The sequence below is a fragment of the Dysidea avara genome, chromosome 2 (assembly GCF_963678975.1).
Source record: "Dysidea avara chromosome 2, odDysAvar1.4, whole genome shotgun sequence".
In the NCBI taxonomy this organism is placed as follows: Eukaryota; Metazoa; Porifera; class Demospongiae; order Dictyoceratida; family Dysideidae; genus Dysidea; species Dysidea avara.
Genome location: NC_089273.1, coordinates 28,288,790 through 28,432,968, shown reverse-complemented (window position 1 = coordinate 28,432,968; position 144,179 = coordinate 28,288,790). Strand labels below are relative to the sequence as shown.

General features: G+C 37.2%; 8 protein-coding genes across 18 annotated transcripts in view; 5 read left to right on the top strand and 3 right to left on the bottom strand.

Moving 5' to 3' along the window:
* The window catches only part of LOC136247030 (uncharacterized), a 69,953-nt gene extending 49,377 nt beyond the window's left edge, over positions 1-20,576 (top strand). For both annotated transcript variants that reach the window (XM_066038622.1, XM_066038623.1), the window contains exons 4-6: positions 13,997-14,128; positions 18,147-18,617; positions 20,202-20,576. In XM_066038622.1, the coding sequence (XP_065894694.1) occupies positions 13,997-14,128; positions 18,147-18,617; positions 20,202-20,431 (833 nt within the window). In that variant the 3' untranslated portion in view covers positions 20,432-20,576. The remainder of the gene's footprint in view (positions 1-13,996; positions 14,129-18,146; positions 18,618-20,201) is intronic.
* Positions 20,577-34,647: 14,071 nt separating this feature from the next.
* LOC136247031 (TNF receptor-associated factor 4-like) lies at positions 34,648-56,654 on the bottom strand. 4 transcript variants are annotated; one of them, XM_066038624.1, is made up of 6 exons: positions 56,543-56,650; positions 54,213-54,281; positions 47,536-47,661; positions 45,823-45,868; positions 41,674-41,907; positions 34,648-36,361 (listed from the first exon to the last, which is right to left on the bottom strand). In XM_066038624.1, exons 4-6 carry the CDS (start codon positions 45,857-45,859, stop codon positions 35,001-35,003), a joined length of 1,632 nt encoding a protein of 543 aa, XP_065894696.1. In that variant the 5' UTR covers positions 45,860-45,868; positions 47,536-47,661; positions 54,213-54,281; positions 56,543-56,650; the 3' UTR covers positions 34,648-35,000. The 4 variants fall into 4 exon arrangements, with proteins under 4 accessions (XP_065894696.1, XP_065894698.1, XP_065894697.1 ...); XM_066038626.1 differs by lacking the exon at positions 47,536-47,661; XM_066038625.1 differs by lacking the exon at positions 54,213-54,281.
* A 3,519-nt stretch (positions 56,655-60,173) lies between these two features.
* LOC136247027 (protein NLRC5-like) lies at positions 60,174-88,337 on the bottom strand. 2 transcript variants are annotated; one of them, XR_010697031.1, is made up of 4 exons: positions 67,131-67,618; positions 65,789-65,848; positions 65,639-65,737; positions 60,174-60,359 (listed from the first exon to the last, which is right to left on the bottom strand). XR_010697031.1 is itself a non-coding variant. In XM_066038615.1 (3 exons), the coding sequence occupies exons 2-3, from the start codon at positions 86,775-86,777 to the stop codon at positions 71,492-71,494; spliced, it is 5,913 nt and encodes a 1,970-aa protein (XP_065894687.1). In that variant the 5' UTR covers positions 86,778-86,795; positions 88,136-88,337. The 2 variants fall into 2 exon arrangements, 1 of the variants encoding a protein (XP_065894687.1); XM_066038615.1 differs by lacking the exons at positions 60,174-60,359; positions 65,639-65,737; positions 65,789-65,848; positions 67,131-67,618 and adding exons at positions 71,492-77,358; positions 86,732-86,795; positions 88,136-88,337.
* LOC136247029 (uncharacterized) lies at positions 88,325-102,535 on the top strand. 2 transcript variants are annotated; one of them, XM_066038620.1, is made up of 12 exons: positions 88,325-88,467; positions 90,491-90,570; positions 92,157-92,233; positions 92,656-92,915; positions 93,544-93,668; positions 95,311-95,648; positions 96,066-96,227; positions 97,528-98,125; positions 99,009-99,074; positions 99,308-99,373; positions 101,861-102,099; positions 102,351-102,535. In XM_066038620.1, exons 2-11 carry the CDS (start codon positions 90,549-90,551, stop codon positions 102,094-102,096), a joined length of 1,950 nt encoding a protein of 649 aa, XP_065894692.1. In that variant the 5' UTR covers positions 88,325-88,467; positions 90,491-90,548; the 3' UTR covers positions 102,097-102,099; positions 102,351-102,535. The 2 variants fall into 2 exon arrangements, with proteins under 2 accessions (XP_065894692.1, XP_065894693.1); XM_066038621.1 differs by lacking the exon at positions 88,325-88,467 and adding an exon at positions 88,564-88,716.
* Positions 102,536-102,648: 113 nt separating this feature from the next.
* On the top strand, positions 102,649-118,293 carry LOC136247028 (uncharacterized). 4 transcript variants are annotated; one of them, XR_010697032.1, is made up of 13 exons: positions 102,649-102,790; positions 102,846-103,045; positions 106,637-106,721; positions 107,761-108,024; positions 108,389-108,504; positions 109,753-110,012; positions 112,231-112,355; positions 114,861-115,186; positions 115,398-115,559; positions 116,404-117,166; positions 117,228-117,481; positions 117,528-117,802; positions 118,112-118,293. XR_010697032.1 is itself a non-coding variant. In XM_066038616.1 (12 exons), the coding sequence occupies exons 3-11, from the start codon at positions 106,649-106,651 to the stop codon at positions 117,470-117,472; spliced, it is 2,334 nt and encodes a 777-aa protein (XP_065894688.1). In that variant the 5' UTR covers positions 102,649-102,790; positions 102,846-103,045; positions 106,637-106,648; the 3' UTR covers positions 117,473-117,481; positions 118,112-118,287. The 4 variants fall into 4 exon arrangements, 3 of the variants coding, with proteins under 3 accessions (XP_065894688.1, XP_065894689.1, XP_065894691.1); XM_066038616.1 differs by lacking the exon at positions 117,528-117,802 and having other exon boundaries at positions 118,112-118,287; XM_066038617.1 differs by lacking the exon at positions 118,112-118,293 and having other exon boundaries at positions 117,528-118,101.
* A 2,355-nt stretch (positions 118,294-120,648) lies between these two features.
* LOC136247025 (TNF receptor-associated factor 4-like) lies at positions 120,649-126,006 on the bottom strand. The gene is made up of 2 exons (XM_066038614.1): positions 125,861-126,006; positions 120,649-122,171 (listed from the first exon to the last, which is right to left on the bottom strand). The coding sequence occupies exon 2, from the start codon at positions 122,132-122,134 to the stop codon at positions 120,788-120,790; it is 1,347 nt and encodes a 448-aa protein (XP_065894686.1). The 5' UTR covers positions 122,135-122,171; positions 125,861-126,006; the 3' UTR covers positions 120,649-120,787.
* LOC136247023 (TNF receptor-associated factor 5-like) lies at positions 125,973-128,773 on the top strand. 2 transcript variants are annotated; one of them, XM_066038612.1, is made up of 2 exons: positions 125,973-126,064; positions 127,211-128,773. In XM_066038612.1, the coding sequence occupies exon 2, from the start codon at positions 127,229-127,231 to the stop codon at positions 128,561-128,563; it is 1,335 nt and encodes a 444-aa protein (XP_065894684.1). In that variant the 5' UTR covers positions 125,973-126,064; positions 127,211-127,228; the 3' UTR covers positions 128,564-128,773. The 2 variants fall into 2 exon arrangements, with proteins under 2 accessions (XP_065894684.1, XP_065894683.1); XM_066038611.1 differs by having other exon boundaries at positions 126,003-126,064; positions 126,952-128,773.
* Positions 128,774-128,900: 127 nt separating this feature from the next.
* Positions 128,901-138,331, top strand: LOC136247024 (TNF receptor-associated factor 4-like). The gene is made up of 2 exons (XM_066038613.1): positions 128,901-129,115; positions 136,741-138,331. Exon 2 carries the CDS (start codon positions 136,743-136,745, stop codon positions 138,123-138,125), a length of 1,383 nt encoding a protein of 460 aa, XP_065894685.1. The 5' UTR covers positions 128,901-129,115; positions 136,741-136,742; the 3' UTR covers positions 138,126-138,331.
* Positions 138,332-144,179: the final 5,848 nt, after the last annotated feature.

Here is a 144,179-nt window from a genome sequence, read left to right as displayed (position 1 = left end):
CAAAATGAAGAAGTAGCAGGAAAAAAAAACGAAGAAATTTAAAACGAAATTTTTTTCGCTCGTATCTCGGAAATGGCTGGAGCGATGTTCTTCAAATGTGGTATGTGGACTCCCCTTACTGGCCGGCATTTCTCTAGTAAATTTGGTCCCAATAGGATTAGGGATCACAGAGCTACATAGGTGTGAAAATTGCTTTTTCTTTCTGTTAATATACTCACGGTGTGGCGCACCGGCTTCTTGGGCCGCACAACACACTACCGTGTGTCTTGATCATTATAATAAATTAAACACAGAGGTAGCTATACGTAGCTACATACAATAATACTAATGCAGTTAATCAAACAGTGTGATGGCACTGTATATTAGGGACGACAAAGGTTTGGACATGGCTTGTAATAAAACATCGCTCAAAAACCTGCCTCAATTTTCCCTCAAAATAATATGACAATATTTGTTGAGTTAAATCAAGCTCAAAGTTTCCTTCAGAAGTTCAGATTGACTCTAAATGTTTTTGTTAAGTTGCTATGTGTCAAGTTGCTACAGAATTTTGTAAAAATATTATTCAATGGAATTTCTACTGCCTACCTAATTGATCTGTTCAGTCAAGAGTAGCAGAAATGCTTTGAATTCACTTAAGAAACCATTGATATATTGATAGCCATACAATATTATGTGCCCTATTGTCTTACTTTTATCCTTCTTTACCATCAATCAACCACAATCTGAGAATGTACACACCATTACAATACCAACAAAATGTTGGAAAGCACATGCTCTCAAAATTTAGTTTGTGAGCTGTTTTCCATTGTAGACAAGACACCACTTGTCACCAGGAAATGCACTGCTTGTAGATTGATACCTGTGTGCAAAGCATAATATAATTATTTTATAGTTATAACATGCTTACAAGGGATAAACAGTAATACAATAAATATATAGAACAGCCACAGTAATAGTAATAGCTGTGACTGTTTTACTGTGACTAGTCACAGTAAAACAGTAATAGAACAGTCACCTATTATACAATTGGTACAGTCAGAAAATCTGAGGGTCACGCGCAAGCATATTCACTTCAATAAGACTATTAATGTGTGAATTTCATTGATTACAATGTTTAAATACTGATTACTTGTGAGAATACATTGGCTGATCTTTATTATTAGAGTAATTGACTGCTCTATAAGAGTATTTCGATTTGGCTAATGTCTTGGGTATTTTGAAGAGGAACTTTAGACATTTTTAAGACAGGGGATAGTCAAAACTCTATTTAAGTGGATTTTGATTGTGTATAATATGTGTGCTGGGTGCAGTAGCTAGGCTGCTACTGTCAGAGAAGCCTATATGCAATGTAGCTATTTGGGCAAAACTCAAGGAGCGGTCATCATACATGTAGACTATTTATTTACTATTGAACGGTAGCTGATGCACTTAATGTTCATAAAAATAGCTTTAAATTCAATATAGGTAACTATTTGATTTGCACGAGCTTTACATGTGGCTGAATTTAAGATTGCATGACAGAGGTGACTTTGGAGCTTTGTAATTCACAGCCAATAAGGACTAAGCCAAATATCTGCATATATTTGGAGAGTATAATAGATGCTCTTTCATATCAAGCACAGAAAAACTTGGTCAGCATCAAGCATTATGAGCAGTGACACTCAATCAATAATATATATTTTTGTCCGAGAATTGAGAACATTCGGACAGGTCACTTTTGCAGCTTCTGCAGCCAGATGAAGAAAGCTGCAGGTCTGAAATTTTTCATGCAAGAGTTTATGGCCTAGACCTCTCCAAAGGCATAGCAAGAATAGAAATTTTCTTTGCCGGTGTGTTTAAAGAAAAATCGCGTCCGAGCTGATGGTGGTCAAACATTGGTGGTTTACTCTATTATGGTAAGCATAACTACAAAGAGTGGTATATCAGTTAGGCCACACCAAGCCATACCTTAGTTTCTGGTCACAGCTAAACTACTAAAAGGATGTGGGTGGGTGGATGATCAGGACTTCGGGACTATACTAGACTCAAGCATAGAGAAATATGAAATGCAATGAACCATTATTACAGTATTATTAGCTAGCTAATTCAATTTTAATCAGTTTATCTCTTGTATCATGACTTCAGTAAAAACAAGCATACAGTTCTCGGTACAAAGTACTACTAATGGTTACATTTAAATGTAAAGTATATAAAAGCTCAAGGATCAAAACATACCATACAAAGCACAAGAAAGCCAATGGTACATAATATAACATACTTGTGTACAGACACTTATAACACACACACACACACACACACACACACACGCGCGCGCGCGCACGCACACACACACACACACACACACGCACACACACACACAAGAAATAAGGTAGCTGTACATATGCATTAGCATACAGTCAAACACTAGCATACCATGTTACAAAACAATTATACTGAATGGTGAGTTACTTTTTCATAACAACAGCTTTGTCCTTACAGTCAGTACACTGTGGGTATTGCTTATCGTCAGTGAAAGCTTGTGGCTTGGCACAATATACACATATGGGCTCATATTTTGCACTGTAATACAGAGCCTCAATAGGTTCATGACAGTTCAGATCAAGCACAAAAACAGTGTCGGTCAAGTCAGAAGGTAACTAAAGTTCTTGAATACATTGTAGGTGCACCACATGAAAATGACATTCCCTCTAGGACTGCTTGTAACTTATCACTCTGTATTTTGGTATGCTTAATTTTGGCATAAATAAGCCCCCATATACCACATTCAAACATTCAAGCATTAGGTTTGCATTTTGAACATGTTGCAGTTTCCCATGAAATGGTAATGTTTTCTCTTTTGACACATAAAAGGACAATGTTCTTCAGTTGTATTTTGTCCATAAATGTCGTCATAGGACTTGTAGTGATCCTGGGTCCTGGTCCTGGGTCAGGAAATTGATGGATTTTCTGAATCTAATCTGATAGGCTTACAAATCTGGCAGTCAGCTTTTCCACATTTATTAATTTCAAAGTAGTAGTGCATTCTCAACAGCAGTGGGAGAAAAATTGACTTAATGATGCTTTTTCTGCTATAGCTGACTTTGTCTTAATTGACTGTGGGTCACCACACTCAGTATCAATACATTTTAATTCTTCCCACATCTCTGAAATTTCGTTGTCTGTTGCAGGGGATATACAAGAAACATTTTTCTCCTTCAGTTGTAATCTCTGAAATTTGTCAGAAAGTAAGATCTTAACTGGCTCTACAGAGTCATGTATATCACTCTTAAATCCTTTTCTTTTGTCTCCTGTCTTTCTTAAAGCTCTCATATTTCCAAATTTTGACATTTCCCTTTCAAACAGCTCACTCCCTTCTCTTCTCATCATTCCAATGCACTGTAACCCCAAATTAAGCAGTGACATAACTTTTTCAACAGGGTTGTGCCAACTATGGTAAGGTGGTATCCTAGCTGCAATAAGATAATCTAAATCAAACTTCAGAAAAAGTGCAATCAGAGAAAGCTTTACTGATACATTATATGGTGTTCAGTGAGAAGGGCCACCATCTGTGTAGACACATAATATGGCTTTATCAAAATTAACTTGTACAAGTGTTTTATGTAACTCAGCCATGTGTCTGAGTGGAGAAGAGGGTTGAAAAACACTCTCTTTCAAACATACTGTAACATGACCAGAATACCACGACTCAGATATTTCAGTTGGAATGTCAGCCAACAGTAATACTGAAGGGGTATTAGACACTTCTGAAAAATTGTGATCTCCAATTTCAAATGTCTTCATAGAAGACACCACAACCCAGGAACCATGTTCAGCTGCAGCTTATGGGTACCTGAGCTCTCCAATTTTAATCTTATGCTTATCATCTAAGCAAATAAAAGCAGTAAAGTCTTGAAATTTGATGGCTAGTTCACGTAGGTACTTAAATATTGCAGCTCCATAATGAGCATTACAGTGTTGTTTACATCATTGGTGTTTTTGCACCATAAACTTTACTTTTAAAATTCCTGTGTAATGAATACTACATGAATTTTTTTGATGTTGGCCAAATTTGTAATCTGATCCATTTCAATGAAGGTATTGCTGTGCCTTCAGGAGATTGCTTTTGAACTTCATCACGAAGATCTCGAATCAACATAGCTTGTACCAGATGCACTACATCAGAATGACTCCTGTCATCAACAGCAGTACCAATGGATTCATTTAAACATACTTTGAACAATGCTCCCAAACTACATCATACTTTTTGCAAGCACTTGATGAATTCAATGAACAAAGATCAAACACTGTGTTCAGATCACTTGGCTCCATATCACTTGTTTGAGCCACACAAGTATCAATTTCCCTTTCATAAAGGTTTGAAGTTGAAGAACAATCTCCAGTTAAATCTCTATAAAACTGCCTTAAGAGTGCAGGATGAATTTGCTTGTAATACAGCCATACTTTGACAGAGTGCTTTGTGCATAGCTCTTGTATGATACCGTGGCAATACTATGGCAATAAGGTTTTAACTGTATCTATAACAGGTAAACTTTTCTGAAACACAGTTTCTGTGGAGTTGGTACCTTCAAAAGTCCATACGATTTTTAAATTCCTCATGTCGTTTCCAGGAGAGTATGTTAATAGCACAAAAAGAACATCTAAACCTGCTTTTAATCTCTGAATGTACCTGTAATGGAACTGAACTTCAGTTGGACAAACATTCTCTAATATACAAATGTTTGTACACTTCATCCTGTGACAGAGCCTTACTCAAACTTTTATGACACTGAGGTACCACTTGATTATGTTTAATGATTTCTATACTTACGTAGGTAGTCAGTCAACTTTCACATGGGCACTTCTGAACTATGTGAAAGTTTCATTTTTCGTATTTTGTGACTCAAGGTACTGTAATTTTGATAGCTAAACAAACTTTCAATTAACATCTCTATTTCTTTTTTAAAACTTGCTAACACTGGTTCTTTCCAGTAGAAACTTTGGAAACACGACAGTAGTGATGTTGAGTGATCACAGAGGGTGACAACAGACATGTTTACAAGGGTACATTTTCGATGCTTAGATACTTTTGGAATATTATAGCCAGTAATACTGGTTAAGATCTGTGGTATTGGACAGCCTTGCTTTGCAAAGGTTTGGTGATGGCCATCAATGCACCACAAACACTCAACAAGTACATTTACTAGCTGTATACCATTACTGTTTGCAGCATCTTTACCTTTTCATGAAAGGCAATATTTTTCTAACAAATCTATTACATCATTATATAATTAGTTTTTTTCTTGTCAGTGAATTTTTGTCTAGCTTATCTGGTAATCTAGCACAGCATACTTCTCTTTGAGCAACCATCATGACAATAAATGCTGACACACTACTAGTACTTTTATAATTTGTGCTTTTGGTTTAACCTCATACTCTAAAAATGAATCAAACATATTTATCACCTAACCCAAATCAATATCTAAATCTGTTAAGTCCAGTGCTTCCTTATTCATACCAACATAGGCAGTCTCAACCATCATTGTATCAAGCTCCACTTTTAAATATTGCTGACAAATCACAACAAACAACTCTGCAACTGTGCACTGTGCTTTAAATTTTACTATTCTCCACTTCAGCATAGTCTTATATTCACAGCACAACAGTTAACAGTAGTCATCTCAAGTAATACATATAGCTCTAAAACACATGTGGTAAACTTGTCAACATGTTAACTAACTTGATAAACCAGATAACTGTCACGTTCACTTAAGTGCCTGCAATATTAATAATGCTGTAGTCCTCATAAACTGGAGTTGCAGATTTTACATGCAGGCTGGTGACCAGAAACTAAGGTATGACTTGGTGTGGCCTTAGATATCACAGTTTGCCATGGGTATACATATACCACAGTTTGCCATAGTATATCATTGTATACTGCAGCGCAGTGCTTTTGATCTCAACCACATTTGTGGTATAAATATATATATGTAATCCAAAACAGCCAAGCTGTAAAAAAAGAGTGCAGCCCCCAAAAAGGTTATGGTGAAAAAAGATGTGATATCCAAGGTGGTGGTCAAGAAATGGCTGTGATGGTAGATTAATGGTAAAATTTTTAATAACGACAATTCAGGTGAATTTGTGCCGCTTGATATCACTTCTTTGTGTATTTGTATACCCCAAAGCCGGTCTATGGCCGGCTTTGGGGCTTTTTAACCTATCTTTTTTCTGTACTACAGGAAAAAGAAAAAGATTTAATCATAATCATAATCAAGATTTAAAGCAGATTTTTAATACTTTAACTATTTTTGATTTTATCAGTAATATACAAATTACATATATTTATTACATGCCGATTATTTCCTACAGGATAACTTGTTTGCAGCTAAACTCTCTGCTGAGTGACTTGAAATGTAGCTGACCTCTCTACAGGGTGATTTGTAATGTACGTAGTTGGACACTCTACAGGGTGACTTGATCAAACTGATCTCTCTACAGGGTGCCTTGTTTCCAGCTGATCTCTTTACAGAGTGATTTTTTTTACTATATAGCTGATTTCTCTACAGCATGATTTTTTTCTAGCTCATTATTCTACAGGGTGATTTGTTTCTAGCTGAACTGTCTACTAGTAGAGTGGCATAGGGCGATAGTTGTGCAATTTTTGGTACAATGATGAAACTTTCCATATAAGTTGTACTCCTTGTGAGATAATTTTTTGGATATAGATTCATCTCATATTTGACTTTTGGTGACCTTTACAGCCATTTTTGTATTGAAAATTCATCATTTTTGTCTTTATCTCCCTGAGGCATCATTTTGCACAGTTTTAAATTTAAAGGTGCTGCTAAAACAAACACTTGGCTTTTATTTAAAGTCAATAGGTGATTGCATTTCAAAGTTGTGATCATTTACATTAAACATGAAATTCTATGAATCACTTGCCCATTAGTAATTTACACCCCAAGGGGCAAAGAATTTTATGACTTACAAATATGATCATAACTTTGTAGTGGAATGAGATACAAACTTCAAGCAAAAGTCAATAATATTATACTTCTTAGATAACACCTTTAATTTGATACCATGTTTTAACAGTGTAACATAAAGCCTCAGGGAGATAAAGACAAAAATGGTTAATTTTCAGTGAAAAAATGGCTCTAAAGGCCACCAAAGGTCAAATCTGTGATGGCTCTATATCAAAAAACATTTGTCACAGGGAGTACAATTTGTGTGGACAGTTTCATAATTGTATCACAAAGTGCATGAAATGCCTAATTTTTGGTGCTATGCCGCTCTACTATACAGGGTGACTTGATTCTATCTGATCCTTCTACAGGGTGACTTGTTTCTAACTTATCCTTCTTCATGGTGATTTGTTTCAAGTTGGTCTTTCTTCGTATAGGGCGATTTGACATGTAGCCAATCTTGCTACAGGGTGATTTGTTTCTAGCAACTGGTCTCTCTACAGGGTGACTGGTAGCTGATTTCTATACAGGGTTACTCTTTTTTGGCTGAGAGATTTGTTTGTAGCTACACTCTCTACAGGACCGGGAGACTTGAAATGTAGTAGGAATCTGTAGTAGGATTTTATCAAGCTGATCTCTCCACAAGGTGCCTTGTTTCCAGCTGATTTCTCTACAGAGTGATTTTTTCTCTCTACAACAAGATTTTTTTCTAGCTGATCTTTCTACAGGGTAACAGTTTCAAGCTGATCTCTCTACAGGGTGACTTGTTAGTAGCTGAAATCTCTACTGTGTGACTTGCTTGTAGATGACTCTCTGGATGATGATTTGTTTTTACAGTATATAACTGAACTCTATATGGGGTGGTCTGTTTGTAGCTGAACTCTCTGACTTGTTTGTACTGCAGCTGAATTCTCTACCAAATTACTAGCTTGTGTATAGGTGAAGGGTGACTTGTTTGTAGCTGAATTCTCTACTGTATAGGTGGCTGAACTATTTACAGGATGACTTGTTTGTAGCTGAACTCTCTACAGGTGACTTTTTGTAGCTGGACTCCCTACTGAAGGACTTGTTTGTGGTTGAACTCTCTACACAGGTAACTTGGTTGTAGCTGAACTCTCTAGAGGGGATTTGTTTGTAGCTGAACACCATACAGGGTGACTTATTTGTAGCTGAATCTATACAGCATGAAGCTTTGTAGCTCAGCTCTCTACTGTATGACTTGTTTGTAGCCAAACTCTCCACAGGTAGCCTGTTTGTAGTAGAATTCTCTAATAGGCATGAGGCTATTATGCTCCAAAAATTGAGCATTATGCTTTTGAGCAGTGCTCAAAAAATCACCTATTATGCTTTTGAGAATTGCCCATTATTCCCAAAATTATGCCACCATAATTGGTTGATAATGCCAGTTTATTGCTGTATCAGACCATTTTCATTGATGTTTTGATTTTTAAGTTCCAAATATTCTTGAATTCTTTAGCTGGCTGTTGTATTAGAGTATTTCATTTCAATGTAGCTGCTTTATTAGAGTAAATAATATTCAGTGACTGCTCTATTAGAACTTCTGACTGCTCTATTAGAGTATCTCGATCTTTTTTAACGAAATTGTACAATCTGCATATTTTCCTACTGTTAAAGCTTTATAATCACCTGAAAATGCTAGCATAATTTTTGATTCCAACACATATCTATTATGCCCAAAATTACATCAGCATAATCCTAGTCTCTAATGGGTAACTTGCTTGTAACTGAATTCTCTACAAGATGGCCTGTTTGCAACTGAACATGTGTTTGTTTGTAGCTGAACTCTCTACAGGTAACTTCTATATAGCTGAATTCTCTAAAGGGTGACTTGCTTGTAGCTGAATTCTGTACAGGACACTGCTTGAAGGTTCTTAGTTTACTAATTTGTTAAGATGCCTTACTGTAGTTATACTCATAGTAAAGTGTCAGTAAACTTAAGTATATGGAACATAATTATTTTACTAAGTTTTAAACTCTCAGTAAAACATTAGTGAATGCAGGTTTACTGAAAAACTACTAAAATAACAAACAATTAACTGTTCCATATACTGGGGATATACCACTGTAGTAAACTAAGATACTTCAAGCAGTGGAATGGCCTGTTGCAACTGAACTTGTGTTTGTTTGCAGCTGAACTCACTACAGGTAACTTCTGTGTAGCTGAATTCTCTACTGGGTGACTTTCTTGTGGCTGAACTCTCTACAGGATGGCTTAATTGCAGCTGAACTCTCCACAGGGTGATTGTTTATAGTTGAACACTCTACAATTAACTCATTTCTAGCTGAACTGTCTACCAATCTACAGGGTGGCTTATTTGTAGCTAAACTCTGCATAGGTTGATTTGTTTGTAGCAGAATGTTGTACAAGATAATTTGTTTGTAGCTGAATTCTCCACAGGGTGATTTGCTTATAGTTCGACTCTCTACTGGGTGATTTGTTTGTTGCTGAATTCTCTAATGGGTAACTAGCTTGTAGCTGAACTCTCTCTACCTGGTGATTTATTTGTAGCTGAACTCTCTACTGGTGAATTGTTTGTAGCTGAATTTTCTAACATATAACTAGCTTGTAGCTGAACTTTGCAGGGTGAATTATTTGTAGCTGAAGAGGTGATTTGTTTTCAGCTGAACTCTCCAGAGGGTGATTTGTTTGTAAGTGAGCTCTCTACTGGGTGACCTGTTTGCTGGTGAACTCTCTACTGGGTGACCTGAACTATTTACAGGTGACTTGTTTCTAGCTGAATTCTTTACCAAATGACTTGTTTCTAGCTGAATTCTCTACCGAGTGACTAGCTTGTAACTGACCTCACTTTTTTGTAGCTGAACTCTCTACTGGGTGACCTGGTAGGTGAACTCTACAGGTGACTTCTTTTTGGCTGATCTCTTTACAGGGTGGCTTGTTTGTAACTGAACTCTCCACAGGTTAATTTGTTTGCAGCTGAATTCTCTACAGAGTTACTTGTTTGTAGCTGAGCTCTCTACTGTGTGACTTGTTTCTTTGTAGCTGAACTCTCCCTACTGGGAGACCTATTTGTAGCTTAACTCTCTATAAGTTACTAGTTTCTAGCTGATCTCTGTATTATATGGTGGCTTTTTGTATGTTGCTGAACTCTCCAAAGGATAACTTTTTGCTACTGAACTCTCTACTGGGGTGCCTGTTTGTAGCTGAACTCTCTACAGTCTATTTGTTTCTAGTTGATGTCTCTATATAGGGTGGCTTTTTGTAGCTGAATACTACACAGGCGATTTGTTTGTAGCTGAGCTCTCTACTGGGTAACTTTTTCTGCAGCTGAACTCTTATAGGTACTTGTTTTATCTGAACTCTCTACTGGGTGACTTGTTACATAGCTGAACTCTCTAAACAGTGACTTGTTACGTAGCTGAACGCGCTAAGTACTAACGATGCTAAATGCTCTAATGGGGTGACCGTCCTATTAGAGTATCTCGATCTAGCTTTTGCTACAAGTAATTTGCAAAGGGGGGGGGGGGCAACTGGGGAATTTTCACCCAGGCCCCAGCCTGAAAGGGACCCCAGGAGTCCCCATGAAGGGACCCTTGAATACCTGTTTAAAAGATCGATATACTCTAATAGAGCAGTCAGATCTAAATACTCTAATAGAGCAGGCACAGTATTCTTCAGAGAAGCAGTGTAGCAAGCTTATAAATAAGGAGATATGGTTGGTGAGGGGTAGCTATTGTCATTGTCAGCATGTAATGACCTTTCTTTTTTTTTTGGTCTTCAACTTACAGCATGGGTGAAATTGTGATTCAGAATGGAAACCTCCTTGCCCTTAGGACACCACTTTAACTCTTTGCCCTGGGCCCCTTAATTTCTCTGGGCAGCCCTGCTGGTTTGTAATCTGGTTCTTCAGTACTACTGCAAAGACTTTCTACGACAATTATTCCAGCTACATACCGATTTTCAACTTATTGCTCCAAGCAGTTTGCCTGGTAAACATGAAAAGAAATAGTTTTTTCATTCATGAAATTTGATCGTGTAATTGTGACACAGGTTGGATTGTGTGTGTCGATGGTCTTTATCTGGATTCCTAAAAACCACAAAAAGGCACTGCTACAATGGTTACTCCATCTAAATCGTAATTTTCAACTCATTCCTCTAAGGAGTTTACCCTGTGGGCGTGACAGAAGTTCAACCTTATTCTACGCAAATAATTAGTCATAACTCAGTGAATCTTCACCAGATTCCTACCAAACTTGGTACTGAGATGAGCCCTTTAAGTATATCAAATTTCAGCTTGATCTGAGTACGCATTTGTATTTTATGGCAGATTTTGTAAAGTGTGCGAAAAGAAGAAGTACACTGTAGAAGATGAAGAAAAATGAAGAAAAAACCCAAACTTTGGCCGTTTGTTTCTCAGAAATGGCTGCAGTGATTTTCTTCAAATTTGGAATGTAGACTTCCCTACCTAGTCGGCACTTCTGTTGCAAATTTAGTAGCAATTGGATAAGCGATTACGGAGCTACAAAGGTATGAAAATCACATATTCTTTCTTCATTTTAATATACTCACAGTGTGGTGCGCCAGCTTCTTGGGCCACACGACATACTGCCATGTGACTTTATCCAATCAAATTAGGGATCACAGAGCTACATAGGTGTGAAAGTTGCGTTTTCTTTCTTCCTGTTAATATACTCATGGTGTGGCACACCAGTTTCTTGGGCCACTACTGTGTGTCTTAAATATATATATATATATATATATATATATATATATATATATATATATATATATAAGAAGCTTCTGGAAACCAGTGTGAACCACCAAAGTCTGGATCTGCACCTGGTAATTATTCTGAAACATTCTCCAAAACTTATTTCTGTCAATAGGCCTAGGAGAACCTATGCAGTCATTCCAGAGCCTTCCATTTGCTGTGAAAGCATCTTGCTATCAAGATGACCAGTCTTAGAGTACACATCAGAGGCCATGGTATGGTCATTACACTTACTCACTTTGGTAGATGTTGATAAACCAGAAATGGTACAAAACAATCAGGAAGATTTGTACTAAATCAGAAAGACAGATATGTTACAGTCAATTTAATTTCACCTGAGCCCCTGCAATATACGTGATACAGTTATCAACATATGTTTAATCCAGATGGTTTTGTACTGGAACAAGCATGTTTTCATGCTGTAATCATGCTTGCATTGCTGAATTATCTACACTAAATGTATGGGTTACTTTTAAAGCTAATTTTAAAGGGCTTCACAACACCACTTATTTATTTAGTCCCAGCTTTGTAGGTGGCATGTTTCATGCATGTGGAGCAATATAATAACAGCCTGTGATTTGTCACCAGCATTCTTCAGCATAAAATTAGTTCTAGCGGCTATACTAAAATTATTTTTACAGTATATATGCCTACACACTACAGGTATAGCCAAAAGGTGTAAAACATAACATTTTTGATATACATTTGCATAATATAATTATATACAAGTATTATTAATTTAATTTAAACATGAAGTAAGGATCTATGCAATAAAAGTAGTGAAACAAGAGATGAATGATGCATGGTATTACATAGCTTGGTGGGAAATCCCTACTTTGGCATTGCACAAAATAATTTTTATAGCTAAAGTTTGTTATTGTCACGTAGAATGGTGGCTGTGCACTGCTTTGTTTGGCCTCTAACCTTGTGAGTGTGGTCAGGTAGTGAGTCAGTGAAACTAAAATTCTAATTTTGGTGATTTCTTTAAATCCTATATTCTGCCACCTGTAAATGCTTTGTTATAATTAATGTTGTATTATACATTACATGGACTAGTACTGTTTAGTAAAGGTGATTTTTGTTGCATAAGATGTCTCTAGGATGATTTTCAAAAGTGGTATTTTTGGCGGTGCACAATTTTTTGGAGTGATCCCTACTTTAACGGTACTACCGTACCATTTTGATTAAAAAAAATATATGCAATAGTTATACCACAGTACTTTACCTGATATATACGCACTTGTCCAAGTTTGGTTTTACTTTTACTAATACAGTAGTTTTAAGAAACTTGTGTTAATCAATTATAAAAGTAAAAAAACAAACTACTGTTGATGTATTACCCACAATCACACCTTGTTTGGAAAAGTTCAATCCCACAAAAACCATTTGCTTGACTTCCTGTGACCCTATTTTGGAAAACCATACATTTTGGCACATTGGTTAATTTCTTTTTTATAGCTACAATAAAGCATTGAGTGGTTATCTACAGTATCTTGTGTGAACATTTTGTGAAGATACAATGAAGTATTCCAAAGATATGGCTGATTTACTGTCTAATACATAACAAAATAACCTTTCAATATCAGTTTATAGAACTGTATAATTATTGATCAGGTGTGACAAATTGATGACAAATCACTTTGTTGACAAAGATTTCAATCCAAAATGGCTGAAAAGAGATCCTTGAGAGTTTATTCATGTGTTCTTGGTTCTTTTCCTAAGTTAAATCACTTGTATTATACTAGTCTAAAGACAAGAAAATATTGGGAATGAACAAATCACCCAATTTGGAAGTTAATTGGTGGCCCACACATTGAGAAAGTACTACATGGTCTGATGTAATTGAGTATATCTCCTAGAATAAAAAAGCTATGGGTGTGACATTTTACAGCAAGAAGGCTTAATAGTAGCTTTATCAAAATGTACAAAAAAATCTATTTAAAAAAATCTCTGAAATTTTCGATTGAGAATTCCTTCAAATTTTGCTTGAGCCCAAATGTATGGTTTTCCAAAATATGGTCACGTATATGAGAAGAGAGATAACAGTATATCATCAAAGAAATCTAATGTTTTCTGGATATATGAGCACTACTATTAGGTGTGCAATGTCTCGAGTTAACGAAATATATGCACTGCCTAAATACGTGCTTGTACCAGTGTGTATATTTCAATACGGCAGTGCATATATCTTGTTAACATTTTGAGCCAGTGCTGTATTATGTGATATACTGTATGCACTGACTTTCCTTTGATCTGTTGATCTGAGGTATACAAATTGTAAGAAGCTTGTATGTACCACTATAGGATGCCATCGTAGTGAACTTTGTGATGACACCAGCATGGCTATCCGAGCTAGTAGTGCTTCTGAATGCTGCAATCTGGGAGGGCAGTCATTCAATGATGGCATCGATTGTATTTCAGCATGTGGATTGATTGGTGAGTGAACTGTCTACCATGTTGACTTCTTTTGTACATGGCCAATGTTCTCGTGTTAAACTACTGTAAGAGCAAGAATAAAGTTCACTAGTTTTACACTCTTGAATAGCTTTCACATAATGAGTGGGTTGCAAAAAGGTATACACAAAAACTGGCTCATTCTTATAATTGCATTTCATTGTCTGAATTATTCTAGAAATAAGCTACTGTAACAGTGTTTGGCTAAATAATTGAAAAACTTAATCAGTGCAAGGAATCATTTGTTACATGTATATCACTTTGATTGCTGGTGCATAAACTGTGTAAGGTACGTTTTTGCAAGTCTGGTCATGACTGTGGCTGGAGTTGCAAAATGGAGTCTTCCGCACATCCAATTGTATGAACTCGGAAGATCATAACTCAGTGCTCAACAACCATTATTTTATTACACTGACAACTTTTCCATCCTCTAAGCAATATTGGTGCCCACTACTGACTATAGTTCAAGTCAATAGCCTTTTCCAAACCAAAGTTAGGAGTTATCAAAGTTGGTAAATGGGATGTGTATGTACGACTTCTTTTCACAAAATCCAGTCACAATTACATATGTTGTGCATGTCAGCCGATGATTAAGTAAAAATGGTATTGCACATGTCAAATGGTAGAAAAAATGATGAACATGTTTTATCTTGCGGTTGAATTTTTGTTGTTTGTTGACTCACTATACATAAATGTAAGATTGGGTACTCTAATAGAGGTCACATACAATACTGCAATACAACAGTCAGGAAATAGTGACTATATGTACTATAAGAAAACAACCAGCACTTGAGTATTATCCCAATAATTGTGACCGGAATCAGATCTGCAAAAGGGATCTTATAGTGTTTCCAACTGCATGTAGTGGACAGCCCATATAATTATTTTGTGGATATTGTAGCAAATTTGGTAACAGTATACCCCTAGTGCTGAAGATAAACACAAGAGGAGGCATGGTTAGTCAAAGTTAAAAGTTTGCATGCAAATACGATTGGATCCCTTTTCACAGACCTGGTCACAATTTTCACAACAAGCTTGTTGTTGGTACATTGCTCATATAATATATGTGTATATAATGTGTTATTTAAATGGCTCAAGCCCGCTCTGCTACCAAAGTCATACGAATTATTAAGAGGTAAGTTAGCCTGCTACATATACAAGAATTTAAACAACTTAGGAATATGTTCAACTTCTTAGCCCATCTTAGTGTATAGATGAAGCAGAAACTGTAATTATTAACTAAACAGAAGCGCTGAATCAACAGAAACACTGTAAAATTCAATATTCTAGTTTGATATGTTGCAAATCAGTGTGCAAACATTTTACAAAGGAAACTCATCCTTAGTGCAAAATCAACATACATACCAATTTCAGGTAAAAACTAACTATATAGAGAGTGCGAAACATCATAAACATCCAAAAACAATGGACTTTCATAACTTTAGTTAATTTAGAACAAGTGTTCTGTACACATTGTTTTCATATTGTGTCATTTTTACACAAAAATTCTGCTTTGTATGCTTTATTGGATTAATATTTTTTGCAAATTTGCAGTGTATATACATCTAAAATTTTCGCTGTAACTGAACTTTAAATTCTAACATTAACAGGACTATATAAACCAAAAACTAGACTACCCATAAAATGCCACCCACACAATTACAAATCTATTAGTATCATAGAGCCATTCCATATTTGAAGCAACCAAAAGTGTATTACCCTTTGAGTATACATCATAGTCCTAAGAGTATAATTATTTTGGAAAACTTGCCCTAAAATTTGACCTAGGAGTTTATGATGCTTTGTGCTATACTCAATCCACATGACTCAAGACTGGTGTAAGCACTATGTTTAATATAGCAGTAGCCTTAACAGGTTTTGCTGGTTGAAATTTACAGATCGATTCACTCCAATAACTAAAAATACTCTACTAAAACAGTCATCACATACCATAACTTATGTTGCCAATTTCTGTCTGAAGACACTGTCAAATGTTGCAAGTTTGGCTATTCTTCCAGATCCTCTAGAAAATCATGCTTTGAAAGCAAGTGTTTTACACTTATAATTCTGATTCCAGCCATTATTATATCTTGAAACATTTCAGAGATATGGCCAATTTACTGTCTAATACATTACAAACTAACTTCTTATAATACTGCGTTGAGTTCTGTGAGTGATTAAGTGTCAAAATGGTGACAAATCACTTTGTTGACAAATATTTCCATTCCCACCATCTAATACATATAGAAGAGGTTTCTGATGGTTCAATGAAGCACTCTTGGACCTTTTCTTCAATTTAATAACTTATGTTATTGCTGAACTCTTAGTTTTATCCATTCCATAACCAACCAATTTGTAAGTTAATTGCTGTCCCATGAATGTAAAAATTGCTACATGTTCTGATATAATCATGTATATCTCCTAGGAAAAGAAGCGCTGAATTTGTAACTTCACAGCAAGAAAGTTTAATAGTTACTTTATCCAAATGTGTAAAAAAATGAATTTAGAAACAAAATTGTTCAAACTTTCAAATGAGTTTCCTGCAGCTTTTGCATGCGCAAAAAGGGTGGTGTTCACAAATTGGGTTACCATTTACAACACATATCAGCCATTCCACCTTTTTTGCTACTTAAAGAAAATTTTGTCACTTAAAGTCAGAAAGACAGAACTGTCATGGCTACTACTACTACTGAACTTAGCTATTGGGTTAGGAAGTGTTTCTGATGGTGATGAAACAATATAATCAGATTCCCAGCACATTATTTTTTAAATTATTCAACATGATTATGTTACTATGAGTAGCACACAAAGGACGAGGCCACCAGACCATTTCAAAACTATTATATATATATATATATATATATACACTGTTTAGAAAATAATCACATTATGTACATAGAGTAGTAGTGAATGTGTATTATAGTATTCCTTACAACATTGTCATGTTCAAAGTTAGCAATAGAGGGGAAGTTTTGTAGTTCATCTTTACTTGTACAACCTGTAAAGCATTAATAAATAAATAAATAAACCTGTTCACAAGGTTTCCTTGAGTTTTAACAAAGAATGTAATTCACATGAGGCTCCATAAGTTAATCACCATGTAAGGCTGCAATCGAATGATGTACATCTTGTATAGAAAGTGACGAGGAATTATTATTAATTTTCAGTTTTATCTATTTTGCTATTCAGTACCAACTATGGGCAAACACAGATTAATATTTATTAGTAACCCAACAATATCTTTATACCATAGGCGGCGGAAAGGGGGGGGGGGGGGGGGGGTTGGGGGCTAAAGCCCCCCCCCCCCCCCTCGGTCTGCTAATGGGGGGGCTAACCTCAGAATGATACCATGCCGAAGTTATCCTTCTTGGAGTGGGGCTGAAGACCGCGATAAAGATCGAGATACTCTAATAGAGCAGTCACTCTAATAAAGCAGTCACAGTATTGTAGCGAGCTATGTAAGGATTTTTATGTAGTTTATCAGCTACGAATGCGTAGCTGGTGAGGTTGGCAGCTATTGTCAGCTGGTTGTGACCTTTTTTTTTTTTCTTTTTTTTTGGTCTCGCCATACCAAACCAGAGAATAAGTCTGGATCAGCCCAGCCCCCTCCCATATCAACTACTTCCTCCGCCCCTGCTTTATACATCTAAAACTTGAGGTCCACAGGACTGAGGGCTAAGTGTGTAGTCCTGAGCAGTTGTGAGTAAAGTGCTATAACACTTAAAGCCAGGAGCGGCGGAGAACGGGGAGGGGGGGGGGGGCGCCCCTGTTAAAAACATGGAGGGCTAGCTAAATTTATCTATAGCTACCCTAGTTCAATAGCATCAATAATTTGAGATGCTTTAATGGAGCATTCAAGGTCAATATACTTTAATAGAGCAGTCACATTATTAATCCATACAAAGTATTCTTTTACAAGTAGTTTGAGTACATTGTATAGTGCTGTAAAGTGGGCTAAGTGGTATGTGTACATACTCTTATTGTAAGTGTTTCTCAACAGAGGGAGATCCACATTTCACTGTGCCACTGTTATCTGCAGAAGTACTCTGTTACTCAATTCAAGGATATTCTGGGTTGGCATTCAATTTGGTCTATAATGAAAACTTTGTCATAAATGCTTTGTTTGTGGATACTGAAGGTGATACCAGTGAAGCTACTTGGATAGGGAAATTAGCAGTCATTCCAAAAAATGTGAATCAATCTAATGCTATAGTCTTTGACTCTGTTAATCAGGAAGTAGTTGTAGTTGGTCAAGGAAGCTTCAAGGCTGCAATGGTCAAAGAAGTAGTTTTCACTGAACATGGCACTGCAAAATTTACCAACACAGTTCAAAAACAACATGGAAATCCTATCCTACATGTAATGTACAGCAAGCCACGTGCCAAATTCGATGTCACATTCCACAAGAATCACCTAAATGTGGATTGGAATATTGATTATGATGAGCTCCATGGCTCACATGGACTAATGGGTATGATATTAGTACAGTGCTCCCTCTATTATCCGAACTCATTGGACCCTGAAGATGTTCAGATAATTGAAAAGTTCAGATAATAGAATCCCATTCATTAATATCAAGTCGTGTACAAATACTCTAATAGAACACACATTTGAGGCAAAATACTCTAATAGAACAGTCACCTCCATAGTTCAGATAACTGAAAATTCGGATAATCAATGGCCAAATAATCAAGGGACTACTGTATCATTGTTCTCAAATTAAGTGACTGAAATTAATATAATAATGGTGAATAGAAAATGTGACTGGGCTTGCGAAAATAGGGCATGTGAACACATGATTTTTGCCTACATTTGCTAACTTTCATTACTCATAGCTTTTTGTACCATTATGCTATGGAACTGCAATTTTTACAACTTAGTTAGCATTTAATTGGCTTTATGATGCAAGTTACAGAATGCAAATATTCTTTTCCGGTACTGAGATATGACCTGTAAAATGATGAGTAGTTTGTGCCCACATGGCCTGTTTCCGCAGGCCCAGTCACAAATGCTATATGCATGCATAAATGTCAACCCTACAGTATATACATATATATATATATAAATCTCTGTTTTGTAACTACAATGTTTACATTATGTCAACCTTTACATTAGCAAAAATAAGGTAGCAGGATACCCAAGACTACAGAAAGCATCATTTGTACAAAATTGTTTTCAGATTACATGCTGTAATTATGTTGTAGTATGTATCATTGACTTTCTGTCCAATGATATAAATTAAAATATTGCAAAAGAAACATGAGTTCTTTTGGAAATTTTTAGACAATAATTATTATGACTTAATTGTTTGAAAATTGTTATGATTTGAAAATTGTTAATTGTGAATTTAAGGGCTGACAAAAGAACGTGCAATTAAATTGTTTGGTTTTTGTAGAGTGGCTAAATACATACATGAATATAATTATACTTAAATAAACTGTAATTACAAGCACTTTCACTACATACACAGATTACTTTGTTTGTCTGTGTGCAAGAGATTTACTAAGTAGTCTGCTTGTCCAAATTATCACAGATTGTTAGACGGTCCTGATTTTTGGTGACAAAGCTAGCTTATCACCATTAGCAAAGCCATGCTTGTGCTTGCAGGTATACTAAAGTATAAGATGAGTATAATACAGGATTTATATTAAGGCTTATTTGTATTCAATAAGCCACTGGAAATACCATATTATATCCCACCTTTTTCACAGTGTAAGTAGTCTGCTTGTCCTAATTATTACAGCTTGTTAGACAGTCCTGGTTTTTGGTGACAAAACTTATCGCCATTAGCAAAGCTACTGTTGTGCTTGCAGATGTGCCAATTTCTAAAGGTGCTATATTATCCTGTACTATTTTTTCTACCTTGATACTGTCCACACTCTATAAAATTATTTTCCTCACCTGCAGCTAAGCTGACATGCAAACTATAAAACCTGCCTTAATTACATAAAAGTTTTTTTTTCCAAAGTTGTTCGTTACTGTATGCTGTATTTCATGACCTTAATAAACTTGCTTATGTTGACCAGCTATACTTTTGAATTAATCTGTGCTGTAGGTCAATTTATGAAGAAAAGTATTGATATTGACATAAAGAAGGAGATGCTGATTTATTCAGATGGCCGTGATCCAGTGCCAGTTACTAGAGATTCTGCTATGACTGGCAAGTGGTGTTGGAAAGCTGCCAACTTTGGTAACCAAGGAGAGGGCTTAATTGAGGGTGACATACTGGATTATGTGTTGCCTAATATTCTTGGTATACCACATAACCTCAAGAAGTTCATCTAACACATGAACACCTGCCTAAAATGGACTGGAATGGAATGCATATCTGCAAACTTTTAGGCATACACCGGCATTTAAAGTTTTGTCTTTCGTTTGTTTTGCATATTAGGATAGTTACACTAGTTTGTACTTTTATAAATGTTTTGGTTTGCAGATAAAATTTAAAAATTCAAACTATGCATGTTGAATTGTCTATAGTCAGTGACAGATTGGTTCAGGTTAACAAATTAAAGCAGGATAGAATAGTTAACAAAATAATCAATCTTTTCATGTAGACATTAGCTAGGTGCTTTGCATTGCTGGAGAAATTAAATCAAATTTTGCAATCACTCAGTGATTTGGTAATAAATTAGCCCAAGCACAAAAGTGACTAAGGTAGTTTGATACCCTAACATTATCTACTAGTATAAAAGTAATTTTAAAAATTAAAAGTAGCTAAAGAAACAAGAGTCACACAAGCCAGCATGTTAAACACACAGAGATCTCTATTTGGACTCAAGTTTCTCCACAAATCAGGGGCAGATAAGTGCTGAGAATGCTTCTGTATAAAAGTAATGTTTATTGGAGTCCAAATAGAGATCTCTGTGTGTTTCTCTATTCCCATGTTTTAATTTTTTAAATTACTTTTATACTAGTTTATTTACTTTTAATAAATCTATTATTAAATTATGGATAGCTAACATGATAATAAGAAGTACTGGTGGTGCTTGATATTACACAGTACTAAACATGTATATCAAAGTCAGTCATTTACAGTAGCTGTTAAGTATATAATCAGTGAATAAATTACTACTAGGTGTGCCAAAGAGTTTGCTCACGGCAATTAATTATGTCTCAATGGTTGTTTGTATGCTTGTTGCAAAAGCTGGGCAAATAATCTTACTTTATAGCAGCTATCATGCTTACTTTTATTTTGATGCACAGTGAAGTAGTGAGAGGAGAGACAATGAAGCACCCATTACAGATATTCTTTTCACTTGACAGTAATCTCCATTGGCATTGTTTACTAACTGGTGTGTGAACACCAGTTAGTAAACAATGCCAATGGAACACCTTTTGTTTAGTTGTAATCATCTTTGATTTTGCTCCTTGCCATTCAATGGCACTAGGGAGGATCATTATAATGGATTATTCTCATCAGGATTTATTTCCACAGAAACAATTAACAGTTCACACAGCTTATCTGCCTTAATGTTATGACCGTGCAGTAGTCAAAGCAGATAAGATTATAATATTTTATAATTAGAATCTTACCTGTGCTGATCAAGAAGAACAACTATGATCCCATTGACTATCTCTCAATTCGGATGGTCATGGAAATCAACAAAATAATTACCCAATGAAAGTCTGTGCACTGATTTATATTAAAAATCTCTGCAAAGTGTAACCCCAAATTCACCACTCTTTCAAAAATTAATACTCTGTCTCCAAACCAGGGGTGGATCCAGGAGGGAGGGGGGGGGGGCTTTGGGGGCTGAAGCCCCCCCTTCATATTTAGGCTTTACTTGATCAATATGCTGAGTATTATATTGAAATTTTGTCTTAGCATAATTATATGATCACCAATAATACAAATACTCATAAAACCACCTTATAAACATCTTTCCAAGGCATTATTAGTGGATTTATGCTAAAGTTTATGCAACAAGGACCCAGATCAGCATTGGAGGTGTACAAGATCAAGATACTCTAATAGAGCAGTCAGCTAACTACTCTAATAGAACATTCACTGGAAACATGTAGTTGGTTCTGCTATGGAATTTTTCCAAATCTGCCCATACAATAAGTGCATGGTCTGTTTAAAGGGCTACATTCATCTACTTGTGTAGTTAATATGTGTGGCAATACTTAATTCAGGTACACAATTTCCATTGAAAATGCTCTCAGATTTAATCTTGTATTGTTCAAATTTCAAAATTTTCCACTTTCAACATTATCAAGACACAGGCCCAAGAAGCCGGCGTGCCACACCCGTGAGTATATTGACAGGAAGAACGAAAACGTCATTTTCACACCTTTGTATCTCGGTGATCACTTATCTGATTGGAACCAAATTTGCTACACAGTTGCCCGCCAGCCAAGGGAGTCTACATTCCAAATTTGAAGGAAATCGCTCCAGCCATTTCCGAGATACGAGCTGCCAAAGTTTCGTTATTTTTTCTTCGTTTTTTTTTTCTTCTTCTTCTTCGTCTTTTCGCACACTTGCAAAAATTGCTATAACAAGCAAACGCGTACTCCGATCGCCTTGAAATTTGGCACACAGAAAGGGAGTCAAAAGGCGAATGCTAGCATCAAATTTGGTACAAATCCGATGAATGGTTCAGGAGTTATGACCGATTATTCGCGTAAAACAAGATCGATTTGTTGTCACGCCTACAGGGTAAACCGCTTCATGGAATGAGTTGAAAATTGCTATGTAGATGGAGTAACCATCGTAGGAGTGCCTTTTGGTGGTTTGAAAGGAATCGAGATAAAGACCACGGAGATATGACACAAAACCCAACCTGTGTCACAATTACGCGATCGATTTTTATGAATAAAAAAGTATTAGTTTTCACGCCTACTAGGACATTCGCTTAGAGCAATGAGCTGAAAATCGGTGTATAGCTGGAATAATCTTCATAGAAAGTCCTTGCAGTAGTACAGAAGAATCGGATTACAAACCACTGAGTTATGATTCGAAAGCCAACTCCGTGTAGCAAATGCGAGATCGAGATACTCTAATAGAACAGTCACCCTAATAGAGCATTCGGCTAATTTATTTAGAATTTTATTACTCCACAAGTTATTCTGTAGGGAGTTCAGCTGCAAACAGTTAATCTTATAGACAGTTCAGCAAGAAGACAGTCACCATGTGGAGAGTTAAGAATATATCACTATAGAGATTCAGAACATTACAAGTCACACTGAAGAAAGTTCAGCTATAAAAAAAGTCATGCACTGTGTAGAGAATTCAGCTACAATTAAGTCACTCTCTAGAGAATTCAGTTACACAGAATTCAGCTACACACAAGTCACTGTGGAGAGAGTTCAGCTACAAACAAAATTACCCTTTAGAGTGATCAACTACAAACAAAACACTTTGCAGAGTGTTCAGCTACAACAAATCAACCATTAGAGCGATCAGCAATGAACAAATCAATACAAATCTACCTGTAGAGAGATAAGCTAGAAACAAATCACCCTGTAGAGAGTTCAGCTCCAAAAAAACACACTGTAGAGACATCAGCTAGAAACTAGACACAATGTAAGGAGTTCAGCTACAAGCAATCACCCTTTAGAGAGTTCAGCTAAAACAAATCAACCTGCAGTAAGATCAGCTACAAACAAATCACCTTATAGAGAGTTCAGCTACAAACAAATTACCCTGTAGAGAGATCGGCTACAAACAAATCAACCTTCAGTGCTGGTCACTGTAAAGCATTAATACAACCTGTAGAGAGATCAGCTACACACAAATCAACTTGTAGAGAGATGAGCTACAAACAAATCACCCTGTAGAGAGATCAGCTAGAAACTACACACAATGTAAGGAGTTCAGCTACAAACAAATCACCCTGTAGAGAGATCAGCTAGAAACTACACACAATGTAAGGAGTTCAGCTACAAACAAATCACCCTGTAGAGAGATCAGCTACAAACTAGACACAAAGTAAGGAGTTCAGCTACAAGTAAATTACCCTGTAGAGAGTTCATCTACAAACAAATCAACCTGTAGATCAATCAGCTACAAACAAATCATCCTGAAGAGAGGTCAGCTACAAAAAATCACCCTGTAGAGAGATCAGCTAGAAATAAATCACCCTGAAGAGAGGTCAGCTACACAAAAATCATCCTGTAGAGAGATCAGCCACAAACAAATTACCCTGTAGAGAGATCGGCTACAAACAAATCAGCCTGTAGAGAGTTCAGCTAAAACAAATCAACCTGCAGAGAGATCAACTACAAACAAATCACCTTATAGAGAGTTCAGCTACAAACAAATTACCCTATAGAGAGATCGGCTACAAACAAATCAACCTGCAGAGAGATCAACTACACACAAATCAACTTGTAGAGAGATCAACTACAAACAAATCACCCTGTAGAGAGATCAGCTAGAAACTAGACACAATGTAAGGAGTTCAGCTACAAATAAATCACCCTGTAGAGAGTTCAGCTAAAACAAATCAACCTGCAGAGAGATCAGCTACAAACAAATCACCTTTTAGACAGTTCATTTACAAATAAATTACCTTGTAGAGAGATCGGCTACAAACAAATCAACCTGCAGAGAGATCAGCTACACACAATTCAACTTGTAGAGAGATCAGCTACAAATAAATCACCCTGTAGAGAGATCAGCTAGAAACTAGACACAATGTAAGGAGTTCAGCTACAAGCAAATCACCGTGTAGAGAGTTCAGCTACAAACAAACCAACCTGTAGAGCTATCAGCTAGAAACAAATCACCCTGAAGAGAGGTCAGCTACAAAAAATCACCCTGTAGAGATATCAGCTAGAAACAAATCACCCTGAAGAGAGGTCAGCTACAAAAAAATCACCCTGTAGAGAGATCAGCTAGAAACAAATCACCCTGAAGAGAGGTCAGCTACAAACAAAACACTTTGCAGAGAATTCAGCTACAAACAAATCAGCTTGTAGAGAGATCAGTTACACACAAATCAACCTGTAGAGAGATAAGCTAGAAACAAATCACCCTGTAGAGAGTAGCTACAAGCAAAACACCCTGTAGAGAGTTCAGCAACAAAGAAACCACCATGTAGAGAGTTCAGCTGCAAACAAATCACCTTATAGAGAGTTCAGCTACAAACAAATCACCCTGTAGAGAGATCAGCTAGAAACTAGACACAATGTAAGGAGTTCAGCTACAAGCAAATCACCCTTTAGTGAGTTCAGCTACAAACAAATCAACCTGCAGTGAGATCACCTACAAAAAAGCACCTTGTGCAGAGTCAAACAAATTACCCTGTAGAGAGATCGGCTACAAATAAATCAACCAGTAGAAAGATCAGCTACACACAAATCAACTTGTAGAGAGATCAGCTACAAACAAATCACCCTGTAGAAAGATCAGGTAGAAACTAGACACAATGTAAGGAGTTCAGCTACAAGTAAATCACCCTGTAGAGAGATCGGCTACAAACAAATCAACCAGTAGAAAGATCAGCTACACACAAATCAACTTGTAGAGAGATCAGCTACAAACAAATCACCCTGTAGAGAGATCAACTAGAAACTAGATACAATGCAAGGAGTTCAGCTACAAGCAAAATCACCCTTTAGTGAGTTCAGCTACAAACAAATCAACCTGCAGTGAGATCACCCACAAAAATGCACTTGTACAGAGTTCAGTTACAAACAAATCACCCTGTAAAGAGATCAGGTAGAAGAATTCACCTTGTAGAGAGTTCAGCAACAAAGAAACCACCATGTAGAGAGTTCAGCTGCAAACATATCACCCAGTAGAGAAGAAGTTACCTTGTAGAGAGTTCAGTTACAAAGAAACCATCATATAGAGAGTTCAGCTACAAAGAAATTACCCCGTAGAGAGTTCAGCTAGAAGAAGTCACCTTGTAAAGAGTTCAGCTACAAAGAAACCATCATGTACAGAGTTCAGCTACAAAGAAACCACCTGTACAGAATTCAACTACAAACAAATTACCGTGTATAGAGATCAGCTAGAAGAAGTTACCTTGTAGATAGTTCAGCTACAACAATTCACCCTGTAGAAAGATCAGCTAGAAGAAGTCACCTTGTAGAGTGTTCAGTTACAAAGAAACCATCATGTAGAAAGTTCAGCTGCAATCAAATCACTCTGTAGAGAGTTCAGCTACAAAGAAACCGCCATGTAGAGAGTTCAGCCTCATACAAACCACCTTGTAGAGAATTCAACTACAACAAATCACCCTGTACAGAAGAAGTTACCTTGTAGAGAATTCAGCTACAAAGAAACCATCATGTAGGGAGTTCAGCTACAAAGAAACCACCATGTAGAGAGTTTAGCTGCAAACAAATCACCTGTAGAGAGTTCAGCTAGAAACAAATCACCCCGTAGAGAGATCAGCTGGACGAAGTTACCTTGTAGAGAGTTCAGCTACAAAGAAACCATCATGTAGAGAGTTCAGCTGCAAACAAATCACCCTGCAGAGAGTTCAGCTACAAAAAAATCACCCTGTAGAGAGTTCAGCTAGACGAAGTCACCTTATAGAGAGTTCAGCTACTAAGAAACCATCATGTAGAGCGTTCGGCTACAAAGACACCACCATGTAGAGAGTTTAGCTGCAAACAAATCACCTGTAGAGAGTTCAGCTAGAAACAAAATACCCTGTAGAGAGACCAGCTAGAAGAGGTTACCTTGTAGAGAGTTCAGCTACAAAGAAACCATCCTGTATATAGTTCAGCTACATTTCAAGTCACCCAGTAGAGAGATCAGCTGCAAAAAAAATATCCTGTGGGGAATAATGGGCATGTAATAAATATATGTATATAATTTGTATAATTACTAATAAAATCAAAAATAATTGAAGTACTAAAATTCTTCTTTAAGTTCTTTTCTTCTTCCTGTAGTAAAGAAATAAACACATGGGTTAAAAAAGCCCTAAAGCCAGCCATAGGCCGGCTTTGCAGTATACAAATACAAAAAGAAGTGATATCTAATCACAAACAGCCAAGCTGTAAAAAAAGGTGCGGCCCCCAAAAAGGCCATGGTGAAAAAAGATGTGAAATCCAAGGTGGCGGCCAAGAAATGGCTGTGATGGTAGGTTAATGGTTACATTTTAATAACGACAATTCAGGTGAATTTTGTGCCGCTTGGTCTTGGCACCAAATTCACCTGAATTGTCGTTATTAAAATGTAACCATTAACCTACCATCACAGCCATTTCTTGGCCGCCACCTTGGATTTCACATCTTTTTTCACCATGGCCTTTTTGGGGGCCGCACCTTTTTTTACAGCTTGGCTGTTTTTGATTAGATTATTCTAACATGCACCTATTCAGTGTTGTGCAATTGTGAGAGGGGACTTGGTTATCTGTACCTACCCAAACTTTTCCATTAGTAAAATGCTTCAGCGAGCCATACCTATAATCTAAAGGCAGTATATAAAATATCTACATGCAGAAAATATTATGGATTTTATGTGGAAATGTCTCCAAATTGCAGTATTTTAGCATCTATTTTTCAAATTTTTCCTGGGGGGGGGGGGGGGGGGGGCATGCCCCCAGACCCCCCTAGTTCCAGTATGCTTTGCACACCTCTACCCAAGAGATTAGTACCTTGAGTTAGCCCCCCCCTTTTATAAATCCTAGATCCGCCCCTGCAAACATATTGTATATTGCCTCAAATGTTGCTTCTTTTTCTTTAGTTTGATTATTGCACCTTATATTATCGCATCTTGCAATAAACTTATCTAGTGCATCCTTGTTTGGTATGTCACTGGTATACATATGTGACCAGATTTTACAAAACCGATCCAAATCACACATCAGGCAAAATCAAACTAACAACTCCAGTGGATAGCTACACTACCATACTAGTAGTTTTGACCCTCACTACTACTCGAGGCTGGTTTCAACAGACGTACGTCTTTTTAGGGTGGTGTGTCGTGCTTGAATGGTAAGTTTTTGGTTTTGTGAAAGACCTAGCTTGGCAAGAATCACTGGTTTAGTGGTGGACACCCTTGTAATGTTGGCCAGACATTTTTTGTGTTCATTTTGCTACATATTAGCCACTAATGAGCCAGCACAGCCTTGTAATCTCGTCTCTGGACTTCAATCATGGTCTGTACTCCATTTTGAGGTCTAACCCTTGCACCCCCCACCTTCCATCCCTTTGTGAGCACTCGTAATACTACTTCGCTCATCTAACTGCTCAGATTTTCTATTTTATTTGGCAGGAAACTCTATGAGCAGCTACAAGCACTGGAAGTGGTCTGAAAGGTAACAGACTGATGCATCTTTAATGTAAATTTCATACGCGTGCTTGCTATCCTTGGAGAGTTATGCTGACTTGAATTCTTTAAAACCATTAATCTCAAAGCTTCTAACGTACGATTTGGATTGTTTTTCCAAAATCCAGTCACATATATCAAGACACACGGTAGTGTGTCGTGTGGCCCAAGAAGTCGGCGCGCCACACCGTGAGTATATTAACAGGAAGAAAGAAAACGCAATTTTCACACCTATGTAGCTCTGTGATCCTTTATCCGATTGGAACCACATTTGCTAGAGACGTGCCGCCCAGTTAGGGGTACCTACATACCAACTTTGAAGAAAATCGCTTCAGCCATTTCCGAGATACGAGCGAACAAAATTTCGTTTCAATTTCTTCGTTTTTTCTTCTTCTTCATCTTCTTCATTTCGCACACTTCGCAAAATTCGCCATAAAACACGAATGCGTACTTGGATTGGGCTGACATTTAGCATACTTAAAGGGCTCATTAAGGCGGATCTCCGTACCAACTTTGGTAGGAATCCGATGAACATTCACGGAGGTATTACCGATTATTTGCGTACAATTAGGTCGAAGGTCTGTCACGCCTACAGGGTAAACCCCTTGGAGGAATCAATTGAAAATTGATATGTAGATGGAACAACCATCGTAGGAGTGCCTTTTTGTGGTTTGAAAGGAATCGGGATAAAGACCATGGAGATATGACACAAAACCCAACCTGTGTCAAAATTACGCGATCGATTTTTATGATTAAAAACTATTAGTTTTCGTGTCTCAGCTGCATTTATAATTTACTCAGTTATATTACATTACAAGTTATTCTGTAGGGAATTCAGCTACAAACAAGTCACCCCGTAGTCAGATCAGCTAGAAGAAGGTACCTAATAGAGAGTTCGGCTACAAAGAAGCCATCATGTAGAGAGTTCAGCTCAAATAAATCACCCTGTAGAGAATTCAGCTACAAACAAATTGCCCTGTAGAGAGATCAGCCAGAAGAAGTTACCTTGTAGGGAGTTCAGTTACAAAGAAACAATCATGCAAAGAGTTTAGCTGCAAACAAATCACCCAGTAGGAAGTTCCGCTATGAACAGATCACACTGTAGAGAGTTCAGTTAGAAACAAGTCATTCTGTAGAGAGATCAGCTAGAAGAAGTCACCTTGTAGAGAGTTCAGTTACAAAGAAACAATCATGCAAAGAGTTTAGCTGCAAACAAATCACCCAGTAGGAAGTTCCGCTATGAACAGATCACACTGTAGAGAGTTCAGTTAGAAACAAGTCATCCTGTAGATAGATCAGCTAGAAGAAGTCACTTTGTAGAGAGTTCAGCTACAAAGAAACTACCATGTAGAGAGTTCAGCTGCAAACAAATCGTCCTGTAGAGAATTCAGCTACAAACAAATTACCCTGTAGAAAGATCAGCTAGAAGAAGTTACCTTGTAGAGAGTTCAGCTACAAACAAATCACCCTGTAGAGAGTTCAGCTAGAAACAAATCACCCTGTAGAGAGATCAGTTAGAAACAAGCCACCCGTAGAGAGTTCAGCTGGAAGAAGTTACATTGTAGAGAGTTCAGCTACAAAGAAGCTACCATGTAGAGAGTTCAGCTGCAAACAAATTTCCCTGTAGAGAATTCAGCTACAAACAAATCAGCCTGTAGAAAGATCAGCTAGAAGAAGTAGAGAGTTCAGCTACAAACAAATCACCCTGTAGAGAGTTCAGTTACAACAAGTCACCCTGTAGAGAGTTCAGCTAGAAGAAGTTACATTGTAGAGAGTTCAGCTACAAAGAAACTACCATGTAGAGAGTTCAGCTGCAAACAAATTTCCCTGTAGAGAATTCAGCTACAAACAAATCACCCTGTAGAAAGATCAGCTAGAAGAAGTTACCTTGTAGAGAGTTCAGCTACAAATAAATCACCCTGTAGAGAGTTCAGCTAGAAACAAGTCACCCTGTAGAGAGTTCAGCTAGAAGAAGTTACATTGTAGAGAGTTCAGCTACAAAGAAACTACCATGTAGAGAGTTCAGCTGCAAACAAATTGCTCTGTAGAGAATTCAGCTACAAACAAGTCACCCTGTAGAGTGTTCAGCTAGAAGAAGTTACATTGTAGAGAGTTCAGCTACAAAGAAACTATACCATGTAGAGAGTTCAGCTGCAAACAAATTGCTCTGTAGAGAATTCAGCTACAAACAAATCACCCTGTAGAAAGATCAGCTAGAAGAAGTTACCTTGTAGAGAGTTCAGCTACAAACAATCACCCTGTAGAGAGTTCAGCTAGAAACAAGTCACCCTGTAGAGAGATCAGCTAGAAACAAGCCACCCTGTAGAGAATTCAGCTAAAAGAAGTTACATTGTAGAGAGTTCAGCTACAAAGAAACTACCATGTAGAGAGTTCAGCTGCAAACAAATTGCCCTGTAGAGAATTCAGCTACAAACAAATCACCCTGTAGAAAGATCAGCTAGAAGGAGTTACCTTGTAGAGAGTTCAGCTACTAACAAATCACCCTGTAGAGAGTTCAGCTAGAAGCAAGTCACCCTGTAGAGAGATCAGCTAGAAACAAGCCACCCATAGAGAGTTCAGCTAGAAGAAGTTACATTGTAGAGAGTTCAGCAGTTTAGCTGCAAACAAATCGCCCTGTAGAGAATTCAGCTACAAACAAATCACCCTGTAGAAAGATCAGCTAGAAGAAGTTACCTTGTAGAGAGTTCAGCTACAAAGAAACCACCATGTAGAGAGTTCAGCTGCAAACAAATCACCTGTAGAGAGTTCAGCTAGAAACAAGTCACCCTGTAGAGAGTTCAGCTACAAACAAATCACCCTGTAGAGAGTTCAGCTACAAACAAGTCATCCGGTAGAGAAGGATCATTTTGCAGAGAGGTCAGCTACAAAGGAATCACCATGCTTCATCTTTTCTTCTTCCTGTAGTAAAGAAAAAAATGATAGGTTAAAAAGCCCTAAAGCTGACCATAGGCCGGCTTTGGGGTATACAAATACAAAATGAAGTGAAATCTAATCCAAAACAGCCAAGCTGTAAAAAAAAAGAGTGCGGCCCTGAGAAAGGTAATGGTGAAATCCAAGGTGGCAGCCAAGAAATGGCTAGGTTAATGGTAAAAAATTTAATAACGACAATTCAGGTGAATTTGGTGCCAAGACCTCAGGGCCGCACTCTTTTTTACAGCTTGGCTGTTTTGGATTAGATATATATATACAGATCAAGACTAAAATTTAATCTTGTGGATTCTTTGTATTTATATGTGACCAGATTTTGGAAAATCAGCCTTAATGTCACGTTTTTTTTACAACTGAAGTAGCCATTTATGTTTAAAATAAAGCATTCCAAAGTTGCAATCAGTTTTACAGTGATTAGAATCATTTCATTAGCCAGCAGTGTTTTGAATTACAACAAATTAATTCTGTGAAATAATTTATAAGGTGCATAAGTGCTTTAGTGGTGACACATAATATAAGTGTAGTCTTCTATGCATTTCAGGCATGACATTATAAGACTGATTTTTCACAATCCGGTCACAAATTTTTGTTAGGTTTTGTAAGAGTTTTATTAACCAGCACAATGTAACTAATTTTTCAATGTATCATCTATTGTCTAGTTATATATACACTCATTGTGTGTGGTTGTTAGTCTGTAAACTTTATGTAAAATGTGCTATGGGAATTTTCTGTGACTTGTTTCCTTAAGCACGTTTGATTACTTTGCAATGTATACAACATCTGAAGTTACTAGTAATATCTGTGTTGATCGCAAATTATTTGGCATGTGTTGCTCTAATGTAATAATATTGTAGACACTGATGTGATGAGAAGTTTTGAATATCTTAGAGAATTTTCCATGACTGAATAACTGAATGTCTAATGCTATTATCATTAAAATAACATAATACTAGAGGATCATTCGAATTTGGATAATTTATGATAAGGATTGTGCTGGACAAGTTTGCACTGCTTGTGGAGGACTGTGTCATCATTGCAAAGAGGGCTGGAGTTAATGCAGGAGGATGATAGGTGTATACCTGCAACTGGTGCCTTTTCATATGGGTTAAAGAATGAGAAATGCTTATCAAAGCCTACCAATTTGGTCACCAGTTGTGAAGTTTTTCACTTGAAACTTGACAATTTTAATAGCACTATATAGATAATTATCCAACCACATAGCCCTAGATCACAAAAAAGTTAAGGAGCAATGGACTATTAAATTAAAAATTTTCCTTTCCCAAGTATAATTGGGAGGAAAGGTTTTGAACAGCTAAAAATACCTTAAATATGGCCACCATCTGGATGATCAATCATAATACTGTCAACTTTGAATATGTTATTGCCATCTTCCTTGAATGCATATATAATAATTATTTAAATAATATATATCAAGTTTTGAAAGAAGGCACATGCATGCCAGTGGTGCCTGGATTAATAGTAGGTCCACCAATCTATCGATGAGGTAGTGCTTTTTGTTGTCTGTGTGTGGTATGCAACAATGTAATAAAATATCTGCTGTGTACTACGTAATTATAATGTTAGTACCAGTGGCGGATCTAGAAATTTCTGAATAAGAAGGGGTTTCAGGTTCAGGAAGTTTTCAATCACTTAGTGATTGAAAACTTCCTGAACCTGAAACCCCTTCTGAAGTGACTTAGCTATAGTAGAGCTGGGGTTGTTAACTCAGTCTTATAACTCATCAGTGACCTATATGCTATAGCTACATAGATCAATAGTGAATCATAAAAATCACTCCAAAACATTGTTTAATAGTTGATCCAGGTCTTCGCAGAAAATTTTGAAGCAAAACAACACCAAAATGATAATTATCTTTAGGGGCACTTAACATGCTTCAGTGCCTTTTAGTGATTTCAAATGTAAAAGTATGAAGTTTGGCCAGTAGAAAAGTCCCAATGTGATACGCTATAAATAACTGTTGATGAGTTTATTACTCACACAAATGGTTAAAAAAATTTGGGCACATGCACTTTTTCAGAAGGGGTTTCAGCTGAATCATTGCAACCTCCCTATATCCGCCACTGAGTACTACACTTCTAAGTCATTCAAAGACTGAAATTATTTTAAAACTTACTACCGCACAGCTGTGTTTCACTGCAAGCATACCTAAGCTTTTGAGGTAAAATTACAGTATATGCAACTTTCATCTACTGTATATACGTGTTCATAAAATTCTCCAGCCCATCAGTGAGTGAAATGTTACAGGATTATCATACAAGTATAGTATGTTCACGTTGAGCTGAATCCTGAAAAATAGCTAAAAATTAAAAGCGGATTTTTTCTCTCAACAGACTTAACATTTCAGTCAACCAAATGATTATTAGTAACAGCAAAGGTGTCAACAACAGACACGTACAGTTTGGCTCCATCACAAGTTCGGGAAAGGGCTGTAATGGACACTGTACTTATATGGCTTTCCATAGGAAATGTATTGTGAAAATTTTGAGTGGCCGTAAATATTATGTCAAACATTTGAACAAAAAGATTTGAAATATTTTTAGCGGGTCAAGCAGTACTACAAATGAGCCAAATTTCAAGATCGTGTGTAATTGCATCCATGAGTTATTAAAGGTTTTTGAGGATTCAGTTCAACGTGAACGTACTATAGTCATTCGGCTTCAAATCTCAGTGTTTAGTGCATATATAATGCATAAGGAAGTACATTAATTTTACTGTATTAGTTAGTTGGAACCTCTCACAAAACACACAGCACATCTAATAGTGCTGCATAACATTATTATATCATCATAAATAATTTAAACCATAAATCACATTAATTTATGAGGTGCTTTTTTATCTGATACTATGTCTAACTTATAAAATGCATATAAAATTATATACAGAAGCACTAAGATATAGTCAAATAATTAATTTTGAGAAAATATCACTTTTCCATCAGTCTGCGTGACAGTTATACCACAGTCAAAATGTGAGAGATTCAATTATGAAACTTACACATATCCATCATTTATGTGATAGACAACAGTACTATACTAGTGTTGTTAACATAATGCATAGCTATTTAGCTATTGTATTAAATAGCTACTAGAGACATGAATTATGTGGTGTTATACAAAAATTTTGATGAAGTGAAACCACTTAAGTTTGAATTTGAACTGGGCTACACATAATACAGTCACCTACAAGAGATGTTTTGTTCCATTTAATAAACATACCAGTTTCAGCACAATTCACACTTTAACTAGTTAGGATCCAACTCTACAGGCTATTTCTAAGATACTTCAAAAAAACTGAACATGTGTCATCAGTAGTTCCTGACTCATTGTTGTAAGCATCCTTCCTTACATACATACCAGTTGTTGCTAGAAGCCTCTCATTCCACCCATCCAAATGGTCAGTGACCACTACTTTCACCAATTTATAGCACTGTCCTACAGTAAAGTATTATTATAGCATGTGAAACAGAATCTAAACAATGTATGTATATCATTTAACATCAGTCGGCATATATATAGTGTATTTAGCTACATACGTATTGATGCAAATTTACAACTTGCATGTACAAACTATATTAATATACTATTGTATAAAATCTGTGTACTGCATGTAACCAGCGATAGTTTGCAAATTACAAAAATAATTAATTTTGAGTCACTCCAATTTACAAACTTGAAAAAACAAACAGTCGTTTTTAAGAAACTGACAGGTGGATGATGTATTATGAAGATCTTGATGAGTTAAAAACTCCATATTACCCCAACCTTCTGATGTTCTTAAACTTGCTAGACTATTTCCAGTCATCCTGGTTGCTTTACAGCCTGGTGTATTACTATCATATACGACTGTTATTTTACGATGGGCACAGTCACTGATTTGATTCAACAAAACTACTTCAAATTTTCCTCTTAGTGGCCAACTGAGTTGATCATCATTGGGACCCATCATAAGGTGAAGTGTGACTGAGTAATGACCAAGATTTGTGGCAGAAAATTTCAGGAACATTTTGTAACCCAGTTCATGTGTGAAGAATGGAACACTAGTGTAAGCCTTTCCAGTAAGCCATCTCGGAGGAAATATGGCGCTTCTACTCTGCTGTACTCTACAACCAATGTTGGAAATATTGACCAGTTTTAATATCACCGGTGCTACTTCTCCTGATACCTTTGTGGCTGCCATTGCATTTATCCTCACATTCCAAATTCCAAATAAGCCATCTAATTGCCTCTGCGTGCTGTCAAGTTCAACTTCTATCTCATCTAGTTTCTCTCTGTTATTTCTTTCTGCATTATGGATACCAGCCTCAATGTTATTCTGTAGCTTGATGAAATCAGTATTGGTGAGGGTCAGGTGACTAAGAAATTCCTCTTCATTGTGTTGCTTCAGATATTTGCGTGTAACCAGCTCTGCACAACCAATGTCATGATACTCACATTCAATGCTCTTAAGAGGGCAGATATCTTTGTGCTTCTCCTTATCTCGACGAGGGACAACTTTTACCTCACAATTATTGGGACAAGGTACCAACTCGTTGAGACATAGTTCATTATGTTCATCAGTTATGTACTGGTGTGTGCCTGTAGTAGAGCAGTACTGGCAGACAGCAGGACGAAAAGGGCACTTGTCTCTCATGTGGATATCAACACTTTGTCTTGGCATCATGGAATCACACCCAAGAGAACATTTCACCCATAGAAATTGACATTTAACAAGATGACTATCAAATTCAGATAGTGGTCCCTGCCACCTGCACATATTTGGTTTGTTAGTACAGTACACCTCTAGAGCTTTAATAGTACGATCAACTTGTTTGTTTGGAACAGCAACAAACTCGTTGCAACAATTATTAGGGCAAACTGGTGTTTTAATAAGACAAGATTTGCAAAAGAGATAGCCGCAACACACACTGAGTTGAGGATTACAACTAACACAATGGCATACACAACACATCAACATTGGAGGTGGCTTCTTTACAAATTGATACTCAGAGTAGCCTCCAATCTTTGTCGCCTTTGCTGCAACCAAACCAGTTATATAATTACAGTGAGTATAACAGCTACTGTTGTATGTACTATATACAGTATGTAAATATTGTACATAATGTATCTGAGATATCACTGCATAATTTCCAGTGGCGGATCTAGATGGGTTTCTGGGATTTCAACAGAAATCCCCCTTTTAAAATTAGCTCAGTGGCAGTTTAAATACATAAACATTGTTGTACTGACAATTTGTCATAGCAAACAACTATATACCGCTGTATTTCAGTAGAATGCATGCAGTTGCACTTAACTAACACCATTTATAGCTATTAAACCCACAGAAACACTTCACTTTTCATCTCCCACTGCATTAAAAACAATCGAGTTACTCTAATAGAACAGTCAAGTAACTACTCTAATAGAGCAATCAAAGCTACAGCTTATAGTCACCATCTCTGCCCTATAGTTAGCTATAGTTTAAAGCATTGCATTTATTGTAATTGCTAACTAAAAGTAGCCTAAAATCCACTCTCAGAGCTTCTAAAATTTCAAAATTTTCTCAAGAAATGTTATCAGGTGCCTAGTACCAACTTTCAGAAATCCTCTTTTAAAAATCCTAGATTCGCCACTGATTTCTTACTATATACGTGACCGGATTTGACAAATCCAGGCTTCCACACACGTTCACATTTGTGACTTTAAAGGACCTTAACTCAATGTACAAGTACAGTATTGCATTCACATTTTGACCTGTGCACGGATAATCCATACAAAGAATTTTTTGAAAATTGTAGCTTAATAGCATACTGAGTGGTAAAGTTACAAGTAGTTAAAGTCAAAGAAGTGGATGTGGGTGGAAGCCTGATTTGTCAAATCCAGATTACAAAGTTAAATACTGCTATGATACAGACCTCATGTATAAACTACACAGTATGTTAATCTTTACTGTCAAGAAAATTTAATCCAAAACAACCAAGCTGTAAAAAAGGTGCGGCCCCTAAAAAGGCCATGGTGGTAAAAGATTTAATGGCTGTGATGATAGGTTAATGGAAAAAGGTCATGGTGAAGAAAGATGTGAAATCCAAGGTGGCGGCCAAGAAATAACTATGATGGTAGGTTAATGGTAAAAAATTTAATAACGACAATTCAGGTGAATTTGGTGCCAAGACCAAGTGGCACCAAATCGACCTGGATTGCCATTATTGAAATTTTTACCATTAACCTACAATCATAGCCATTTCTTGGCCACCACCTTGGATTTCACATCTTTTTTTCATTTTGGAAGGATGCACCTTTTTACAGCTTGGCTGTTTGAGATTAGATAGCTTTTTGTATTTGTTTACACCAAAGCCGTCTTATGGCTGGCTTTGCTGTTATTTTAACCTGTGTTTTTTTTTTCTTTACTACAGAGAAGGAAGAAAGACATTCAAAGCAGACTTTTTATATTAACTACTGTATTTTTGATTTTATACAGGTAGGTAATTATATACACAAATTTTGAATTTATTACATGCCATTTCTTTTCTACAGGATAACTTGTTTGTAACTGATCTCCAATGGGTGACTTGAAATGTAGAACTCTCTATTTGGTGATATAAAATGTAGCTGAAGTCTCTACAGGATGATTTGTTTGTAGCTGACCTCTCTACATGGTGACTTATGTATAGCTGATTTTTCTACAGGATGACTTGTTTAAAGCTGAACTCTCTACAGGATAATTTATCTGTACCTAAACTCTCTACAGGGTAAATTGTTTCTAGCTGATCTCTCTACTGTGTGACTGGTTTGAAGTTGAACTCTCTACAGGGTGATTTGTTTGTAGCTGAACACTCTACAGGGTACTATCTAATCTCTCTACAGGATGACTTGTTTCTAACTAATCTCTCTACAGAGTGACCTTCTGTAGTTGATGTCTGTACAGCATGATTTATTTGTAGTTGAACTCTCTACAGGGTGACTTGTTTCCAAGTGATCTAAAAAAAGGTGATTTGTTTGTAGCTGAACTCTCTACATGGTGCCTTTGTTCTAGCTGATCTTTCTACAGGATGTCGACTTATTTCTAGCTGATATCATAGCTGATCTCTCTACAGTGTGATTTGTTTGCAGCTGATCTCTCTACAGGTTGATTTGTTGCAGCTGATCTCTCTACAGGTTGATTTGTTTGTATAGCTGAACTTAATGCAAGGTAATTTGCTTGTAGTTGAACTCTCTACAGGGTAACTCTTTTCTCTCTACAGTGAGATTTGTTTGCAGCTCAACTCTCTTTTTCTAGTTAATCTCTCTACAATGCGATTTTTTGTAGCTGATACAGTATCTCTACAGGGTGGCTCATTTGTAGCTGAACTCACCACAGGATAACTTGTTTCCAGCTGATGTCTCTACTGGGTAAATTTTTCTAGATGATCTCCCTACAGCATGATTTGCTTGCAGCTAATCTCTCAAAGGGCATTTTTTGTACCTGAACTCTCTACAAGGTAACTTGTTTTAAACTGAACTCTCTACAGGGTGACTTGAAGTGTAGATGAACTTTGTACAGGGTGACTTGTTTCTAGCTTTGTACGAGCCGAACTCTCTCTACAGGGTGATTTGTATGTTGCCATGCAGGGTGACTTGTTTCTCCCTGATCCTTTTCAGGGTAACTTAATTGTTTCTAGCTTATCTCTTTACAGGGTGACTTGTTCTAGACAGGGTGACTCTCTACAGGGTGATTTGTTTCTAGATGATCTCTCTACAGGGTAAATTATTTCTAGCTGAACTCTCCACAGGATAACTTGTTTCTAGATGCTCTCTCTAGTTTGTAGCTGAACTCTATACAGGGTGGAGATGAATTCTCTACAGGGCGATTTGTATGTAGCTGAACATTTTGCAGGGTAATTTTTTCTAGCTGAACTCTCTACAAGGTGACTTCTTCTAGCTGATCTCTCTACAGGGTGACTTGTATTTAGCTGAATTCTCTACAGGGTGATCTGTTTGTAGCTGAATCTCTACAGGGTGATTTGTTTGCAGCTGAATTCTATACAGGATGACTTGTTTCTGACTGATCTCTCTATAGTGTAACTTGCTTTTGGATGAACTCTCTACAAGGTGGATTCTTTGTAGCTGAACTCTACAAAGTAACTTCTTCTAGCTGATCTCTCTATAGGGTACCTTGTTTCTCTCTGATCTCTCTACAGTGTGACTTGTTCTAGCTAAACTCTCTACAGGGTGACTTGTTTGTAGCTGAACTCTCCACAGGGTGATTTGTTTGTAGCTGAACCCTCTGCAGACTGATTTGTTTGTAGCTGAACTCTCTACAAGGTGACTTCTTCTAGCTGATCTCTCTACAGGATGACTTCTTTCTAGCTGATCTCTCTACTGGGTGACTTGTTTCTAGCTGAACTCTCTACAGGTTGATTTGTTTGCAGCTGAAGTCTCTACAGGGTGATTTGCCTGTAGTTGAATTCTCTACAGGTCAATTTGTTTGTAGCTGAACTCTCTACAGGGTGACCTGTTTCTAGCTGATCTCTCTATAGGGTAACTTGTTTATGGCTGAACTCTCTACAGGATGGTATTTTTGTAGCTGAACTCTCTACAAAGTAATTTCTTCAAGCTGATCTCTCTACAGCATGACTTGTTTTTAGCTGAACTCTCTACAAGTTGTAGCTGAGCTCTCTACAAGGTGATTATAGCTGATCTCTATAGGAGGTAGCTTGTTTGTAGCTAAACTCCCTACAGGGTAGTTTCTTTGTAGCTGATCTCTCTACAGGGTGACTTGTTTCTAGCTGAACCCTATACAGGGTGATCTGTTCATAGCTGAACTTTCTACGAGGTGATTTATTTGCAGCTGAACTCTCTATAGGGTGGTTTCTTTGTAACTAAACTATCTACAAGGTGACTTCTTCTAGCTGATCTCTCTACAGGGTGACTTGTTTCTAGTTGATCTCTCTACAGTGTGATTTGTTTGTAGTTGAACTTTCTAAATCTCTACAGGGTGACTTGCTTGTAGCTGATCTCTCTACAGGGTGAGTTTTTTCTACCTGAACTCTCTAAAGGGTGATTGGCTTTTAGCTGATCTCTCTACAGGGTGGCTTGTTACTAGTTGAGCTCTCTACAGGGTGACTTGATTGCTTGTAGCTGAACTCTGTACCGTAAAGGTGATTTGTTTGTGGCTGAACTCTCTACATGGTGAATTGGTTTCTAGCTGATCTCCCTACAGGGTGACATGTACCGGTCTGAATCGCTAGAGCGATTTATTTGCAGCTGCATGCATATGGTGACTGTTCCATTAGGCAGCTGAATGTTCTATTAGGGTGACTATCCTATTAGAGTATCTCTATCTCGCTTTCACACGTAGTTTGCTTTCAAATCATAACTAAGTGGTTTGTATTTCAATTCTTCTGTACTACTGCAAGGACTTTCTATGAGAACCAGCTACATACCATTTTTCAGCTCTTTGCTCTAAGCGGTTAACCTGGTACTTGGGCATGAAAACTTATAGGTTTTTTATTCATGAAATTCGATCACATAATTATGACACAAGTTGGGTTTTGTGTCATATTTCTATGGCTTTTATCTCAATTCCTTTCAAACCACAAAAAGGCACTCCTACGATGGTTACTTCATCAACACAGCAATGTTCAGCTCATTCCTTCAGGTGGTTTTCCCTGTGGGTGTGACAGAAATTTGACTTTATTTTATGCAATTAATCGGTCATAACTCCGTGAATGTTACTCAGATTCCTGACAAACTTGGTACTGAGATCCGCTTTAATGAGCCCTTCATAAGTGAGCCAAATTTCAGCACGAATGGAGCATGAATTGGTGTTTATGGTGGATTTTGCGAAGTATGTGAAATGAAGAAGAAATTCAAAATGAAATTTTTGCCACAAATATGTCTGGAGCAATTTTCTTCAAACTATTTTTATTTGGTATGTAGACTCCCCTACCTGGCCAGTACTTCTGTAGCAAATTTGGTTCCAATCGGATAAGGGATGATACATATGTGCATTTTCTTTCTTCCTGTCAATATAGCTACTCACAGTGTGGCGTGCCAGCTTCTTGGGCAGCATGACACACTACCGTGTGTCTTCATTTCTAAGTTTTAGAAAATGGCTTGCAGGGTTCACTTTGATGGCTGGAGTCTTGTATTAGCGAATGAACCTGGTTTGCACTAAGATACTCATAGCTGGCCACCAATCAATAAAATTGCATGCACACACACACACACACGCACGCACGCACGCACGCACGCACACACACACACACACACATCTGATATAGTCAGACATACTGTTATATTACTCAGTAAAGTCAGTATGGATAATATACACCCATTTAAGGTCCTATCTACAATAACAAAATATTTACCTGGTGGTGGTGGTGCTTGTCTTACAGGGACAAGTTTTGTCATTTTGGGTGGCTTTTTAATTTCTTCAACAAAGTTTTCAGGAAATATTCCTTCTTTACCTTTCACGCGACCCTTTAGCCAGCCATCCTCTATCGTACCTAATATAACTACTTCTTCCCCAACAGACAAGTCTAATTCATCCACAGCTTCAGCACAGTAATCAATCAAGACCTTTGCTTTGCGCATACCTACACCTGAAATGATACAGTAAGTACTTTCTAGCATAATTACAGCTACATTGATATAGTTACAAGTGCATGTTGTATATACCTGTGGCCTGAGGGAAAGTGCATATAGCTATACCAGGCAAAGCATGAATGCCCATGGTATTATTTTTAGTGCCTCAAATAGTTAACTGATAAACTATATTTAATCCAAAACAGCCACGCTGTAAAAAAGGTGCGGCCCCCAAAAAGACCATGGTTAAAGAAAGATGTGTGAAATCCAAGTGGCCGCCAAGAAATGGCTGTGATGGTAGGTTAATGGTAAAAAATTTTAATAACAACAACTCAGGTGAATTTAGTGCCAAGACCAAGCAACACCAAACTCACCTGAATTGTCATTAATAAAGATTTTATCACTAACCTACCATCACAGCCATTTCTTGGCCACCACCTTGAATTCCCATCTTTTTTCACCATGGCCTTTTGGGGGACCACACCTTCTTTTACAGCTTGGATTAGATATAACTTCTTTTTGTATTTGTATTGTTTTAACATGTGTTTTTTTCTTTACCACAGGGAAAGAAATAAGACATCCAAAGCAATTTTTTTATATTAACCAAAGTATTTTTGATTTCATCAGTCATTAAACAAATTTAGAATTCATTCCTTTGAATTTATTACATGCCATTTCTTTAAATTTATTACATGTAATTTCTTTTCACAGGATGTGACATAACAGACAGTATTATGTCATTTAGTATTAGAGATAAGGATTGTGATTTCTATACTGTGAAATTATGATTCATGAACTAAAAGTTTGGAAGTTTCAAAAGGGAAATGGGAATCCCTGAAAAAAGCAAAAACATTATGAAATCGCTGAAGTAGTAGTACCTAACCATAAATCCCTGTTTTGAATATCTTTCAAGTATAATACATAACGCTCCACTCATCCGCTCTTTATCTGTACCAAATGTTATGGTATATCAAATTACTTTTGTAACAACTTTTGCAACGTGTGTAAAAAGAATAATTAATAAATAAGTCCCCTAGGTACAAGAAAAACTAACTAAAAAACAAATTTTATTAACTTTTTCGTGTGGCCTACCCTACCTGGTGGACAGCTATAACACAAAAATGGTCTGATTTGTCCATGAAACTATGCAGGTATAAAAGTTATATGCTCTTTCCTGTAAACATACACAAGATGTGACATACTGTCTTTCTTGGCCACACTACATACTATCATCTGTCTCAACCATGTGTAAAAACTACAAACAATATTAATTTATTTCCAATACTATGAGCCAAAGTCTCTGAAGTGCCCACACTAACACCATTTCATCAATTATATTCACATCAAAAACATTTAATAACTCATGGATGCAATTACACATGATCTTGAAATTTGGCTCATTTGTAGTACTGCTTGACCCACTAAAAATATTTCAAAATCGTTTTGTTCAAATGTTTGACATAATATTTACAGCCAATCAAAAAGTTCACAATACATTTCCTATGGGAAAGCCATATAAGTACAGTGGCCATTACAGCCCTTTCCCGAACTTGTAATAGAGCCAAACCATACGTGTCTGTTGTTTACACCTTTGCTGTTACCAATAATCATCTGGTTGGCTGATATGTTAACTCCGTTGAGAAAAAATCCACTTTTAATTTTTAGCTGTTTTTCAGGATTCAGCTCAACGTGAACATACTATAGTGGATGTCACCCATTGACATACTGTACATTGGCCCAAATCTTCAGATAACATACATTCACAGCAATGCAGTAGATAATACTGTACTACGTAATGCATACAATGTTAATATATCTAATCTAAAACAGCCAAGTTGTAAAAAAAAAGAGTGCGGCCCTTAGAAAGGCTATGGTGAAAAAAGATGTGAAATCCAAGGTGGCGGCCAAGAAATGGCTGTGATGGTAGGTTAATGGTAAACATTTTAATAACAACAATTCAGGTGAATTTGGTGCCGCTTGGTCTTGGCACAAAATTCACCTGAATTGTTGTTATTAAAATTTTTACCATTAACCTACCATCACAGCCATTTCTTGGCCGCCACCTTGGATTTCACATCTATTTTCATCATAGCCTTTCTGAGGGCTGCACTCTTTTTTTACAGCTTGGCTGTTTTGGATTAGATTTCACTTCTTTTTGTATTTGTATACCCCAAAGCCGGCCTATGGCCAGCTTTAGGGCTTTTTAACCTATCATTTTTATTCTTTACCACAGGAAGAAGAAAAGATGAAGCAGGGTGATTTCTTTGTAGCTGAACTCTATACAAGGTAATCCTTCTAGCTGATCTCTCTACCGGATGACTTGTTTGTAGCTGAACTCTCTACAGGGTGATTTGTTTGTAACTGAACTCTCTACAAGGTAACCTCTTCTAGCTGATCTTTCTACAAGGCGATTTGTTTGTAGCTGAATTCTCTACAGGGCAGTTTGTTTGCAGCTGAACTTTCTGCATGGTAGTTTCTTTGAAGCTGAACTCTCTACAATGTAACTTCTTCTAGCTGAACTCTCTACAAGGTGACTTGTTTCTAGCTGATCTCTGTACGGGGTGACTTGTTTCTAGCTGAACTCTCTACAGGTGGTTTGTTTGCAGCTGAACTATCTTACATGGTGGTTTCTTTGTAGCTGAACTCTCTACAAGGTGACTTCTTCTAGCTGATCTCTCTACAGGATGACTTGTTTCTAACTGAACTCTCTACAGGGTGATCTGTACATAGCGGAACTTTCTACTGGGTGATTTGTTTATAGCTGAACTCTCTACACGATGGTTTCTTTGTAACTGAACTCTCTACAAGGTAACTTCTTCTGGCTGATCTCTCTACAGGGCAATTTGTTTGTAGCTGAAATCTCTACAGGGTGATTTGTTTGCAGCTGAACTCTCTACATGATGTAGCTGAACTCTCTATTAGGTACCTTCTTCTAGTTGATCTGACTACAGGGTGACTTGTTTGTAGCTGAATTCCCTACAGAATAACTTGCAATGTATTATAATTGAGTAAATAATAAATGCAGCTGAATGCTTTATTAGGGTGACTGTTCTATTAGAGTATCTCGATCTCGCATTTGCTACACGTAGTTAGTTGCCTTTCGAATCATAACTCAGTGGTTTGTACTCCGATTCTGCTGTACTACTCCAAGGACTTTCTATGATGATTATTCCAGCTACATTCTGATTTTCAGCTCGTTTCTCTAAGCGGTTTGCCTGGTAGACACGAAAACTAATAGTTTTTTTATTCATAAAAATCGATTGCGTAATTTTGAGACAGGTTGGGTTTTGTGCCATATCTCCATGGCCTTTATCCCAATTCCTTTCAAACCACAAAAACGCACTCCTACGATGGTTACTCCATCTACATATCAATTTTCAACTGATTCCTCAAGGGGTTTACCCTGTAGGCGTGACAGACCTTCGACCTTATTTTACGCAAATAATCAGTAATAACTCCATGAATGTTCATCGGATTCCTACCAAATTTGGTCCGGAGATCTGCTTTAATGAGCCCTTTAAGTGTGCCAAATTTCAGCCCAATCGAGCATGCATTCGTGTTTTATGGCGGATTTTGTGAAGTGTGCGAAATGCATGAAGAAGTAGTCTAAGTTAGTCCATAGATAATAGACACCCCATAGGGGTGTCTATTATCTATGGTTAGTCTAAGTAGTAGAAGAAAAAAATGAAGAAATTAAAACGAGATTTTGTTCGCTCGTATCTCGGAAATGGCTGGAGCGATTTTCTTCAAATTTGGTATGTGGACTCCCCTTACTGGCTGGCATTTCTCTAGCAAATTTGGTTCCAATCGGATTAGGGATCACAGGTGTGAAAATTGTGTTTTCTTTCTTCCTGTTAATATACTCACGGTGTGGCGCACCGGCTTCTTGGGCCGCACGACACACTACCGTGTATCTTGATACATGTACATACTTTCATCAGAAGAAGTAGCTGTATTTCCTTCAGTCATTTTCTCAATCTAAAATTGGAGAAACTACTGTATATTACATAAACAAAATATATTACATAAACATTGTATGTGTACATGCAATATCATACTTTGTATAGGAAGATCAGAATTCCAAAATGTACTTTAAAACCCATATGTTATAGGTATATTACAACAGGAGTAGAATATCTTTGTTATTTACACACAAGTCAGAGGCAAGTACGTAATAGTTGTAACATGGACATCAGGGCTTAGCCCGATATGCATGTCCAAATTACCCTCAGGCCAAAGGCCTGAGGATAGAGGAGATACATATCATGCAAAATCCCAAATGCCCATGTTACAGCTAATATGTAACATTTCTCATCTGTATCAGGTAACTTCATAATGGGTGTGTGGTCCATATTCAGAAACATGCAGAAATGATAGGTGAATAAACTATAACACCAGTTCCAACGTTCTTTAACTCATAGGATAACAAGGGTAACAAAACTTTCTCCATCTGAGTGGCTTTTATTACAAAATCCTAGCCATGCATACTAATCACGTGAGTATTAATCAACCCCCACAATTGATTTAGGCCTTAAATCTGTATAATTTAATACCTTACTGGACTGTATGGTGGTTATGGCCTGGGCAATAATTACCATGCAGTTCCAGGGCGAATCCAGGAGCTGACAAGGGGAGGGGTACAAACAGGCTAAGGTGTAAATGGTTGGGGAGAGCAGCTGCAAATTCTCTTATATTGTTAAAGTAGCATAATCACATCTAGCATTGTCTTACACATTATTTTTTCAATTTTGGCTTTTAAAAGCTGTTTTAAAAACTAGAATGTCTTAACACCAGCAACATGGTAATTATTTTCAGAGGCACTTAGTACACAAAAGGTGTTGGGTGACTGTTTGATACCTGTTTAGGTGAGTCTGCAACAATGGTACATACAAGCCATAACTAATATTTATTATGTAGTGACAAGACTTAGTATTTCAATCAAAACAAGTATGGCACCACCACAAAGAGGGGGTAATTGCCCCAAATGCCCCATCCTGGATCCACCATTGAGTTCCAGTAAATTCTTTGAAGTATGGAAAAAGAGCAGATGACTATAGTTGTACACTCGAGTAAACACATACAGTTATAATACACTATGAAAGTTTTTTTTAATGAAATCAACCTCAATCAGATGGCATGGTTCAGCATATGCATAATTTTGTTAATCATTGCCATAATAATTCTAGCTATGTTATATGCCTATAACGGACGCTTATTTATATCCTGATTGCAGAAAACTCAAGATGAATTAATGTTCTGAGGAAGATGACTAAAAAGTACATAATTCCTTGATGCCTGTCCTACACTTGTGTGTACTTAAAACTTTCATAGTGTCTCAAGACTACCACAGCATTTGAGTTCACCTCATACTGTGTTGTTCTCTCAACACACAACCCTGATACTGTATACATATGACAGTAGAGCTCTAAGTAATATTTGCTAGACCACTTATACATACGTTTCTAATAATTTTCAAAAAAAAAGAATTTTAGGCTCAAGCCTAGTCATTGTAGGAGTGCTCTCCACTTAAACAGTACTATGCAATACTACTCAATGCATTTTATCTTATGTGATAAACCACCTTTATGAAATAATATTAGTCCACCTAACATCAAATACAGCATTAATAACAAGAAAAAACTTACAGACGGCTAGATATAGAATGAAAAAGAATTACTGAAACTTGAACTTCTGTGTGTATCTGACCGCAGTCTCAGGACTGAAGCAGCATATGGCAGTATTTTACAGCACAATAACAAGCAGTCAGCCCTCTAGAGCAGACACATGTGATACTAAAAAACTAAACAAACTATTATTTTTAAATGAAGTAGGGATCGAAGCAATAAAAACTTTTAAAACAATAAATGAATGATGGTATTATTACAGCATGGTTTGGCAGGACAATGTTTACTTTTGGCAATGAGCAAAATAATTGTTTTAACATGCCAATGTAGGGATACTATGCTGTAATACCACCTATTATACTTTTATCATGCATGCACTTGAATGCCTACTTCATTATTAATAATAACAAATATACATACAAGTATGCATGTCAGAGGTAGGCCGGAGTCGAATATGCTCAAAATTTTGCCCTAAATGCTTACCCAACATTTTCACCCATTATGCTCTTTCAGTATTCCTAATATGCTTGCATTATGCTCCTAAGTTAGCAACATTTGTTACATTTGTTACATCTTGGAACATTTTTAATCAGTGAACGCTCTATTAAATATTTCATGATAAAGTGGCTGTTCTATTAGAGAGTATTGATCTGAGGAGCTATTTAGAATGCATCTGAGTGCTCTACTGCTGTTTACAGTTTCTACTGACAGCTCTATTAGGGAGTATCAATCTATTTTCATGGAAATTAAACTTCATAGTTTGAAATATCCACCTAATATGTCAGCATTATGCTGGCATAGCACTCTAACCCATTCTGCTTTTTAATATGCTGGTATATTTGATGCAGGCCTATTCAGAGGTCAGCGGAGATTCTAGTTTTAGGCATCATGCATGATACCTGTGGCAGATATCAAACAAAACTGCCCATACCATTATTTTCTTTTAATTATTTGGCCGATTTATAGTTTACACTTCATTTTGATGAAATACTGATTATGCACAAAAGTACACGCAACACAGTAGCTCAAACAAAAGTATATGGCACTAGACAATGCATTACTGTTAGATGAATTATATATGTGACTGAATTTTGGAAAATCACCCATATGGGCGCGCATGAAATAATTAGAATTTTCGTGTTTAGTGGGTTGCTAATATGAGCAGGACACAGTTTTGAAAATATTTCAAGAATTTTCTTGTAATTTAAGGTATTGAGAAATGGCTTAAACCCATCAACAAGTAGATTAGCACTATAAAGTTTGTGATTTTAGCATTAAATATTTTAGGTGTCAAATGCACCCATATGGGTGATTTTCCAAAATTCGGTCACATATATATATCACACATCAGATGTACCATACTTATTTAGTCCAAGTGTGTTGAATGTTACATTATATATCTGTGTGTGCATGCATACCTCTGCATGTGTGTGTGTGTGTTTGTGTGTGTGTGTGTGTGTGTGTGTGTGTGTGTGTGTGTGTGTGTGTGTGTGTGTGTGTGTGTGTGTGTGTGTGTGTGTGTGTGTGCGTGCGTGCATGCATGTATGTGTGCGTTGGTGTGTGTGTGCATGTGCGTGTGCTTCTGTGTGTATGTGCCAGTGTGTGTGCGTGCGCATGTGTGCATGTGTGTGTGTGTGCATGAATGTGTGCGTGAGTGTGTGCGACTCATGTGTGCGACTTGTGCGTGCGCCTATGTGTGTGCCGGTGTGTGTGTGTGTGTGTGCGCATTCATGTGTGTGTGTGTGTGTGTGTGTGTGTGTGTGTGTGTGTGTGTGTGTGTGTGTGTGTGTGTGTGTGTGTGTGTGTGTGTGTGTAAGCACATTCATGTGTGTGTGTTTGTGTGTGTGTGTTGTGTGTGTGTGTCTGTGTGTGTGTGTGTGTGTGTGTGTGTGTGTGTGTGTGTGTGTGTGTGTGTGTGTGTGTGTGTGTGTGTGTGTGTGTGTGCCAGTGTGTGTGTGCCAGTGTGTGTGTGCCAGTGTGTGTGTGCCAGTATGTGTGTGTGTTTGTGTGTGTGTGTGTGTGTGTGTATGTGTGTGTGTGTGTGTGTGTGTATGCCAGTGTGTATGTGTGTGTGCAGGTGCATTCATGTATGCATGTGTGTGTGTGTGTGTGTGCATGCCAGTGTGTGCGTGTCAGTGTTTGTGTGTGCATGTATGTGTGTGTGTGTGCGTGTGTGTGTGTGTGTGCGTGCGTGCGTGCGTGCATGCATGCATGCATGACCTAATTTGGGAAACAATGAATCCAAAAGCTAAAGTTTCACTGTGAATGAACTACCGTACTATTTAACCCACTGGCAAACTATTGTTATAACCATGGTTTTGAGCAATCTTTTTTCACAACCGTATCTAGCTAACATAGGCATCGTGACAAGTCAAGTTCAATGACTGTGGTACAAAATGACAACTCGTGTTTAACTTGGGATTGCTCCATCATCCGAGCTCCAATGAGGATGAAAATCACTGTGGGGTTTGTCCACACGATGACCATCATGAAAATCTTAGTTTTATCGTGCGCGTTACATATAAGTAAGTTTTGTGTTGTTTTGTAATCTTTTCAAGCCTTGTAATGTATGTAGAATACTTTAAAACTTTTAAAAACGTACTGTCAGGTGGAAGGTAGTCACTGGTGGTCACTTTAAAGTGCGGGTTACTTCACTCAGGTTAGTGATTTTCAGCTCTAGAGCAGTTTTCTGATGGCTGTGTCATCAGCTCAAAAGTATAACCCACTTCAAAGTCGGCATAACAGTGCCATAATTGAAACCACAACTCCACCTTAGATATTGCTGCATCATTGTGGCACCTCCACTGTAGCTGTTTACCTTTATAAGTTGTTAACTTGATGTTTTTACCAACTTGAGATAGTCACTTTGCCTATGGATATACACCATTGCATCAAGAAGTGTGCAGTAGGTGAAGCATATTTGCTCACCACAAAGCATACAAAGATCGCTGAGATCCAATAAGACCTGAAGTTACTCTCATTACATGTACAAACTTGCAGCTAGAAGCAACTGCAGTTTCAAGATAGTCCAGATTGCTAGATGGCTTCCTAATTCAATTGTGCCATTTTCCCCTTTAAAATGTATGGGGAGCCAAGGAGAAAAATGTACCTTTTTTCAGGTTTTAAGCACTGTGCATGACAAAGTAGTTAATTCCAACCCAACAAACTATGTATTTCTGAGATCAGCAATCAATACTCTACCTATTGAGCATATAAAAAGCCCAAAATTTAAAAATCAGGCTGGAATGCCTAACTGTAGTTGTTTTTGTTACCGTGATTAGCAGTTTAACTGGAAGTTCTAGTGTCACTCTCGCAGCTTTGTCAATTCACCCATAACTACCAAAATCCCGACCAGAATTCCTCTGTGGTATTATAAATTCACAGTATAAACATAATCGCACTATTGTATATGCAAGTGGACTATAGTCTAGTCCCTTATGGTTTTGATCGTGATTTACTGGACCAAAGCACCAAATTTGGTACAGTGGCTTCTTAGGGCATACAGAGTGATTTCAGAAGGAATGCCACCATGAACTTGCCCTGCACCCCTTTGTACGACAGCTATGTTGGACAATCCGCGAAATTAAAACCTATATATTTACCCTATTGAACAAGTTGTCTTTTCCTTAACACATTCCCAATTTTAATAATTTGTTTTTGTGAGTGAGCAGTCCATAGCATCTCATAATCAGTTTCATTGAAATATTATGGCTCAGTTTAAAGATACATAGCTTAAACAAAACTATACATTTAGCGAAAATTAAAATCGCTAAAATTTGAACACGGTTATTCATGAAGAACTTTCAAATATTAGCTTGTTACTTATTTCCATTGAAAGCCATGTACACATTTCCACTACTATGGCTAAGTTCTGTACACAGAGCACCACCTGTTTACTGGATACTTCACCTCCTGGGTTCCATGCAGAATTACACTCATTTCTACTTCCTAGTAAAATGCACTTTAGCTAGGATTCTAAGATCTTTTTGTGCACTTTTGGAAAAAATATGAAACTTACCACATAGTTTGTTTCTTTAAAAACTAGTTGTTGTTTTTTTTTTAAATAGAGAACCACACCACCTCTACTTTGACCTTTAGTGACCTTACACCCAATTTAATGCCTAAAATTGGTCAGATTTTCACCCATACACAATTCAGTATACACTAACTTACTGTAGTTTCAACTTAATACTCTTGTTCTAAAGAGAACATTAACATTTATAAAGAAAGTCCATAGTTTGCACTAAGTTATAAGAGCAAAAGTAGCCCTATTTCCACCCGCTCATAATATAGTACAGATTGCATTTCTGAAATTATTATTAGACCCTGAGTTGGATATGTGATATATTATTCACAACTGTAACCTATGGCTACCTGTACTAGGAGACCACTTCTGTATACATTCAAGAGATGTACAGTAGCATACATACGTCATAAATTATAGTAAAATACTGCTTGTCCAAATCACATTGCTAAAACGGTGATAATGCCGATGGGATACCCAGTACACTCAACATGCAATATTTTAGTTATCACCCTTCTCCTTAACTTCAACTGTTGACTTGCCACAGTGACACTATCACATTCTGTGTGCACCATTAATAATTGTTGCTGTATAGTATGTCAAGGATTATGTTGGCGTGTCATGATTAAGTAGTACAAGGAGCTGTCATGCAGCCCTATTGATAGTACACAGTAACTATATGTGAACGCATTTGTGAAAAGGGGTGTTCCACACACATCCAATTCTATGAACTTGGAAGACCATAGCATAGTGGTAAAGAAACATATTATTTAAAACTTTCTCTATCTACTAAGCTGTGTGGGGGCTCACTACTGCCCTAATTTCTAGTCAATAGCCTTTTTATTCTGAAGTTATGAGTTGTCAAAGTTGGTAAATTGGATGTATGTGGAAGACTCCTTTTTGCAAATCCGGTCACATATATTAAATCTGAATAAGAAAACTTGTACTACAAGTGTCTGCATTATTTTTAAGATACGTAAGTCACATCATGCACATGTTTTGGTTTCAAACCTGCATGCACCATGACTGGTAGCAATAGAGTATATGAACAATGTATCAATTTACATGCACCTAGTTGGGTCTGTAGAATATACATACGTTTTCTTCCATACGCACTGGATTATAACTTATATATGTAGTTATCACCCATCATATATTACAAAGCAGTAAGACAATACCCTGTAAACATGTACTTTACTTAAAAATGGCATTGAGAAAAAGATCGTGCTATGCTGTGATACCATAAAAATTGTAGACACTCAGAGAGTTTGCCTATGCTGAACAACTGCAGTGAAACCTCTATAATTCCGATGTGGGACAGAAAAATTGAGCGAGGATGTCGATTTATCAATGCAATATCACATACACAAAATTTTCTTGGTGCAGCAAATTACAGATCGTCACATTCTGTATTAGAGCTAGACATGAAGGATTCAAGAGATTTCATTGTGGTAGTTTTGATAATAAACATAAGGAAAAAGATTTTTAGTTGCACTAAACAATTGCATTTCTATAGGATGGTGTGACATATTTTCCAGTGATATGTGTATAATATTGCCTGAACCTATGTTTGTGAGTACATGTAAACATTTGCAAAACAGAAATTCTACAATTGCAAGCTACAAAACACAAGCAATTGTCTTGGCTATTCAATAAAAAATAGAATCCAGAAGGTTTTATCAAAATGTGTATAAAATTTAGCCAAAATGCAAATACATTGAACCTCACACATAAACCTGCTATCATAAGAGATACTGTATGTACCCCATTATACTGTTTTTCGTTAATAAGTATAATGCCTATTTAAGTGCTAAGTTTCTAAGTACACTCTATCTGAAATGTAAACATGCTCTGTGCATATTTCAAGCTTGTGCATGGAAAGAATAGTAATCTGCTTTTACAGAAAGTCTGTACGTAGCTCATACTCTGTTCTAAAGTTACAGTGACTTCAATCATGAACCACTATTTGTGACCGAATTTGAGAAAACAAGGCTTCCACACACATTCACTTTTGTGACTTTGAAGTACCATAACTCAATGTAGGAGTATGCCATTAGTCTCAAATTTTCACCTGGTATTATACTATGCTATGGAAGGACTTTGTGAAACGTTTGGGTCAATAGCTTGCTGAGTAGTCAAGTTACAGCTGGTTAAAGTCAGAAAATTGGATGTGTGTGGAAGCCTTGTTTTGTCAAATTCGGTCACATTTTTCCTTTGGGCAATAGCTTCAATTTGAAACCAATTTTGTGGAATTTGGATCATGTAAATGTGATTTAGTGACAGTGTTTGAATGCTAAATTCCTGTAAAGGTCACCGAAGCCCAAAGGTCAAATCTGAGGTGGCTCCATATCGGAAAATAATCTTTGTCATGTGCAAAAGTTTTTGTAAGTTCATGTTTTTAACCAATTAAGAGATGCATTTTTAAGGCTTAGAACTCTTACACACAGCTAACCATTACTCAGATTCTAAGAGGTGACAAAATCAGCTAATGGTGAGTCCATTGTAATGCTGATGATTTTTAAAAGTCTACACAGATTCTCTGATTAAGTATCCATCCAGAGCTGTGTAACCTCCTCATTGTCCCATATTGTTAATGATCATTAATTATTGCTCTTATAGTCTCTAGCTGTTACAGTACACATAGTTGCAGGATTAAAAACATAGTAATACTTACATTCAACACTCTTCATCAAGTAGTAACTTAAACAGTATATGCTGTAGAGTTTTGTAAATCATTTGAAATCTGTGTTTTAAACATAACATTAAATCTAGAGAATTGTATTTCCTGAACATAATAGTGCTAATAGAAGACTGGCTACTGTATGTACACATTCAGCTTATTAATAGATAACTATGATCAGCAACTGTACATAATTAATAGACAGCATAAACAGATAAGCTGACAAAAGATTAAAGCCAAAGATTTTTCCGATCATTGCTTTCTGAAACCATGTTAATTCTATAAGGTTGACCCCCCCAAAGAGATAGAATATCCAGTAAACAGATGTACAGTGATTGGCCAAAGTAGTAGAACTATAGACATGATTTTTGATCGAAAATTCTCAAAATTAGCTATATTTAAATTTTAGCGATTTTAATCTTCGCTAAACTTTTTTTTTTTTTGTATAAGTCTTGTATCTTTATAAAGTGCCATGATATTTCAATGAAACTATACTGGGATGTCATGGAGTGCTCACTCACAAATAGGATTGGAATTATTAAACTTAGAGACGTGTTTAGCAAAACATAATGCACCTATCAATGTTAGGCCCCTACCCCCAGTACAGGCCATGTGGAGACAAGGTGGGGATTTGACACCCGGTAAGAGCAATAACCCCACTACTGGGGCATAAGTGTTTTTCTAATCCCCTACCTACCCCTTATATTCCCCGAGGTATTCCCCCACTCCATGATCAACGCCGCTTCGCTGGCTATGGGTCAATGTCACGTGATTTAACTAAATATAGCTACACAATATTATGTGTCAAAAGCCCAACTACTGGGGGTAACTTTGTAGGTGAACCCCCGTATAAACCCTCTATAATCCCCGTGTGGATCCCGTACTGGGGGTACTGGGGGTTACAATTGATAGGCGCATAAGTTATTCAATATAGTAAATATGATGGGTTTTAATTTCACAGATTGTTGAAAATAGCTGTCGTACAAAGGGGTGCAGGGTGAGTTCATGGTGGCACCCCTTCTAAAATCACTTTGTACATCCTAAGGAATAACTGTACCAAGTTTTGAGCTTTGGTCCGGTAAATATTAGAGCAGTTTCAAAACCATGGTAACCAAAAATTACGCAATGCACCACACCCAAATCGCCATGTTTTTGTACCAGACTGCTTGATGTTGCAAGTTGAATTCCTCGCTAAATTCATGTCAAGACTTATTAATACGTAAGTAAAATAGATGCCAGTGATAGAATAAAGTATGTGGGTGAGTTATTAGGCATTAAAATATACGTACTGCCTCCCAACAGGGCAGTTTCGTAGGAAAGAGAAATGCGTAAAAATGGATTTGGCCAAATTGCGACCTATTCACCGCCCCAAGGTGGTTAAAACTAGGGGAAACTTGAAGTATAGGTCTTTATCCAGCACCACAGCATCGTACAGCCACATCCAGCCATCCCCGAGTTAGCCAGAATCGTTCATGTGCCGGGATTCCCACTTCGTGTGAAAAAGCAGACACCAAAACAAGACCGCTAAAGTTTAACTGATGGTTGACTCCGACAATAAAACTTAATTCTAGCAAAATTCACCACTAAGAGTCTTCTTTTGCTGGCGTTTTATCACAGTTTGGCAGTACGCCATTACCGGTCTCGTGCCTTTCAGGAGCTCTGGCTAATCCTGGGATAGCTGGATGTGGCTGTACGCTGCTGTGGTGCTGGATAAAGACCTATACTTCAAGTTTCCCCTAGTTTTAACCAACTTGGGGTGGTGAATAAGTCGCAATTTGGCCAAATCCATTTTTACGCATTTCTCTTTCCTACGAAACTGCCCTGTTGGGAGGCAGTACGTATCTTTTAATGCCTAATAACTCACCTACATACTTTATTCTATCACTGGCATCTATTTTACTTACGTATTAATAAGTCTTGACATGAATTTAGCGAGGAATTCAACTTGCAACATCAAGTCAGTCACTATATGTCAAGTCAATAAGTCTAAGTCCTTGAAATTAGGTTAGGTAATCCTAAGGCTGCAGCACATGTTGCTGTCAGACCTTCAGTGCTGGTCACTGTAAAGTGTTAGTAATACAAAAATAAAATAAAAAAGCAGTCTGGTACAAAAACATGGCGACTTGGGTGTGGTCCATTGCGTAATTTTTGGTTACCATTGTTTTGAAACTGCTCTAGCTATACCTAAACTTTGACATAAGAGACTGGACTACTAAGGGCGATAGCGTGAATTCTCGTCGCAGGTCCACCGGCGACCATGAAACTCTGGCATAATGCCAGTTTTAACGTTAGCTATAACAATTAAAACGCTAATAATAACTCACCGTTAGCTAGTAGCGATATTACTGTACTATAAAAGAATTCAGCTACCACGCTTCAAGGGAGTGGCACTCCAATACACCCTGTACTCCGATCTTCGTCCTCGGTTAAAGTGGTCAAAATCGAAAAATAACCTTGACCCTTGACCTACGCTATAATCTGCGTTTGACTCTTGACCAAATTCTTGCATATTTTCGTAAAATTACGGTTATGTCGTAACTCTAAAAGTTTCAATTGTGGTAGCTATACACTTTACAAACGAAGCTAAATTGTCTTTTGACCTACTGCAAATTTTTTGCTTGACTTTTGTTCTTATTCTTATTAGTACTTTACAGTATCCAGCACTGAAGGTCTGACAGCAACATGTGCTGCAGCCTTTGGATTATCCTAGCCTAACAGGAGCTGGAGACTTGTAATGATTACTTAACTTAGCTAACAGTAAGGTGAAACAGAAAAGGGCCAAAGAAAGGAAAAAGTCCTTCCTACCCTTGGATTCGAACTGCAGGCCACCCAAGCGCCACACTCAGTCTCCTCTAGGAGGGATGGATTTTCTTCCTTTAAACCTAAGTATTATTTTATACTTATTAGTACTTTACAGTGTCCAGCACTGAAGGTCTGACAGCAACATATTCTGCAGCCTAAATGACTTTCGTTTTGACCAAGCACGAAGATCGTAGTACAGGATATATTGGAGTGCCACCCCCATGCACACTGCTGAAGAAACGAGCATTGAAAAAAATTCCACACCTAATTTATAATTAGCGCCAGGTAACCTAAACCATTATCTATGCCTAAATGAAATCAGGTGTATTTTTTATTACAGTGAAACCTCACTTAGTGCACCACTTTAATAAGACCACCTCGTTATAGTGACCACCTCTAGTAGGTACCAAACATAGCTAAACAGTATAGTCTACTTTATGACCAAGGCCAAATTTTTTGGTCCCAGGACTGACCTTATCATCAATAGCTAATTATAATAAGGTTTTACTGCACTACCATCAGGTCCTTAGACAGTAGTGGGAGGGTGTTACCCCCTCACATATATACTTTAACAAGGGAGAGATCTTCATTTTTTTACATCAATGACTGGAATAACCTACATTATCATTATCATGTAGTCAATGTACCCTCGTTAAATGGTTTCAAAAATCTACTTGACTGTATATAGCTAGCTGGTCTACTTTGTTGTGTATGATTGTTAATTAGTTGATTTGCTGTAGCTACTATTATTTTTTGCTCTGTAATTTATTAATAATAATAGCTAAGTAACTTTTTTTGTAGAGATCAGGCTTTACAGGCTCTCCAAGCCTTATATACTTGTTTCAACTACTACTAATAAAGAGGTGAACACGTGTAACTCACAATGGTTTTGTACTGGAACAATCATGCTTTCATGTTGTAAACATGTTTACACACCTGAATCATCCATACTTAATGTATGGGATATTTTTAAAGCCACATAGCTCACTTGTTCTTGTTTGTATCAAAGCTCTTTTTTTTGATAAACAGTTTCGGTATTTGAGGGTTTCAAAGCACTACTAAATGTTTGACAAGCTGGCTCTTGTAACAAGAATTATTAACAAGAAACAAGAGCTCAACTGGTGAACGTGAACAGACTATAATAGTAATAATGCTAACACATTTGAAGGAAAAGGTGCTGTAGAACTGACAGAGCAACTTTAGTTAGTATTATGTCACAGGTAAGCTGGAGGCTCAAGGAACCTGTAAAGCCTGACTTAATGACTTGAAGCAGACTAACATCCTGACTGCCTGGTAGACTCCTGTAAGCATTCAGCCATTAATCAGATGGCTGCAAGTTTGACAATGCCAAAGTCCAGTCATGCATGGATTATTCTTCTTTCTCCACCTTTTCAAACATACTTCTGTAATACTTTAAACAGGCTGTAGCACCAGGAGTCCTACAGACCTTCAGCACTCATGCTGTGAAGTCTTAATAAATAAAAGATTGTACAACAACAGCTATAATACAGAATAAACCATACTACAATACGTTACATGAAAGTATAATAATCTCCATGAGCTATTTCTTTGGCATAATTATTTTTATTTCATCAAAATTAATGTCTGCTTTATAAAACTCTGCTTATTATGTCAGCATTATGCTCTTTGCTTTTACCAGCCTATTTTACTGGCCACATTGGCTTATCCAGTGATTCCAGTCCCTGTAATTGACACTGTCATCTTTGACATGACACGTGCATAGTACTACTGTATGTATATCAGTTGATCTGTATTCTGCTAGCTGTAGCTATAGGTATCCGAATATAATAAGCAATATCTACTTTACAAATGACAGTTCAAATGCAACCATCCATACAGTACAGTATATTGAAATTATTAACACTCCAATTACTGCATGAAATTTGTTGCAATTTCAGTTAAGTAAAATTGTTGTGGTAAGCAGCTAAGTTCTAACTTCATTAATCAAAACACTGTAAGTAATATACTTAATATGCATGTGTTTAAAATACGTATACAAGCAGTAAAAGAAATTTATAGTCGGCAAACCACATACAATGTCTCAGTGTATACAACAAAACCTATAAACCATTAAGCTGTATCAAGTATAATAACTCGTGTCACTCCAACTTAGAAACTTTAAAAAGTAAACACTTTCCTTTAAGAAACTGGCAAGTGGGGGATATTTTATGGAGGTCATGATGAGTGATAAACTTCAAATTACCCCAACCTTCTGAGCTTGCCAGAACATAGCCAGTCACTCTGCTTGCTTTACTGACTGGTGTATTACTGTCATACAATATTATTGTTTTACGATGGGCACAGTCACTGATTTGGTTCAGCAAAACTACTTCAAACTTTCCCTTCAGGGGCCAACTGAGTTGATTATCATTGGGTCCCCCCATCAAATGAAGGGCAACTGAATAGTAGGTATCATTTAATACAGTAAATTTTAGAAACATTTTGTATCCTTTTTCATCAGTTAAAAATGGAATGCTAGACCATTCTAATTCAGATCGCTGCTTTGTTATCATAAGATTATCACCTTTGTGAAGAAATCTGTCTATTTTTAAAATCATAGGTGCTACTCTCCTGATATCTCTTTGGCTACCATGACATTTATCCTCACACTCCAAATTCCAAACAAGTAATCTAGTTGCTTTTGTACGCTGTAAAACTCATTCTCTATCTCATCCAGCTCCTCATTAGTGTTTCATTCTACCCGACTAATACTGGTTTCAATTTCATCCTGTAACTTGAAGAGCTCTTTATTGGTGAGGGACAGGTGGTTATGCAAATGTTTTTCGTTGTGTTGCTTCAGATCTTCATGTGCAATGTGCTCTGCACATCCTATGTGATAATACTCACATTTAACTTTCACAAGAGCTTCGCATTTCTCTTTTTCATTATAAGATACACTTCCTACCTCACAGTTATTGGGATCAAACATAGAACGACTGAGTGACTGATCATTTGTGTGACAACTGTTTTGGGGAAACACTGAATCACAGTGCAGTAAATGTTCATCTAGTTTTAACAATGCCCCCTGCCATTTGCAACCTTTATCTTTGTTAGTGCAAAACAACTCTAAAGTATTGACAGCAATGGAAGCATGTTTATTCTTGCGTACAGCAATGTGACCTTTACCACAGCCCATAGGACACACACTGGTATTGAAAAGACATGATTTACAGAAGAGCGATCCACAACACACACTGTACTAAGGTTCTCGACTGACATGTTGGAAAATACAACAGATTAAAGTTGAAGGTGGTGGTTTCACAAACTGATGCTTTGAATAGCCTCCATGTTTTGGCAATGTCTTTTTCTTTATTGTACCTAAACAAAGGGAAAGTGTAGGGTTACTTGATCAGTTTTACATAGATAAAATTAATGAAATTTCATTTGTTAGTCTTGTATGTACATACACTTGTAGACTAGAAATTACACTACTGAATTGATGCCTTAAAAGACAAAGGTGTTTTTAATAACAAGATAAAGCATACATGTGGTACTGGTGTACAGATACATCCATGTATTTGGTTGGTGTATGGAATTTAACTTGCTCACTTGCCAAGTTTGCAAAAAATTCTCCTACCAAACTTTCCATATATGGTATACACTACACCAAATTCTGTCAGTTGTACACTATTAGAAGTCTGGTTATGATCAACACAAACAGTAGCATATAAGTTCAATTAGAGATCATATAATGAAAAATAACAAACCAAGGGAGGTTGCCTACACCCACAAATATACTAGTGGACCCACTTCATTCTAATCATGACTGGAGTGTGGGCAACCTCCTTTGTTTCTATGTTGCCTAATCAAACTTAAGATTTCTTTTATTTTTATTATCACTGGCGAACCCATGCATACCACATCAAAAAAAAATGGTATCAGCTATACAAAATGAATTCCCAGCTGCAGCAAGCAATTACTAAAAGTGAAGTGGCTATTACACTATGTTTTCAGCTATGTTTTCAGCCAACTACACAGCATTACAGATGAGGAATAGTATAAGACATGCCTCTGCAAGCAATTCAAGTGTTATAAACATGTTAGTCAGTAAAGGGAAGCCATAATTTGTTACTGCAATGGCACTTTGACTCTGTCAGTGAAACAAAAATGTCAGGCTGAAGTGATGTCTATAAAAGTGAGCCCATAGCCTTAGCTTTTATGGGCAAGTATCTAGCCAATCAGTAGAAAATTCCGCTACATAATTTAATTATTTTAAATTTCCAATGACCTACCTAATGGAACTGTTTTGGGTCTCACTAAACACATGATTATACCTAACAAATACTGCCTAGTCACCATAAAGGTACTGTGAGGTTGGTTTCTGGATATTCTGGTTAATATAGTATTAATGAGAAAGTTCAAACCTCCATGATATCTACTACTGCATGATACATCTTTCTTGTATGGTCAGTATAATATTATGTCATGCCAATATATACATCATCAGTACTGGAACTAAATATTCAGCCTTTTGAGAGAGATGCATCCAAATACTTTTACTAAATACATTTTTTGTCTTGCTTTTATACTTTATCCAAGTAAAGCTGAAAATTACTTTCAAAGAGATTTTACCATGGATTTCACTGTATCTTGAAGAAGTGCTTTGATTTTATGAATACTTATTAGCATATGTAAACTATTTAGTTCAGAAGCAAGTGCAGCCAGGTGTGGTTCTAAGAGATTTCACTGGTTTCCAAAGCCAGTCAGCTTTTTAAATTTGAATAATGAAAAAGTCAATAAAGTTTAAATCTACAATCTAAAACAATAGCTCATTAGTATAACCTGTAGTGATCAGTTTCTCTGTCACAAATCATACAAAATGACTTCTCCGCACCTTGAAGCTTCTAAAATAATTATCGTTCTAACCAAAACTAGTTTATAAAGCATTGAATCGGTCAGTATAGACTAATATAAACTGTTTATGCAACCATTTGTTAAAGTGATTTTATTCATGGTTAACTCAACTACATGTATATGATTATATGTAAAAAGATAATAATAGACTATAAATACAATGTCTCAGAAATGACATCACTCCTGATGGGATAAGTAAATCTACCTTAGAGTTGGAAACCAATCGGTGAATTTTTAGAACCACTCCCCGGGTTTAGTGTATTGGAATAAGACAAGCATAGAGATTAAATTGTATAATAGCATAAATCATTGTTATTATAATGCATAATATGCTTTGATCTTTGGCAGGTAATGAAGTCTTTAAAACCACTAAGAGACCTGCTAGCAGGTCCTTAAAATGGTTAGAAACCTGTAACAGGTTTCTAACCAATTTTGTTAGAGACCTGGCTTGTTATCGATGATAAAATTTAATTCTGCAATCAATGCTCAATGATGTAGTGATGAACTGGGTAAAAGAAAGTTAGTGAACTACTTATATTATATCTATATATATATATAAAGCTGAAAAGCCGTCTGACAGTCTGTCTGTCTGCATTCCATTTGAGTTCACACATTGTTCTTGCCAGTTACTGCACATATCAAAGTGGTTTTGGCACCAAACAAAGAATTCATCATCTAGGAATAAGCTAGCATTTAAATGAAGCCTCTAGTTGTCATCATTTGTCGTATACAGTGCATTTAGTGTAAGGGTGTAGACAAAAATTTGCTTGAATTCTTTCTGTAAACCACATGCAAACCGCAAGTAAACACCTATTCCATTCAACTTGAGCATGCCTTTATAAACAACTTTGAAGGCATTCTAACCACAAGTGACATTAGTCAATGTGGTACAGCATGAGGCTTGAAACTGATAGTGTGTGAGTTCAAACCCTGGTTGCATTGCTTTTTTTTGCTTTTTCTAACCTTTGGGTTACAACTTTTTCTTTCTTCAACAACGCTAGTACATTTTTCGGTTTGACAGCCTTTTTGGGAACACACTTTTCTGTTGTGTATTCTTTCATGCTATTTTTTCACTCAACAGTGAAACCTTTGACACCTAGGGACTGACCAAAAGTGTCCCGATTATCAAGGTTTCCTCATAGGAGTTTACATGCTAAGGGATACTTTAGGACCATTACCAAGTGTCCAGATTATGCAGGTGTCCTCATTTTCAAGTGTCCTGATTAACAGGTTACACTGTATTGGTTGATAATAGGTAGTAGTAGCTGTACAAAGGCAGGGGCGGATCTAGGATTTATAAAAGGGGGGGGGGGCTAACTCGAGCTACTAATCTCTTGGGTAGAGGTGTGCAGTTCGCATGCTGGAACTAGATGCTGAAATTTGCAACATGCTGAAATTTTTGAAAAATAGATGCTAAAATACTGCAATTTGGAGACATTTCCACATAAAATCATAATGTTTTCTGCCTGTAGATATTTTATACTGCCTTTAGATTATAGGTATGGCTCTCTGAAGCATTTTGTTAATGGAAAAGTTTGGGTAGGTACAGACAACCAAGTACATGATGCACCCCTCTCACAATTACACAACACTGAATAGGTGCATGTTAAAATAATAATGTTGAAAGTGGAAAATTTTGAAATTTGAACAACACAAGATTGTATCTGAGAGCATTTTCAATGGAAATTGGGTACTTGAATCAAGTATTGCCATATATATTTTAACTACACAAGTAGATGAATCAAGCCCTTTAAACAGACCAATGCACTTCATTGTATGTATAGGTGCAGGCAGATTTGGAAAAATTCCACCAACTATATGCTTCCAGTGAATGTTCTATTAGAGTAGTTAGGTGACTGCTTTATTAGATTATCTCAATCTTGAATATCATACAGTATAGTAGTGCTGTAAATGTAGGGATCATGGAGGTTAGAGGTGATGACAATAGGTTGTAGTGTAGTAAAGGGAATGTAGTACTGTTAACATACAAAGCTCAGCCTGCACCATAGGCATGTACTGCACCCTATATTATAGTTTCTTTTCACTGTCAATAAATTAAACGTCATATATGTATGGCCTTACAGTTGTCTTTGCTTATGTAGTTACATATACGTACACACAGCTCTGCTGTTTATATGTATGCTCACATCATTCAGTGTACTTGCAAGATGGCCTCATGTTCTTTAAAAGTGATACTCATTACACATGCAACAATGAATTTTAATGCATGGTTTCCATTACATACGTAGCTATGTGCCCAACATAGAATATGCAATATGGCAACTTCTGCATTGTAGGGCAGGTATATACCAATAAATTAATGCCTTTAGTGGTCAAACGATGCTACATGTATAGCCTGCATAATAGGACAGGTACTACTAGAACCATTCACACAGTTCACACCTGTGTGTTATAATCATACACATTACTACAGTAGTTAGCTAGCTACTGCAATTCTGCAGGTTCAGGAGTACCTACATGCTTCCCATCATTTCAGTCATACAGTGTGTACTTTGCAGGATGGTGGTATTAAAAATAATATCACCATGCGCATGAATGCATGGCACTGATGTTTAATGTTTGGTTGTTACTATAATGTGGTCCCTGCATGTAGGGCAGGTACCAATACTAGTATACATATATATATATATATATATATATATATATATATATATTTATTTATAGTCACAGTATGAGGTACTGTTAATAACACTATACTGCTACAAGTAGGATAACAAAATAGTAGATAGTGAGATAGCTTTTTTAGGAGGCCAGGTTGCATCATTCATTTTGAGTGAAGAATAACAAGTTCACAAAAAGATTGGAATTATCAACTAGAGTAGGGACCATAGCACATCGATGAAAAGTACTGAAACAAGTTCGAGTAGTGCATGATAGTAAAGTGTTATTTCCCTACTGTGCTCAAGTTACCATAACGGAAATGCACAGTAAGGATATAACACTTCTTGTTGTTTTACTGTGATTTATATCATGCACTACTCCAACTTGTTTCAGTACTTTTTATCGATGTGCTATGATCCCTATTCTAATTAAAAATTCCAATTTTTTGTGTACTTGTTTGTTAACTTTTTGTAAATAATTATTGTGACTGGTGAACCCATGCATACCACATCAAAAGAACGAAATGGCGACGTGCGCCCCAGCTATATCAATTATTGTCCAAAAAGTGAAGTGTACATTACGCTTTGTTTTCAGCTATGTTTAACCCGTTACACAACATTATGAATCAAGAACTGCTTGAAAAGCACCTCTGCAATCGAAGTAGCCACTAAGAAAACTAGGGATACAAAGGGAAGCCATCACATGCTACCACCAAATCAACATTTTTCACTTTTTAAAAACATTCCATAGCAACTTGTTGAAAGCATTTCGGGTTGATGTGAAGGCTTTTTTGGGCTTAGTCTTGTCTAACCAATGCTGCATCAATCATCATTGTCTGGGAAAAGTGAGGCTGGTTTTTGGGTGATGTCTTTTCATGGGCCACGCCTATTCCTTCATGGTCCCTACTATACAGTACTATCATACTGTATGACAAAGTGTCTGTGGTAAAGTTTGTGTAAATATTGTGCGATTAACATCACGAATTAGCCCATACAAAATGTTTTCACTGAGCATACCAGCAGAACATACATTAATACGAAACTCTAATAATCCAGGGAAAGCTGTATTTGGTTGGTTTGACTATGCTTAAGTATTGGACTATTTTGTGGGTGTTTTCATACCAGCTGAGGTAGAAGAAGGCTTGGTTAGGTTCTTTAAAACACTATCATTGAAGAATATCCATTGACCATTTAGCTTAGCCTCCATCAATCCTGAGTTATCTGAAATTTTACTATTCTTCAGAATATGGCCAGCACAGATTGTTAGCTGACCAGGTATGGTTGTAGTACAATCAGGCAACATTAATTTCCTGCAATTTCCTGCAACATTCCCTATTAATTGTAAAAATATCAAAATAAATATATATTATTGTCAACTGATTGTGCAAGTATGTGTAACTGAATCTGACATCCTATATTTTAAAGTGTAAAGCCTTTTTCGTAATGGGTACCAGTGGTGGAGGAAGTAGTTGATGTGTGAGGGGTTGACTAGGTATAGAATCTCTGGGTTCTGGGGAGTGTAGTCTCCCAGAAGCTGTAGCCATTTTTAGATTTATGATGTCTCAAGGTTCACCAGAAGTAATTTATAGGTGCATATTTCAACTAAAGCACCAACTTTTTAGCCAAAAGTACTTGCAATCAATAAAAGCCTCTTTTGGAAAGTTTTTAGCAGTTGACTACAGTTGCAGGGTTAATGAACATACACAGTACAAAACGGTCTTTAGACACCTGGAAACACTTGGTACAATTAAGAGGTCAGTGCATGGTTTGATTCCCACTGAAGGCATTTTTGTTTTGTTTTTAGACTACTTTTAACATGCTTTCATGAAATCCATTGAGTGCTCTATTAGAATATTATAGCGTTTTATTAGAGCGTATATTGATATTTTGCAAGGTTTTCAAGAACAATTTCAGCAAAATATCATTGCTCCCTTAGCAAACCGAGGGAGGATTCAGCACCCTAGCCACCCTCTTTCCACTGTGTAAGATGGATACTAACCATACATACAACTAAACAAGTTCTAGACACCTACCTAGCTAGGCAAGTTTAAGAAATCAACAAAGGTATTAACTTGTATACATACTACTGTACACTGTTGTAATAAATCAACTGAGTGCTTAATCTTATTGTTTTAAAGGGTACATATCATACCTAGGAATATTCTCATGAAGAGTAAGAATTTAATAGACTATAATAAAAGACTGAAGAATGTAGTAGGTTACTGGAAAGTAGCAATTAACAAGATAGAAAGTCTGATGGGATGACGTGGGATATTAATTTTTGTGGAAACAATTCTGATTAAATCAGTATACAATACAGTACACTTCAGAAAATTAATGCGTACACACACTGCTTGAAGTTTCTTAGTTTACTAGAGTGGTATATCCCCAGTATATGGAACAGTTAATTGTTTGGAATTTTAGTAGCTTTTCAGTAAACCTGCATTCACTGATGTTTACTGAGAGTTTAAAACTTAGTAAAACAATTATGTTCCATATACTTAAAGTTACTGATATTTTACTATCAGTATAACTGGGCACAACTACAGTAAAGCAGCTTAACAAATTAGTAAACTAAGAACCTTCAAGCAGTGACATTGATATAATGCAGTACCTTCACCAGAAGATGTTACTCGTGTTGCCTTCAGCCATGGTCTCTACTTTCATAAACCTACAAGAAACAATAATAATGACAATAGACAATGACTATAATAGCAGACCATTGGTAAACACCTTCCTCCCTCAATTATGAAGATGGCATATCATAGCAAAAAAGGTGATGGTTATCAAGATTAGAAAGCAGGTCTTGACTTCCATCACAATAAGCTTGTCAACAGCTTAAATTAGTTTTCTTTCATGCAGAACAAAGAAGAAAATTTGTGAACTACTAAATCATTAGAAATGAACCAACCAGATAGGTAAATCTTGGATAGGGTATCTTCATTAAACAGACATCACTAGCTACTGTACCATCTCTCCAGATGTGGTTATTTGCAATTGCACTATGCTGGGTTTTATAAGATTTCCAGCTACTCTTTTTAAACCACACTTTGGGTCCTTTCCCGTTAATGATTGAAACAAACATATTATATAACAGCTGTTCAAGATAGAAAACTTTTGGTATAATACATTGCATGCATATGGCTACAGCAAGGATCGCAAAAAAATTGACAACACCTAATCCATTAAATTCTTTAATAAAGATTTTTCAACTTTTGCAAATATCATTGCTTTGTTCTCAGAAATAATTTCCCCTGAATTTTTGCTGAATTACTGTAGCTTCTAATTTGCCTATTATGTGGAATGTTCAACACCTTGATCTTAAAGAGGTATTTGAAATTCTGAAGTGCAACCACAATATGGACTTATTACTACCCAATAAGCATTCTGCAACAACATGTTCTGATTCTGGCTTCACTTCACAGTGGTATTACAGTGAAAACAGAAACAAAATTCCTCCTCTGGTGCAAGCACCAATTGCAAACAGTGGATGATATTGCTGGTCATATAGTTAAACAGCACAACCAAACCTGTCATATTACTGCACCTTCCCCCTTAAGAAGATATACATACAGGACCATGCTGTTGATTCTGTTAATCTAAACATATAATTCAGATGAGTGACAGTGTCACAAATACTTTGGCAGGAAGTCATCCAGATTTAACACCAGGAATTTTTACCATCTATTGTCAACATGGAATATGTTATGGTTACCAAGTGATGGCTTCCCATGAATCTCCATTTCACTCACGATTTTATAACCATCCAAAACTCATTATCTAAAAAGGCGTGATAGTTGCACCAATCAGTATTGTTCAAATTGAGAATCCAGTATTTTTTATTACAATATATCACCACAGTATTCACAATCTGTCTATGGCAAGCAATATAAATAAATGGTCAGTCAACGAATAATCCAAGCCAATAATTATTTGGTTTACAAAACATAACATCCAAGAGCCAGTTAGCATACATGTCTCATGAAAATTCATAATGCAATATTAAAATTAATTTGGATGTCTTGGGATGATGAATCAAAGTACATCATCTGCAATAATATGATGTCAAAATAGCTACTGTAATTACATTATTTATGGTCTGTAACACTTTGTCCTCCTTACATAGCTATAATATCAGGTTTATTATTTTAACATATTGATTGTACAAATCTTTTAACTACCTTTTTGAAATGTAAATAATAGTTATTTATCACCATGCAGTACAATAGTAGCCTTTGCACTTTCTCTCAATTGACCAGAAACCATATTATGGCCAGCTATAACCGATTGTATTTTTGAGTATAACAATATTATGGTCCATGGCCATTTGGGCTGAAAATTTCATGTTTGAGATGATCTCTACTTGGACTCAACATGTCAGGAAGAATAAGTACTGCAATTGCTCCAGTATAATTACATGCATGGTAAATGTATTCTATATTGTTGGCACTACCATATAATTTTATATCTTGAACTGTGCATAATTTTCTTAATGGTTACACAGTGAATTGTAATTGTTTCATAACATGACATTAAGACTGATTTTTCAAAAGCAGGTCATAAATGGAGATGCAAATTTTCAAGCATCTGGGGTATCGTGCAAATGCTGTTCATCATTAGAAATGGTCCTTGTACAGATGTGTTATTGGTGAATGTACATTGAAGAATATTACATCACATGTACATAAGTAGAAACAAGCCATTACTCCACCCGTATCAACAGTCACGGGTTTATTGATGCATTGCCAGTGCTACCAGTGCAGGTGCACGTAATGAACATGAAAAGGATCTAAATAACTTAGACACCTCCAAAATCCACCACAAAAAGGGTCTAAAAATATTATTAAAGAAATAAAAATCAAAGAACTGTAAAAAGTAGTTTTGAAAATATTAAGAATTACAAGTACTTTTCAACCCTAATAAGGCGATATCCCATAAATTATGCATCACTTGAAAGGTCAATCAACTGTCTTCAATTGGTGAAAACTTTATTAATGCAATACAAAAGTCGCTTATGTAACTTCAGATGGTCTAATTTGTCATGAAAAATATTTGTGGTCATAAATCAGAAGCCATGTGGTGTATGATGCTAAAAATATGTATGGTTGATGAGCACCATAGGTACTACACAAACACACCAAGTTTTGCCAAAATCCAAACTAAATTCCTTGTTGCTTTGACATGGAATGACCCATTACACAATCACCACAACTTGGTTATACAATGTAATATATAGCAATAGATACAGTTTAATAACTACAATCTATGTTAGCATTATAAAATTATTATTACAACATGTAGCGACGTTATACTAGCTGCATACATAGACTGTAATAGTAGCAATAGACACAGAGTAATTATAATGGAAACAACAAATTAATATACAGTGTAAGTTGAATTGTGTAACCACTAAACTATATTCTAAGTTTACAAGTGCACCGACTACTAATTTCACATTTTTCCTCAGCATTTATTTCATTGTTGCTGATATCTAACAACATAAACTGTGCTTCACATTTAGTTATTTTATCAACTATTATTGCTGCTCCCAATACCATTATCTTATTCTTTGACAGGTTCAAAATTTCTAGTGTAATGTTTGATTGGAGAATATCAGCTATGCTGTCTACTGCAGAATCAGTGATAGCATTAGATCTCAAGTGAAGTACTTTTAGTGTAGAAATAAGCTTCAGTGATTGTGTGATTAAAACGACTTCATCACTTCCAAGGTTACATTTGCTTAAGTTGATCACTTCTATAGTTGCATTTCTCTTTATGACAGATGTTAACTCATTTATTGTTTCCTTGTTTAGTGCATTATGAGAAAGGTCTAGTTCTTTTAATGTGGAGATAGACTTTAGTCCTCTTGCAATTGTTAATGCATTTTCTGTGCTCATACTAGTTTTGCTTAAAGATAGCAGTTCCAAATTGTGATTTGCTGTTATTAATGTAATAACTTGTTCAGCAACTTCATCATTAATTGTATAGTTATTTAGGTTAAGTTGTTTTAAAGCTCTTAACCTCTTTAAGGAAGAAAGTACCTCAGTTAAACAAGCATTGATAGAGTTGTCACATAATTTCAAGCCATGAAGCATTGTATTACTCTGAAGTACTTTAATGAGGTCATTCACAACATCACATGTGACCCATGTTTTACTGATATCCAATTCCCTCAGCGTTGTTTTGTGCTGTAAACTTGATAATATTGTTATTACACCCCTTGTTTGCAAGTAGTTCTCATGCAATCGTAGAATTTCAATACAGTTACTCAACATAGCAGTGGCTATGTCATGAGCTGCTGAAACACGTATGTCGTTTTGGCCTAAATTCAAAACTTTCAGTGTTGAAATAGTCTGAAGAGCTTCTGCGATTATCTTGGCACCCTTTGCTTGAAGATAATTGCAAAACAACCAAAGTTCTTCCAAAGTATCATTACTACTGATCGCTCCTGCTATTGCTTCTGCAGCTGTGTAGTCAATATTATTTTTACCCAAGTCTAGCACTTTTAACGTTGTAATGTGTTGCAAAGCTTTGGCTATTGCAATAGCACCCTTGCTTTGAAAACTATTATTCAACAATCGCAGTTTCCTTAAGCACTTGTTAACTTTTATTACATCTGCTAACACATCAGCTGCCTTACTTTGAATGTTATTGCTTGCAAAATCAAGATATCTTAATCTATTAATTTGCTTTAAACCTTCAAAAACTGTAATTGCTCCATCGGTTTGCAAATCGTTTTCTCCAAAAATAACCTCTTCCAGACAGGGATTATGTATTATAACAAAGGCTAAATCATCGGCTGCACTGCTATTAATGTTGTTGCTTTGAAAATCAATTACCCTCAGTGAGCAAATTTGTCCTAGGCTCTTAGTAAGGATTATAAAACCAGTTGATCCAAAGTGGTTAGAATAGAACTCTACTTTTTGTAAGCAAATACAGTTACTAAATAAATTTGCAAGATTGTATGCTGCGTCATCAGTGATGTTGTTGCTTCCTAAATTCGTGCTTTAATGTAGCTACGCATTTCAACAGGTTGGACAATATAATAACCCCTTCTGTCATTAAATTGTTTCCAGGCAGTGAAAGAACTTCTAAGGAGGTATCTCCTAAATGCATGTTATGAAAGTTTCTAAACACATTAAACGAGAAGTTGCAATAACTACAATCGATTTCTCTTAAACTTACAGAAGTATTGATTAAACTCTTGATAAGCTTGCAAGCTGTAGGAAACTGGAATCTGCAAAAACTGATGCACAGCTTTTCAACTCCAGACTGTTTGGAAAAAACTTTCAAGAGCTTTTCTGCATCACGTTCAGCAATTACGCTATTGTTGCCAACATCCAATTTCTTCAAGCAAAGGGCATTGTCATACAACGGATTAAAAAGACATGAAATCCCACCGGATTGTAGTTTGTTCCCAAAAAGTAAAATCTCTTCTGTGTTCACATTTTTAGCAACCATTTGAGTAAGGTCATTACACGCAACACCAGTAATGTCATTCTTTGCAAAATTAAATGACCTTAATGATTTGTAAATAGAAATACTGTCAACTATTTGGATTATTCCTGAAGATTGTAGGTGATTACATTGCAGATACAATTTCTCAAGATGGCTGTTACGTGACACAACTGTGGCTAATTCCCTTGCTGCCCTAACACAAATATTATTATGACTACAGTCAAGTACTTTCAAGCATTTTAGTTTTATAAGTGACTGGAGTACAACGATTGCTCCTTCAGTTTGTAAATTTGTGTTACGTAAGAACAACTCTTGTAGTAATGTATTAGCTTCCAACACTGACACCAAATCTGATATACAAGGAAACATATTGTTGTTTACACAACTCAGGGCTTTCAACGTTTCAATGTTCTTCAAACTCTCAGCAATTTTCTTGAAACACTTATGAGTAAGGTTACAATTGTCAAGATACAGATTTTGTAAGAATGAATTATTGCGAATTGCATCATACAGAATTTCTGCGGTGGGCTCAGTCATGTGAATATTTCCAAAGTTAAGACACATTAGATTTCTGCAGTGACTCAGTGCATGCCCAATTACACAAATTCCTGTTGATCCAAAAACATTGTTCCCAGCTAGGAACTTCTTTAGATTAGGTGAATTCAAAATTACTGTACCTATTTCACTGGCAGCATCACAATCAATGTTGTTATTGGCTATATCAATACAACATAATTGTCTGCTGTTTCTTGATAGGCACTGGCAAATTTTCACAATTCCTGTTAAACTCAGATAGCAGTTGTTTAATGACAGTGTTTCCAACATAGTATTACTTTCTAATATTGCCACAACATGATCAACTAAGCCATTTACAATGCAGTTGTTAGAAATATTCACAACTTTTAACATTTTAACTTCACTCATTGACATAAAAATTTCCCTTAAACCATAAACCTGGAATGCATTTCCACTAATGTCTATACTTTCAAGCATTAAATTTCTGGAAATAATAGAAGCTACATCTTTAGCAGCTTTGTCTGTAATGTGGTTATAGCTGATATCTAATGATTTTAATGAGTGGAGCTCTTGTAGAACCTTAGCTAAAGCAATCATACTATGAGTGCTTAACTTCACATCGTTTAAAAATAGCTTTTCCAAGTACGTTTTACTTGTTACTGTAGAAATAGCACGAGCAGCTTGATATGTGATGTGATTTTTGCTAAGTGAAAGTACTTCTAAACCGATCAGCTTAAACAAGGAAGCACATATCTCTATTACACCAGCCTCTTGTAAACTATTGTTGTTCAAATACAGTTCTCTTAACTTAACATTACACGATATGATCTCAGCAATGGCAAATGCTCCTTTGTCAGTGATAGAGTTACCATTAATATTAAGTATTGTTAGGGTAGAAATATGTGTGAGTGACTGTGCTAGTGTGATGCACCCTGCAGCTTGCAGGTTGTTGCCATTACAACTGATTTCCTTTAAAGTATTATTAGCAGATATCACTAATGCTAGACAACTGGCTAATCCACAAGTAATATTGCAGTTTTCCAACACTATTTCTTGTATAGATGTCAGAGCACTAATTGCAAGTTTGATGCCTTCAGTATCAGGAGCACTGAGATTGTAGTTGCTCAAACACAACCGTTTAATTGTGGCAGAATTCTTTTTGATGATGTTGCATACATCGTTGGCTGCTCCTAAATGGGGAATTATCAGGCTACCAATGTCAAGCACTCTCAGTTTCTCACAATGGGTTAATACTTTGATGATTTGAAGTGTTTCGTTCAGTTGTATGGACATGCGCTTTACACTAATAATTTCAAGAGTTGCTGTACATGAAGACAACATACAAACCAAGGCATTACAAACATCTCTGTTAATCTTACAGAGATCAAGTAGTATTTCTTTACATATAATTCTGTAATGAAAAGCATCAGTCATTTGACCGATGGTGGCTTGATATCCAAGTATAACGCTTTCACTTGTTAACATCAGTGAACGATTAAAGCATGATGACAGTTCTGCAAACATGTGGTATAAAGTAGCATCGTCTAGCTGACCTACACATAAAGAAATCTCTTTGAGGGATGCTGTGTGCTTTAAGAGCTGGGAGACATCTAATGCAATTTGATTATTTAGTTTACACTTAAAGATGGACAGTGTTTGAAGTGCATTACTACTGTGTAGGAAATTTTCAAGGTGGCTTACGCTTTCAATAGTGCAGTACAACATGTATAATGTCTTTGGTGATGTGGTAATTTTCTGAAGATCTTTATGGTCAAGATTGCACAAAATATGGCAACCATTTCCAATCACTATCTCTTCTAAACACTTTGGAAAGTCATCACACTGCATTAGTTTGTAAAATCTGCTATAAAGACTATCCGACTGAAATGCTACATCTGAAATCATTATTTTATTTAATGCTTTTAGCAACATGACTAAGTCAATAAGGTTTTCTACACTTGAGGCAGTAAAGTCATTATTAGATAAATTCAATACCTTTAAACCTTGGTGGTTTTTAATGCTACTGATGATATCTGATAAACCATGACTGCCTATATTGCACCCAGTCAGATCAAGGCTTTCCAATTGATCTAGTGGGATATTTAAAATTAGCTTAAGTGCCTCACTGGGCATCAAACAATTATGTAGCTTAATACTAGATATTGCCTTGCTTGAATGCAAACATTGAATCATCTTTTCATCATTCAAGTTGTATGATTGTATTTTTGAATGACTCAATACTACCAATTCAACCTGTCCAACTGTATCACACATGCTGCTACTTGAGTTTAGCCTAGAGCATTTTGAAATTTCTGAAACTATTTCATCCGCCACTCTGTCAGATAGACTGGGTTCAATAATGCACAAACTAGTTAAACGTGTCTTTGTTTTCAACACATTGATAACAGTTTTCATGTCACTGTCAAGTAAATCAATATTTGCAAGATAAACTGAGGAAATTGACTCACATGTATCTAAGGCACTAAAAAAGTTCTCACTAGTTTCATCACCTAATAGACAATCTGATACCCAAACGTCTGTGTATTCTTTGTCTGAAAGAAGGGTACTAGCGGTGCTCTTAAAGTTTTTTTGATTGCAAATTAAAGCAACACTATTATCAATCACCAACGTAAGAGTGGCATTCTGTATTCCTGAAATTAATTCTGCTTTGATGCTTGATAATGAGAATATTTCATTTGCAGTTATATTAATCTCCTGAATTCTGCATGAACGAACAACCTTTATGATTGCAGCAATACACTGTACTGTGAGCAGATTACAGCTGAGATCTAATGTTTCTATCATACAATATTCTTCACTGCTGCTACAAATGCAATCGCAAAAGTCACAAAAACTAGCATCACTTATTTGACATTCACGTAATTTGATAAGTCTCCATTGATGATTGTCAAACTGCTTTAAAAAGAATCCCAATATGCCAAAGTCTGAAGCTAACATATTCTGTCCTGAAAAGTCTATTTCTTTAGACACCAAAACATCTCCAATTTTTTCACACATTTTGTTATTTTGTGCTTCCATGAAGCATTGAAACAAATAAATACATTTTATCTTATCATCAGTAATGCATTTTGCCACATTGTAAGATTGAAACATTCTATTATACCAATTGCTGCCAGACAAAAAATGCCTAAAAGACCAACTATCTCCATTAGACAAACCAACAAACATTATCCACATGTTAAAATATTTTTTCTCAAAAAAAGTTTCCTTAAGCACTTGCAATTGCTTATCATATGCTAAGGTACTAATGTGATATGCAGCTAAAAATTCTTGCACAGAAAAATGAATAAAGTTATATGATACTGAGCCAACAGAATTATTAAATGTAGAGTGAATATCACATAGCAAGCCCAGGTCATCCCAGTCATTAGAATTCATTGTCAATCCAGGACAAATTTCTCTGACTTCTGAGTCAGTAAATACTATTTGGTCTTTCATTAAACCACTAAAAGCCAATTCAGTTAACTCCTTTACTACCTGGGAATAACGATCTGGAAGGTGAGTTTTATCTAAATTTCTAATGTCATTCAGGTCAAAATTGGTTGCTGTTGTTTTCAATAAGTATCTTCTAATAGACAAGCAAATAAATCTGTTCACCATATCCGTTTGAGTCCTTGGAAGATTACTTTCTGTATTTTCTGAGTGCTCTGTTTGCAAAAAGCAGCTAACCAACATGGACATATTCAAAGGAATATAACACAGCGTGCTAATCCTGGAGTGCTGTTGCAAATATTCTGTCAATGTACTGATGTTCTCTTCACTGTTTTGCAATGCTGTAGCAATATAATGGTACCTATCTTCTTTGCTAAAACCAAGCAGTTCAATTCTACAATCAACCACTGGGTGAAGACTTACAGAAGCTATCGGTCGTGAAGTTACCACAATATTACAATTTGGTAACACTTTACCATTAATTATATCCAAAATAAACGATTGTTTTTCTCGGAAATCCCTTGATAATTCATCATAACCATCAAGGACGATAGTCACGTCTTTTCCTGACATATGTGTGAGATACTCTGATACAACATCACTGCATTCACTTGTTTGGTAATAGTAACTGCTCAATAGTTCTTTGAGTGTAGTCACTTTACAAGCTCCTGGATCACGTAAGAAAACCAAAAAAAGGAGTTTTGTGTCAGTTAGCATCTTCTTAGTAGCCCACTGATAAGCTATTTCTTTTGACAAGATTGTTTTGCCAATTCCAGCAATACCTTCAATTAATACCACCTGTGGAGATTGAGTGCCACTGAAAATCCATGAAATATTTGTAATTTTGTCCCTTAGTGATGAGTCACCAGTCTGCAATAAGTTTGCAATATTAATCTTCTCCTTTTCAGTATGTTTATTTTTATGATGAATCAATGTCACACTTGTAAAATAATCAGGCACATGAAGAGACCATTCATCTTGTGACTTCTTATACCGGTTTTTGGTATAAAAATGTTTCAGCCGTGCCTCTAAGAGATCGACCTGGTGTGCAACACTGTGTAAATTCTCTGACAGTGATCTCATCCTAGGAGCATATCCCAGAGCATTAATACTCAATGAATGTTGGCTATTATCACTTGAAACCCATGACTGAAAATGGGAACGTCGAAGGTCATAAATAGCAGGTGACTCAATCCCCTTAATAATTTTATTCCATGAAGCAGTGGTGTCCTGGTCAAGCCAAGCTTGTAACATTTGATTACAACACCAGAATTGATCTTTCGGGTTACCCGCTTCAATAGCATCAAGAAATCCACCTAACAATCCCAGTAAGATACCTAGTGTCTTCCAGTAGCCAGCATAAACAGGAGTAATATTTTCGATCAACTCTTTGAGCTCAGGCTTAGCAGAGAGATCTGTACATGAAATACACATAAGGTATTTTATTGCACACAACACATCCAGGAAATATGCAATATCATAAAGTATGATAGTACAGTATAGTAGGGATCATATCATCATAAATGTGTTTTGTTTTCTTTCCAGAAGATATCACTTAAAAACCAGTCTCATCTATCCTCACGATGACCTAGCAGTATTGGTTAGGTACAGTAAGTGTCAAAATAATTCTTTCTCACCATCCATTCCAATACAATGGGAATGTGGTGACAAAACACCAGTACAGAATGCCAGTGAAAGGAATAAGTAGATACTTCTGTAATTTTATTAATTGTTGTATGTGCCTTATAGTCTGTTCTGTTTAATACTTTTGTCATTTGCTTTAATTATAAATACCATCTACTGTGTGTTTTGTTATATAATTTTTTCTTTAGAATAATGCCAGTGGAATGATGACAGAACTCTACTCAAGCAACGTATAAAAACAGCAATATATAGAATGCATAAATTTGTATAGATTTTGGCATGCACACACACACACACGCATGCACACACACACACAGACACACACACACACACACACACACACACACACACACACACACACACACACACACGCATGCATGCACACATGCAAGTGTACACACGCACACACTACACACCTACGTACATACTATACTATACACAACTATATCCTGGCTTCTTCTAAAAGACCTTTGGCAGTGAAAAGAGCTTTGTTTAGAATGTGGTACAGCTAACAAATTCTCCACCCTTCCATTAATTAATTGCTTCCATAAATCCTGATCTTAAACAGTCATCAATTGTAAATTTCTTTAAAGGTCCACTGAAATGGAAAATTCACTTACCATTTTAATGAATAATAGGCTGTTTGTATCATGCAATGTATAAAAACACCTATTTAATAATTCAATTATGTTGTATTAAGCCACAAAGTCTAGTTATGTCACGTTGTGAAGTAAGAGACAAAGAACCGGAACTTCCGGAAGTACAGTTATTACACACTTTACAATGGGAAAGGTAGATAAACAGTGAAAGTCTAATGTGCAGGTGGAAATACAAAGCTCTCCTTTGCAACTTCATAGTGTTCCAAGATTACTTGAACGTTCTGCTGGAAAACAATAGCGGAGTTGTTCTGTAGTTGCCTGTAGCTCAGCCTGTAGCGCTTTGCACTATCGAAGCTCATGCTTAACTGAAGAGTCACTTCTCCACCTGGTAGGGGCAGTATCTCGTGCATATGTTGCCAGTGGCGCCATTGCAATATTATGCTTCCTTGCGTTTCTCCATCCTCTGTATTGGGCAGTATTGGGCCGTTAAACGTATTCAAAACATCCAACAATTCAACATAGATCATGCACTTTTTCGACCACTGTAATGTTGATTTACAGTCCCTTTAGCGTTGTTCACCACAAGAACAGCGCAAATTCACTCCGTAGGCTTGTAACTTGCTGCAGTACAAGCTCTTACCATGTTTCTGGTAGATATGAAGTGAAAATAAATCAAATCTAGCTGTACTTATGGCACCTCATGCGTACTTTATCTGATGCGCTATAATGCAATATAATTGACTAACCACAATACACTAAAATATATTATATCCACGAACAAAACAAAATCTGACTAAATCACATACACCAATCTATCCCACTAGTGGCAAGGATTGATAATAGCCAAAGTGTACAATTTGTTGATGGTTTAGCAGACGCACCCTAAACAAAAACTTGAGATTGTCACATTATAACACATGCCTACTTGTACTGAACTATATATTTTTGGTTTTTGGGATGCATACCGCTTCATACGATGCCCACGAAATGCCACAATAGTTACAATAAATAGCTATTAAACTATATATCGATATACCGCAATATTTTCCTGTTACTAATACCGTATATTCAAATTTCAATACCACTGAGCACTACTGTAGTACTGGTATCCTTTTGTACAGTGCAAAAACCTGGGCTCCCACTCAGGTACTTGTGAAGCAGCTAGAGACTTTTCATTGTCACTTTATTTGATGCATTATAAGTATTAGACTTGTTGTACAGTGGTCAGACAAAGCACATCACCACTATTTAATTGGCTAAATGTTTTGGTATGTGAGAGTCTATTATTAGTATTTTGTTAGACTTAGATGTTTGGGGCATGTGGTGTGCATGCCTGATGATTGCATAGCAAAGAAGATTCTGTTTGGATGGCTCCCAAGGACACGACCGGCTCATGGTGTAAAACCATGGTGGCAAACTATGGTGGCAAGATAAAGTTAGACAGGACTTTAAGGTCCACTGAAATGGTAAAAGGTAATTAACACCAAAGGCTGGGTTAAAAACAATCCTATACTGGTATTCATCGATACACCGGTGTTTGGATATATCGATTATCAAAGGCTGTCACGGTATGATAATTGGTTATGATAATTTATCATGATAAACGGTATTACTGGTATATTGCAGAGTGCTACACTACAGATTGATAAGCAAGTCTATACTAAGATCACAAGCATCAAACATAGAATTGCAAGCTCACCAAAAACTTTCGACACCTGTGCAATTCGATGATTAACCTCCCCTGTCATCGTACAATGTGTCTTTACAAGTGACCCCAAATACTTAAATTCCTTCACTACAGTACCTCTACACTACTGCCACCTAATTCCAATGAAGCTATATCCTCAGCTGTAAGATTAGCTCCAGCAACAAGTACGTAGCTTAGTCTTGGTATAAGCCAAACTCTACAGTGACTTCCTCAAATATCTCATCTGCTATAACCATACGTATCTGCCCTAGAAGAACAAAACACGGCTGCATCATCAGCAAACAAGCACTCAGTGATGACACATGATGATGGTCTTCTGGTACACTCTCCACCAGGTTTCCCACCTATCTTGTACAGTACCTCAATTTGTGCTGCAACACACTGACTTAGCCAACACTGAATAACAAATTCAAAATACAAGATGAACAAAATTGGAGCAATCGTGCAACCCTGATGGAGTCCACTTCGCACCTGGAAAAGTGGTGCTTCCTCTCCACTGACTGCAACAGTAACAACCATCCCATAGTGAAAAGTATGCACCAAATCTATCAAACAGTCAGGAACACCATATTTCTGCAAAGCACACCACAGTGCCTGTCTTGGCACAAAATTATAAAAGTTATGCGAAGATCAAAAAAACAAGAGGAAAATTTTGCTATGGTGTTCAATGGTCTTCTCCACAAGTTAGCTCATGCAGAAAACCATATCCACACCAGCCCTTAAACCACACTGAGAGTGAGCAACAGAGTCTTCTACCACACAGCATGGAGTCATTCATTGATTATTCTCACAAACAGCTTGCCCATCACATCCAAGTAAACTGATACCCCTTCAGTTGTCACACACAGATAAATCACCCTTCTTAGGAACTGGTACTAGATTTGCATCATGTCATTCTGCAGGTATACCTCTCTCTCTCAATACCAAACAACACTATGAAGTCCAACAAAGGGCCACCACAACACTTCATAATATCAGGCAAGAGACCATTACTACCTGCTGTCAAGGCAGTCAATACTTCATCTCCAGTAGGTGGATTGCTTATCTCTTCCCTTACTGCCATCAATTGAATACAATCAATAGCGGCTGAGCTCTTCACATTGAGAACACGCTCAAAATAACCTCTCCATCAACCTAGAGTCTTCATTGATCTACAACATAAACTGCCATCTTGTGTCCTCACAACTCTAGGCTGGAGACTAGACCAGCTCTACTCTTAATACAAATGGCGTGGATGTCCCGCCACACTACACTAGGTTCGCCTTGAGAAAATGCAGCTTAAATAGATTTAGCCTTCTCCTGGTACCATCTGTACTTACACTCCTACACTTTACACCTCTGTGGTAAATATTTCTGTTGATCACAGTGGAGACCACAACCAAAGAAAACAGTTTGTTACGCTTATTAATAAGCAGTCTCAGCACATCTTCTGCCCCAGTAAACCAATCAGGGTGATGTCTCCCACTTAGTCCAAGCATTGTAGTATTCGTGTCTAACAACAAATCTCTGACCACACACCATTTAGTCAACCCATCAGCATCATCATTCTATCTACTCTTCACCAAGTGCACAACATGATCAGTAAACTGAGAAACAAATGTGGTGTTCATTAGTGGAATAACGTTGAATCTACGAAGCCAACATGATGACTTATTTTGAGCAACAGGAATAAAACTCGGTGTAGCACACATCAACAAGCAGTTGGACACACACACACAAACGCACACACATACATTCTTACTACACTACTGCACACATGCACACACACACTGTGACCATGATGAAACAACTACACATTGACTGGTCACACAGAAGTGTTCTAATTAAAATTAAATGATGAGTGCCTTAATTTATTAATACAAAGCAGATATTGTGCTGGTACCGGTTTACAACCTAGTATGGATATTTTACCGGCATCAGCTGGTCATTTTAAAAAAAAGAATTGGTCCCTATGGAAGTTACGTACTGTACCCTCTTGAGTACTCTATTAGAGTTTTTTACTGTACATGTCTTCAAATGGTTGATTAAAAACATTACCCGCAATGACTGTTCTATCAGTATTATTCAATAACAGTGACAATTTTCAAAGCTGCTGCTGTTTAAGTTTTGATCAGCATACCGTCTACTGTTAGCATTATGTTGGGTGCTTTTACCAGATTAACACGCATAAGGTTAATCGGCACACACTATAGAAGAAATTGTACTATAATACGTACAATGAGTGTATGGAGGTGTACTCATGGAAGTTTGTTGCTAATCCAGTATGTATTCACTGTGCTGCAGACAGCTATTAGTGTAAAACAGATTGAATTCTGTCACACCTACAGTGTAAAATGTAAATTTGATTACTGGCACACAGTACAAGTACATAAATTAACCATCGTAGTGAAAACTTTTGTAGTTAAAAGAAAAAAGGAGGAAAATTGTAGGATTGAGATACTCTAATATAATAACCATCAAGAATATTGAAACTTGTTAAGAGTTGAACTCTGGGAAACTTTTAGTGATGGTTTTGTGCATTTCTTTTACTTCCAGTGACTGCACTACCCTGGTTGTGTTGTTTAAAATCAGAATACTCTTACTACAATAAGAAAACATGTATACAGCTACATGTATATATCTGTATTAAAGTGTCTATAAATGTAATTTCTAGAAAAACTACATAAACTACAATTTTCAAATATTGTGCAGTACAAAGTAGTATTGCATAGTAGGGATCACAAAGATTTGCACTTTTTTACAATAACATCTCTCACAAAAACCAGCTAACCTTTCCTTCATAACAATTTGACAATATTGGTTAAGTAACAATGTTTGTTAGGTACTGTAATCAAACCCAACTTGTCTTTATTGCAATTTTAATTCACTGTAATGACTAATTGACTGACTAGCCAATCCCTTCAGCCAAGCATAACTTTACTAAGGTAAACACAGTTGGCTTGTTTCTTCACTGTTTGAAGTTACTGAGACCTGATAGATGCCAATATCAAGGTCCCCCATTTCTTTCTCCACTACACCTTCCTTTAGGGTAGCGCAGTAATGATTTCTGCACTTAGTCTAGTAAAAAAATCTAGGTGTATGTAGTTTTTTGGTGAGCAGAATCACTGCAGATCCGTAAATTTCCCACCACACCTCCAAGAGTTGAAGTCAGTAAATTGGTTCTAAAATAGCTTCATGTATTTTTCTCTATATGGCTATGTATCAGGAATAACATCTTGCTATATATAGTGGAACCTGTGTTAATGGTCACCTGAATTATGTGATCACCTTTGTATAATGATCATTGTCCCAAATGTTTTCTGATACAAATGTATTTACTGTGGTCCCTATAAAGCAGTCTCCTGTCTAAAGCATGTACATATTAGCCAGCCAACAATTCACCTACACACACATACATATATATGAATAACTTCTATGGATAACTTCAACTCTCACTTAGAGCAGATCACCATGTAAATAACTTTAACTCTCACATAGAGCAGATCACTGTATGGATAATATCGCTGTCTTACAATGAACAATAAGTGGCTAATAATCTGGTACTATGATCACAATTATCATACTTCCTGTCTTTTAATGAATACTATATAATTTATCTGGCTTCATTTTATAATGGTATTTAATGCCCATTAGCAGCATACGTAACAATCTCACCTTTATATTTTTGTACTGATCAATGTTTTCAAAATGGAATATTATGGTTGGTGCAAGGCTCTTAATACTATTTGTAATGGTTGCAGCCACTAAAATGCTACTGACCACCTTAATATGCAGGGTTTTTTTTCTATAACAACCACCTATAGCTATACAAGGTCAAAACTTTCTGGCCCGATCATTGTTCTAGAGTGTTTTGTACAATCAAAACATCACACATCTGGTGTCATTCTTTCCTTTGATGCAGTGTTATAGAAAATTCACTAATGATGAATTGTGGTACAAAGATAGTTAATTGTAAGGTAAAATTAGGAACTTTTCATGCTAGTAGGGAACCAAGTCACTACTGCTGACCCAGATGACCTGCTGATCTGAATAGCAATCCAGGTCAATGGCTGACTAACTGCCTGCCTGATGCCTTCAGGCAAGAGTAACTCAATAACAGCTAAGGCTATATGGGCTTGATTTCTTCACTGTTCATCTCGAGACATGCCTTTGGGTATACCGCAGTACGTACAATGTACGCATCATGAACTTACCTTTGTGCTCCTTTGGCTCTTCAACACACCATAATTACCGTGGCTCCACGCATGCTAACAAACAGTATCACATATTAAAATGGGTGCGGTTTACGAAAAAACTGGCCTACTGTAACACTAGACTATGACTTGCCAGACTTGTACAATAACAATCTGTTAACAGGCATGGCTTCACATAAGCCTGCAGATAGCAACGGATGAAAATTTTATACGTATCTACAGACTGAAATACAGGGGAACATATACAGTATCTACAGATTGCAATCCCAATAAGTGGGCATGGCTCACAAAAAGAGCTGGGCTCAAGTGGGACTAGACTTACACAAACCATAGATAATAGACACCACTACCTGGACTGGAAACACACATATAGTGCCCATACAAAACTACATGACTATCCATGATTTTTGCCTGAAGTTTTGAAACACTCTTTTTTGTTTGAAGATTCTGTTTTACTTCCTGCTATTAACTTTACTCTTGGATGGCGACTGGCCTACTACTGGCATAAGTGCTTTCCATATAAAAGCATTTACTCATGTTTGTGAAAATGGTGGGGTGAACAAGCCTAGTTTAAGGCTGATGCTTATGTACTAACACTACGTTTATTGGTATGTGGTTCATGGTATATACAGTATTCGCTCCAGTTTAGTCAAGTTGACCAGTAAACAAAATATGTATTTATAAAAGTACTGTGTACAGTATAAGGGGTGCAAAGATTAGGTAGCACTTTGAAGCACCCAATTCAGTATTGGGTGTCTATAGACTGTACTAAAACACTACGTAAAATAAAGTTATAATGACCATACAGCCGTACGTATGTACAATGGTCAGTTGAGCCAGTGACTATGCCCCTTAATTATCTACCTGATCAGTTTGCTATAGAGAATGCATGGTAGCTGCACTTACGCTAATCAAAAACAAGGCACGGTGACCATAACCCTTAAGAGATCAGCAGCAAAATCGAGGTATAGAAATAGTCTAATAAAGCAGTCATCTTATACATTCACAGTCATGTAATAGAATAGTGACGGATGCATCATTGCTATGCTAAATGAGTAAATGAAGTAGATATCCAAAAGCGATAAAAGGTAGTAAAAAGATACAGGGTGTATGATGGTACGTAACAACATAAGTACATACGTAGCTATATGGCTACTTTGGAATTGAACAAATTACTGTGAAATGCTAAACAGTTGTGTTGTAATACGTATACCATCATTCATATATCTTTTGGTGCTTGGATCATAAAACTATACCCATCTAGTAGTTACACTAAAATATGTGACCGGATTTGCAAAAAGGTACCTTTTCCACACATTTTACATAACAACAAACAAAATGATGCAAAACTTGACTCCTTATACTGATTAACTTGCTCTTAGCATCAAAATGCAGCCAGTTACTTTTGCTACACTCATGGGAAATTTCAGTCGATTATATGCCATGATTAAAACTTCAAAATTCAAAAAAATGGGTCAAATTTTGCATGTGAAAAGGTACCGTGTCTCTGAGTCTACGTCTTATACCAACTCTAGACACACTGCTGTCATACCATAGTACTCTGGTGATTGGAGTCACTGTCACTCACTCTTTCAAAGTAGAGAGATACACATATTCCTATCCTGTTTATACAATAAGGCAGGCAACACAAACTACCTCTACTAAGCATGTCTATTATGCTACCATAATTTGCATAATAATATGGCAAAAGCATTGAACATATTATATTAGTAATTTCAGCATAGTTGTTGTACATTGGCTAATGAATAACTGCAACTTTGTGAGTAATATACAGGCACACATGGTAAAATATCACCTGTTGCTAGTGGAAGATTAAAATACTCTAATAGAACAATCACCACATGTTGAAATGGAACCCGCGCAGACATACTAGATATTCTAATAGAGAAGCCAGTATAAAAGCTTGGATGGGGGCCAAATTAAAGGGACAGTATGCCAAGCCATACATGTGCTAATTTTACATCGCGTAAAATATGTTCATGATGTAATAACTTGTTGCGTTTTATTACATCATGCCACAAAATGGCGGCAGGAACTTATCTTGTAGTGATCTTATAATCAGATAATTGTAAACAAAGCGATGGTAATGGTATAAACTTGTACTGTTTTACTCATAGGGTATCTCCCTGCAGTTCACATCGTGGTTTCGTAACTGCTCCATAAAGCTTCACCCCATGCGAATTGCAAGCAGCTGGTACAAGCTTGTAATGTTGTCGTGATAGTAAAAAAACCTGTTGAGTTAATTAACGGTCTACAAAGGGTCAGCACTGCTGTTTTTGTGGCTACATTTCCAAGCGCTTCGTGCTGTTGCATTTTGCAGTGTTTATGGGCTCCTGATCATAACAATTTGAACCATGACCCATGGCCTGGAATAGAGTGTTGTCTGGATGTCTGGTGTGGTCATCACATGTTGTTCATACGTAGCTTGCCATTCCTCACAGATTAAAGCATAATTGTAAGATACTGATCCCTGAATATTATAACATAACACCTACGTACGTATGTGCATACACACATACAGTATGTTTGTGTATGTGCACATATGTACTATAAACATATACATAGAAAGAAATACAGTAGGTTTCACACACATGTATATACTCTTGAACATGTACACACGTACATTCCTCAGAAGCTCTGACTTTATCTAAGAAACTGCGATCAGTCATCCTTGATTAACTTTATGCCTAAAACGCAGGAGCACAATTCACACTATATGAAACAATTAAAGTAATATATGATACATACTGTTACAATGTATTTAAGTTTGTAGGACCATGGCAGCATGAGATCAGGATGAAGCATGGAGTATTAAAGGGTCAAGGACCTGGGAAGGAGAGTACAAAGTGGAGTGTGACCACAAGGAGGTGAGAACTGTACAAACAATAGACTTGCAGTATATTGACTGTATATCATCTTGACATTGTGATTCAAATCATTTCTCAGGCCATAGTTTCTTTATCCAGATTCGTTATCACATTGTACATCCATATAGCCTTGTAGTCTGGCACCACCCACCCCTTCACAAAAAGTAAGTGTCTGGTGAAACACAGATACTAAATCATTTCTACCCCCAGATTTGGCGGGAGCCAGCCAATGACGTTCACACACAAATCACCTTGGCAACGCAATGCTTTTGTTTGAATTGAAGGGCAATCATCAGTTGAAACCAGCAGTTATGTACATTGTCTAATTGAATTCCTTTTGAAATGATTTGGTATTTGTATTTCACCAGACCCTTTCTTTTTTGCAAAGGGGTGGGAGGTGCTAGACTAATAGCCTTGCCCCTCCTACACCAAATGTTTGCATGCTAGGATTGTCCACTATTGTAAAGTAGTGACTTCAACACCTAGAGCATTGTAGCAGGAATTAGTGACCTGCTGTTGTTGACGCCTCATTTTTCTATCACCATTTTGATATTATATTGCATGGCCAATTCTCTATTTCCCATCCTGCACCCAGGCATATTTGCATGCAGGCAGGCGGTCCATTTTCATTATAAGAATGATAGTTTTTCAAACCTCTGTTTGCCTGGCACAACCGCAAAAGTGTAGCACTCGAGGAGTCTGACACTTCGAAAAGAGCGTACGAGATTTCCAGATTTCTGATTTCCAGGTTGATTTCCGCCTACGCAAGCTTTAGTTTACGGAAATATTCTCCAACTTACAGAGAATCACGGAGGTTAGAGGCTTGATTTCTGATTTCTACAGCAGGGAGCGTACGAGATTTCAAAAAGTGTCGGACCCCTCGGTAGCACTTGACATTTTTATACAATCACATAAACAAAATCAGTGACAACCAAGGCTATACAAGTTGCAGGAATAACACAAAACGGTAAATTATGCTGGCTTGATAGAACACTGACTTGTGAGCTGAAAACTTTACAAGATCGATTTTACCAAACCTTTACATTATAGCTATGCAAGGCAAAAACGTACAATACGAAAAACAGATGCGGTCGGTAAGAATAGAATACACAATCATGTAATGCGATCTGTTCAGTATTTTAACACAGTGAGTTTCTCACCTTCTCGACTCAAGGATGCGATATTTCGTACGCATGCACTGCACCTTCCTCTCTCGCTTCTTTTTTTTCTTTCCACAGCCTACACCCAATTAAACGCGCCAGTGCTTGCAGTAGACTTTTTATGAAGTCAAAAATCGTCTACTTTTTGAGTAATCATCATAGACTTGATAGCAAACTTATATACCAATCAATGGTTGCTATTCGTGCATTGAATGGTTCATAACCCCCTGCAAATAGAGTAGATTCATACTTTGGGGTGTGGGGGTGGGGCTCTTAGCCATTGTCATCACGTGCTGACAATGGAAGAGGTGTGGAACTCCGCCCGCCATAAAGTGAGTTACTACGTTTGTATTTTGGTGTGTTGTAAGTGTTCCTAGCGTCTCCATAGTATTATTGCACGTAAAACGCTGTTGTTTGGTATCTGTTTATTGACGTGACATGAGTTTCGCGCTTTAATTAGACAACCCATTTTAGGAGAAACCTTGTGTAGAGTTTTTGTTTTGTGTCATTTATAAAGTGGAGAAGACGATGATTTTAATCTATTTTAGTTCGTGACACTGATTTACAATCGATTAAAATTGGTACGTAGGGTTTAGTACAAGAGATTTCTTGCGTGTGTTGTACATGCAGCGCGTTACTGTGCTACTGTCAATTAACAAGTCATTAATCCACCAGGGTAATAGTTTTTTTCATCTAAAAAATATTGTGAAGAAAGACTATGGGTTTAGAAAGGCTGTATCATTTTGCAACCTTTAACTGGTGAGAACTTCAGGTTAATCACAAGAGACTCCTACTCTCAGTATTAACTAGCTTTTAATTTAGCTTGTGTGGGTCCTCAGTGGGATAGCAGTTCCAAGTCATCATCACTGGTGCCCTTGTTAGCTACTGTAGATTTCCTTTGTTGTTAATCACATATTTTTGTGTGTCACTCCTACAATAGTTACTGACCATCAAGTATGTGTAGTGAAGCCTACAATGGGTAGGTAGTCATTGTAAGATAAAATTTCTTCTTGCCTCTGCAACTGCTTCACATTGGTAGTCAATGTATTTTAACGTACAGTAGCATTGTGATAAAGTGTATTTCAGGGCCTATAACAACACACTGTGTTTCCCATGCATAAAGTTGTACATTTCTCCCACTCTGTATCCATTGATAGTTTGCTCTTATAACCTGTATGCCTTCAGCTATGTACATAGCAAGTAGTTCATTGGTCCCTGTACTATGTACAAAGACCATTCATTAGAATGTGGATACTTTGATAGCCCTGACCATTGTTATACTCCTAAAATAAGGACACTTCAGAAATGACTCTTAAGGTATCCAGTGGTATGACTCAGGTAGTATTATCTCACTACTGACACACCTTTAACCAGGATGTTTACTGTAAACTCTGGACTGGTTTGTCCAGTTGGTGTTCTCTATGTAGACGATATTCTTGTGATGTGACTAAGCAATTCACTGATGTGATGTCATTGGTTCCTAAATAGTTAATGGAGCATGAGTTTGAACTTATTCAAATTTGTAGTGTGAAATTGTTGTAATTCCTTGCCAATATAACTCTTTCATGTGTGATGTGGGCAGCAATGGTACATACTAACATACAGAAATATTATAGTCTCCTATTCTTTACAGTGGTGGTTGGGGGTTAGGAGTGGGATGCAGGTGCCCTAAGGGTGCTTACTAGCAAGATTCCATAATAAATCCAACCATAGAATGTACAAAAACCAAAAATATGTCAGTCCAGTAATCCAGTCCAGTGTTCCAGTGCAGTAGTCCAGTCCACTGAATAGTAACCCCCGTACACATATATGTTTCCAGATCTGGGAAAAGGGGTCTTATAGCCTTTCCGATTGCATGTACTTGGCAACCCATAACTTCACCTGTGAAAATAGTACCACCCTGAAATTTGGTCACTAAATATCCCTAACATGGCACCATTGCTTGGTGTAATGTGAAGGTGATAGGTTAACTACATTAGAAGTTATGATCAGTCAAACTTGAGAATTTGGAAAGGCTATAGACCCCTTTTCACAGATCCAGTCACATAATTATTTGCGTAAGTACATATGTAAATAAGACATCTAGTAACATAGAGATGTCGTAATCTCTTCATGGGTATTGCTGGTAGACACAAAGTGTACTAAATGTGTGTGTACCCTTGTTTAAAAAAAAATTTATTTTTTTTGACAAACTCTTGAAATTGGCTATTTCAAAATAGATATTATTGTTTCTGACGTATGGTTAGTAAAATGCTGTTTAAACCCATCCTCATAACCTACCCTTAGTTTTCCATGTACTATGTGGATGGACACTGTTTATACTAATGTACATACTTCTGTTACTTCTTGTTTTAGTGAGTGAATAGTCCCACAGTAACTGGTAATATTAAGTGGTGACCATCACCATCAGACCATGGCTAGTGAACAGGAGAAAGGTACGTGTTTGTGTGTGTGTGGGTGAATTGTGTGTAGTGTCTGTAGTGTCTGTAGTGTGTTTGTGTGTCTGTATGTACGAGAGTGGGTTCATACAGTGTTCCTTACATATTAATGTTTAGCTTGTAATAAAAAAATTATTTGTGCATGTTCTGTGTAGCCTGTGGGTTGAAGGTCCAGGTGGGACTTCGGGTGCTCACACCTTCACCTGTGAGACATGGTACAGTAGGTTGCAAGTCAGTTGTCAGTTAAAATTCCTATTGCTGGTGATACGTGAAAAACAGTCAATCAGATACTTTGTAAGAATTTGACAATGTCTGGGTGGTTGGTTTTCACATGAGTCCCGTTCAGAATTATTGTATGACTGACAACCAAAATGCAAAGCACTGTATAGTCTCCTATAGGTTACTAGTCCTGCCCCAGGAGGATTGCCTGTGCTGACTACTAGCACTAGTACTTAAAGTACACAAAGGTGTCCCAGTGCTGGTTCACTGGGTAAGCATACCCATGCTAGCACAGTAACCAAAGGCTTTGCTTTTTGTGTGTGTATGTGTGTGTGTGTGTGTTTTGTGATTGTTGTAGGTGTGTGTAGTGTGTGTGTGTGTGTGTGTGTGTGTGTGTGTGTGTGTGTGTGTGTGTGTGTGTGTGTGTGTGTGTGTGTGTGTGTGTGTGTGTGTGTGTGTGTGTGTGTGTGTGTGTGTGTGTGTGTGTGTGTGTGTGTGTGTGTTCTATTTTCACTTAAGGTATCACACTTACCCTATTACTATATATAATATCATAGTTTACATTCCACTGCCTTATTGGAAACTTGACGATTACAGTTCATGCTTGTTGTCAAGTATTATGCACTTCTCAAGCCTTTATCTAGAGTAGGTGTGGCGTTAGGTACACAAGGTTGTTCCCTGGGATAAGCAAGCGTCTGTATGACATCGACAAACTGTTATGCCAGAAATTTGAGTACAGGTCACTTTTAGGTAGTGGAGGCTATTTTGTCCACTGTGTAATAACACACTGTGCATAGTTAGGCCACTGCTCAGAACCTGCATACATGCAGTTAATAATCTTTATTAAATGATTGTGCTACAAGTGTTAAGAACACTTATTGTAACAAAGGGTGTGTCCAGTAAAACACATTTTCTTAATTGACAATAATTAGCTGACAATCATTAGCTGCTTTGAAATCCTGCAACTGTCAGTATCCAAGGCAACCAAGAAATCCTATGTGTGTACATATATGTGGTAACACTGTCAGTATGTTAGTATAAAACAATTTGTCTGGTATGACTAGAAATGGCTTCAGTTTTGGCCAGCAGAGTAACAGCTTGTAAACAGTTCCTTGCCAGTGGTATAACATTGTATCTGGCTAATGTTGTTCATGTACACACTGACTTCACTGCTGTATGTTGGCTTCAATTATGTTGTACACAAACAGTGTAATATGTAATCATTGTGTGTTTTATTTGTAAGTGTGTGCACTTTATGAATAGCCTACAGTGCATTTGTATATGTGCAGAACTGAATATAATATAAATGGTTACAGTAGTACATATATCTGTGGTGTGTATACTATTACTATATATCTTCACAGTGGATGTTATACTGGGTAATATCCCAAGACATTGTATACTACATGTTCTAACTGTGATAGAAGCAGCGATATCTACGGTGAGTACTGTGTAGTACTTGTTCTAGTGATTTTGTGTTCTTCCATTTGTGTGTACATACGTGAGAACATCACTGTAGCTAGTACAGTGAAGGGCCGTAAAGTCTTTATTGCTGAGACCATGGCTTACACTAGTATATTTAGGGACCTATGGTACCACTCAAATGCAACTTCATCTCGCAAGAGTGCAGGTAACTTAAAAAAAACTTGCTAAGTGAAGAGCGTAGAACCCTTTTCGTTTGCAAGTATTCATCGAAGCAGGATGAATACTCGTGAGCTAAACAGGTGCCACACCCTTTTTAATCAGCTTTTTTAATTGCTTGCACTCTAACAGGATGATGTTGCATTTGAGTGTTACCATACTTTATATGGTCATTATAATGAGGTGATCATGTTTTGTTTATTACTTCCATTCACTGTGTAGGGAAGCTCTTCAGCACTTGATGAACTTATAAAGGACGTCACTGAACTAGTCTGGTTCCCAAAAAAGAAAAATGCAGAGACTGGATCATTTCGTTCACCAGAACACATCCCACTTATCCCTCCCCTTGAGGTTAACCAGTTTTATGAGAACGCCATCGCAGCAGAAGAGTTCACCATCATGATGGAGAGGAGGATTAAGGATGCTATGGAGCAGACTAGTAAGAAAGTGGAAATGGAGAAACTACAAATGATATGTTGGAAGTGAGTGGATGGTGTCCTCACTTATATCTGTCATATTTACCTCACACACACGCGCGCGCGCACACGCACACACTCAACAAAAGCTCTTGCCAGCCATGTTAAACACAGGTACTGCTGCCCAGTGAACCAGCACTGGGATGCCTGTGCACAGTCAGGTGCTTGAACCTTGTGCAGCTCCTAGGGCAGGGCTAGTAACCTTACTGTCCAGAGAAAGGTCGCAGAACCAAAAGTTCCACAACAACCTCAACACTGCTATATGAGACAAGGACAGTTGACTTTTGCTTCCCCAGTTCACACCAGGTACCCATTGATGTTACAGCTGGGTGGGCTGCTTCTCCAGATGACACCAGGCCACCAGGTCCCCAATATACAGCTGCGTAGACTGTAGCAATGTGAAAAAAGTTTCTTGTTCAAGGAAACAACAACAACAACAACTGGGCATCGAACCTGGAGCCTTTTTCTAGCCACTTGGCTATATATGCTGCCTCACAATGCACACGCACACACTTTCATGTGCAGAAAAACATGCATAAACGTATGCCTGCTACGTTGTCTATTAATGAAGGTTGTTTAGTCATGGGTACTCGCATATGGAGTATGTATAGTATCATTTTGTCCCCACCTGCAGACACTACTCATCAGAGAAGAAGAAGGCTTTGGCTCATCCTAAGTGGCTGAGTGATACTTGTACTTATCGACTGTTTGTCATCTTCAACCAGCTACTAGGGGACGAACTAGTCGTGCAGATTAGTGGTAAGTATCGTATGTGCATGTGTGTAGTAGTAGTGTGGGTGGGTGCGTGCGTGCGTGCGTGTGTGTGTGTGTGGGTGGGTGGGTGGGTGCGTGCGTGCGTGCGTGTGTGTATGCATGTTGTGTGTGTGTGTGCATGCATGTATGTGTGTGTGCGTGTGTGTGTGTTTGTGCACGCATGTGAGTAAGTAAGTAATATTGTAGTTGTATGTATGTATGTTTCTCTGGCTGTGGGAACATGACGTCCACAGACCTTTAATGCAGGAAAAAGCATTAAAAAATAAATGTGTTGTCTGACTGCAAATGCAACGTATTTTGGGAAACCAACAGTTTTGGCTCATAAACAAACTTTCAAACATCACGACAAGATGGTTACACTATTTGACTATACACACTAAGTCTTGACACCAGAGCAACAGTTGTTGACATAGATATGTATGTATTGTATTATGCATGTACAGTGTACATAAGCTATTGCAGTGCAGAGTTAGCTAACAGATAGACTGTGGAGCTTGCTATCACAACCCTAGTCCATTTTTAACTCTATCTGGTGCCCACCATGTGATCCTGACTACTGTATGTAAGCACTCATGATAATTATTGTAGCAATACTAAAATTGTAAAGGCCACTTCTTTTACTCCAGATGTTTGAGGCCATATATCTTAGGTGACAATTCACCTGCATAAGACTAACATACAGGCACCTTTGGAGAAAAAAAATTATCATTTCTGCCACGGAACGAGATATCGAGCCCTATGGAACAGGTAAGGTTACAAGGTGATACAATAAACGAATTGTATTGCATGCTCCAGGATAATTTAAGTAACATTTGTATGGAGTGGCTTTTGTCACTCTATACCCACTACTGGTCAATATCTAGCTTCATGACTGAAATATAATTGATCAAAACAATTTCTCCATAAGTACACTGTATCAGTACTAGTCCCCAAAAATATCATGACCATATTTGTGTTCATTATGCCATTGTGCACAAGGTCTATTGAAAATGTAAAACAAAGACCACACATCAGGTGACCACAGTTATGTACAAACAGGATACACTATCACAACAATTATTATAGTGTGTCATTCCTGTTGGCTGACACCTCATGCATTTTGAAATGAGTTGCCTTCAAATGATAGCACTATTCAGATGTGAATGATTGAGTGAAGACATGTGGCTATGTGTTGTCTGTGTGTTACAGTGAAAGCTGTCTAATAGGTCAAACTCACTTCAGTCACTAACCTAACCATAATTGCATGTCTGATGTGTATCATCTTTATGTACAAATGCTTCCTACATATTGTGCTTGTGTGTGTGAGTGTAATTTCTCAAAGTACGTATTTGATTGTGATTGTTGCCAAATCAAGTCATGATTTGCTGTGTCAGCGTACTGTATTAGTTCTTACAGGCGGTGGTGAACCTCTGTCTGTTCTTTGTGGCCATATTAGGATGCTGTATCTGCACTTGCACACATTAGTCCAGGAACAAGTGTCGTAATTATCAGGGTCCATGTTTCAAAGTGTCCCATTTTGAGGAGTTCCACCATGCACAGAAACACGTTCACTCACCTGGTGATGAATTTTATAATATTAAGCATAATTTACTGTATTTAGTACATGTGTACATGTACATATACACAGAACCAAAGATGAACTACCTGTTAGAGAAGATTGTACTTTCCTGTGGATTCCTGAGTCAGGCAATTGTCAAGGTGGTGAAGAGCGAACACAGAGCATCAGGGATAGCATTCCCTGAGTTCCTCGAGGAAATCACCAACACGTTTGACTACCTCAAATTAGAAATGTCTTTGACTTGTGAAATGATACTTGATTTGCTGGATGAGGTGGTAAAGGGTGTGTTTAAAAAAGGGTACTTGATCAAGAAGGGAGGAAAGAGGAAAAATTGGAACAAGAGATGGTTTATTCTTAAAGAAGACACTTTGTTTTATTACACATCAAGAGAAGATCTAACCCAAAAGGTGTGAAATGTTTGTTGTGTATTATGTGTGTTTGTTGTTGTTTGTACGTGTGTGTGTTATGTGTGGTGTGTCTATATTCTATTAATCATCCTGGGGTAGGCTTGATAACACACCACATGGTGGTATATCAATTGGCAGCACCCTGTCGCGGACTGTTTGGTAGAGACCAGGTAGGGTGAGGGTTCCAACAACAGTTAGTGCTTACATCTTGCTTTTAGTGCTGGAACGGAAACCTTTGCTTCCTCAAACAAATTATCTGGTTTTGTCCTATGCCTATGGAGGGAGGGGTCCTCTAAACAAAGAGGCTTTTATAAATGAGTTATTGTATGTCTATAACATGCATGTACATCTGTGTCGTGTTCTCAATAAAGTACACAATGCATACACACCATCCACACTATCTCATCCACCCTGCAGGGAGGTATGGTACTCAACAGGGCTACTGACGTGATCAGCCTACCTGACGAGAAGGGCAAGTTGTACCGGTTTGTCGTCACCTGTGGCATTAAGGGACGAGCTTTTGAGATCAAGGCTTCTGACCAGAGGAGCAAGTCAGAATGGATGCATGCTATAAAAGAGGTGCGTATGTTGTTAGTACAGTATGATATACGTATGTATGTACTAGTGTTCTGCAATACAGTGCATTTTGTGTATCATGTATCAACATCAATAAACTGTTCGATACGATACTGTATCACGATACTATAATAATAAAGTGGTCATGGCTAGTAATGACTGGCATATTAGCTAATAGTTGTAACAATATCCAATTTATCTGTACCTTAAAAGAACCAACTCTGATTCTACATTCACTCTTTATTCAGTGAATGCTGCTAAATTACAATAATAATTATACTGATCATGATGTGACAAATAGCTAGTCTGTTCCTGGTATGATTTTTAGTATGGAAACAGAGTTGTTGTTAAAAGTACATCTCTACCTGGATACCTGCCTCTATTACATCACCCAGACAATTAGCTACCACAAACATTTTATTTTAATACATGCTCCCACAAAGGCTTGTCCGGATTTCTCCGCATTTTGGTGAGGTGTCAATATGGCTAGTATATACAGCAGATGTTTACTGCTAGTTCCTTATACTTAAAGTGTAGAAGCTACTGTTTTTAGAAGATCTGGGTAACAATGTTTTAGCCATAACACAGTAACAGCAGCACTTATAAATGCGGATTTGTATGGCTTCTCGTAATGTTGCATTTCATAGCACAGGTTGGTTTTCTGTTCGAGTATTTAGATCACTGTTGCAGTAATAGAGCAATCACTACCTGTTCTAGTAGAAACTGTGATACATCAATATTTCCTAAGTACAGTATCGTATTGTGATACTTATTTGCCGTATCGATATGTATTGCAGATCCCTAGTATGTACATAGTAGTAAAGTAACCTGTCATAAAGTTGTGCGTAACTGCATACATATGGCACTCTGCTTAGTGTGTGCTCTATTAGAGCTTTTAAACTATCGGGACACTATATAGTTTGCCTAAATAAATCTATCTGAGGTGCTTCAGTTTTATGCTACACATGTCTACTGTTACATAGTGTACTCTGTGATGTAGAAATTAATTTAGTATAGTATTAAGTTTTTTTTGAATATGTACTGTACTATGTCAATTCAAGTAATGTTGTTGGTACCATGTACGTATTTAACTGGAGCCCCACTAACATGGCTATTTCTGGGGTGTAAAGTGGTCAATGAGGTCATGAAGTACATTTTAGCTATATTTGGGGCCTGCTTGATATGGTTACTACTGTATAATAAGGTGGTCTTATTAAAATGGTGCCCACTAAATTATGCATGCATTTTGCTGCACTTAGTATGGTCATTTTCAATGCAAATTTATTAGTACTATTTATCACAGGCTATTTCTATGGGCAAGCTGAAGAGGAATGATTTAGATGGTGAAGATGATGCTTGCGAGTTGGCCGCTTACTATCGTCTCAAGTATGGCATTGATAATGACGACCTCACCAAATCACAGAAACAAAAGTTGAGCAAAACCCTGAGTGCTGGCTCAGCGGAGCGAAGCATAACAACCAGTACGGTGTCTGATTTTACGTCACTTAACATGGACTCTGGGTCTGATTCTGAAGACGACGTCAGTGACAAATCTCCAAGGCTCAATTTACGAAGCTCTCCACACACAATATCAGTAGACAGTGGCTTGGGATCAATGGCACATAGCTCCAAAATTGACAAACATCTAATGACAAGACACAGCAGTTTTATACCTGGTCAAGATTACAACAGTAAACTGGGACATACGCAGAATGGACTACGCAGTGCTACCGGGCCACTAGACAAGAGAAGATCAGACATTGCCATGTTAACAGAATCAACACCTGCTACCCTGCAGTATCATTATGCTCGTAATGGGATCAAACTAGAAGATGATTATCCTGTAGTGACTTCATCCCAGGATCATCAATGTGGTAATGTGATCAAAGAGGAGCCAGAAAGTACGTAATATACAGTGTACATGCACACCCCTAATAATGATGTTGTTGTTGTATGTGAGACACCCTAACTTATCTGCATTAAGTAATTGTGTGTATGGCCATCTGTATAGCCAGGACTATGGTTACTCAGTTGTCTTCGACACAACATGATTCTTGTTCGAATTACAGTAAAGCTTTCATCATCCAACTAACTTATTTTTTGTAAACTGCTACATCTATCTTCTGCATGACATTTAAGGTATACTGCTTACTTGGCAAGTGGTACAACACACAGAACCAGCAACAATGCAGTGTTATGGTATTTCCATTACAGTACGTTCATCATTTTGAGTGTTTGTTTTGCCTTGTGTGTTGTATTAGAGTATTTGTTATGTATATTTGAATGCTTAGGCATGTACATCAACCTGGTGTGTTTTACATGAATATACTCTAATAGAAAAGTCACTATGTTGTGAAATGATTATTGTAATAGGACAGTGTGAGTTGTGAGAGACTACTATAAATATTTATTAATTCTCAGCAATACAGATGGATTTTTTTGAGTAAAATTAGTCAGTGAAAAGGAGTTGCTGGAAAGAAAGTTAGGCGGGGAAAAATATGCTCATCCCTCTGCTAGGCTACTTATTTTTTTGGCTGATATACTTGAAAAGTTGATCTTGCAGCTGTTTGTACAAACAATAACGTAATTGTTTCAGATCCGATCTACAGTTTATTGCTTATTGTGTAGTTAATCATTGACTGTGGTCACCATAATTTAGTCTTGTCGTTCCCCTTATAATTTTACCACATAACTCCCTCCTGACTGCACTTGTATAGCGAATGCTGACACACACATGTAGTATAATATTATCGTACGTCGTATACATTGTATGTTCTGTTGTAGGCAATGACTATTACATAGAGCAGCATAGTCCTCAACGCCATCAAAGCCTTCCAGATGACGAGTCAAGTAAGTGGTACAAGATAGTCTTTTAATAGTAATTTTTATCACATAAATTACTAGACACAGTCAAGAGAAAGTATAGTAGACGTATGTTGTGGAATGTTAGTTAGAGGATAACACACATATCCCCATATGTGCAAACAATTTTCAATCCCCTCCCCTAATTTCTACTCAGCTAATAGTTGTACATAATGACATACAGTCGAAGTATGCATTAATAAATTACAATGTTGTTGCAGGTGACGAATACTACCTCGGTCCAGATAATCTTCATGGTTATCAAAATGTTCCAGCGGATGACTCAAGTAAGTTATGTACTAATTACAATTTCATGTGTGACCATGCTACACATGAAGGCAAACTACAAGTAATGCAAAGCAGGTCATAATACGTATGGTAGAATGGGTTGCTGTATTTGGTGGATTACAGATCGATGGATCACGTGATGAACATATTCCACTGCTCATTGAAGATGTTTATAAGTATTGTGTTAGTGTTGTAGTATACTTGGTATAATAATTATTTTACTAATGATGACAACACTGCACACTTCCCTTCATCACTAAAATGCCCACGAACCATTACAGATTTACAGATTTAGCTACGGCCGTTTATGGTCATACATATATAGTATGTCTAATTGTCTATGTAGTCCACTATCTTGTACATTGATAGGCAGGTGTGAGGAGACTATGGATTTTATCGACTTCTGAGTAAGTTAACTTGGCGAGCTGATTTGGCTCATAGCTATTGACAATCTTCTTTATTGAAGCGAAGGTTCTGAACAGGAAAGCAGGTCGATTCAGTGGTCTGATGGCCAGGGCACACTCTCCTCCAATGAGAAAAGAAGGTAAACTATAAAATGATCGTAGAATCACAGCTGTGGCATAGGCTGGCTCTAATTAGGTTCACCTTCTTGTCTAAATGATAAAAGAAAAAAAATACTGGTTGGCTTAAGCTTTACTTGATCGAAGGTAGTAGACCTAATCTACAAATGTAATAATGTGATGTCGGCGGCTTTACCTTCAATTGTTACAGTGATCACGTAGCTAGCTAAATCCAGGAACATTGTGTGAGCATTTAAGCGATGAAGTGATGTGTGCAGTGTTTTATAAAATAATTATTATATCAAGTATATTTAATCATATACTGACACAATTAGTACTTATAAATATCTCCAATGAGTAGTGGACCATGTTTATCACATGATCTGTTGATCTGTCAATCCTTTGATCCTTGATCTGTCAAATACAGCAACCCTGGTAGAATACCTTCATTCCATAATGTTAAGCTGCAGGACACACACGTGTGTACTAGTAACAGAATCACTATGTCAAAAAACATGTTTTCATGTGAACCAAAGGAATCCTGATGGCAGGGATCACTGGGGATTGAGCAATCGTCTGTGCTTTACAATGATGTGAATTTTGTGAGTAAAAACTGTTCCGTTAAGAAGAAAACTACATAGACTTGCAGTAGTAGTGATAGATTGGGGTGACAGACTTCCCACAAAGAATTACAGTAATCCTTTAATAACTCTTTGTAGATATCAGTGTGTCATTTATTGTGTCATTTATGCCTGATATATCATCCCCGTGAACACGTACAAGAAGTTTTGTAAAATACGTTTAGAAGCGTTTTTGAATTTGATTAATACGCATGGGCGTGTGTCCTCCCTTCCTCTTCCCTGCTCAACAATCCATAATGGAATAGCAATTCCAATAATCCTTTGCCTGGTGAGAAGTCGATGAACTTAAGTTTAGCTTGAATGCAGAGAATATCCCATCTGCTCTAGCATGTGTATATCTAGAGTGCATGTGTGATGTTGCTGGGAATCACCCCAGTCACCATTTCGTCATTCAATAGAGTTTTAGTGTCCAGGTTTGATCTCGGATGTTTACAGGTGTCCCTAGTATTAGGAAGGCTGAAAACACTTTAGGAGATTATAATTCCACTTTTAATCTGGGTATTTTGGGACAGAACTTACCATAATGTGTCACTAATTCTTATTAAAAGGGTATTTCCAATTGTTTGTTTGTGGACATTGCTATGGGTTCATTCTTATAAGAACATGCTATCACCTAGAAACCAAGGGATAGTTTTGTATGCAACCATGCAAACACAGTACAATATTTGGTCTTCTTTGTTATTTGTAAATACATTTTTAGAGCGTACAGTTGTAGGCAATGAGTATTACAGGCAGTAGCTTGTGTTTCGATATTACATGGTAACTATCAACAAAGCTGCCATGGATGCAAAACTGGAGGCCTGCTAACTGGTGTTGCTTTAGTACTGCAAAATCATTTTGGTTTAGTTTTTTAGTATTCAATTTTAAAACGGTTTTAGTTCTAGTATCCTCAGTGTACAGGAGTTTCAGTTAATATTAGTAGTTTTAGTACCCCTGAGGAGTTTTATTTCATATTGTTGACAGCTTACAAATGAATAAAATAAACATTTTTATGACTTCACTTGCAGTCATAAGCAACTTCAATAAATTGTGATAATTGGCAGTGGTGTTTGCCTTTTAGAATGCACTGTCAGGTTTCCTTTTGTTTGAAACCTTTTAATTTAGCACTATAATAGAACTAAAATTCAAGAAATTTAACCAAAAATTCTGTTGGTTTTGGTTTAGTTTTAGTTGTAGAACCAAACCACCTCCAAACTTTAGTTCTAGAACTAGAAATATATTACTGAACTAAAAGTACTAGTACCTTAGAACCAAAGCAACACTATCACACCCTATAATAATTTTTTCTATGAATGTGATTATGTATTGTCTCTTGTTTCCACAGTTGAAACTTACGAGCCAGTTGACTATACCCATACCAATCAAAATTCAGGTCCTCCCATCCCACCTCGTAATGAGTATGATGCTAAGGGTTATCTGACAGTGGTAGCTGATGACTCTCCGAGGACCTCACATAAATACAAGTCGTCATCGTCACCGCAGCAGAGACGTTCCAGGCAGTTTAGCAACGAAAGGAATTTGTCATCTAGCTACACTGCACACTCAAATTTTGCACAATAAATGGTACAATATTTGTGTGTGGTGTGTGTGTGTGTGTGTGTGTGTTGTGTGTGTTTGCGTGTGTGTGGTGTGTGTTTGTGTGTGTGGTGTGTGTGTGCGTGTGTTTGCGTTTGTGTGTGTGGTGTGTTTGTGTGTGGTGTGTGTGTGTGTGTGTGTGTGTGTGTGTGTGTGTGTGTGTGTGTGTGTGTGTGTGTGTGCGTGTGTGCTGAATGTGGATATGCTTTGTTTATTCCTTGCTGTTTCTTTTCCTGTAGTTTCCATGCTGAGCACAATGGTAGTCCGTAACTATCACAAATCTACAAATTTTTACGCTACTTGCTGGTTTAAACATTTTTATATTACAATATAATTATTGTGAGCTTTTAAGGTCTTGTGTTTTGTATTTTGTGTTGTGTAAGTGTAACATTTGTGTGTCAAAATAATCTTTAGTATAACTGAATTATGACTACTACTACCACTACTATACGTTCTTTCTTCCTTGAGTACTCTAGCATTAAATTGTGTAGTGTACATGTATGCACCTTCCTCTACCCACTTAGCTTCCACAGTAACTGAGTAAACTGACATCATAATTATGAACCATTTTGGTGAGAGGACCGGTGGGTCATGGACAACACCAGGATGTGAGTCAGTGACCTGATAAGATGTAGCTCTCCGCCATACAGGTGTTGTCATTAGCTACACCCAACAAATGGTGTGTGTTTTACTAACAAAATCAGAGCTGTGTCATCCCTTGTAATGCATTTTAGTCACATCACGTGTTCGCTCTTGGGAGTGGCTTCCTGTTTTGCTAGAGCATACAATTTCCGGTTTTACAAAAAGAATTTCTTTGAATCACATGTATCTATATGGCTTCTCTACCGATAACTTGATTTTGCTGTTTTATGCTGGCATGATTTCTGATCTCTCATTCGCGATCATCCTGTGAGTTGTAGCAGGTTGTAAACTAGTAAGTTGATTTGTGTCGTAAAGTTAATAATGTTCGTTTAGTGTAACAACCTTGTTGTCACACCCTCTCTAAACTCTGAAACTGCCTTCCCTATGTAGCGTTTCGTGGTATATCAGTACACTTAAAACAATCAACAGTAGTCGCGCTAGTACATGGTGTATTGCTGTGTCGCTGAAGTAGAGATTGAACGGTATTTAAAGTATCCAATTTCAAAACTTATCCACTCCCAGCTAGCTATTAATTTTTAATTTACTCGGATAGACTAGCTCGCTGAGCTATTATCTGCGTGCACATTAAATGCTACTACTGTGTCTATTTGCAAGGTGCTGATAAATAGCTCAGTAACTACTCATGTAGCCTACGTTATCCACTGAGAGAACTAGCTGGTTAAGTAATTGAGCCTTTGTGTACACTCCAGTTTTAAAACTGGTTTCAGAGTAATGAAGCAATCTACAACTTAGGCTATCCCTGGACTCTATGGTACAAGTCACCAAACAATGTGTTACTACAAATGCACCATTTGTTCACTATGATTTTACAAAGCTGATCCAAATCGCACATCAGGCAAAATCAAACTAACACCACCAGTGGATAGCTACACTATTGTACTAGTAGTTGTGACACTCAGTACTATGCAAACTACGTACTCGAGGCTGGTTTTAACAGACGTCTTCTGGGTGGTATGTAGAGCTCGAGTGGTGGTTTCTGGCATTGTGAAGGGTAAGAATCAGTGGTTTGCTGGTAGATGGCCTCATAATGTTGGCCAAACGTTTTTTTGTTTGTTTATTAATTTTGTTACATATCAAGCCAGCACAGCCCTGTAATCTTGTGTCTGGACTTTAATTATTCATTTTGAAGTCTCTTGTCCACCCCTTTGTGAGCACTTGCGATGCTACTTCGCTTGTCCAACTGCTCAGATTTTCTATCTTATTTTGTAGGAAACTCTACAAACAATTACAAAGGTAATAGATTGATGTATCTTTTGTGTAAAGTTCATACGCGAGCTTGCCATTCTTGCCAAGTTATGCTGACTTGATTTTTAAAACCGTTTAGGCCACTTCAACTAAATCTTTTGTTTGTCGGGCCTGCCCAACCCTATATTTTTCAGCATAAAATAAGTATGTTAATCACGTGATCACCTTGCATAGAGTGATAACGCCATGAAGGAGTTGCAAATTTATCTTTGAGCTCTCTAAAAGTAAGTAACACTAAATATCTCAACATATAGCTGCCTACTCACAAGCGATACAGCAACCGTAATGTAGCTTAGCCACTGTTTGACTCGCAATATCACTCTTCAGCTAGCAAAATGACCTATTTTTATTTTTATTTTACCGACCTTTATTTGGCTGAATTTTGCCCGAGAAGCATAAGATTTAGTTGAAGTGGCCTTACCTTGAAATTTTTAATGTGCAATTTGGATCCCTTATTTTTTCGAAATAATAATGTCACTGTGCTTGCAAACAATATTAAAATGCTGTCCTACTAGAGAACAATAAGGAAATTATTTTGAGAAAGATGAGATTTATATAGCAATAACACACTGCATACATTTTAATAGAACATGCTTGTGCTCGCTAGCCATTTACTACATATATAATGCAGGCAGCTAATCTATGTATGCATTTCACTCTGCATGCTAAGCTAAACTCAATAATCTGTGGTGCTGTGGGGTTTGACTCTGCATCGTCAATCTTAAAAGGTCTGTTCTTGAGTGTATGGTTTAATGAAAGTGTTATGTATTCAATAGTAGAGGCCATAGATATCAGAATATGTAGTTCTGATAAGTAAATTATTTTTGTTGCATTTTCAATTTGGGTTGGTTTCAGTACCGACGTTATGTGAAGACTTCTCAAAATGCACAAAAATTAGACTAATAAGCAATGCCATTACTTAGAACTAACGTACAATGGCTTACTTATGCAGCAGATACACAACACACAGCTTAGTAAATCACGTGATGCGTCCACACAATCGAAGCTCACGTGAGAGCTTGGTTTAACAATTATGTGTGAAAATTGTGACCAGTCAACTGGGGTGTTGTTTCTAGAGATAAGTGATTGTTATAATGATGTACTAAAGTAGAGCAACGTATTTCATGAGTAAAACTGGATGAAACAGCAGGTGTGCTGGTGTGTTCTAATTGGAGAGTGGCAACTATTACACTTCGGTGAATACTGATCACTACTAATAATATACAGGAAGGTTTGCCAACATGCTTTTAAATGGATGATCACTGAGGTATTGGCTCGGGCGTTGCGATTGATTGTATTGTAAATCACGTGATCTACTGATCTTTGCTGATCACTGGGGTCTATTACTTGAAAGGCCTCGCAGTACCTACAGGATGATAATGGATGAAGTCAACAGTGATGCACTACTTACCATTGTCAATAGCTAGCGTAAATAAGCTCGTACATGCACAATACTCGGTACGCAATACGTAGCTAGCTAGGTGTGCATAACACAATTTTAAACTTCCTCTAGTAGGAGCCCATATGAAGATGGGTGCCAAAATGTATGCAGAATCAAACTGTTTGTAGGTTTGTCTTCTAATGGGCATTGAACACGACCTTGAAATGTGGTCAGCATACAACTGTCTTGGAGCCCAGTGCGTTGATTGTTTGAAGTACCCCCCCAACTGTGGACAGCTTCCTCCGCCCCTGGTGTGTGACACTGTTGATAACACCTAAGTGCAATTAAAATGTATTTCCAGCGTATTGCTCTAGCTTGCTTTCATTCTCCTATGTGTTACGTAAAAATTTGCTAGAAACATCAAGGTTTCAAATTAACACAATGTCAGACGACACATGTAGGATCCACAAAGACATGAAGTATTATTATGTAGAACTAATTCCATGAAATTTGCACTTTTATTTTAGTAATATATTTCTTCTCTGTGTCTTCTCACCATTGTTTAGCGAGTCAGCAAAATATCATTGGCGAATTGTATATGTTATTTTTTTCATTGGTGAGATGGCTTCTTTCAGACAGGAAGCTGTTGACATTCAGATAATATGCAATAAGTGATTTTTGTTTTAATAAAATTGATAGTGTTCTGTCTAAGGATTGGCCATACTTGCCAGAACTGTATGCATGTTTTGTAATGGTTAGAAAATTATATTATGCATCACATAATAATGTGTAGAGTGCGTGCGTGCGTGCGCGTGTGTGTGTCTTATTTTTTTATTATTACCATGCACTCTTAACTATTGTTCATAATATATTTTCAAATACCCAATGTACAGATGTTTGATGGTCACAAATTTAACTACCCAATATACCACATGTTAAAAGCCATCAATGATGAATACTTTAACTGGGCAATAACCATCATACTAATAACCATATGTATGATTTTATATTTGTCACCCAGTGATGTGTGTAATATGATTTATAAAATGTTGGATTTCTATTAGGTAAATATACTAATTAATTATTCGTTGATAACAGTTAGAGAGTTATGTAAAAACAATATAAATTGATAAAATATTTCCATCTAGAGCATATAAAATATCTAGTTGAAAAATGTCCACAATTTTGCTTTCTTTCAATTATAAAATAATGTTTATGTATATTTCATACTCGTAGCAAACTCATGCAATGACTGCTTCAGAGCCAGTACATGTTGATTTACTTTCCTTCACCTACCAGCGACAGTTACGCCAAGCCAGTGGTAAGATATGTTTTTATAATCATTTAATCACTACTTTGTATGTGTTACATTACACATAATATGTTAGTGCACAGTTACAAGGACAATTTTGTTTCCAGCGACTTGCTACTATTTCTGTTCTAGCTATATGTTAGTACACATGACATATACACGTATTTATGTCGACCTTGTGTTTGGAATTTGCTGTGGTTTAATGTTAGCCCACTCATTCTGCATATGTCATATATAGGGGATTTTTAACACTAGTCACCAATGTGATGTGTATAATTATTGTTTTTAAACATTCTCATACTGCAAGTAGGAAATGTTTCCTGTTGTCCCACCCATGTTAGGGTGTGAAATGTGTGTTACATGTCTGACGTCCGCCTGTTCTGTTGGTATATTGAAAGTTATGATGTGATATGTGTGAGAATGTACATGTGTACTTCCTGTAATAAGTGTGTGTGTGTGTGTACAAGTTTATGTATGAATGTATGTATGTGAGGCGGCATAGCCAAGTGGCTAGAGCATCGGCCTGGTATTGAAAGGTTCCAGGTTTGATACCTGGTTATGCCAATTTCATGTTGTTGTTTCCTTAAGCCAGAAACTTGACTCATGTTATACCGTTGGGGACCTGGTGGCCTGGTGTCATCTGGGGAAGCAGCCCACCATGCTGTAACATCAATTTATTTATTATTATTTTGTCTAACAGACAGGGGTTACACAAAAGGCAAAAGCCTGTACAGGGTGCAATGGGTACCTGACCAGTGTTTTCTGGGGAAGCAAATTCCCAACTGTCCTTGTCTCGCTCAGTGGTGTTGGAATCACTGTGGAACTGCAGATTCCACGGCCTGTCTCCGTGAGACATAGACAGTCCTCCTGCGGGTCACTAGGAAGATTTGCCTGCACAAGGTTCAAAAACCTGAGTGGTGCACAGGCATCCCAGTGCTGTTCCCTGGGCAGCAAAGGCTGTGTTTTACACAGCTACCATAGGCTTTGTTTTGCTCTGTTTGTACGTACACACCTGTATGCTATACACATAATTATGTATTTATTGTAGGAGACAACCGGCCACTATTAGAGGAACTATGTCGCTACATCACACCTGAACATGCTACAAAATGGAAGAAGATTGGCACAGAGTTGGGTGTGGCTTTCGGTGATCTTAATGTGATTGAAGAAATGTTTCCCGGCCTACATGAGATCTGTTGTAACGAAATGTTTGAAAAATGGCTCCACAATGACAGCCAGGCGACATGGAATAGAGTGTTCACTACTGTTGGGATTGAATCATGGAGCCAAATTCCAAATTATAGACCAACAGGTAAAAATATTGATGTATGTAGCATATTCCTATTATAGATAAATGTTTGTTAAGTGTATAGACAGTGTACCCAGTTTGTCATCAATGGGAACTGGAAAGACAAATGCCAACCATCACATGTCTTCCAGAATGGGTGAAGTTTGGGTGGGACTTTGGATGCCCACACCTTAGAGACGGTACAGCCTTCTGCAAGGTACTAGTCCTACCCCAGAAGGGATGAACTACCACCAACTCTTATTTAGTGCCTGTGTAGTTGCACAGGTGGCCCGTGCAGACTGTGTATATGGCAGATGCTTTGGTTTGATTTGATTTACAGTGTTTATAGTTTTTTTATGGTCTATTATGTTAACATTTGTTGTTTTAGCATCAGACAGTACTGATGGGCTGGCCAGAAGACAGAGTGCTGATTTCATCCTTGGAGTCATCCCTCGTCATTGTATCCTCCATGCTCTAACTGTGATCAAGGAAGCACAGTACAAAGTGAGCTCTGTGTGTACTGATAGTGTGTCAGTAAGGAAGCTAAGATCAATGGGATGGACTATGTAGCGTATATGCATGTGTATAAGTAATGTGAATATAATTTCTATAGACCTTTGAAGAGATGTATTATGACTGAGCAGATGTTTTGGCTTATAAATAAAGACGTTAGAAGGTTTTGTTGTACCACTTATGAATATCATTATTACACATTGGTTGTGTTAGAAACCATCAACTTTTGTTCATTACTACAAGTGTTTGTATACCATCTGTATCTGGATAACACTTATAATATATAGTAGCTTTGCATGTTTTGTATATACTACAGTAAACAAACCATTGGCTTCCCTCCATGCCAGGATTTTGTTTTGACTGTACTATTACAAATTTGTGGTCATTTCTTTACTTCCAAAAATGGTCTCTGTTGCAAGAAATCCATGACAATTTTGTTATACCTAACCCAGAAATTGTTCAGTGTTGCAAAGAAAATCTAATGGCTAAGTTCTGAATACTGCAATCAGCCTTGACATAATTATGCATACGTATCATGTTCTGGTACTTTATTTTCACTGTACTTTATTTTCATTGGTGATTTGTTTTCACTTGTACTTTTTATATGAAATGGTCTGGGAATGTGTACAACGTATTGCCATACAGACAACATGTCGAGATATCTGTTAAACTGTGCTTGTTGAAGTAGACAAGCTTGTTTATTGTTGACTGGCTCAGATCAGTCATTATCAAGTTTACATCAACATTCCATTCATGATGAATTCATTAATTGAGATAGGTTCACACCTTATAGATTTAGTGCTTTCTGTATCACAGCATTATGTGACTGAATTTACATACAAACTCATTTGTAATAAAGTAATAAGTGGCATGTCAAGATTTTGATCTGTCATAGTTGAGTTTGCAGAGAAGTTTTTGTTTTTGTTTTCAGAATGCATGCTAGTTATAGTTTAGCAACATTATGATAGTCATAATCAACCACCTTAACAGTAATAGGACGCTACCAGCTTAGATCCCTCTCTACAACTCAAATATCCTAACAACACAAATGTACTGTTCTGTCTGTTAATTGTGTACACACTTGCAACACACCATCACTGAGTCAGCAGGTGACTCGTCTTTTGTATGGTTTGTTTTCCTAATTATGTACCATATTAATGTTATCAGCAGTTTTTATTCCATGTATGTGTTCTTCCTGGGAGTGATATATACATTACACACATGTTTGTTCTTATGTAGGGGAACTCCAGTTTACTTGAGAATTTCATCAAAACTCTTGAGGCGCAAGTAAAACGACCATCATCCACCAAGTCCTCCAGGACAGGGTTCACCCAGTTACAGCCTGTCCCAATCATTCCTCCACGGTCACTGAAGAGGTTTGTGGACAAGGCATTGTCAACTATTGAGTTTGCCAGAGTGATTGAGATGAGTCTTAAGGAAGCAGCAGATGAGAAATCCAACAAGCTTGATTTGAATGGTGTTCAAATGGTGTGCTGGAGGTACGTACGTACGATGTAACAGTGTGTATAGTTGTGTGTTTGTGTAGTGCAATTATACATATATGTACGTATTGAGTGCTTACATTGTGTGTCTGTACATACTTTTGTAGTACGTACATACGTGTAAGTAGTTTTAAATATTGTGGAATGAATTTGTGATGATCTACGGCTTGATAATGTGTCCTTAAATTGCTAAAACATGCAGTGAGCTTTTAAGAAATCTTGTGCGTACATATTTATATTAAGTTTCCAACTTTTTCAAACATGTACATAGCAATCGCAGTAAAACTTGTTAATGAAAGTACCTTTGTAATCCAGACACTCCAACTAATGTCTTGAAAGTATATACCAGTCATTTAGTACATAAACTGACCTGGAAAATCAGAACACATTGGATAATAGTCCATTTCCACGCAAGCTGAAGTATTCACGGTATGGTAATGAATACTAACTTATTACACGTTGCACAACATCCAGTGTCCTTTGGGAGGCCTTAAAATGTATTGAAACCTATGGGACTAAGACCTTTAAACTTCACAGGAGCCCAAACCATACCGTTTATTCTTATTATAAGAATGTACTTTTATAGCAGCCACTATACTACAGTGATGACGTGAAAATTGGAAAGATACGCTGTGTTGTATTTGAGAAATCAGCAATCTTGTGTCAAATGGTAGTGATATCTTAAGTTTTAAAGGCTGCATCTTTCCTAAAGTGAGGTATTTTTACTTTTATAAGTATAGAGGATCGTTAGGCAACAAAACATGGCCACTAGACCTACTGTAACGGGTGAAATAATCACCTAGTATTGATAGAATCACAGCGATGAAAGATCGCCTATTTCAGCGATAAAATTTTGTATAGCGTTGTTCCCAGCCTTGTAGAAACGTAGTAACAACGTTTATCTCACTAAGTAGACTTTCTAGATGCTGAAAACAAAGTCACTATAGTCTTCTGCCATGCTAAAGTCACTTCTTTCCGCTTTACAACACAGTGAATCTTCACAAACTATATACCATCGTGATGCTAACAACCTGAAAATTACAATTTCGTTCTCATAATAAGAATAAACGGTACAGTTTAGGCTCCCGTGAAGATTTCTTACCTCACTCCCATACGCTTCAATACATTTTAAAGGACACCGGATGTTACACAATCGCAATTAATAACCACCACATTCCTTAACCCTTGTGTGAAAATGGGCTATTGGTACTTGTTTGGTTGTTCCCAAGTGTCTGTACTACACAGGTTTCAATGCAAACACCACAACATGCCAATTTCCTGGAACATCATTGCCTAAACCTCACTTCCTTTGATCAACAATTATATACAAGTCTGTTTATTGTTTCAAGCCTATTTTATGTACATATATAGTTTGTGATACCATTATCATAAAAGCAAATGATAGAGACTCTCATGTTGAGTTGCAGGACATGTAGGTCGTCGCTTGTCTTGTAGGCATGTGACACATCCACTAGAAATGCTGCTGATAGTAGAAGTCATACATACAGTTTATAATTAAATCTATTTTCCCTGTTTCACCAGTGAGAGCATCCTGATCTGTGTTAATTCCTTTTGTGGTATTCCAGTGCTTGTTTTGTTGTATGTATAGTACTTTACAGGGTTCAGCTGGTACTTGTGTGTTTGGGTGGGAATTAAGGTTTTGTCTACAGTCACAGTCTGCATAATAGTTTGCGTACATATTCAGTGAATGCTGATTGTGTCTAAGCCTGTGATATTGAATCCGTACCCTCAGCTGCTGTATACATGGCCACACCTATGTAAATACTTAGTGAAACACGGTACACCTGTATGATTCAAAGTGTTATAAGTTGGTGCATACAAATCCTGATGGGAACAGAACTAGCATATGGCATTATTTATATTAGTCCAGCCCCCCATCCCAATAAGGATGGTGAAGTGAATGTAAGACTTTGTGTACAGCCTCTAGCAGGATATACAATACGTATTCCTTGCAAGAGGTTTACCCATTTCTCATGGAGAGTGCGAGCCCTATAATATTCATCTTACCCACTATAATTATGAGATATGGACAGTTGACATTTGCTTTCCCTATGTATCCATCCATACACATGTGCACGTCACATGTACGTATGTGTGTAGATAATTGTAGGTACATCGCATACAGAATTTACACACTATAACCACAACACACACATGATGATTTCCCACAATATATTAACTATCACACTTACAGGTACTACGTGACTGAGAAGAAGGACTCACTGCCACAATGCAACTGGCTGAACAAGACAATGATGTATCAGTTGTTTATAATTTTTAATCACTACCTTGGTGCGGATAATGCCATGATCATTACTGGTAAAGGCATACGTGTGTTGGTGTGTGTTACGTGTATGTATAATATTATATTTACTGCATACTGAAAAATACACTTAAATGCATCAAAATTTCTCCTGCCAAACTCTTTGACATTTTATCGTTCAATGAAATGTTATGAGACACGTTTGTATGAAAAACTGTTGCACATGTAGATATTTACATGCAACTACTCTAATAGAACATCCATGCATAATATGTACTGCCGCACCACTAAAAATCTTGTATTACTGCAGCAATCAACTTTTGCACTTACTGGAATTGATGTACAAACTCTAAGTGAAATCTTGTATACAGTGTGTTACAGGGCCAAATCAAGGCTGGACCACTTTTTAGCTACGTACTTGGATTTTGAATAAAGATTGACACTAATAGAGTGCTCATCCCAAAAAAAACTCTAATAGAACGGTTATGATGATACTAGTAAAGTGTTCAATGGAATATATACACTGTTCTAATTTACACTGCTTGTCCTAAGCCAGTTAACTGTCTTGTACTTCCAGTGAACTATATACATGGCGGCATTGTATTGTGCTATTTGATCATGCATGTCTTGCAACATCAAATTGCTTCCAAATCTTAAAGAATTAATCCTATCACTTTCAGAATTAATTGTATCATGCTAATAGCTACTAGATGTGAAAGCACAAAATTACCAGGAAATATCCTTGATGTTAATAAAAAGGAGAAAGAGACTTTTTATGTAAAATAGCCCCCAGAATCCACTTCAGAGCAGCTATTTTTGAAAAACATCCCTGGGGGAGCATGCTCATGGACGGCTTAGCTTTGCTGTACGCACATCAGATCAATAAAAGTGTTCATGACTCTATTGTATAGTCCACAGGTGGCCTGACCACTCATCACCTCTGGGCTCTGGCACTGTGTTAGTATAATTATACGTGTGCAGCAGCAGATCAACTATACTTCATTTGGAACGTCCGCTTACACTTCAAATCTAAAACTTAGCAAGTAAAAACTTAAAGTAACATAATGGTGCCAGTGGCGGATCCAGGGGGGGGGGGGGGGGGGGGGACAGCCCCCTTCTCCCTCCCTTCAAAATAAAATAAAACAAGATTGATGTACTTTAATAGAGAAGTCAGCCAAATACTCTAATAGAACAGTCATCACATAACACTAACCAGAATCCTCCATAGTATGACTAGCATCTACAACACTATTCCATGCATTGGCACACTTGTACTGCTAAGAATATTTGCAAATGAAATGCACATGGTCCTCTGTATGCCATTCTTTGGGTTAAAGCTAACTGAACTATTAGTGACTGTCAACAGGAAGTTATAAATAGGAGCGTGAAACTAATGGGTTTAACCATGCAAAACTTCTACAGTGCAACATTACCTTATTTGGAATACCACAAATCTACAGGGTGGTTTCATTACATAAGCAATTTTCGGGATTTTTTCTCTTACTGTTACTGCTCATCTCGCGCTGCACAGCTACTAGTGAATTTGTTTAACAAGTGTAATAACAACAGAAACCCACTAAGCAGGCGTGCAGGGTGGCTTGTGTGGTTGGCAAGGTTTCATATAAGGAAATTTTGAATTTCAGTCACTGTTACCACACAACCTCATGGAAGTTTCACGCTTCTTTGCACCTTCTGCACTTATAAGCTCCTGCTGTTACTTACCCCTATTTAACTCTTAGTTCACTTAGAAAACAGTGTGATTAAGATATTTGTCTGCATAAACCACTCTATACATTTAATTTTCAGTCCTGATACATATGGCATAGCCTTAGCTTGGGGGGCTGCACCCCCTGACCCCATGTCCATATCATCGTTGAAACCGGGTCGGGTCATCTGGGTCACATTTTCTCCGGGTCATCCGGGTCACATTTTCTCCGAGTCATCTGGGTCTGACACAGATTGTATCATGTGAGAAATGAAATTTTTCGTTTGACGACATGGAACTTATAAACACTATTGCGTAGCTCTTTCGTGAGCCACGCCCACTTATCACGTTACCAACGTACGCTCAGCCACGCCTTTATGGTGAGGGGTAGCTATTGTCAGTAGGTGATGACCTTTTATTTTTTTTTTGGTCTTCAACCTACAGCTAGGCTGAAGTTGCAATATTTACTCAACACGAATCGAACGCTCAAAACGTAGTCTTGTTCACTCGCTCGAGACTAGCCGAAACATAGCTCTTATCGCACACCTCGGCTTTAATTAATCCGGGTCAGTGGGTCATCCGGGTCAGCAGTAGTGACCCGGTTTCAATGCTGGTCCATAAACCTACTACCCTAGTGCACCCCCACTTTCTAAACCCTGGATCTGCCTCTAGATGCTCTGTATAAAAGAAGAGTAAAGTACTCTAATAGTACTGTCATCGGGTACAACAAGAATTCTCCAATCCAAACTCCTTGTGTGTTTTATCAATCCTGTTATAAAATAAAGGCAGTTTAACTTTGAATTAGGATGTGTTAAGCAAGTTTTACTATGCTTAAAACTCCACATGTTTCTTATAGGTATAAAGATGAATCAATTGTTGGAGAGGCTGTTGTCACCACTTCAAGACTCTGAACACTTATTTGTGAAAAATTCTCCTGTGGCAACATTTGATTTTATTAAATATTTAGCGGAAATTATTAATTGTCTTGGCAACTCACATCTGTCAGACAACAAAATTGCACGTCTAATTATGGAATTATATGATGAAAAAATGAATGGAATTTTTAAGAAAGGCAGTTTGGTAAAGAAGGGTGGTCGAAGGAAGAATTGGAAGAAGAGGTGGTTTATTCTAAAGGAAGGTGCCTTGATTTACTATGAAAGCAATGAAAATCTTGTGATGAAGGTACATTAAATGACTGTTTTGAAATGTTTACAATAAGTACTTTTGCATATCACATGCTGCAATTGAGAAAGCTTTAGTGACCTCACAATATTTGTGATTTACCAATAAATTATTCTTTATATTAATTTTGTATATATTCCATTCCAAATTAAATTTATACATGTATTATTATGTCTGTCAGTAAATGTACTGGACCTTTGTATATTGTTAGGGTATGATTGTGTTGAACAAATCATCTGATGCATTGAGTACTCCTGATGAGAAAAATAAGTTGAATCGGTTTGTTGTCATGTGTGGTGAGTCTGGTAGAGGGTTTGAAATGAAGGCTGACACCCCACTGCAGAAAATGGAATGGCTACAAGCAATTAAAAAGGTTTGTACCTCCAAGCCACAGAGATCTATGCAAGAAAAATAATTGTGTTATTGTAACTTTTTGAAAGATACCTATGTGCATGGATCTTCTCTTGTTGTCCACTGTTATATTTTTATAATTGAATAGCTACTTATAATAAATCGTATTATTTAAGGCAGTATTTCAACGCACTTTTCTATTTTAAAACCCTTACACATGGTTATTGTCTAGGAGAAGGTATACCAGCTTGGTCCATAATACAAAAAAAGGATTTACTAAAAGAAATAAATAGACCAGTATGTTATCTACAGTTCATATAGCATTTATAACTCCAAAAATCTGCAGAGTTCTAGTCTAGTCAGGCCTTCATTTAGAAATGACTCGAGGGGGGGGGGCTAAATACAGTTTTGTCAAAGTATGGGGGGGGGGCAACATTTGTGTGCACACCTACATTTATGTGCATGGCAGCTAGGAGCAGGAATTTTTTGTATTTTAGACTCTCTTAGATTGCTTCTAGTACATCTGAGAAGGTGACATGCTGCTCCAGAAATTTTTACATTTTATACTCTCGTAGATTGCTTCTGGTTCATTCTCAGGTACCGTGACATTCAACTCCAGAACTTTTTGGATTTTAAACTCTCAGATTGTTTTTGGTGCATTCTGAGGTATCTGACACTCCAGGAAATGTTTTGCATTTTAGACTCTCGTAGATTGCTTCTGATTCATTCTGAGGCACTTTTATTAAAATTTAAGGGGGGGGAGAAGAATTTGTGAGGAGGAGGGGCAAGTGCCCCCCTCAATCAAATGAAACCCTGCTAATGAGACAGCATGTTGAAGTTAATTATATATACCATCTATTCTGTAGGTATTAGAGAACAAGAATGCTAAAGATGAAGCTTCAAGCAATAACAGTGAAGACTCACCAGCTACGGACAGTGTTTACTACAGTTACATTGACTCTGATGAGGACACCACAGCCACCAGCCCTCCCAGCAACAAGGAACAGAGTGACTCTGATGAGGACTGTTATGTGTTGCCATCATCACCAGTTCAGAGCTCTCTCCCCAATGTATCAATCACACCACCGCGACTGCTTCCATCTCAACCAATTCCAAAGCAATCAAGCCAAGAAGAAGTTGACAATTATGAAGAGACTGATACATGGGACTATGATTACCCTTTCTTAGATGAAAGATTATTGGCAAATTTGAGTCCTATAAAAAATCAGCGAATGGTCACCAGTAGACAGAAATGTGCAATCAAAAAGTCTTTGTCATACAATGATAAACCCAAACATGCATCTCAAGCTACTATTATTGTCCACGATCCTGATGATGAATATGAAGAATTAACAAGCCTAAAACCTCTAACACCTCCTTTTACTAGGTCAATATCACATGGTGGAATCTCAAATCAAAATGATGAATCAGATGCTTATATTAGAATGAACCCCGGAAAACAAGTTAAACAACCTCATTACACGAACTCCATTATAAAATCTCATTCCCTTGAAAACAATGAACTAGGTTCAATTCCCAGTACACGCCATGAATATGTTAATGTGCCAAAGCCAGCAGAAAGACCACAACATGGCATTATGAATGAAACATCACTCACATCTAATCATCGTAAGTTAATACCTCAGATGTAGTAATTTGACTTTAAAATATTTATACTTTTTTTTACCAGAGTCCTCTACACCGGCAGCACCAAATGACAACAACACTTATTATGTAAACAGTGATTGTGGTAACTCTGTATATCAGAATGTGGATGATGATAGTGACGATGGGTACTATTTAGAGTTGGTCTCCCCATTTACTGCCTATGGAAATGCACACGGTGCTACTAGTAAAGGTGCTACTAGTAAAAGTACAAAACCAGTTTATAACAGAAGAAAAAAACCACAGGTTACTCCTAAACCTGCTGTGTAATGCTCTACAGTAAGACAATTGCTATTGTGAATATATATAATGTAATGTGTAATAGGGTAGGCCGATATTGAAAATTTCCTCCCGCGGTTATTGTGGAGCTTATTATCACGATTATAACAAATATCACGGTATTGAAATGAACTATATAGCAAGTACACTCAAAGCAGTTTACACATCATACATTTGCATGGGTGAACTTTGTTTACTAGCTACCACAACTGCAAGGAATTTGGAAAAACCAGACTAACTTATAGAGATGCCATGGAGTGCATATAAAGTTTGAAAGGAGGCATAGTTCCTATGTATATAGCTAGCAGATAATTTACTAAGGTGAGGCCAAAATTTTCATCTCACAATCACAACAGTGTTGCATCCAGTACATGGCCATTTAATAGTCGTTTATACCGGTATGACGGTTTTTCAAAAACAAGGTGGTATCAGTTATTTCCAGCTGTAATATCGCCTTGTTACCGTCATACCGGTATATTGCCCAATCCTAATGTGTAAATTAAAGCACTGAGCATACGCATGTTAGCTGCTTTTTAAGATTTAGTAAATTGCAAGCATTTTGTTCATTACAAATACAAGTAATGTGATTGTTTACACTGTATACTTACAATGAATAATTTTTTATCATAGGAAGATAAAAGATATATAATATGAAAGAACTTACACTTAAATTATGTTTTGTATAATTTATAGCTTTATTTTTAGTTTTGTATTATTTTGTACAGCGTAAAATAATTTAATGTACATGCATACAATAGTATGTACTGGAATGCGTATATAAATAATACAAAATTATAACAAAAGAGTGTTTGCATTATGCGCTGAAATTGTACATACTAAATTTTAGGTTCAGGTTACCTGTTGTTGTTCATACAGCACCGTAATTTCATCGTAAAATAGGTTTTGTATGCAAAGTACTTGTATGAAAATTTCTTGCATGAATATATCAGCCATTCATGTAAATATATGAAAAAATTTTACACAAATAATTTTATCACAATTTTTTTTTGCATGAAAATAAAGCAAATTACAGTAACAGATCTAGAGCATTTTTTGTTCAACATGTACAGTTCAATGGCTTTACAGTGCTACTGTTATCTTTTGGGCAGCTGGCCTGTGTAACAAGAAAATTAATTATCAATGAAAAAAATTGAGGAGGATATCAGATGAACACAAACTGTAGCTGACTATAAAAGGATATAGCTAGGGTTTGATGGTCTGGAAATGGGAACTCTACTAATACAATGAAAGAAAACAGTTTCTTGGAAGATAACTTTAGTCGATGACTCTTAGATCTTGTTTCAATACTACAGGGTAAACAAGATTCTGATTAATATAGAAGACACTGTAGTTGACTCAGCTTGCATTAGACCCCCTGACCTAAACTGAAATTCTATAAAAGCTAAGGTTTCTGTCCTTCGGAGCAATTTGAGATTGTGCCATATAGCTATAATTGTGACTGAATTTGACAAAACAAGGCTTCCACAAACATCCAATTTTCTGACTTTAACCAGCTGTAACTTGACTACTCGGCAAGCTATTGGCCTAAAGTCCTACACCAGGTCAAAATTTGAAACTAATGGCATACTCCTACATTGAGTTATGGTACTTCAAAGTCATAAAAGTGGATGTGTTTGAAAGCCTTGTTTTGTCAAATTTGGTCACAATTGTTAATAAACATGTAAGGTAAAAGTTAATATTTCTTTATCAGCAAACTTGAGGCAGCTGCAGGTACTATAGGCATTTTACGTTTATTCATAATGCTACACTGCAATGTTAGTCAATTCTAACCACAGTCTCAATGTTCAAATTCTGCTTAATTCACTTGAAAGGATAACAATAATAATAATAATCTTTACCCATGCATGAACAACCATTGTTGTTATTGTTATAAGAACTTTACAGTGGCCAGCACTTGACTGTTATAATAGTCTTCCACAAAGATTATTTATTTGACACCATATAATTTAATGTTACACTTTCACACTGTTTTTGGTGCATGAGATAAGTATTTTAAACGTTATGTGTGATAAAATGCAGCTGTGTCTAAATTTGTGGCCGCTCCATTAGATCATTGCTGACTGTTCTATTAGAGTGTGTCATGGAATGACACTAGAAAGCTATAAGTAGGAGGGAGGAATAACAGAAGAGCAGCAGACCACTTCACCTTCATTTCAGCCAGTATGGATGCTATTGGAATGCATCACATCCGATCCCTTAAATTAAACGTTTAGCTTACATGTACAAAATCACTTTATAACATTTCATGTTAAGTGGTTAGCCATTGAAGTACTGTGCATACCAATAATTTATATAAATATCTTAATTGTGATGTTGATACACACTTACAACTTGACATTTTAATCACACAAGCAGAATTATGTTATATATGTACGTAAGGCTAAGTTTGAATCTTTCTTGTAATGTAATATACTGTACAAATGAGAACTCAGTGTGGGTAGAATAGGTAGAATTTATCATGGAAATTATTAATCATAAAATACTGAACTTTTCTCTGTGCTGGGAGAAGAGGACACAATGTAACACACACAATCATTTTATATAAATTTTCTAATTACCTTATTCAGAAAAAAATGAGTCCTGTTGCATATATTCAGCCATGTGCTATACACCCATTACATGTGAGAAAAGTTCCACGAATGTGTAACATTACAGTGGCGGATCTAGAAATTTTCAGATGGGATTTTGTTCCACGCTGGATTGCAATTTCAACCTAGCTGTAACTGAAGACAAAAAAAGAAACAAAAAGTCACTACATGCTGTTGAACATTTCAAAGGCAAACGCATGAAGTTTTGCCAGTACAAAAAGTCCTAATATAACACAGTATGTTAAACTCTTGGTGATATTATGACCCACAGAAATCGTAGAGGGCGCACACTATTTTCAGCCTAAAACCGCCCCTGCAATATATCTTCATCAGCATTTAGAAAATTCTTACAAAATGAAACCTCCATTGTTAACTACTTGTGTCTTAAAAATTTCAAAATTTTGATATTCTAATTTTATGTTGCAAAGTAACAGTTGTATTAACATTAAGACAATTATTATTTACATGAGTCGGCATGGCTGCTGTAGTGTACATCACTGTTACATTGGCCCATGTTGTATCAAAGCATTGAAGAGGGGAGTTCATTGTATTCACATGTGACTTAGGATCAAGTTTTACTGTATATTAACCAAACAGATCATATTTGCACTGTACAAGACAATGTACATATATTTATAATATTCAACCAAACTAGCTATATATATACAACTAACAGACATAATCAGTTGTGTTAGTGCTAATACTTTCGCACCTCAAAGTATACACAATCATCTTTGTAGTATTGACAACTAGTAGTGGATTTGTGGAAATTCACATGACTAATAAATTCTGTTTGCCCCAGACCAGTAGAGAGTATACCTGGTTGTATAACTCGCTTTGCTTTATCAGAAGATGTTTTGACGTCATACGTGAATGTTATTGGATGATGCTCTTTATCCTCAATTTGGTTTAAGAGCTTTACAATAAATCTTCCTTTAAGAGGCCACACCAGCTTGTCATCATTCGCTCCTTTAACTACATGAAGATAGGCTGAAATGTGACTAGACAGAACTAAACTGTCACCAGCAGGATTAACTGTAAGCACCATTGTATAGCCTCCATTGTGGCTATAAAACTGGGGACTACGCCATCGTTGCTTGCTTGACTTTTTATTAGCAAAATCTGAAATTTTAAAAGTTACAGGAGCTACTTGATCACTGCATGACATCACAGCCATGGAATTTATTTTGATACTCCAAATAGAGCACAGCATTTCCAATTGCCTTGTTACATTACTTAATTGCATTTGTAGCTTTTTACATCTTTCCTCAGCATTCTTCTTGACACTGGCTATCTTTGCTTGATACTCATCTTCAGCATTCCCCAGTGTTTCACAAGTCAGCAACAAATGTTCTTCCATCATTTCTTTGTTGTGTTGTTCCTGATTCTGACGTGGAAAAGTATGCTTGCACCCCACGTTGTGATGTTCACAGATAATAATTTCAAGTGGACAAACTTTCATGTGTTCACTTTTGTCTTTTCGAGGAACACTTCCAATTTTACAGTTGTTTGGACAAGGGGAGAGGGTATCACGGCAAAGTTTGAAGTGTTCGCCATCAACAATGTCGTCATGTTCTCCTTTAATGTGGCAATATTCACATTCTGCTTCACGTCGTGGACACTCTGTCTCAACATGACTAGATGCATATCGTCGCTGAAACGTCTTCCCACAACTCAAAGGACATGTCATATCTTCAAACTGGCAACTACCAGTGTCATCAGAATCACCATTTATATGGCTATCAATTGAACTCAGTTTACCTTGCCACTTGCAGCCTTTCTTGGAATTTGTACAGAAAATAGCAAGGTTCTTGATGGCTCTGTCAATGTGTTTGTTGGGTACTGTCACAAACTCTTCATCACAGCCGTGTGGACAAGACTTAGTGTTGTGAGATGACAAACATGGTTTACAGAACAGCTCACCACAACATAAACTAAGCTGTGGGTTTCTACTGGGAAGTTTACACAAGCTGCACAGCATTATGTAAGATGGTGGGGAATCAACGAACTGGTATCTGTATCCGCCAGAAACATTGTCGGCCATTGTAGTAACTTGTCATATGTATACAACAAATTTCAACCTAAACACAACAACAAACATACGTAGCAAAAAGGGGTGTGCGATATAGGATATTTTCCTATCACAATTATTGATATATATCACGATATACAAACTTATCACTCAGCTTGTGCATTTACACTGATAATACTTGAAGCACTGATGTGCTAGATGTATAATACAGCATGGTACATGACTAGCATACAATATTGCAGGCTCTATTATCAAAAAAGTACAGTGTACAATGACATCTTGGGTATATTTTCTCTAATTATAGCTAAAATCTACACCTAGGCTTATATCACAATATATAAAGATTCTATATCAAATCACAAAATCATGAAAGAACAATTCAAACAAAAGTTATATACATATAGTAGAAGGAAATCAGAGGAAATTTAAGTGAGCCATTTCTTGTTGTACTGACAATTAAATAGCACACATTGGACTGGTAAATGCTCTAATACCACCCCAGAAGAGATTGGTCACGCTTCATAGCCCTGAGACGTACTGCTACATATGATTACATATGGTGCCTGAAATTAGCATCAATATTGTGAAGTCCTTTGTCACATTCACGAGGAATACAGTGTTTGTTTCTTGGTTATAAAAGCCTTGCAAAGTGTTGGGCAGCTGAAAGAAGGGTTCTGGGAACCGTAATTTATTGATATCAATAAGTGCATTAGAATACTTTATATGGATACTGAGATGTCGGGGTTGAATGGGTTGAACTTTTCTTTTAAGATCACGAGATGTTTGATGACATGTGACCAACCTCCTCTGATACCACCCTGATGATTTTTGAAACTAATTACGTATGTATTATTACAAATGAAGCAAACATGTTTTGAATCAGTTCTATGCCACAAAATTTTAGCAATTTACAACTCATGGATTTTCAAATGTCATAAGGGACTGTACCACTATAAGTTAGTAGTTCTCACTTTTCTATGTTGCATGCCATCAAAATACGTACATATGCTTTCTGGCTATGTTTGATGGGTGGTAAGTGCGAGAAACATGCAATCTCGTGGTTTAAGGTGTTCTAGTATATATGCCATGAAGGAAGTGTCATTATTAGTACTAGGAACTATTGATTATCGTTAACCTGCTATGGCCAATCACTGAATACTTGACTGGACAACACTACTAGCTTTCAATTCTAAACACGAGAAATTGTTCCAGATTTGGATTAATGTATCACTGTGGAACTTTCGGTAACTTTTGACGTTATTAAAACACTTAACAGCATGCAAAGCAGCTATCTGTGCGCTCAGACAGTAGTACCACTGGGTAGCCCTGAAGACACTAGTCACATGTACCAAGTATGGATGATGTTACTAGTCGTATGGTAATATACATGTTGTTATAGTAGTGGAGGACATGATAATGACAACATACAGGAATAGCTATAAGGTAAGGGGGGCCTAACAAGGGGGTGACACACAGGTATTCACTGTAGGTAGATCTGCGACCGCGGTCAAAGTCTAAGTCAAAGGTCAAGGCCACCAAAATCATGCCAATTCAACAGTCAAGGGTAAAAGCTTCCAACCCACAATCGAAAAGTGTTAAAATATCATCACTAAGTCACCGATCAAAGGTTGAAAAAAGCTCTTAGTCACAGGTAAAAGCAAAATTTCGGCCGGTCAAGACTTTGACCGCGGCCGCAGATCTACCTACAGCACGCACCTACATGACACCCCTTGGGATATACAACTACTTGAAACACAGGTAGCTGGATCCCTGGCAAGACAAAACCGTAAATTACAGTATACATTAACTAAAAAAACAGTTAAAAGTTTAATATCCCACAATTCTGACGACAGCTTATTCGCAAATGTAGATGATGTCTTATAGCGTAGCGTTTATGTAGATGACAAACTCTAGATATTGTTGATGGCAGAAGTGACCTAGACACCCAACTTCTAACTAGTTCAACAAATAAACCAGTACGCTCAAGGTCTGAAAGTAAAGGACCATGAGTACTAATGAAACTACATCATTTACAATGTTGTCAATGTGTAAGGTAACAGTAGCAAAGTGCCAGGCATTTAAAAAAAAAATCTATTTACTTTATTAAATCAGGGAAAATAGCATCAGCCTAGAAGGTAGTTTCGCATGGCCAGACCGCTTTTTCTCCGTCACGGCGCTTATCGATTAGAGATTATAAGCGCCTACTCCGAAATAGGGTCTGGTCCAGAATCAATACGTAAACTCATTTTCACACCCCAAGCAAGAGCTCGGGGTGTTTAATCAACTTTCATCATAAAACATATATTTCCTTTTAAATCTCAAGCCATGTACGCACTGGAAATGCCATGGACGATAGCCGGTAGAGTTGATGAGAGACACTGAGGCTGGTATTCTACGATTAAAAAGGGTAACGGATCGATTCCTTGTGTAAACGAAAAGGCTATAAGGCAAACTGAGCAAGGAATCAACCCGTGTTCTTTTTAGCCTTAGAAAACCAGCCTCAGTGTTTCTCATCGACTCTACTGGCTATTCTTCATGGTTCCAGTGTGTACGTGGCTTGAAAATTAAAAGGAAGTACGTTTTATGATGAAAGTTGATTAAACACCTCGAGCTTTTGTTTGGGGTGTGAAAACAAGTTTACGTATTGATTCTGGACCAGACCCTATTTCGGAGTAGGCGCTTATAATCTCTAATCGATAAGCGCCGTGACGGAGAAAAAGCGGTCTGGCCATAGTCTCGTGCCCAGACCGCTTTTTTTCTGTGTGGGGGCGGAGAAAAAAAGGGTCTGGTGGATCTCCAATACATTTTTTGTGCAGCCGGATCTACAACTTTTGGGGATCGTTGATTAGTGGTAATGAATAGCAAAGGCTTGTTAACGAAGCAACAATAGGAAATACGGCGCGCGGTTGCTTGGCAAGGCTGCATCCTTGGGTACGCACGCCGTATTTCCTATTGTCGCTTCGTTAACAGGCCTTTGCTATTCATCACAACTATAATCAACGATCCCCAAAAGTTGTAGTCTCGCGGCGCCCGACCCTAAAAAGAGGGTCTGGTGAAACTGTGTACAAAAAGTTTGAGCTCTGGAATGTTTATTGGATGACGTTTTACGTGTTACGTAAGTGCACTGTTTACGTTACAACATCCATTCAACCAGATCCGCTTACAGCATCACCAAACCAATAGCGCTACTTTATTTATTCAACATTAAAACGAACCCAACAGAATTGTATGGCTGTTTTCTCAATGAGTTTAAGCAGCAGAGTCACCGGATGTAATTAACCGTAAGCCGCAAATCTTTTGAAACGTACACATTACATAATCAATTTGAAATGGAGCGATCTGATTGGAGCTTCCAACATTCCGGCAGCGCCAAACTTTTTGTACACAGTTTCACCAGACCCTCTTTTTAGGGTCGGGCGCCGCGAGACTACAAAAGTTGTAGATTCGGCTGCACAAAAAATGTATTGGAGATCCACCAGACCCTTTTTTTCTCCGCCCCCACACAAAAAGAAAAAAAGCGGTCTGGGCACGAGACTAGTCTGGCCACGCGAGACTACCAAAAAGGCTGTTTTTCAGCTATGCCCTGAGAACACAAATACAAAATGAGTAACTTACAGTACATACATACATACACAAAACGAAGTTTCAACATGTAATCCAATTTCTTAAATTCTGACAATTCATAAAAAAGTGCACTGACTGACGGGTACACAACAAGGTAATAATCATTATACTTACCCAAGTTAGTAGTGACTATCACGTTTCTCTAACTGCCCGGTAGTACGGTATCTCACCCGCTGTAGAGTGGGTGAGATACCTGGGTGAGATACTTCACCAAGATCTAAGCGCGTATAGGAATTATTACTTCGGACTACGCGCGGGGGATGAACTTTAAATTTTAGCCTAGTGTCGTGAAGATTGAAGACTAAACAGTTTCAAGAAGTGAGTGAATATCTATGTATTGCCCCACTACTCTCCCCTCGGGAATATATGGGGATTTGACACACCTGAATGTCAAAGAAGGGGCAAACCCTGCATGTCAAATCCCCACCATAAACTCCTGGTGCAACACGTTGATTTGACATTGTATAGAAGGCAGCAACAAAGCCTATTTGGGAGCTTGTCAAATGCCCATTGTGCGACAACAGTTTTGTGTCAATTTCCCCTGTAAAGTCCCACCTATGCCCTAGGGCAATAGGTGCAAAACATTATAAACAGTATATGGTTCAGATTCCTACCCTGACGTTTCAGTCATAATATCCCCTAAGCTACAATATAGCAGACTAGCGAGCTAGGTTATATTGCTGTAAGCTTAACATATTATTTCATAATCAGTTGTGATCTTATCAGTACTGTACTATCATTCTTGACTTGTTGGATGAGTGGTAGTCACAGTGAAGGCCTGGGTAATATGAATTAACTTGCTGATCGCCAACACCATTAGCCTGTGTGTGTCAAGCTGTTGGCAACACATTGTTTTGTATCTGCTACCAAGGTTCCTTCTAGACACACACAATGACATCACATCCTATATGAATGGCTTTGAAATTCTTTTGTGTCTGGCTTCTATAAATGCCCCTTAAAGCTATACAGTGTTTATAGATATATTCCCCTGAAATGTTTTTGGTTTTAATGTGATTGTATTGATGGCTTCACCAAGAGTAAATAATCTCCTTTATCTACTCTTGTGTATACCATTGTGAACTCAGGGATATATCTAGCCCTAAACTATGATGGCCAGGCTGGCCTAGTACAGCTAATCCAGTGAACAACTTGTAGGTGTTCATTATGTGCATTCATAAAATTATTGACTCTCCGTATGCATATAGTTTTAGCTTACGAAAGTTTCCTAGCTATGTTACATGAATGGTGTGGACATCATGATGTGTACCACACAACCAAGACACCTACTATACACAACCCAACTGTTGAAATCTTGACTCACCTTAGATGATGATAACAAGTTCATCCACTCAGACCATGACACATGACTGCTATGGTTAAATTGAAATGTTATGAGTATAAGTTTAGTATGTAGTATACATGTCACTGTTTCTGTGTACTGTAATGATCATCTATATTACACAGTTTATAGGTGATATAAAGATGGCAGAATCTGATTGGTCAAAATACCAGTTTGTGAACACACCACCATCAATGTTAACATGTTGTGTTTGTCATAATGTCAGTCGTGATCCTCAGCTCAGTGTGTGTTGTGGATATCTCTTCTGTAAGTCATGTCTCTATAACACCACAGTGTGTCCTATGAACTGTGATAAACAGTTTACTGTGGTCCCAAACAAACAAGTTGATCGTACTATTAAAGCTCTAGAGGTGTACTGTACTAACAAACCAAATATGTGCAGGTGGCAGGGAGCACTGTCCAAACTTGATAATCACCTTGTTAGCTGTCAATTTTTGTGGGTGAAATGTTCTCTTGGATGTGATTCCATGATACCAAGACAAAGTGTTAATATCCACATGAGAGACAAGTGTCCTTGTCGTCCTGCTGTCTGCCAGTACTGCTTTACTACAGGCACACACCAGTACATAACTGATGAACATAATGAACAATGTCTCAGTGAGTTGGTACCTTGTCCCAATAACTGTGAGATAGATGGCATCCCTCGTCGAGATAAGGAGAAGCACAAAGATGTCTGCCCTCTTACAAAAGTCGAATGTCCGTTTCATTGTATAGGCTGTGCAGAGCTGGTTGCCCGCAAAGATATGAAGCAGCATAATAAAGAGCAGTTTTATGACCACCTTTTCATCACCAATAATGAGCTATTCAAGTTACAGAATGAAGTTGAAGCAGGTGTCAATAACACAGAAAGGAATACTGCAGAGAAATTGGATGAAATTGAAATAGAGCTTAACATTGCACAGAAGCAACTTGATGGCTTGTTTGGAATTTGGAATGTGAGGATAAATGCAATGGCAGCCACAAAGGGATCAGGAGAAGTAGCACCAGTGATATTAAAACTGGCCAATTTTTCTGGCAGTGGTAGTAGTGTCTTAAGAAGACGAGTGTCTGAACGGGCTTGTTACAGTACTCCATTCTTCACTCATGAAACAGGATACAAGATGTTTCTTAAATTCACCACCTTAAGTGTTGTCCGTCATGTTTACTATTCAGTCACACTTCACCTTATGAAGGGTCCCAATGATGATCATCTCAGTTGGCCACTGAAGGGAAAGTTTGAAGTAGTTTTGTTGAACCAAATCAGTGACTGTGCCCATCGTAAAACAATAGTAATATATGATAGCAATACACCAGTCGGTAAAGCAAGCAGAGTGACTGGAAATCTTGTTGCAACTTTCAGAACAGAAGGTTGGGGTAATATGGAGTTTATAACTCATCACGACCTCCACAATGTATCATCCACCTGTCAGTTTCTTAAAAATGACTGTTTGTTTTTTCAAATTTGCAAGTTAGAGTAAACAGTTTGATTAACAGAATCCTAGCCAATAACAGCTAAATGTTTTATTAGTTTATATTAATGTTGTGTAGTGTAGCTGACAGACTGTATTCAATTATTATAGTAATGTATTTTTTGTACCTTAGCTTACACAGATATAATGTTTATATTGAAAAATACATGTGGCTATCTATGTGTTAGCTATGTTAAATGCTTAATATGTACAACCAGCTATGGGTTACAGTGGTAGATAACAACACGATTGCCTGTGTGGGTTTCTTGAAGCTCTCCATTTACCGGAAATATCCGGAAAATAATGGGTGATGCTTGTTAAATTTTGCTGTAAATCTTTGTGTTTCTCCGTATTTCTATATATCCTTATTTGGAAACAAGTTTGATTAGCACCAATCACAGGAATCAATGTTGGGATCACAGAGTCAGTTGTAGAATCAGTGCGATTCAGAATCACGTCGTTCGAGAACCCCGTAGTTTCGGACCCCTCGACCAAACGCTCTCGCTACTGGAAACTTTGCTGGAGTGAAGAAAAGAACTATTAAGATTACTGGAGTGATAAGTAAGGGAGTTAGTTTGTGTGTATGCGTTGTTTACCATCATACAGTATTATCATAGTAGGGACCACAAAAGGAGTGGGCGTGGTCCATGAAGAAACATCGCCAAAAACCAGCCTCACTTTTCCCACACAACGAAGACGTATTGGTTAGGAAAAACTAAGCCCAAACAATCTGAGATCGACCAAGCTGCTACTGAATTAAAAAATAAAATTATTTAATGGAATTTTCTAATGACTGACTGGCTGATTAATTGATGCCTTCAGACAAGCATAACTAGATAATGGCTAAGGCTACAGCTTGAATTTTTTCACTGTTCGACATCGCTTCGACCCAAGAGGTGCCTTTGGCATACTGCAGTATGTACAGTGCACTGTCCCATTCATCTTTGCTGACAGTGAAAAGTGTTGATTTGGCGGTAGTACATGATGGCTTCCCGTTGTAATGGAAATTGTCTGTAATTTTCATAGTGGCTATACTTTGATTGGAGAGGTGCTTTTTGAACAGTTCTTGATTCGTAATATTGTGTAACGGGTTGACCATAGCCGACAATGAAGATACTTCACTTTTCAGATGATAACTGGGGCATGCAGTGCCAATTCTTTCTATTGGTATGTGTGGATTGCAGAGGTGTTTTTGAATAGTTCTTGATCCGTAATGTTTGAAACAAAGCTGACAACAACTCGTAATGGATACTTCACTTTTCAGACAATAATTGATATAGCTAGGGTGTGTGGCACCATTTCTTTCTTTTGATACGGTATGCATGGGTTCACCAATTATTTACAAAAAAAATGTTAACAAGTACACAAAAAATTAGAATTTTCAACTAGAATAAGGACCATATCACTGTAGATCTGTCAGCTATTGAAAATAACTGGAGAGGGCAAATGGAGACCAGACACTAGTGCTGGGTGGTATTGAAAAATAGCAAACGGTATACCTTCCATAAAAAGTATCACAGTATTACTAAATATCTCTGTATTAATGTAAAAGCCATTAGTATTAAAGCAACTGTCATTTACCTCAACAAAAGTACCAAATACCCATGGTACATGTAGCTCAGCAAACCTCAGTTACAAACTACCACAAACAAACTTGTTTACATAGTTTGGTTTGCAGACTACATCAGTATTGCCAATTCTGCTGTTTGGGCCATTCTGTTAAATATACCATCCCATCAGCACCTGTCTGCAATCATTGTCACATGTCTGGTTACCTTCTAAATATGGGGTGAAACAAGCCCACAGGGAGGTCATAGTACCCAAGGCAGTATGCCAGTATTAAAAAAACAGGTGGTATCAAAACTAGTATGACTTAAATATCATAGATTGCTAACAATACCAGTATATTGCCAAGCTCAACCAGACACCAAAGACAAGGAATCTACAATTGGTGGCTTAACCCAGAATTTTCAGTCAGGCGTGGCCCCTCCCAGATCTTAACAATGACACCTAAAGCAGCCCCAAACCCAATGCCAATGTATGTAAAAATATAATGCTGGATTAGGCCTTCATTATAATTGCTTGTTTCCTGTCACCTAGTAGAACAAAAACTGATGTGAGTGGGAGGTGATTATTGATCGTTAACTTGACTTCCACTCTTGCTCATCATGGTGCATGGGTACTGTATAGAGGGAAACTTTGGCGCCGTTAAAATTTGGCGATTGACCATAAATTTCCCAAATTTTCTCCATCCAAATATTTTACTGGTGAAGAAAATAGCAAACCAAGCCTCGAACTAATCAATTTTTCTACTCAACCAAGGGCTACTGGGCCAGGCATCACGCTAGAGCCAAGCCTCCCTCAACTACTTCACTAGGTAACTAGCTAGTCTTGCGCGCCCTTTATGGGTCAGGCGCACGAGACTAGTAGCTAGCTACTCAGCTACTGTACACGTGGTATCCTCAAACCTCACCTCGAAACAGACGTGACAAGTAGCGAATCCTACCATATTAAGTATGATATTCACTATTTCGGAGGGTGTGGATGTACTGTTAGTTGATAGCTGACTCCAGGCGCCAAAGAGGCGTGGCACTCCCAGTTATCGCTTCAGACACAGCAATCAGTACTTACATTAATTAAATAGGGCATGCGCTTTGCTAACAATTTGCCAAATTTTATTTTGCCAACAGTGATATTTTGCTTGATTGCCAAATCTTTCCTCCTCCAAATTTCCCTCCGTGCAGTATACAGATTTTGATAGATTGGAATACTGTAATAGAGTAGCCACATAAAGGTCTCCACCCTTTAATTACTCTTTATATGTACAGTTAATACTTACACTTGTGCTTCATGAAATAATGCATTTACGTGATCTATAATCAGATAATTAATATGTGATGTGGGTACTATTGATGTGGGCGGTGAAGGGTTACAAGGAATGAAATGTTGATGGTCTCACATACGTAGGGTCCACAAACCAAAAAATCAACATTCACAAATCAGCTTCCCTTCTGGCCATTGTGGAATGCTCATGGTAGTACCCCATTGTTATATCAACCATGAAACTGGAGATATGATTGTTGCCTTCGAAGAAATATCACTTTTAGGCCTTTGATATGGTTGGTGGTGCTAAGAGCCACCTATACCTTAGTGTTGTTTTAGTAAAGACTTTTAGTTTTAGTTATAGTCATAGTCAGTTTTGTCAATAATTTTAGTTTTAGTAATTTTTCTTAATTCCTTTTAGTTATTGGTTTAGTTATGGTTATATTCTCTGTGTTGTTTTAGTTATAGTCATAGCTAGTTTCATGAATAATTTTAGTTTTAGTTATAGTAATCCTTCTAAATTCATTTTAGTTATAGATTTAGTTATGATTATATTGTCTTTGTAATTTTAGTTTTAGTTTTAGTTGTGCATAAGGAAATCTTTTAGTTTTAGTTATCTTTCTGGATTCTTTTTAGTTTTAGATTTAGTTTTAGTTATAACACGATTTGCTTTTAGTTATAGTTTTAGTTAACTGATACATATTTGCCTTACTAAGAGTACTTTAGTTTTAGAACACTACTATATGTTGTTGATACCAAATCGAGTCATTTGACCTTATTGTTTGAAATTGAAGGTATGTTACTGTATTGATATGACAAGGGGACAAGGGCTTCTCTTCCCGACAATGGATGCAAATATGTACCACTAATGAAGCTATTATTTTGAATAGATACTTAAAGCGGAGGTAATTATTCCGTGACTAAAGTAATTCAAGTTATTGTATTGTTCTAAATAATGCACATAGCTTGTACAGTGATAAGTTTCCTTTAGCTGTCATCTTCCATGTTATCCACTCTCTGATCTGATGTGTGTTTCCCTACATGAAAATATTTACAGTTTTGCTGCGTAATAAGGCTATCCCCTGTTTCCCATCAGACATATTTGCAGTTGTAGTTGTGTAGCGATAACAAACATGAATTTGCACTAACTTAGTATCATGTGAGCACCAGGTTTAGAATAGTGATGGCTACAAGAAACAACTTAAGTCCAGGATAAAATGTGGGCTCCTTCATTTGCATAAGAGGTCAATTTGTAGTGGTTGCTGGTCCCAGCAACTGTGGGCACATCCCTGTGTGAGCTGACACTCTTGTAAGGTAGCTTTACCATCCTTGTGCAGTATGCAAACATAATCATTATAAAGCTGACAGTAAACAGATGCGGGAAGTAGATGGGAAACAGAGAGTTTGTTAGAGTGAGTTATGTGTACATTATCCACTATGTAGTCTGGTGTTGCCTGTGTCTTTGCTTAGAGGAAGGGTCTGGTCACTCTAGCATTCAAAATTTGTAGTGTGTTAACAGAAAACAGGTGACACTAATTAGATGCATCGTTGGTAATTTGTATGTTTATTATGAAGTTACCATGGATACTATAGAAGTACATAATACATGTCACAAAGCTTTATGAAATGTAACATTATTGAGGTTGCTTGTATAGTCACCAATAGGATGCTCTTTAAAGAAGATAGGCCTTGTAGTTGGAGCTGATGTACTCATAAAGGTGCCTAGTCAATATGGAAAGAATGTTTGATTATGTTAGCAGCTGTACGTTAATCTATTTCACAAACTAAATACTTTGTGTGACTGTTGGACGTGCCATTCTTGCTGTAGTTATTTGAGACATAATTGTTTAATAACATTCCAGTGTTTCAGCTAGAGGTGGGCGCTGCCAGGCTAGCTAATAATTACCTGTGAAAACTGATATGACTGTTCTCCCATCATTTCATGTAATACATAATAGTATATACAAATATATTACTTGTTATTAAGCATGCTAGGTATTAATTACCAAAAAAAGACACCACAATCACTACTATTTGATTGTAGGGGCATATTTGAAATCTAAATTAGGTATATAAGTTTAGTTTACTATAACTGTATTCATGCTCATCTCTGAAACGGCAAAATATCCTTCCACGTAGTCTCCATCTTTGAAGCTAACCATTCCTTAAAGGCATTGATACAGCTGGTATAAATGTTTGCCGTTGAGTCAAGCAGCCACAGCTCATTCTTGTTGGTATGTAGCTCCTATGATAAGGGTGTAATGTACAACAGTCAGTCAGAAGTTAATAATCAATATACCACAAGTATCCAGAGTGACTCGTTGACGTTAACAGGAATTACTCAGAGTTCATAGCGCAAATATTGACCTTAACAAGTGACATCATAAATTTGTGTATTACTTACATCCCGGTACCATCTTTTAGCCAAACTCATGTCACTACACATGCTGTTGTATAGTGCTGAGCAATATGACAATATTTTAGTTAAACCGCGGTATCTGTTTTTGTTACCGTCCAATTTGTTAACTACCGCAAATACCGTAAATTCTAAACACAAGTCTTTTAGTAGCTACAACAACATACCCTGTGTGAAGGTCTACTTAAAACACATATGAATGTGCTGCAGTAAATGTATTGCAATTGGCTTTCAACACAATTCTGTCGTTTACTGAAATTTTAGGGTTATTTCTGTGTCTAAATCTAGTACTGTAGGTCTAAATAGCATTAAACTAAGGTATGCCAATAATTTAGTCATACCGCAATATCAAGTTGACAATACCGTACCGTCTATGAAATATCAAAACCGCTCAGCACTACTGTTGTATAGAAATGTTTATGCATCAAAGCCCTTTCTGTAATTTTGTATAAATGCCTATTACACAGCACTGTTTCTTCTTGCCAGGGCTACCATACTTAACTGACAGAACACTTCTGACAACCCTTGGATGTACATCCAACACACTCTCCACATCGATGTGATCTCTTTCTTTGTGGAGTAGTTACCAACAAAAAATGATACAAATTACCTTATTTTGGTTTACATTACAGTGTACCTACTGTACATCACTTACCTGTGTTGTCAACCTGCAGGCTTAACTGAATATTCTCTTTTGGTATGTTTTCAGTGTTTTGCTTTTTCTTTGATTATGGCCACAACTTAGAAGAAAAATTTGGACAGCCTCAACTTTTATGTGAGGTTTCTAGTGTATTAAGCTTCTTTTTATGGACGTGACTGCTAACTGTACATGTTGTTACTGACTTGCTCCATTAGTGTCCATAATCTCCTACAAGTGTGTTTGTTTACTGTTATGTAGGATGATATTGTGTTGCATGATGCAAAGTAAATAATAGACAATTCACTGTTTTCATTGACAATTATACCTCCTTTACTGCCCTGGTACGTCTCTTTGCATCCCCTCTTCTAGTCAGTTAGTCGTAACCTGTGCCTCATCACTGCTAACTTTAGCTTGAATCTTAACTTTGGTGTGCACAGTTTCAATATCTTTCAGTATAACCTATTTCCAAACTGCTTCAAGATATGTGACCGGATTTGCGAAAAGGTACCTTTTTCACATACACAATTTGACCCATTTGTTGAACATTGAAGCTTCATAACTTTTTGATCGTGTCATATAATTTGCTGAAATTTTCCATGAGTGTAGCTACAGTATCTGGCTATGTTTTGTTACTAAGAGCAAGTTAAGCAGTGTACAGGGTCAATTGTTACATCATTTTGTTTGCTGGCATGTAAAATGTGTGGAAAAGGTACCTTTTCACAAATCCGGTCACATATACTGCCTAACCAATTTCAATTTTGGGGAAAGTGAAACCAATCCTTGTACCTCCTTCAATTTATCACTATCCAGCCATCATTTAAATGGATAATGAGGCATGACTTGTGGCCCTACTAGATGACAGTGTTTCAAATTGCATTTCTGTACTACAAACTTCCTAATGCTGTGATCATAATGATTTGTGCAGCTCAGCTAGACATTTCAATGCAAAATGATGTTATGTTGGCCTGATTCTTTTACCTCTCTTTCTTGGATTCCCATAGTGCACACACCTATCTGTAGGCATAATGTTAATTTTGTTACATAACTTTATCATACAGCATGGTAGTACTATATATTTGGGATCATGCAGTTTTGGGCTTTCTTTCCCAAAATATCACCCTAAAACCAGCCTTGAATTTCCTTCACCAGAGGAACTCACTGAAAATATTCTTAGTACCTTATTGCTGCTTCCTGAAGTCAGCTGCGGTGGAGATAATCATCGTGTCAACAAGGAATAAAACTGACTAGTTGCTGCCATTGCATGTGCCATGGGCCATGGCATCATGACAGTGTGAAGAACAGGTGCATTAATATATATAATGGTTTAAAAACATGGCTCGAGTGACTGTGATGACGAGTTGTCATAAATTGTTGGCTTAGTAGGTACTAATATAGCACAACAGCAGTATCAAGACCATGCATCTTTCAATGGCATTGTCTCTACTTGAAATAAAATCACTTAATATGTATTTCTTCTTGTGCTTGTTTATTTTATGACTGGTGAACGTAAGCATAAGGAAATAACGGTACTGGATGTGTACCTGTTACCATAATCTTAACTTTCGCATCAATATGCAGCCGCTGATTACTAAAAATTGAAGTGACCATTTTACCTCATGTTGCATAGTATAACAAACAGAGAACAGTATGAGAAGTACCTCTTACTATTAAAATATATACAAATTCTTGTAGCAACAGTCACCAAAAGTAGAAATCAGTGTGCTTCCCACAAAACAACATGTACGGTACTGGTCAAACACAACGTCATCTTGCGAGAGTGCAAGCGATTTAAATACTTACTAATTAGGGACTTGGAACCTGTTTTGCTTGCAAGTATTAATCCAAACAAAACGGGATGAATGCTCGCAAGTAAAACAGGTGCCACGCCCTTTTATAATTAATCAGTGAGTTTTTTAATCACTTGCACTCTCGTGAGACCACATTACATTTGAGTGGTACTGTATTATGCAGTAGTAGAAAATGAATGGGACACAAAAGAGACAGCTGCTACCGTCACATCTCGGTCCTAATCATGCAATGCCAAATCAAGCCTATATTTTATAGCAGAGGGTACAGACAGGTAGATATGTAACCATCTAAGCAAAACCTAAATAGCTCATGCCATTTCCACTATTTTTTCAGTATTATGTTCAGTGCACTGTAATTCTACATGGCCTGCATGTGAAGTACACCCTAATAGTATACTTCCCATTGGAACCATTTAGGTGTGTTCATTGTATCTGGTAGTCACCTATAGGTGAAGTTGTATTTATCTGTGCTTATAGTTATTGTTTTTTACACTTATAGATATGTCTGAGGTAGCTCAAGGAGGATACTTGCACGAGTTCATTGATGCTCCACTGGAAATATTTGTGTGTAACATTTGTCATCTGCCCAGCCGTGATCCTCACCTCAATGTTTGTTGTGGACACACATTTTGTAAATCTTGTCTTGATGCTACCAAGAAAGTTGCTATTCTAAAGAATACCTGTCCAATGTGTCGATCTAAAGATTTCACGTCTGTTCCCAATAAGCAAGCACACCGAGCTATTAGAAGTCTAAATGTGTTATGTGACAATAAAAGCAAAGGTTGCCTGTGGCAGGGTGAACTGAGTGCTATGGAGGATCACCTTCGCAAGACCGGTACATCCCAGTTTAATGGTTGTCAGTTTCAAGACCTCGAGTGTACTAACAAATGTGGAAAGACAATACAAAGGCAATATTTTGTTGATCATGTTGAAAATGATTGTCCATGTCGTAGAGTGCAATGTGAACATTGTGACATGTCAGGTAAATATGAGTTCATCACAGGTGACCACAAATCAAAATGTAAAAGTCTTCCCCAACCATGTCCTAATGCATGTGGTGCTGACAACATGTTACTTGAAGAGAGGGAGGAACACAGTAAAATATGCCCACTAGAAATTATCACTTGTGTATACCATAAAGTGGGGTGTACAGAGAGCTTTGCACGTAAGGATCAGATCCAACATGAAAAAAATAACATGCAAAACCATTTACTATTGGCTAAAGAACTGCTTACAGAGTACAAGAAGAATTTTCAAGTAGAGCTTTCCAAAGTTGAAACATTTACACAGACAAAGATCAGTGATCTTCAATCACAATTACAAAAGAAAAAACAGCAACTAACAGGAATACTGTCAATATGGAGCTTTAATATACATGCTCAGGCAGCAAGACTATCTTTGGGTAATCAGACTTCTCCAGTTATCATTAAACTACCAGAATTTACTCACAAGAAGGATAGTAAGTTGGACTGGTTTAGTGATCCATTCTTTGCCGACTCTTACAAGTTATGCTTGCGTGTCTATGCTGATGGCTGTGGTAATTGCAAAGGTACTCATCTGTCTGTGTTCTTTTGTATCATGAAAGGTCCAAATGATAATCAACTGTCCTGGCCTCTGAGAGGAATATTTACTGTACAGTTACTCAACCAACTTAGCAACACAGGACACTATTCAAAGAAGGTTATTTATCAAGGTAATCCAAATGAATATGGTGATAAAGTTGTAGCTGATGAGAAATCATCTCTAGGATGGGGATTGTCATCATTTATACCTCACAATGACCTCTACAACACCACCTCTGTGTGTCAGTATTTCAAAGATGATTGTGTGTTCCTTCAAGTTAGCAAAATGATACCATTCAATAAGTCCAAACCATCTACATAGTTCATATGATTTTTTTTTGTACTGGCTATGGGTGTATATATAGCTACTTTTCTACTATGGAGTTTTTTTCTAAGAAGGTTTATGCATATTAAACTTATCTTGTTTTGTACATCAAACCCAGCTAGAGTTAAGAGCATTGATATACTATAAGCAGCTATGCATAATATTATTAATATCATAAGAAAAACTTGTTCTTTGTAGTTCTAGACACTTGCAAGAATGGCATATCGATTGAAAGATTAATAGGAAATTATAGCAAATCCAAGAGTTTCTGTTTGATTTGTATCAATCAAGACTTAGGCCATACCTATTTGATCTTATGTTGCGCGGGCCCGACCGACTGCATTTTTCTTCAAATGAAATAATTTTGAAAATCACGTGCGGATCACGTGTTCTTAATTAAAGACAACACATCACCCTCGTGATACCGTGTTTTTCAGGTTTCTGGCGAAAATCAAAGCATTAACGTGATCAAACACGTGATCCGTGCTTCGAACTAGCAAGGCTTACATATCTTGCAGCATACTAGCAATACTTGAACGTGTACAATGATCGGAAAAAGGTGCGAGTATTCACTTTAAATACCTTGCAAGTTCGAGATATTTGAATTACAGATCACGTGTTTGATCACGTTTATGCTTTGATTTTCGCAAGAAACCTGAAAAACACGGTATAGTCCAAAAGGGTCCATTGAAGATCGTCCAATGCTCTAAAATTGTAGAATACGATGGGAAAGCTCTTTTGGAGATATCTGCTGCTACTAGAAGAGTATGAAACCTAGATTTTTAACTGTGTATGTACTATTATAGCTGCATACATTATTTGCATTTTGTATAAATTTTTTTATCATTTTCATTTTCAAACCGACCTACCTACCCAAATTTAAAATAATTTTTCCCGCGCAACATAAGGTCAAATACTCATTAGGTATGGCCTTACGGTAGTGAGTCGCGAGGCCAAGAAGCACAAAGCGCGCGCCCACAATAATAAACACGCGACCACTACTGCAGTGAGTTCTTAATTTACATGAGGGATCGATTACGCAATCTTTAAAATCCGCATGGCGAAATCTCAGGCCTACTAAAAGATAAAGATTCCACCTCGAAACCAGGGGAATGTAATCTTTGTATAATGAGTAACTACCACACGAAAAGTCAGGCGACTGGAGTAGTTTGTTCCATCGCCCACCCATTTACCATGCGTCAATTAAATTATTTATTCAAATATGCGTCGTTCTTTTTTCATTTTTCTTCGTCATCGCATCCCATTGAATCGATTTTCTTTCAACCATGAAGTCATATTGTAAAATGGCTGCGGCTATCAGGGGCTTTTTACACAATGTATCTGTACATTTAATTTCGCTAAAAGTTGTTTGTTAGTTTATGAGATCGCTTTTGTGCTCTTTGAAGATTCAAACTTGCCGCCATGACGTCGAAGTGTGAGGCGCCCGCCTCAATTCCCAAACCCAAACAGTGTGGAAGTGGGCAAGGTCATTAGCCATAGCGAGCTGGCTGATTTGATAGATACTGTGCTGTCAACTCTTGGTTTAATTGTGAGCAGTCACTGATTTGTTTTAATTTTGCCACGGTATGCCTCCACTGACTCGTCAGCGTGACTCCGGCCCATGCAGGGCCGTACATAGCTATAGCCAGCTGTTTCATACCCGCTGTAGTGATTCAGTTGAAGTAATTTACTGCTACATTACCCGTGCACGTCTCTAATCCCGCCCCAGCCCTTCAGTGCCTGTGAAACTTCAGTGTTGACTTAACTGGAAAAGCCAACATCAGCGCATCACCTTTCAGTCACAGCACTTCGTAGACCCTCATGCAACCACCCACAATTATAGAATGATAGCATGATATATTGTATTTACATTAGGATGATCCCATAAAATTTTTCTTTATAAAATGACTACAATAGCACAAGAAGCCAGATACACTAGCGTTTGGCTATGAAGTACCACCAAGAGTTCATAATAGTGGGGTCTTGGTACCACATATCATTTTTCTTCACCATTTACGTGATTTGTCCATTGACCCGCCAACAGTCACTACATCAGTATCCACCCTGCATATACAGAAAGGGATACAGTATGGTAAGGCACAGCTAACTAAAAACATGTAATCAGTCAGATTAACATGTCAACAAACACTTACTTCCACTATTATGATTATTGTTAAAGTGAGCATCCCACATAGCCCAGTGCTCGAAATAGTGTCAAAATATTCTGCTGTCAAAATGTCTGGACAAAGTCACCAATGACCTGTCATTAATTGTGGTTGTCCAGTCACATTCAAAATGTACTTTAGCATGCAAAGCATGCTCATTCTAGAGGGGATGCTCCCCCAGGAAATTTTTTAGAATTACAACATCTGAGATCACATCTGGAAGCATTTTGAAAGGGTAAGTTTAATCTGTGAATCACTTACAAACATTAATGTATGATTAATTTATTTTTGACAGGAAACAAGAATTGATCAATTTGTGTTATTGTATTTGTATCTTACATGTAATATCACAATAAAATGAATGTTACGATTATTGAAAGTATTATTTCACTGATAATTACAGTGAGTGATACGGTCATAAACAGTCATAGCTATAGCTAATTCCGTCAGTAATGTCAAGCTCACAAATAACTCCCATCTTAGTTAAGGTTGTTTTTAGTGATTGTGTAAACAATATCCATTTTTTCTTTTATTCTTCAATCTGGCAGCCTCGCTAAGGTTGGCTTGAGCCATTGCCCTTGCAATTGGTGCATATTCCATCAAGCTACTGGCTGCCTCCTTCTCTATAATGCCATTGCTCGCTTGTGCACATATCCTCGCATAATTATATATCAGGAAAAAGCATGAATATTGGCTGTGCCTTCAATAAAGGCTGGCCTATACTGTCGCATTGAGCAGAGCTTACCATTAGACTTCACATTTTAGCCTGCATGCGGGTCACATGCTCCCGATCACCGGACGTTGTTTCAGACCGCAACCATCGCATTTCAGACACAAACTTATCCACCGTTTTCTCCGCTACCACACGATTTTTAGTGCCTCCGCAGCCATTGTTAGCAGTATCTTCACTGAATCTCCTTTGTCTGGACAATTTGTCCGGATAAATAGAAACTTATTCAGACATTCCGTGTATTGTCCAGATAATGTCCAGTTGTCGAACGTTATTTTGAGCACTGTAGCCATTCCCAAGATGTATTCAGCATACTGCAGCAATTGATGACCAATTTTGGAGTATATTACTTGACTTCTTTTGTGGTTCTCACCTACATTGTTGACATAACAATTTTTGTTGCTAGGAGACATATAAACTAGGAGGGACTAATGGTTATAGCAGAATGGTAAACACATTACTCAACAGCAAAGGAAATTTTAATAAACTAGCAGTGATTGGATAGTTGATAGATAAAAGTAGAAGACAATTTGTAGTTTTCCAATCCTGATTGTTTGAGGATAAGCACATTAGCTGAAAAAAGCAAGACAGACTAAATTTCAACACAAGGTTTATGATGTAAACTCATTATGCTCCTACCAATGTGTTACCCTACCACCCCCCTTGGATGTAATGCCTGTAAGTGGGGCTTTACAAGGCAAATTGACATGAAACTGCTGCTTCACTATGGGGCATTTGACAATCATTTATTCAGCACCCAAGTATTTTTTCTACGTTGTCAAATCCCCCATGTTGCAACTGCAGCTAATGGTGGGGATTTAACACAATAGGTTTGTCCTACCATGGGGCATTTAACATTTGGTTGTGCCCACTATAGCCCTATATATGCCGGGGGGGGGGGGGGGGGGGGGGGTTAGTAGGGCAATACGTTGATATGTGCATTATATATAATATGGTGCATCTCCTGGGTTAAGTAGACTAAGCCTGTACCTTGCGGGCCTAAGCATGTTCCTCTCCTGTTATGAAAAATAATCTTTTATTGCCTGCCCCTAACTGGAGTTTGCCTGACACCTTCAACATCACAAAAAGCTATCTAAAATGGTTAATTTAGCGTTGACCATTGGCAAACTACAACACTCAACAATTATATCAGAGTATACATAACTCTATATATCTGCCCAGTTACTATATAGTAGGGTCCATGGTTGTCTCAGATCTGCACATATTATCATCACATCAATCGATTGATGCATAGTAATTATGGTATACTGTATGTACGCATTGAGCTGAGCCCTCAAAAATATTAACTTATTAGTTTTGTAGTATTGACTTACTTGCTAATCATTCAAATGCCTGACACATTATTTATAGCCAAAGATTTCACCATACATTAGAGGAAGCCATAAAAGTATATGGCCTTATAGCCTTTCCTGAACTGTGATGGAAGCATTTGTCTGCTCTTGACAACTTCGTTGTCATCACCAACCATCTGGTTGGTTGAAATGTTGAGAAAAAAATCTTTCATTTTTTAGCTGTTTTCTCACTAGGATTCAGCTCAACTTGTTCGCGGTCTGACCCACACAGCTGGTAGAACAAGCCAGCTGCAAGGATCTGGCCTACAAAAGCATATACATATAATCCCAGGAAGCTACTATGGCGTGGGGGATTCCTGACTAAAATTACGACGGTAGTTATATATCCGTTTACAATGACTTATACACAAACTTACTCGGCAATTCGCTGGGAGAATGGGGTTCGCTATATTCACTCGACCTGAAGTCCGGAAATGATGTAATGCATAGAAATTAAAGCACTGCGCGTTCTACCAAATACTGTTTTGGCGCGAATCTTGGTGAGGATTCAATTTCTCTGTAGAAATGTACCGGTGGAGTGATGGTCTGGCTAGTTCTGGGCCTAACTATTACACCGGACTTGTAACGAATCTAGAGGAGACTTTGGAAGCTCACAAGCAACAGACCAAGAGCTGTTTTGGTACGAGGTCGTCTGTTAACAAGAAGCTGGATGTGGGTTTATTTTAAATAGCTAACTCTTGTATCTGGTGCCTATATTATCTCATTAGCTGTACAGCATATGTGGTAGTCTCTTAAAATTGAACAGAATTTGTATAGCTTTCCATACACAGTATCATAGGTGTCTTGAGCCAGTGTAGCTAAGCTATAAAATTATTCAGACAAAGCCTAGCTACATCTACTGGAAATGTCAGTAAAACTGTATGCCAGACAAAGTCTTTACTTTACGGAAGTCATGAATTCAAAACATGCATGCATGGTGCACTTTCAAATGGAACTAGCCATGACATGCATAATGTGATATTTCCTGGACATATTTTTAATGGAGTACTTAGCTATACCAAACTGTAAAATTGTATCAAATAATGTATCAGTAATATATATATGGGTCAAGTACTGTTTTATTAATGGAATGTACCACTATGTACACAGGGGAAATCCTTGGATATATTCATAGACAGGCATTTAGTGAATTCATTGCCAGTTAATTTCATTGTTGCAAAAACTTCACAAGTAAATGACTTAGCACTAGAGATCCATACAAACTATAAAAATTCACAACTCTTGCAAGCAGGCATGCAGTCCACACACACACACATTGACAAAAAAAAGTCCCTGAACAGTGTTGTATACAAACCTCACAAACAATTATACTTGCGTGCACTATGCTTATATCTACTGAGTTACAAGGACTTATAATATAGTACCTCATTAAAAAGTCAGACCAGGAGCCCCATTAATGGACTAGAAATTGACCAATACTAATCCTTGACAATTTTGTAATACGAATACCAATATGTATGTAACTTTGTCTGACAATACCAGCCTTAAGCTTTTCCAGATCTACAACTTTTCACAACTCATAACTTCCCAACCCTTTAATGAATCTACTTGAAACTTAGCCACACTATTGTGGTGACTACTCCACACTGGTCACTGGATGAGGTACTCTTCTTATCATATAAACACCATCCAAACAAATTATCAGACGACAAACAAGACCTGCAACTACATAATATTATGTACAAAATAAAAATTAAGACACATGATATTGTACTGCAGAGTATATACGACCTGCTGAGTGATAACCTGACCTGTTTGCATAATTTTGTTTTTGAGATAAATG

Coding starts and splice junctions, on each gene's coding strand:
- LOC136247029 (XM_066038620.1), top strand. CDS start 90,549: ATGGCTAGTGAACAGGAGAAAG. Junction 93,669..95,310: donor ACTAGTCGTGCAGATTAGTG/GTAAGTATCGTA, acceptor ACATATACACAG/AACCAAAGATGAACTACCTG. Junction 98,126..99,008: donor GATCAAAGAGGAGCCAGAAA/GTACGTAATATA, acceptor GTTCTGTTGTAG/GCAATGACTATTACATAGAG.
- LOC136247031 (XM_066038627.1), bottom strand. CDS start 45,859: ATGACTGAAGGAAATACAGCTACTTCTTCTGATGAAA. Junction 41,908..45,822: donor AGCTACTTCTTCTGATGAAA/GTATGTACATGT, acceptor GTATCATTTCAG/GTGTAGGTATGCGCAAAGCA. Junction 36,362..41,673: donor ACAAGCACCACCACCACCAG/GTAAATATTTTG, acceptor GTTTGGTTGCAG/CAAAGGCGACAAAGATTGGA.
- LOC136247024 (XM_066038613.1), top strand. CDS start 136,743: ATGTCTGAGGTAGCTCAAGGAGGATACTTGCACGAGTTCATTGATGCT.
- LOC136247025 (XM_066038614.1), bottom strand. CDS start 122,134: ATGGCCGACAATGTTTCTGGCGGATACAGATACCAGTTCGTTGATTCC.
- LOC136247023 (XM_066038611.1), top strand. CDS start 127,166: ATGTCACTGTTTCTGTGTACTGTAATGATCATCTATATTACACAGTTT.
- LOC136247028 (XM_066038616.1), top strand. CDS start 106,649: ATGACTGCTTCAGAGCCAGTACATGTTGATTTACTTTCCTTCACCTAC. Junction 108,505..109,752: donor TCAAGGAAGCACAGTACAAA/GTGAGCTCTGTG, acceptor GTTCTTATGTAG/GGGAACTCCAGTTTACTTGA. Junction 110,013..112,230: donor GTTCAAATGGTGTGCTGGAG/GTACGTACGTAC, acceptor TCACACTTACAG/GTACTACGTGACTGAGAAGA.
- LOC136247027 (XM_066038615.1), bottom strand. CDS start 86,777: ATGACTGATCGCAGTTTCTTAGATAAAGTCAGAGCTTCTGAGGAAT. Junction 77,359..86,731: donor AGTCAGAGCTTCTGAGGAAT/GTACGTGTGTAC, acceptor TTTCATGTACAG/ATCTCTCTGCTAAGCCTGAG.